Genomic DNA, 121,896 nt, shown 5'->3' on the forward strand with positions numbered 1-121,896 from the left:
TGTAAGCGATATAGTTAAAACTAAAACTCCAAAAGTAGTCTATTGGAAGCAATATAATTAAACTGTAACTCCAAAATTGATCTGTTGTAAGCGATATAGTTAAAACTAAAACTCTAAAAGTAGTCTATTGGAAGCAATATAATTAAACTGTAACTCTAAAATTGATCTGTTGTAAGCGATATAGTTAAAACTAAAACTCCAAAAGTAGTCTATTGGAAGCAATATAATTAAACTGTAACTCCAAAACTGATCTGTTGTAAGAGATATAGTTAAAACTAAAACTCCAAAAGTAGTCTATTGGAAGCAATATAATTAAACTGTAACTCCAAAACTGATCTGTTGTAAGCGATATAGTTAAAACTAAAACTCCAAAAGTAGTCTATTGGAAGCAATATAATTAAACTGTAACTCCAAAACTGATCTGTTGTAAGCGATGTAGTTAAAACTAAAACTCCAAAAGTAGTCTATTGGAAGCAATATAATTAAACTGTAACTCCAAAATTGATCTGTTGTAAGCGATATAGTTAAAACTAAAACTCCAAAAGTAGTCTATTGGAAGCAATATAATTAAACTGTAACTCCAAAATTGATCTGTTGTAAGCGATATAGTTAAAACTAAAACTCCAAAAGTAGTCTATTGGAAGCAATATAATTAAACTGTAACTCCAAAATTGATCTGCTGTAAGAGATATAGTTAAAACTAAAACTCCAAAAGTAGTCTATTGGAAGCAATATAATTAAACTGTAACTCCAAAACTGATCTGTTGTAAGCGATATAGTTAAAACTCAAACTCCAAAAGTAGTCTATTGGAAGCAATATAATTAAACTATAACTCCAAAACTGATTTGTTGTAAGCGATATAGTTAAAACTAAAACTCCAAAAGTAGTCTATTGGAAGCAATATAATTAAACTGTAACTCCAAAATTGATCTGTTGTAAGCGATATAGTTAAAACTAAAACTCCAAAAGTAGTCTATTGGAAGCAATATAATTAAACTGTAACTCCAAAATTGATCTGCTGTAAGAGATATAGTTAAAACTAAAACTCCGAAAGTAGTCTATTGGAAGCAATATAATTAAACTATAACTCCAAAACTGATCTGTTGTAAGCGATATAGTTAAAACTAAAACTCCAAAAGTAGTCTATTGGAAGCAATATAATTAAACTGTAACTCCAAAAGTGATCTGTTGTAAGCGATATAGTTAAAACTAAAACTCCAAAAGTAGTCTATTGGAAGCAATATAATTAAACTGTAACTCCAAAACTGATCTGTTGTAAGCGATGTAGTTAAAACTAAAACTCCAAAAGTAGTATATTGGAAGCAATATAATTAAACTGTAACTCCAAAATTGATCTGTTGTAAGCGATATAGTTAAAACTAAAACTCCAAAAGTAGTCTATTGGAAGCAATATAATTAAACTGTAACTCCAAAATTGATCTGTTGTAAGCGATATAGTTAAAACTAAAACTCCAAAAGTAGTCTATTGGAAGCAATATAATTAAACTGTAACTCCAAAATTGATCTGCTGTAAGAGATATAGTTAAAACTAAAACTCCAAAAGTAGTCTATTGGAAGCAATATAATTAAACTGTAACTCCAAAACTGATCTGTTGTAAGCGATATAGTTAAAACTCAAACTCCAAAAGTAGTCTATTGGAAGCAATATAATTAAACTATAACTCCAAAACTGATTTGTTGTAAGCGATATAGTTAAAACTAAATCTCCAAAAGTAGTCTATTGGAAGCAATATAATTAAACTGTAACTCCAAAATTGATCTGTTGTAAGCGATATAGTTAAAACTAAAACTCCAAAAGTAGTCTGTTGGAAGCAATATAATTAAACTGTAACTCCAAAATTGATCTGCTGTAAGAGATATAGTTAAAACTAAAACTCCGAAAGTAGTCTATTGGAAGCAATATAATTAAACTATAACTCCAAAACTGATCTGTTGTAAGCGATATAGTTAAAACTAAAACTCCAAAAATAGTCTATTAGAAGTGATATAGTTAAACTAAGGCCGACAAACTGTGCAGAACAAAAAGTTTTTATTTATATTTTGCAACATGGTAATTTAAGTTATAAAAGTGTTATAAAATCAGTTGTATAATAACATGTCTGTTTTCTTTATAGTTAACTGCAGGTAGAGTATAAGTTATATTTATCTTGAAGTCATAAATAAAGTTTCGTTTTATTTCGTATGATTGCTATCATTATTATTCATGGACAATACTAAAAGCATTTCTATACATTCTTCTAATTAAGTTAAATTCGTTTAAGAATACCTTCTGTCTACAGACAAACATAGCGAAATGATACACGGTCCGACGAGTGGTTTGTGATTATTTAATTTGTTTTGGAATTTCTGACAAACTAAGAATGAAACTGTAATACTGCGCATGTGCGTATACGTTTCTAAGGGACCATGAAAGCCTAATGGTGCGTGAACCACTTTGTAAACATTTCTTCGCGAGTGCGTAGCGGATGGTGACGAGAGCCTGGCAATGAATAACAGATCTCAGTTCTTCTAATGGAGCTGCAGTGTGCTTTATATGTAGAGGAGACGGGACATAAATGTTTTAACGGAATGATTTGTTTATATTGGAACTGTTAACCTAAAGCTTTAAGGTTTAAGCTAACACAAAGAAGAAAATCAGTTGAGTTCTCTAAACTGAGTGTAGGTTTTTTGCCACCTTAAGTTGGGATATTGAAACAAAACTATTTTGTTTTCCTGGTTATAGGAGCTCAAGTTAAGAGCTCACAAAATTCTCTCTTAGCTACAGTAAAGTTGTGGGATTCGACCATGATATTATACTCAAGGAACATGTGGTGACCGACTGCTCTTGAAGTCGTTTTAGCTGGTGTTCTTTTATTCGAAGCCCGGCATGACCAAATGGTGAAGGCGCTCGAGTCGTTATCTGAGAGTCGCGGGTTCGAATCCCTGTCACATCAAATATGCTCACTTTTTTTATAATGTGGCATTCAATCCCATTATTCTTTGGTAAAAGTGTAGCCCAAGAGTTGGCGGTGGGTAGTGATGACTAACTACTCTTTCACCGACGAACAGTGAGATTGACCATCAGTTATAATGCCCCCACAGTGGAAATGGAAAACGTATTCGGTGTGACGGGTATTCGAACATGCAACCCTCAGATTACGAGTCTAGCGCTTTAACCACCGAATAACAACGATTAACGAACAGCTGAAACTATTCCATATTACAACTAACAAATAAATATCCGTATCAGCCAGTAGGAAAGAGGGGCCTTCCACTCAGTGATTCAAATATAATTGGTTTTAAGCATAAAATAATGTTGATTCTTCAAAAAAAAAGTTGCATTTTGTCTTAATAAAATTAAAAGATTGTATGCAGTTATTTTCAACTGTTTGCTATAAAAACAGATTTTGAATATATTCAAAACGAGAATTACCATTTAAGAAATGTTATTCCACAGTTATATGAACCCTCAAAGTTCTGGTGTAGTTTCATTGTTCAATAAGATACCAGTCTTATTAATAAACTAACAAAACTTGATTGAGAAACATAAAATTTAATCCCACAGCCAATCTAGTTAATTTAAAGTGGTTTTATTGTTCAGTGAGGTCTAAGTCTTTTGAATAAATAACAGGACTTTGTTTAAACTTATTATGACCCCACAAATTATATAGTTAGTTTTGATGTGGTTTCATTATTAAATATCAACCAGTCTCAGAATCTTATAGTATTGCTTCAGAACCCTTGCAAAATGATGAAACCCTGAAGTTATAGCCCCTGTGGCCAAATTATGAATATTCTCAGCTACGTGTACCAACTTTCACTACTGAGGGTGATATAGTGAACCAAATTTTAGTATTGGTAAATATGTTTATGACTAAGATGAAATTCCCATCACACCAAACATGCTCGTCCTTTCTGCCGTGGGGACATTATAACGTTACGGTCAATCCTACTATTCGTTGAAAAAGAGTATCCCAAGAGTTGGCGGTAGGTGATGATGATAGCTGTCTTCCCTCTAGTCTTACACTGCTAAATTAGGGATGACTAGCGCAGATAGCCCTTGTGTAGCTTTGTGCGAAATTCAAAAACAAACCAAACTAAGATGAAACAAAGGACATTGTTAAGTGCTCTACACACTTGTTATCTTTATGACTTTTTTCTACGTGTTTCTGACCCTGAATCGACACATCCTTTTCATTACCATATAAAAAGGTTTCTTTTGGTTCTTTCATCTACAATACACTTTACTAAAATAGTTGAATAAACAAGTTACATTTCTCTTCTGTGTGGTAGTTATGAGAGATGATTTTTTTCTATCAGTGTGTAACCACATCACACATACGAATTTGTATATTCCTTGATGGAAATATTAAGCATTGTACAAAGAATTTGCTATAACAGTGCAAATTTTTCTATAACACAAGCAGAAGACTAGCATTAGAAAACTGCATGTATTTTAAACTTTTAAACTGCATAAACAGTTACCTAGCAGGAACTGTTTCATATATTTTTAATGATTCCTCAGTCAATAAAATTGAAAACGGATTTGTGCTGTCCGCCATTTTATCTTGGACTTTCGACAAGTTTAAGTAGACTGTGTAGCTGAATTATAAAATAATATAACTCTGAAATAGGAAAATAATTTTCTTTTACGCCATGTCGCAATCCAGTCAGCCTTTATATCAGAAAAAACAAAACAAAAACCTACCAATGACGTAACTTGTCAGTTTAATGTAGACATTGGAATATTTAGTACAATACTGAAACAGCAGGGAACGTAACAACCAAATTTTAGAGGAATACAATACACGTTTGTTTTTTTTACAACATCATGTAAACATCCAGATTTCGAAATGCCAAAACATACCAGCATTTTGACCTCAGAAGCAATTTTATTTGAACAGTTTCATGTGTCTACCAACAATCCGAGTAACCCATTCAAAGTTTTAATTACTGGACTAGTCTGACACCACAGACTAGCCCTATGTAACCCGTTTACTGACCCTTGATAGTTCAATTGTTCTTATTTTGATCTCTCATCAAAACCTATTTATAGAGTGAAGAGAGAGAAAATAATTATGAATTAAACGTGTTACTTCATATTGAAAGAAGCTCAGTGTTTATCTCTGCCACCCAAGGTGGACTGAAGGTTACGTTTCTTCACTCCTGTGTGTGTCCTAAGGTGGACTGAAGGTTATGTTTCTTCACTCCTGTGTGTGTGTGTAGGTTATGTTTCTTCACTCCTGTGTGTGTCCTAAGGAGGACTGTAGGTTATGTTTCTTCACTCCTGTGTGTGTCCTAAGGAGGACTGAAGGTTATGTTTCTTCACTCCTGTGTGTGTGTGTGTGTGTATATCAGCAAAGCTCTGGAAAACGGCTAAATGAATGTGGACGAAAATTGGTATATAATTTGTGTTGTTTCGTGAATTTTTATGGTTTCAAGTCAAAGTTTCTTTCGCTAAACTGTCTTATTCAGTAATCTAGTTGGTAATTTCAACCTAAACATGTGCTACATTTATTAAAATGATAGGTCAGAGGCATCAAAGTTTAACCCTGATGATCTGGTCATTTAGAGTTAATGACCAAATGGACAGAAATCAATAACATTTACATTTGCTATTAACTGAATAATGTAGTTAACTATCACAGTTATAAAATACTGAAAATTGAAAGTGTAGCTACCTCTTCATCCTGTGGAACTGTATCATTAACAAGCATTGGTTGTATGTTCCTTTTATAATCTGTATAGTTCCAGCCTCACCAGGCATTGGTTGTATGTTCCTTTTATAATCTGTTTCGTTCCAGCCTCACCAGGCATAGGTTGTATGTTCGTTTTATAATCTGTATAGTTCCAGCCTCACCAGACATTGGTTGTATGTTCCTTTTATACTCTGTATAGTTCCAGCATCACCAGGCATTGGTTATATGTTCCTTTTATACTCTGTATAGTTCCAGCATCACCAGGGGTTGGTTGTATGTTCATTTTATAATCTGTATAGTTCCAGCATCACCAGACATTGGTTGTATGTTCCTTTTATAATCTGTATAGTTCCAGCCTCACCAGGCATTGGTTGTATGTTCCTTTTATAATCTGTATAGTTCCAGCCTCACCAGGCATTGGTTGTATGTTCATTTTATACTCTGTATAGTTCCAGCATCACCAGAGGTTGGTTGTATGTTCATTTTATAATCTGTATAGTTCCAGCATCACCAGACATTGGTTGTATGTTCCTTTTATAATCTGTATAGTTCCAGCATCTCCAGGCATTGGTTGTATGTTCCTTTTATAATCTGTATAGTTCCAGCATCACCAGGCATTGGTTGTATGTTCCTTTTATAATCTGTATAGTTCCAGCCTTACCAGGCATTGGTTGTATGTTCCTTTTATAATCTGTATAGTTCCAGCCTCACCAGGCATAGGTTGTATGTTCGTTTTATAATCTGTATAGTTCCAGCCTCACCAGACATTGGTTGTATGTTCCTTTTATACTCTGTATAGTTCCAGCATCATCAGGGGTTGGTTGTATGTTCATTTTATAATCTGTATAGTTCCAGCATCACCAGACATTGGTTGTATGTTCCTTTTATAATCTGTATAGTTCCAGCCTCACCAGGCATTGGTTGTATGTTCCTTTTATAATCTGTATAGTTCCAGCCTCACCAGGCATAGGTTGTATGTTCCTTTACCTACTCTTTACTAATAATCAGTAGACTTGAACCAAATAGTCCTAAAGTTAACAGTCATCTATATCGACAACCAAGAGCCATGATTTACATGTTCCTACAGTTCTAAACCATGTTTCTATACTTACGAATTATATACTATCAATTTCTGGCATGTCGCTTCAGTTTAATTTTGGTATTGTATAACTAGAAGGTTTTGGTATTCCGATGGACTGTAACTGTCCATTGAAGGAAGAAGGGATGACGTTTTGGCTTCTTTACTAAGGCATTCTCTAGGCATGACTGAGATATTCCTGTATTTTTCAGTCATTCTTAATAATAGCTATCCGTCATGTATTAGCAGTTATGAAGAATAACTCGAGTATTTCCACGAATACCCCAATAACTATCATATAAAACTTGTTTGTTTGTTTTTTTTGAAATTCGCACAAAGCTACTCGAGGGCTATCTGTGTTAGCCGTCCCTAATTGAGCAGTGTAAGACTAGAGGGAAGGCAGCTAGTCATCACCACCTACCGCCAACTCTTGGGCTACTCTTTCACCAACGAATAGTGGGATTGACCGATGGGGATTACGAACTCGCGACGCTCAGATTACGGCACGCTTTAACACGCTTGGCCATGCCGGGACTACAACAGGAAGTAATAACCGACGATATTTTCGGGCCATAAACCAGCAGACTTGCTCCTGAGCCACAGGGATGCATTTTAATCAGAACATACTAGAAAATATATTAATGAGCTGAAATATAGGAAAAGAAAAATAAATGTTGTAAGATGCAGTCCAGAAAACGAATAAATATAACATGGTGCAGATAAACGGAAAATTAGAATAAAATAGAGTTAAAAAATTAATAAATAAATTTATAAAACTTGCTGTAATATCGGAATTATGTTGTTTTGTCATGAAAATCAGTACAATTAGAACCATATATCAATCTTCAGCCTTGCAAAAATTAATTAACGAACAATCTGATGACAAAAACCACTTACTGTTTGTTTTAAAATAATATCAATAACTCTCTCATTTAAGTTTTATGTTAATTAAGTACGTGATGGTCCGTCTGTGATATGAAACGTAAATGATTGGACATTCAGCCTACGCTGATAAAAGAGTATTTATGGGGATGACAGTTTATGATATTTCACTTCACTATTCTGTGTGGTCAGTACAAATAGCAATTCATCTGTGTCGCTTTCTCAAAATCAAAGTGTTGATAAAGTCGTGATATACATTCCATCTCTGAGAGGTTGTTCATTATCCATGTTATTATTTAATTCATTCTGCGATTTTATATTTGATGACTATTTAGTTTTAAGACATAATTTTTGAAGGCGGATTGATTTAAAAGTGTTATTTGTGACAAATTATGTTACGTAACTCCGTACAAATCGTACGTTGTGTTTGCAATCACTTTGTTGTTTAGACTTTATCAATATTGTTTACGTCACGTTACTCAAGCCTTCGGTTTTTTTCTCGTTATCTTAAGCGAGCATTGTTACCTTACGATGCCGCTCGTTTAGTTTGTGAACGAAAATTTTAGTTCTATACAGCAAACTCGATGGTTTTATGTTGGACTAAAAAATTCTAGCGTAGCAGTCGGTGTCCAGGACGCGAGTTTCATATGTAAGGACACACATCACCACTGAGAATGTCTGATACGACTTTTGGGTGCTCTGACAAGAATGATAAGTTGTATATTTGACCTATGAATGTTTCTCTAACTAAATGTGAGCTATTGACATCTATGGCTGTACTTGAAACAGTGCAATTTTTAAAATATGCTTTACATGGAAACAAAACGAGAGAGGAAGAGAAATAAGTATGCGGATGGCCTTAAATTTTGTATCCCAGCAAAGACAGCATTACTACAAGAGTAGAAATAAGGTTAGACGTAATAATGCTGAATAGACAAAACAAGTCTTTACCATTAATCCAGCCAAAAAAGGCTGCTACCCTGGCTAGATGGAATAAAAACTATAGCAAGATATCAGCACCAGCCAGAAAATGACGAGGGATAGCTCTAAGAAAAGATACGAGAAGGATTGGCCTAGCTAGCCCTTGGTCACTTTTTAGATGTAGTACCAAAAACTCTGAGACAAGTGTAAAAAAAATTGAGTAAGAAATTAGGAAGTAAGAATGAGAGCACTAAAAATTAAGGAATCAAGGTAGGGATGGGCGAGAAAACGTTTTAATACTTGGCGTTTTTTTGGCATGGTGGATGTGGCCATTGTTTCTTCTATTCTTTGCTTATATAAATATATATACAGTATAATAAAATGTACAAATCCTATATGGTGATTGTTGGTGGGTGCATGGTGTCATGTAAAGTGTAATCTCTATTTGGGAATTATCGGTATATACATGGTGCAATAGAATCTGTAAGCCCGATTTGGGATTTTGGTACATACATAGTGTACTAGAATGTATAAGCCCTATTTGGATGGCAAGGTATGGCCAGATGGTTAAGGCACTCGACTCGTAATGCAAGGCTCACAGGTTCGATTCTCCGTCACACTAAACATGCTCGCCCTTTAAGCTGTGGGGGCGTTATAATGAGACGGTCAATCCCACTATTCGTTGGTAAAAGAGTAGCCCAAGAGTTGGCAGTGGGTGATGATGACTAGCTGCCTTCCCACTAGTCTTACACTGCTAAATTAGGGACGGCTAGCGCAGATAGTCCTCGTGTAGCTTTGCGCGAAATTCAAAACAAACAAACCTTATCTGGAAATTGGTAGTATATACATGATATACTTGAGCTTACTAATTCTATCTGGCAATTGTTGGTATGTACATGCCATAACAGAGTATAAAAGTTCTATCTGGTAATTGTTGCCATTACTGTAAATTAATCAGTACTGTTATCAGTATTTACCTTGTTATTTGCCTACGGTGGCTTATGTGTAACACTGAAGGCTTATGACACTAAAAAATTGAGTTTTAGCTAAAGCTCTTAAGCTCTATGTATATCAGTGAAATCCTTTCAACAAAACTGGTAGAAACGTGGTACCACCTGTTAACTTTCAAGGAAAATTAGTATACATTCGACGACTTTAAGAGTACGAGTCATCATTGTATAGAATTAGGTGTTATTATTTCTGAAATCTGTTTTGAATGATGTGTTAATTGACAAAGATGTGATACTACAGGACCAGAAAACTACCGGATTATATATGTTAATTGTTAGAATCTCGAAGATAATGAGTCATTGTTTAATACGTAGTGGGCAATTGCTAATATGTGATGGGTAATTGCTTATGAATCGTGGATTGTTGGTATACATTGATTATTTGCTATATATCATTCTTACTTAGTATATAAAGAATAATCATTGGTATTTGATGAACATGTGTTGATATCGATACTTGGTATATGATGAACACGTGTTAATATGGATACTTGGTATATAATGGATAGTTCTTGGTACATGATGAACACGTGTTTATATGGATACTTGGTATATAATGGATAGTTCTTGATACATGATGAACACGTGTTTATATGGATACTTGGTATATAATGGATAGTTTTTGGTATATAATGGATAGTTCTTGGTACATGGTGAACACGTGTTGGTATGGATACTTGGTATATAATGGATAGTTCTTGGTACATGATGAACACGTGTTTATATGGATACTTGGTATATAATGGATAGTTCTTGGTACATGATGAACACGTGTTTATATGGATACTTGGTATATAATGGATAGTTCTTGGTATATAATGGATAGTTCTTGGTACATGGTGAACACGTGTTGGTATGGATACTTGGTATATTGTGGATAGTTCTTGGTACGTGGTGAACACGTGTTGGTATGGATACTTGGTGCTAAATATGTGGTGCTATCCACTAAATATAGTGGATAGTTCTTGGCATATGATGATAACTGCTCATATATGAGGATTAAACGCTGGTATATTGTGGATAACGTGTAGATAATTATCAGCTTGTGTTTGAAATTTCGAGTAAGATTTGAAATGTGTCATTAAGGTAGTATGTAATATTTCTGCCAAGAAACGTATGATTTTATACAAAGTAAACAAGATGTAAAATGTAGATTGACCTTCCCTCCCTTCTTCCGGATCCTGCTTTCGTCACAGTGCATATTTACAGTTCTTTTGTTCCTAAGGTATCTATCTAAAGGTATGTGACTGAACGAACCGAGCGACCGTGTCTAGGTAATGCTTTACTTACTGAAGCTAGTCGACCTTGTGCTCTGTGTGTATTCTAGATTGATTTAGGTATTAAGAGCAATGTAAATATAAATAAATTACTAGTCTTATCGTTTTATTGACTTCCAATTTTCGATCTTACAATTCTGTTCTCTTGACGACTTGTCAATTTAAATAACACCCACAAAAGGCGTGGGAAAAATTAATATTCTTACAAGTGGCGTTAATTCTGTGTACACTACTTGTAAAGATAAAGCTGTGATTTCTCTAACACCTGTGATTTTAAACAACAGCTGTTAGGTCATCTAGACTACAAGGCTTAGCACAAGAACATATCTTTGCTATTTTTTGACGTGACGCAATTGTAAGCCTCCCACGGCTATTTATATTTCAATGTTGCGTACGTCACTGAATATTATGTTACTTAGCAACACTGAAGGCATGGTTCCTCTCCTGTATATATTTTATAAAGAACTTAATGTATGACACGGTTTCAAAATATGTGTTAGTTTGTATCTGTTATTTATCGCGGTCTTGCTGTTCGACAGGTTTGCAATTACCCTATAACGATCATTCCTTTCTGTATTTAAACTGTACAGATATAAATGTATATGTACTATGTTACACAGAACTCACACACAGATATTCGAATATGAGACTCATTGTACGGTACTGTGTACAAGACACAGAACTGTTAAATACAGACAGATAGCTGTAGTCGGCATACTACCAGAATAAAAAATAGAAACGTTCCAAGAAAACAATGGCTATCAGAGTTTAGAGATGTTTCAAGTGGAATAATTATAAGAGCTTAGGTATGTTCCAAGAGGAAGGGTCATCAGATTTTAGAGATGTTTCAAGAGGAAGGGTCATCAGATTTTAGAGATGTTTCAAGAGGAAGGGTTATCAGATTTTAGAGATGTTCCAAGAGGAAGGGTTATCAGATTTTAGAGACGTACCAAGAGGAAGGGTTATCAGATTTTAGAGACGTTCCAAGAGGAAGAGTTATTAGATTTTAGAGATGTTCCAAGAGAAACTTTTATTAGAGCTAAGAGATATTCCAAGAGTAAAAATATCAGAGCTTAGAGGTGTTCCAGAAAGAATGGTTATTAAAACTTAGAGATGTTCCAAGAAGACTGGTTATTAGAGATTAGAGATGTTCCAAGAGGAAAGCTAGAACAGCTTACGGATGCTAAAAGAGGAATAGCTATTGGAGTTAAGGAATATTCCAAGTGGAATAACTACTAGATAGAGCATTGGCAGTATGAATGATCAAAATATCAAAAGCTACATCCAAATTCAATTTGGGTAAGGTATTGAAGAACATGCTAATGTGAAACATTGGAAAACCATTAAAAATTAATTACTCTTTGATCCTTAGATGCTGACGAACAAAACCTATCATCTGGCTACATATCTAACCCAGGGCGTAACATTGAGGATCAAAACAGTAACGTTGCTTATCCAATACTCAGGGTTCTCCACGTTAAGAATTTTACAATCAGCTGCATACCAAATTATTTTTGGCATCAAATCTAAGGTGAAGAACAATGAATAACGCTACTCATTTCCAAGGTTCGGCATGACCAAATGGTGACGGTGCTCAACTCTAGGAATGTGAAGCAGCAGGTTGATTGATATAAGCAATATCCAAGACTGTATTAACTATCCTGCTACCTGACCTGTCTAGCAGTGAGTTGAAACAAATACTATCCAGCTTTGACCTCACTGTCACTCGTTGTAATTCCCATGAAATATAATCCTACTTCAGAATATGAAAAACAAATAAATTACTGTTAACACGTTTTAGTAAAAAAGCCCAAGCAAATGTTACAGCAAAATACTAAATCGAATACCTTTTATAATGAGTCTCCTAGTGGCAGAATATTACATCTGTAACTGAAAACATAATCAGGGGCGAAACAAAGTCTATATTTCGGGTAAGAGCGTATAGCTGAATTCTATCGACAAAATGAATTTATTGACATACTTTGATAATAGTCATTTAACTGAATTTTGAATGCACACATAAAAGGTTGTTTCATGCGCACTTTGACCTTTCTGTACGTAAAGGATTAAATATAGCGCGCTCTGAATAAAACAATAATTGACATTTCCGGATATTCTTAAAGAGAAAATATCTAGATAATGATACTGCACTGAAACAATCAAACCATCGATAGACTAGTGTACGTTACAAAAACCTGTTAGGAAGTTTGTCACATTTTGAGAGATATTTGCCAAATTTTTTCTCAGCATTTTATATGATTGTTTAATAATTCATCGCAAAAAGAAATTATTTATTCTTCTCTCTAAATTTGCAATAAGTTGAGTTTGTACTTACAAACTGTATAACTGGAGTGCTGCAATAAGTTGAGTTTGTACTTACAAACTGGATAACTGGAGTGCCGCAATAAGTTGAGTTTGTACTTACAAACTGGATAACTGGAGTGCCGTTGCCTTCGTTTCGTTACGTCCCTGGGTGTAATGCTATTGCCCGGCATGGCCAAGCGCGTTAAGGCATGCGACTCGTAATCTGAGGGTCGCGGGTTCGCATCCGCGTCGCGCCAAACATGCTCGCCCTCCCAGCCGTGGGGCGTTATAATGTGACGGTCAATCCCACTATTCGTTGGTAAAAGAGTATCCCAAGAGTTGGCGGTGGGTGGTGATGACTAGCTGCCTTCCTCTAGTCTTACACTGATAAATTAGGGACGGCTAGCACAGATAGCCCTCGAGTAGCTTTGTGCGAAATTCCAAAACAAAACAAACAGTAATGCTATTAGTCATGTGTATTAATTTTACTAAATTGATTAGCATAAAAGAAACTACTGTAAAACACTAACAAATTTACGTAGTTGAACCACAAACACACAGATAATAAGACAACCCTGAATGGAAAGAGATACTGGATTTTACCACCACTTCTGCCACGAAAAGTGTCCAAATGAATCATTTGCACAGTACATGTATGCTTATTGTTCTGGTTTTCAATTGCACATTTTGATCGTTAATCATAAATTCTACTTCCTGAAATAGAAATTATTTTTACTTTATGTTTTGTATAAATTATGAGATAAATTGTGATCCTGGTGGGAAGACTGGGTGAAAATTAAAACGATGTTATTACATCTAGGATACTTATGGCTCAAAGGACCGTTCAAACAGATAAGACTGAAATCGGCCCTTATAAAGAAGATAAGAAATCCAAAGCACTTTCAAATTTATCAGTGAAAAACTTTAACCAACCCTACTTCGCTGAATGGTATCACATAGATTTAAACGGGAGACTCAAGCATGGGAATGATACATATACTGATGTGCAATTTTTTTCTGTTGGTCAGTATCAGTACTATTATTAACATAAATACATCATTTGAGGTCTCCGAAGTTTTTATCGTACTTTATTCATGTAAGTTTATTCATTGTACTGTTTCGGTTAGTTGATTTAACTTAGTTTGTGTATTACTTACATGTTGATACTTTTAGTGACATCTCTGACTTATGTACTAAAGAAATGTACCGTAATCGAAATATATGTTTAGTTTTAGGTCACAGTTTATTAACTAGTGTTTGATTGCCCTAGCTAATAATTTTATATAGTTTCATATATATATAATAATAAGGCAAAGAAGTAAAACTAAAAACAGTTTTCCACCAAAAGTACTTTATTAATTTTCATAAAAACATCTGAATTGATTCACTGAAAATAGAGAGACCTGAATAACGTCAAATTACCGTCTGTGTATTGAACGTTGTAAACCCTGAAGTAATGTCAAATTACCGTCTGTGTATTGAACGTTGTAAACTCTGAAATAACGTTAAATTACCATCTGTGTATTGAACGTTGTAAACCCTGAAGTAATGTCAAATTACCGTCTGTGTATTGAACGTTGTAAACCCCGAAGTAACGTCAAATTACCGTCTGTGTATTGAACGTTGCAAACCCTGAATAACATCAAATTACCGTCTGTGTAGTAAACCCTGAATAACGTCAAATTACCGTCTGTGTATTGAACGTTGTAAACCCTGAAGTAACGACAAATTACCGTCTGTGTATTGAACGTTGTAAACCGTGAAATAACGTCGAATTACCGTCTGTGTATTGAACGTTGTAAACCGTGAAGTAACGTCAAATTACTGTCTGTGTATTAAACGTTGTAAACCCTGAAGTAACGTCAAATTACGGTCTGCGTATTGAACGTTGTAAACCCTGAAATAACGTCAAACTTTTAAATGTCCCTTGTTAGTTATAATTGAGTGCAAATCTACCTGGTTTTTAGCGTCATAAGCTTACTGACTTACCAGAAATGCCTCATATTGTGTGGTCGATGTTGATTATGGTTGCATGTGTAAACTTCCAATTCTAGTGTTACAAGTCGACAGTAGTCATGAAAACTTAAAAGATCTAATTTTAAAAGTTAATACCGAAAATATTTACAGATAAAGAAGGCAGAATCCTTTCATCATCGTGGCCAAGTGGTTAGAGCTCGACTCGCAATCTGAGGGACGCGAGTTCGAATACCCGTTCTTCCAAACATACTTGCCCTGTCAGCCGTGGGGGCGTTATATTGTAACAGTCAATCCCACTATTTATTGGTAAAGAGTAGCCCAAGAATTGGCGGTGAGTGGTGATAACTAGCTGCCTTCTTTCCAGTCTTTCACTCCTAAATTAGGGACGGATAGTCCTCGTGTAGCTTTATGTGAAATTCACAACAAATCATTCATCAATTTCTTAAACAAAAATCGGTTGTGAGCACTTGTTGGTACCATAGAATAAAACGTTCTGAACGTCTTAAATTCAGAAAACCACACCAACTTAAAACTGGTTTTAAAAATTGTAATTTGACGAAACGTTGCACGTAAATGGCAACATTTGCGAAATGACAGATTTTTACAGCTTTCGAGTAAAATTGTCAAAATCCTAAATTCATGTGAAATGATTACTTTAAATTATTTAGCTATGTTACAACTATATATACAGTGTCTTGCAAAACTATAAACTATTCACCCACCCGGTCCTGTGGTGGTAATACATTTTACATATTTTCTTAAGAAAGACACAGCTCGAATGGCTAAAAATATTTATTATATTAATTTAAAACCAATTCTTAATGATTAAAAAGAATGAAATGTGCATTAGTATTCACTTTAAGTTTATTTTTTAATCTAAATTGGCCATTCAAACTTTAGCGTTAATACTGTACTTAAACGTGGTTACCGTTCATTAAGCCTAAACTCAGAAACAATATTCTTAGTGGCATAACTGTAAAGGATAGGACCTTGCAAGAAAACTAACTGGGCTTCTTACATTCTTTCCCTATAATTGTATGTCTTTGCACTTGTTGACAACTTTTAAGCTTGTCAGGCCTTTCGGAACCCTCTTATTGGCTCTATCCCCCAAGCAACTGTGGGTACATATTTATGCAAGTGAATATAGCCTTATTATTATCACTTATATAACTTATTTTTTAGAATTATAAAGAAACAGAATTGTTTTTTATTTTTAAAATTGGATAGCACTTGATTTTGTTTGTTTGTTTAGAATTAAGCACAAAGCTACTCTAGGGGCTATATGTGCTCTGCCCACCAGGGGTATCGAAACCCGGTTTTTAGTGTGTAAGTCCGCAGATATACCACTGTGCCAATGGGGGACAATAGAACTTGCTATTTGTTGGGCATTACTGTTAGAAGAATCTTGAGTAGATTATTAAAAAGATACGTGTAAGAATTGTGGGTTTATATATAAAGTCAAGGAATTTGACATAGTTGTTGACCGTAGCACAAGGAATATTTTATAAATAATCCGTCGCGAAAACAAGATGTATGTTACCTTTGGTGGCCATTTTAAAAAATAGCTGCCCAAACTTTTGGTGACATTAAAAACTCCGTATTAAATTACAGTTAAGTTCATTTAAATGTTGCCATAGAAAAAATACCAATAGAAAACATGGTCATTTATTTATGATAAAAACAACAATAATTTGTATCTAAACGTAACTGGAGATGGAATGATCCATCGAACTGGAGACCCAAGTCACCACTTTGCCTGAAGCCAGCACTGCATCAAGAGAATTCATATAGTGCAATTGCAAAAAAAGTTGCAGAGGTCGCTGGAATAGCTAAAAACCAACATTAAAATAGATTGAATTGTGCCAATCTTGTGACGAGCAAGATCGTGACCTGTAAATCGTGCAGCAACTCAGCCAGTGACTGTTAGTTTCCGTGAATTTACAATCTAATGTTTTGCTGACTCTGCACTTTTATACCAAATGTTTAAATACATACTGTTTGTTGTTTATGTCGTGAATAAACGAAGATCATGTGTTTTGAATGATAAACTTGTGTATGGCAACACTTAAGTGCATTTAACTGTAATGTAATGGTGAGTTTTTAATGTCACCAAAATGTTTGGCAAACATTTGTTTTTTTAAATATCCACCAACGATAACACAGACTGTTTTCGCAATGCCTTTATTTCTAAAAATATTCTCTGGGCCATGGTCTACAACTATTCCAAATTTCATGCTTGTACATGTAAACCCACAAACTTTATTGCACATATCTGTCAGACTAGAGTGAAACTCTGAAACTGTAAAACGTGTAAGTGAATTATATATTTCCTACTTAAATAGAAATTTGTAAAACTTCTATTTGTTTAACTTGCGTCCGGTTTAACATAAACAAAGGACTCAGAAAGTAGTTTGAAATTTCATTTCTCTAGTTGATTTTTTATTTATTCTGGATAGTGTCTAATCTGCCTCAGAGGATAGATAGTTCAGTAATATATAGCGTCCAGTTTGAACGTATTAGATACTGTAATACTCTTAGCTGGCTTGACCATGTCTGAACTCACCAATCTTATGACGGGACGATGGTAACAAAATGATTCTGCCAACTAGACAAAGAACTCGAGCCTAGCTACTGAATTAAGGCAATACTTTCTTATTTCAGTTTTACTTGGATTTTATCACGAATAGTTTGACAGATATTCATCTATAGAGATGAAAAGCTGACAAGCTCTTCACCAGTTCAATATAGGTGATCGTCCATGGGTCTATGCACTTATTCCGACTGTCAAGCGGAAGATTACTCTTTATTTTTTTATCAAATCTTCTAACTGTCTGGTACTTCTAGGGAAACCTGTTTACCAGAAAATAGCATAGGTAGATAGGGAAAAGACTTTTGGCGCTGTTACGACAGTGTCTATTGCAGAGTGTTTGCTAATATACATACTGGCCCTTACTTGGTCTGCTGGGTAGAAAAACATTGAAGTCATCTTTCATCTAGAAAACAAAAACAAAAATGCTGTGTAATTCTAGACATAGAAGTATTCATTACACCCAAGAGAGAGGTTTTTAGAAAGTGAGAAAACTGAGGATTATCGTTATGAACTAGCACCCGCTTAGTCTGAGACTACTTGTGGTAGTCTCCAAAGAACTCCCAAGCTATCATCAGCTGGAGAAATTTAGTCCTATCTCTAGTCTACACCACAGGCAACCTGCTGATAGTGACTGTATGTATCACTGAGGGACAGTCTTTGGCAATTAGAGCTTCTACCTATTGAGATAAGATAGTGGGCATTGACAGATAAAGGATGAGACAGAATCATTAGATTGTGCAACCAATAATTGAAAGGAATTAGTATTTATTGCTCTCTGAGCTATTGACTAGTAATGTCCAGTAAAATATATATTACTTTCATAACTATTACTTAATCATTAAAGACATGATGTTCAGGTTGTCAAAACATTGCTCTCTGAAAAGGTGAAGAGACCTCTGCTTCCTACTGAGTTTTAGTGCAAACATAGTTTATGCACTACAATGTATAGGTACTGCTCGATCATCTAAACTAGAATGTCTATGTAACTGAAAGACTATTGACTGAGATGGTGTAGAAATCCTTACTTTTCAAAACCCGAGTAGTAACGTGAAATATCCAATATGCACTATACAGTAGGACTACTGCTTGTATACTGACACTTAGTAAATCAGTACCCTGTACAATCATGGACTGAAAGGAAGTGACGTTCCTTGCTTTCTATACCATTGATAGGTATTTAAGTGTAATGTATGTTCTATATTGCAGGATAAGCACTAGATTATCAACAGATAGGACTGAAAGGGCATTATGACGTTTGCCTTCGTAACAAACTCTGAGAATTTCTGATGAAATATCTCTTCTGATTGTTTTTCTGAAAATCACTCCAACAACCAAGTTGAGTGGTGAGAACCTTGTAGATTTTGCATCGATATGGGGAACATACACGACATCTATGATCAACGAGTGAATCTACTTTTTTCTTGATAGACTTTTTCCTTGAATATCTTGATTTATCTGAACTATGTCAATGATTATTTTGTAAAGCTTGCAAAATAAATAAGTTGAATTTAACAGTCCCTAGATAACACTGCCTTGGTTACCAAGTGGATGGTGCAGAGTACAGGCGAAACCTGGAGGGAAACCTGTTTGAGTCAGACAAAAATCTAAAACTAGGTCGAAAAGCAGATCAATGACCCGAAGTACAAGGCCAAAGCCACATTGGGGTAGTTTCAAAAGAAGAAAGTGAATGAACTGGAGTGGACCAGTTAAAGTTTACTTGAATTCAAAGGAAAATTTATGACGAAACTTGAAGATTTTAGACCATCATTGATCCCCAACGAAGTTGTCAGAATTGAAACAGTTTTGTCAGAAAGAATGAGCAAACATTACAGTATCCCATTGTACAAAGCTGTTAAAGACCTATCCAAAAAGAGAAAGAATTGATTATTTATGCAATCAGCAAATTTCAATTCATATATTTTCTTTGCAGGTTTTGCTGATATTCAACCTTCTTCATACATAACAGTGTTCAGTTTCATCATTAGAGTTTTGAATAAAAACAGGCTCATTAAAAACAATAAAGTAAATTATTTGTATTTCATTAAAATGTGACAATATTGGTAGAGGTGAATGCTTTTGAAAGGCAATATGATAGTAGCAAAGGTGACATATGTCCAGTGGTATGTGTGGATGGACTTGATGCTGTAGGAACATTACATAGAATCATGTACTTGTGATTTTCATTAATGCGTCAAAAATGTTTTGACTTCAACCGTGAGATTTTCAACAGGAGTTTGTTGGTTTCTTCATGGAAGAAACAACACTCTTAAACAGATCCATGCTGTGGTAACTTTATGTTTCAAAGTACACACTTTTAATTTGTGTTTCTAACACAGTTTTACCTGGCTCTTCATAGAAATGGAAAGTGACCCCATGATTATTGACATCTCAAACTTTGAAGAGGTCACCAATTCAGAGTGCTACTGAAATCTCTTATAGAGCTAAGCTACATGAAATTATTGGCAAATGTCCTGATGCCACTGGGATGTCTGGGCAATTTAAATCATCATACTCTGCATTGCCTTAGCCTAGTGGCAGAAGTCCATATCATTGTTCAAGTTTCTGTAAAGAGTGACAAGGCCAAGTAACTTATACTATTGTAAGGTGTATCACTGTCACAAAAAGAAGATATATGTGTTTGCTTCTTTGATGGGATTACTATACCCTTAAGCCTAAAAAGGCTTTATAAAACTAAGTATGTCTCAAGAAGTCTCTACGTGCCATGGAGATGGAGTTAGTTGCAGCAAGACTCCAACGTAATTAGTGTCCAAGACCAGGGTAACTGCAATAGAGATGAGTCAGACAGCTCATTAAGTGGTTCCTACTTCTAACAAAGAGTCTCCCATCTCAAGGTCTAGATATTCTGGGAGACCATGTAGGACGTACACTGCCATAGCATTCAAGGCATCAATGGCAAAACAACCACATGAGATATCCTAGAAGTGGCTAAACGTAGAATTTCATTCTCAGTTACCTAAGGTGATCACAAAAGAATCCATGTCAGAAGAAGATTCTAGTGTTCAAGCATCATTGTAAGGACATGACAATCAAGTGGACAAAATGTTTTGACTCTCTATATGAAGTAATATGATCAGCTAAGACGAAGGAAGGACTGTTGCTCCATCAAAGTAGATGAAAGTGGTCTGGTACCCGGGGAACAGATTCACTGAACTTGGCAGAGTGAAAGTTTGTGGAGTGAAACCTTGACTGGTTTTCGGGACGAATGTACGTTTTACGAGTGAACATAATTTATTTTGTATGTTCTGTAAAGTGAATTTTTAACTTAGAGTGCTCTCTACTTTATTTCACTCATGAGTGTATGTGCAAGACTAAAGTCCAACAGTCTTTTGGTAATTTTAGGTTTATATATGGAGTTAATCATTCTACATGTAGTGATGAAGACATTGCTCCTTTACACATGTAAGCATATCTAAAAGAGTGATGAGTTAAGGCATTTTTGGTGTGTACAATTCCCCTTTTGTTATTGGTTTGTGTATAGTGGATTTAAATTGTAAATTTAATGTGCTACGAGCTAGGTGCTTGCATACACTCTTACAAGAGAGTATTTTTAGCATTATTATTTTATTAGTTAAAGATTCCCCATGTATTACATGTAATTAAAGTTGTTTCGACATTGTTGTAATGTGTTATAAGGAACAGTGTTTGATTTTGAGGATAATAGTTGTACTTTTTATAAAACATTATACAACTGAAAAAAATTAGATTTTATTTTAAGGGTATTATTATTATTATTGTATTGTTTGTATTTCACATTTTGTTCCCTTTACGAGGAAGGCAGCTTTGTTTCACGATTACTTCTTGTATGTCCACATTTAAACAGGAAACGATTGTTTGTTTGTTTTTTTGAATTTCGCACAAAGCTACTCGAGGGCTATATGTTCTAGCCGTCCCTAATTTAGTAGTGTAAGACTAGAGGGAAGGCAACTAGTACATCACCACCCACCGCCAACTCTTGGGCTACTCTTTTACCAATGAATTGACCGTAACATTATAACGTCCCCACGGCTGGGAGGGCGAGCATGTTTGGCGCGACTCGGGCGCGAACCCGCGACCCTCAGATTACGAAGCGCACGCCTTAACGCGCTAGGCCATGCCGGGCCAACAGGAAACGAACCTCTGCATGTTTATTTTATTTTGCTTCTCTGGTTTTATTTTGTGATGTATGTTTGTTTGTTTTTGTTTTTTGAATTTCGCGCAAAGCTACTCGAGGGCTATCTGCGCTAGCCATCCCTAATTTAGCAGTGTAAGACTAGAGAGAAGGCAGCTAGTCATCACCACCCACCGCCAATTCTTGGGCTACTCTTTTACCAACGAAGAGTGGAATTGACCATCACTTTATAACGCCTCCACGGCTAAAAAGACGAACATGTTTGTTGCGACGGGGATTCGACCCGCGACCCTCAGATTACGAGACGAACGCCTTAACACGCTTGGCCATGTCGGGCCTTTTGTGATGTATATACCTACATACTGAAATTTTTGTTTCAAATAGAATATCATGTATTTATCTCTATTAAAGCGTGTTTCCAATCATATTCGGCGTTAAAGGGTTTTGTCGTGAAATTATTTTATTTTTTATATGTATTTTCATTTTGAATTTTAGTTTAAGAGGGTTATATTACTATATACTCATCACAGTTCCAGTGGTTTGCTTTAATTACAGTTAGGATTACTATGAGCTGAGTTGTAGATACAAGTACAGAATTGTCACTAATATTAGAGTTAGCTTAGCTTAGTTTTAATATATATTAAGGCATCAGATTGAGAGGGGAGTAATCTATTGGTGAGATCACTTCCAGTGTTAACCTCCTGAACATTGGATTGGACATATTTGTGAAATATGAGGGGAATGGTTTACACAAATATATCAAACAGATGTGTTAGATGGTGTCATACATGCTTGCTAGTTTAACAGATCATCAGTCAGAGGAGACATTTCGCCATACAGGGTGGAGAACAACACGGAGATGGCTAGAGACTGGTTATAAACAGAGCTGGTCACCATAGGTTTGCACCAGGCAGGCTTCTTGATGGTGGAAAATAGTATTTTCACTATAGTAGCCAGTATGTATATCAAGAATGGTTGGCTCATTGTAATAGGCACTGCTCAGTCATCTCTCTCGTGCCTTGTTAGCGTGAACAGCGATAGAAACTGTAGTTATGAACACTGAGTGGTTAATATGTTGCCTACAAACAATGATGCATTAACCTGTTCAGTGCAGTAGACGAGATAACTCGTCCAAGCCGATCGGTAACACAGTGCCATGGACGAGTTAATTCGTTCTCAAAAATACCTAACTTCAACGCTAGATGTCAGCACCATACATTTGACCTACTTACAAATTGTTTTACTTTCGATCCAAAATGGCGTCACGAGAAAAAGTTACAAAATGAAGAAGCAATAGAGTTGTATTGTAGTAGCTGAAATACTTGACAGTCAACAGGTTAAAAACTATTACCAGAAGCAACAAATCTAGGATGCAGGTGAAAACAGTAATGGCAAAGTTTTACGTTCTGCTCTTCATAGTATAGTTATCAACCCTGAACTGTTAAAGTTGAATGAATAAACAAAAATAAATGGGTGTCATGGTGACAAAAACTGCAGTAAAAACCTCATTTTTGCTAATCCTTCTTTCAGACAGAGGATACTCAGAATAGAGTCTACACTTAACAAGCAATCACCTTTCATAACACTTGACATGAAATCAAAAGAACTTTGCAACAAGGTCAGACTCATAAGCACTTCATTTTGATCCTAATACAAGCTAATAGCTGACACAGGAACCGAATACACAGAAGTGTGAGTGATTTGTGATTATGAAAGTACCCCTTCACATAAAAATGAAGAACAAGGCAAAGCCTTCATGCACAGATGCATTAAACAATGTGACTATGGTGGTAGCAGAGACTCGGGCTATAATAATTTATGAACTATAAAAGTATGTGAATATAGAAGTGAATTTTAGTTTAGACAAGATGGATACAACCATAAGTACCTCTAGAAACAGAGCACTGGAACAAAATGATATAAGTTTATTCACTTTTAAGATGTTTACAGAAGTTAGCTTGAAAAAGTTACTGTTAGAGTGTCGACATAGATATGGCTAATGGCTTTATCAAATCCATGAAGGGTCACTCTCGTATTTAAAGCCATCAAATCAATGTCCTACAAAAGACCACTGACGTGATCTCAGTAACGTCTGTAGCTAGATGACTTATTGATCGTATTGAACCACAACTACCATCATTAAGCCGTGATTATCACAGTGGAAGGAAAACATGGATTGATGCAACTGAGTTTATAGCTGATATATGAAAATACTTTAAAGATGATCAGAACACCCTATCAGTCAGTAGCTTTAAGTCTGGAGAATATCTTCAGTAAAGTTCATCTTTCCACTCATCCTAAGCGAATGCTCAAAATAGGCACCAATATAACATATGTAAGACACATCATAACTAGGTTAACTATAACAAGATACATATTCAGTCATGGAAACTTGCAATCAGACTCGGTTGCTAACAACACTAGTCTTCCTTAAGAATCACCACTCTCTTCAAAATTCTTACCATGGTGCTATGACAGTCCAACCAAATGCCGTGTGTGCTACTATTTACTCATGACATTTTGGTATACAAAGGCTCTTGAAAAGTTGAAGTCATAGATAACATGCATCTATCTGTTTGATAAAATGGTAAAGTAGCACAGAAATTGTCATCAATCTTGTCAAATCAGCAACCATATTCTGTACATTCAACAAAATATGTGCTGATGAGGAAAAGCCATCACTATCTTTTGTGGACAAGCAATAATTCTAATAGAAATATTCAATTACCTGAAGGTAACGTTTGACAGACAACTTGGCTTCACCAGCCACATTAACACCACGTTAACCAGCGTTACCAATGATATCAGTGCACTGAATGTTGCATCATAAAATTTAAAAACAGCTAAAGAACATCTGTTGTTTATGAGTTACCATCCTGGATTGTGTACTACCAATGGTTAGTATGAATGTTGCACAGCTATAGAAGGTTGAACAGATACAAAGCATCTGTACAAGAGTGCCTACAAAGTGTGCTTCACCCACCTCTATAAAGCCCTATTACAACTCTCAAGCCTCAGTAGTATTGCAGAGCAACAAAAACACTTGCAATCAAAATTATTCATGAGGGTCTTCAGGTGTAATCCATCATCAAGTTACTGTCCTTTTCGACTAGGACATCTCAACTCCACACACACACTAACCGAGCAGAGCGTTACCACTGCCAAATCTTAGATATCTCCACGTGGAATGATCATCTGGTGCCAAGACGATCTGTAGAAATCAGTCTAGGCAAAGAAAAAAATGTAACAACTGGACAGAGAGTAACGCAGAAAAAGCCACTCAGGACCTGCTTGAAAACCATGATCGACTACTATCTGTTCTTGTAGCCACAGGTTGTTTCTACACCACATATTTAAAATGAAAGGTTATACATTCATCGTCTTGAGGAGCAACAACATTTGGCATAAGACTTGTGAAGCATCAAAATTCCTTATAAGCAGCAAAGTGACGAAGCTGTAAACCATAAAGCAAGGACTCCTCTGGAATCATGACAGCAGCGAACTGCAGATAAACACTACCAAGAACGTTATATTTACATCTGACTCACAGGAAGATGGTACAGTATAAAGAAACTGCATGTAGTACTATCAATTCGATACGTATGCCAGGTCATGAAGGGTAGAGCTAAGCGAGGAAACTGGGAAGGTAACAAGAGGAGCCCCTTTTACAAATTCAGCACAACTTCACTACAGAATCATGACCTTCTCTAAACAGTAAGATAAAAGTTCAACTACGGAACTTCTTTATAAACATCAATAGGGAGAGATATCGCTGGAAAACAAAGCACCGTGTTGTTTAGCTCAAAAAAGCGAAAGATGTGGAATCCACGGATCAGGACACGGATAGAAGACCACTAAAATGAAACTTTTACCTTCTACAAAACATATGGTGAGCATAGATAAGATCAACACCTTCTCCACTTATCTTTTAGGATTTTCATCTAGTCCTAAATTTAACTAAACTTAAAAAGAGTAGATTATTTATACAACTTCCGGTCACCTTTTACTCGTGAGATCCAAAAGTCCCATTTCTACCTATCAAAAAAATAGCTTATTTTATTACTAAAAATGCTGCTGCATTTAACTGTTGGTGAACTCTTTAAAATACTTACACACAATCACTTCAAAACCATGCACTTTCGAGAGATACAACTTACGGGAAATTTTCGAATCTGTTTTTGTTTTTTACCAGTTGGCTTTTCTTACTAAGTCGCTGCTCAATAATTACCATGATGTATCTGAACCGACTACAATAAGATTTTCTAATCGCTACTGTGATATACCGTCCTTTAGGATGAGGTTTGATACTGCATTGAATGAGACATCAAGGCGCATGACAAATAGTAATGGAATTATCCTATCTTTATATAGTATGGTATTACAAGATATTAACAAACACGACACTAACGAAGAATGATTACGGAATGGAAGAGATATTTTGTGGACTTGCCAGATGGATTATTTGATATGTTGCAGGTGGTTTTCTTCAACATCTCACAAGAATAATCAAACAAAGGAGAAACTGGATGAGTGGTAACTTTGTCATGATTAATCATGATAGGCTATTTAGATATGCGTGTTGTGCTTTCTGTTAATGTTGCAATGATACATTTGTACTTCAGCAACGTAAGTATATAAAAAACTGCTGCTTAAAATATTAATAAAACTGTATTTGAATATGTCTACATCAACGGATATGTTTCGGTGAAAACAGAGAGCCATTATATCCAATACAATTGCGTGTAATCTAGGTTGCTTTCTAAGAGACGGTTTTGGTTGTGTGATTGAGTATCTCAAAGTCGGTTTTTACCTGTAAATGTATTTATCCAGATGGCGCCACAAGAAAATGTGTTAATTTATGTAATCGATGAATATTTTTTCGCATATAACTGTTCGTTTATCACGGTCTTCCAAAAGAGTCTCGTATGATGATTTTATTGCAAAATATATCCATACTAGAAACACAAGCGCCCCCTGCAGCACAGTGGTATATCTGTGAACTTGTACTATTAAAAAACTGATTTCGATACCCTTAGGGGTGGGTAGAGCACAGATAGCCCTTTGTATAGCTTTGTACATAAAAAAGAAAAACGAAACAGAAACACAAATACTTTAGGAATTTGTACTTACACATGTCTGCATAAATATGTTTCGTTTTTCATTCAAAGTTAATTTCTGTAAGAAATCTAATTCTTAACAAGTTATTTATTAATTAATTTAATTTAATGTTGTACAGGCTGGGCGTGGCGAAAAGATTAGCGTGTCGAAATGTAAAGTCGAAGGTCCGTGGCTCTTGTCCCGTTGCCGCTAACTCTATCTTCACGCTTTATGGCAAAGGGTGCTTATAGAGAGTAAAAAATCCTACTCAAGAGTTAGTTACGAGTGCTGTTGATTAGTTGCCTTTATTTTAATCTCGGACCTGTATGGCCAGGTGGGCGAAGGCGTTCGACTCGTAATCTTAGGGTCACGGGTTCGAATACCAGTCGTACTAAACATGCCGCCCTTTCAGCCGTGGGGCGTTATAATGCGACGGTCAGTCCCACTATACGCTGGTAAAAAGAGTAGCCCAAGAGTTGGCGGTGGGTGTTGATGAATTAGGGACGGTTAGCGCAAATAGCCCTTGTGTAGATTTGTACAAAATTTAAAAAACAAACAAACAATAATTTTAATCTATCCGTTCAAAATTAGTTACGGCTTACGAAGTCAGCCCCTGTGTAGCATTAGGCAGATATCCGAAACAAATAACTTGATTAAATGCTACGTAAGTATGAAAATCAACTAGCGTACAGAAACTGAGGGCTTGCGTCGCACGTTTAGAAATAGTCATGTAGGACGTCACACTTGGACGATATAGCACATCAGTTATGGAGTACGGAAAGCTCGCGAAAACAGTTTTGGTTCACTGAAAACTATAGCAGTTTTATAACCTGCAAAATGCCTTTCCCGCGACGAATATTCCCACGGGAATATGTTCAGGAACAGATGCTAAGCTTATCTGTGTGTTGAAGAGAGTGTTTCGAAAGTGTAATATCCGATCGCTTCTAAAATAAACATTTTGAATCTAATATTAGCTGTGTTTGTATTTCCCGTATCGCAAGAACTGAGACAGTCAATCAAAGGTACATAATATGAACACATCTTCTTCGTCAGGCTTGATGGTCAGACCTAATGTTATCACAGCATACAATCTGTGTACGCAAAACATTCTGTTGTGTACATTTGTTCATGTATAATTTTCCCAGATTGCGAGTAATCTGGCTGATAGTTAATATTTCTTATCAGCCGACTCTCCCTCTGCCTCCACTAAATACACTTCACTTTCCCACCTAAGACAAATATCCGATAAAGATATTATGCAACATGGAAGAATCAGAGTTAAATGCAGAGAAATGAAAATTATTTTAAGTAGATATTGATACAGAATACGTAAGTTACGACGTACTTTATCGAAAGTGTTCAAGGAGAGAATGTTGTTGTTATTCATTTGTTCTAACGCTTAGTGTTATGTAACATTTTAAAATATTCACATCTATTCAAACTGTGTGTGTTTTTCTTATAGCAAAGCCACATCGGGCTATCTGCTCAGCCTACCGAGGGGAATCGAACCCCTGATTTTAGCGTTGTAAATCCGGAGACATACCGCTGTACGAGCAGTGGGCCTATTCAAACTAGAACAACGTGAGTATAATTTACTTACCAACCAACACTGACATATTTTTTCCATATTATGAAAATTGTTTACATATCTTTGAGTTATGCCACAACTGCATAACAAGTTTTATGTGACAGACCCCCAGTAGCACAGCGGTATCTCTACGAAAACATACATTGCCACCAACTGGATTTCGATACCCGTGGAGGACAGAGCACAAATGGACCAATAGTAGCTTTGTGTTTAATTACAAAGGAAATAAACATTTCGTAACTTCCATAGTAAAACAGTTTTTACACTTTTAGTCCGTAACTTCTAAAGTAACATTATTTTTACACTTTCAGTCCGTGACATCCAGAGTAATACCGTTTTTACACTTTCAGTCGGTGATCTATACAGTAATACCATTTTTACTCTTTCAGTCAGTGATCTATACAGTAATACCGTTTTTACACTTTCAGTCAGTGATGTATACAGTAATACCGTTTTTACACTTTCAGTCGGTGATCTATACAGTAATACCGTTTTTACACTTTCAGTCGGTGATCTATACAGTAATACCGTTTTTACACTTTCAGTCGGTGATCTATACAGTAATACCGTTTTTACTCTTTCAGTCAGTGATCTATACAGTAATACCGTTTTTATACTTTCAGTCAGTGATCTATACAGTAATACCGTTTTTACTCTTTCAGTCAGTGATCTATACAGTAATACCGTTTTTACACTTTCAGTCCGTGACATCCAAAGTAATACCGTTTTTACACTTTCAGTCCGTGACATCTAAAGTAATACCGTTTTTACAATTTCAGTCCGCGAAATCTAAAGTAATACCGTTTTTACACTTTCAGTCCGTGACATCTAAAGTAATAACGTTTTTACACTTTCAGTCCGTGACATCTAAAGTAATACCGTTTTTACAATTTCAGTCCGTGAAATCTACAGTAATACCGTTTTTACACTTTCAGTCAGTGATCTATACAGTAATACCGTTCTTACACTTTCAGTCCGTGACATCTAAAGTAATACCGTTTTTACAATTTCAGTCCGCGAAATCTAAAGTAATACCGTTTTTACACTTTCAGTCCGTGACATCTAAAGTAATACCGTTTTTACACTTTCAGTCCGTGACATCTAAAGTAATACCGTTTTTACAATTTCAGTCCGTGAAATCTACAGTAATACCGTTTTTACACTTTCAGTCAGTGATCTATACAGTAATACCGTTCTTACACTTTCAGTCCGTTACATCTAAAGTAATACCGTTTTTACAATTTCAGTCCGTGAAATCTAAAGTAATACCGTTTTTACTCTTTCAGTCAGTGATGTATACAGTAATACCGTTTTTACATTTTCAGTCAGTGATCTATACAGTAATACCGTTTTTACACTTTCAGTCGGTGATCTATACAGTAATACCGTTTTTACACTTTCAGTCGGTGATCTATACAGTAATACCGATTTTACACTTTCAGTCGGTGATCTATACAATAATACCGTTTTTACACTTTCAGTCGGTGATCTATACAGTAATACCGATTTTACACTTTCAGTCGGTGATCTATACAGTAATACCGTTTTTACACTTTCAGTCCGTGACATCTAAAGTAATACCGTTTTTACACTTTCAGTCAGTGGCCTATAGAGTAATGCCGTTTTTACATTTTCAGTCAGTGATCTATACAGTAATACCGTTTTACACTTTCAGTCAGTGATCAATATAGTAATATCGTTTTTACACTTTCAGTCAGTGATCTATACAGTAATACCGTTTTTACACTTTCAGTCAGTGATCTATACAGTAATACCGTTTTTACACTTTCAGTCGGTGATCTATACAGTAATACCGTTTTTACACTTTCAGTCGGTGATTTATACAGTGATACCGTTTTTGCACTTTCAGTCGGTGATCTATACAGTAATACCGATTTTACACTTTCAGTCGGTGATCTATACAGTAATACCGATTTTACACTTTCAGTCGGTGATCTATACAGTAATACCGTTTTTACACTTTCAGTCGGTGATCTATACAGTAATACCGTTTTTACACTTTCAGTCAGTGATCTATACAGTAATACCGTTTTTACTCTTTCAGTCAGTGATCTATACAGTAATACCGTTTTTACTCTTTCAGTCAGTGATCTATACAGTAATACCGTTTTCACTCTTTTATCAGTGACGTTTTTAACGTCCTCGCAAAGCGTGAAAGCAATGTATTTATATGTGAACTGAAAGTAATGCCATTTAGAAAAGGTGGAAGCTGTCTCTCATCTTTCTTTCGTGGTGTTTATAGATCGTGAATTAACTTTTACCACATTTTCATTTGCAATACAAAAAAATTGATTCCCAAGAAAAATAACAAGAGAAAACAACAAAACACTCTCTTAGTTCAGCTTGTATCATGGTTTTTTGGTATGGAGGGGAAACCACTTACTGCTATTATGCTAATAACTTTTTAATTAAAGCAGTCTGTTTTTGTAGAGACATACACATATGTATTTTTTTCATACGATTAATTACACATTCGTTACACGTTTGCGTGAGTTATGATGCTCGTGAATGTCTTGTGCTAGCGATATGTACACATATCCACATGTACACACAACACATGTTTTCGAACCACCCGCCCCCTAGGTCGGTAATTAAGCTGGTCATTTTATCCAAGCTATCAGAAGTAAAGATCCACAAAGAGGGCTTCATTACGCGCAGCAGATTCATTAACGTAAACAGAAGTTTTAACGCATTCTATTGACCTCTTTTACCTGAGTATTGTAAGATATATTACTGCTAACAGGAGTTTAACCCATCTCACCAACCCCTGTTGTGTGCTAAATGTATTACCGCTAAGAAGAATTTTAAACACTAAATACTATTAGGCCTAAGTAGATCTTATCCGACACTTAGCTAACCCAGGTAACCTCTGCACGAAATTCAGCAAAAGTCTTTCTAGCGACGTGACTGAAGTTTGGGTGTGAATGTGTTGTTGTTGTTTTTTGTTGTTTTTTTTGCGTACGTGTAGCTGTTTTAGAACTACTGATTAAGATATAACCAAATCTAAACTCAGAAATAGTCACACGATTTCAAGCAGCAGGTTCAGAAGGGCTAATTACAGAACAATTGGAATTCGTATTATTTGGCAAACATAACTAAACATTCTGAGTATGCAACGTAGTCCATTAGAAATAGTTGTATCGATGTGAAACGCTATTACAAATATATATTTTTAGCACTAAATATTTTTCACTGATATAGATTTATTTGAGTGAAACGATACTTTAATCCAACATATATTGTCAACATTCAACAATCTATTCCCTTTAAAAATAGGTTTGTTTGAGTGAAACGATATTGTAAATATATATTGTTAACATCCAATAATTAGTGTCATTTAGCAGGAATATGTTAATATAAAACGTCAGCTATTACATGAACACATTGCTTTTTAAAAACATATTTTCGAGTGTGCAACAACGTGTATTGCATATATTGTTAGTATGCGATACTATCTATTAGCTATCTTCTAGCATACAACGTTCTGTAGGTTTTTTAATATTTTTTAGTTTATTGGACGACGCATTTTCTTTCTAACCAATAGCACATCAAGGGGAAGAAAACACGCCTTGTAGCTTAGGGAACACCGACACTTATAAACAGAGTCAGCAGAGTGAACTGTGCATAGTGGATGAAAACACTGTTCTGTAAACATACGAACTTTAAGAGCTGGTATTAAGTGTGTTTTACGTTGGAAAGAAGCTAGATACTGTAGACGATAACTCTAGAACGTGACATAAACCAGGTAAGAACATACGATAGTTAGTGATCGTATTGCGATTAAGACCCTATACCACCCACGAAGTTGATAATCCAGTGATTCGAGGGATGGGTAACCTCGAGGGTTTATAATATTACATTTTGGGGTTCGATCCCTGCGATGAATTCCGGTGTACGTAGACCATTATGCAGATTTTCGCTTAAACAAACAAACGAATAAACCCAAATAATTTGTAATATTTAAGCCTCATTCGCCCAATTAGGACACTAATAAAATACAATTTATTTCTTGATTTATCATGGACTTAAGAGCTCTAAAGATTTTAAGAGTGCCTTCAAAATCTAGGATGACTTACAAACAGTTCTGTAAGCCACGTTTTTGGGTATAGTGTTTGTTTTCGGTTATGTATTGTTTGTAGAACAACGTAGTTTTTTGTTGTTAACAATCGCAGACAGAGACGTACAAAGAGGTGTTTGCTTATTTGTTGCACAATGGTCTGTCTGCTATGCCCGCTACCGGGATCGAACGCCGCCAACTCTGTCAGTGGGGGAGGACCTTAGTAGGATGAAAAATCGTGTAGTAGTTTATTTCCATATTCGGATATAGATGTTTGTGTTGGTATTAGGCCTAATTCATAATCCGTGTGTGAATCTACCTCAGGAATTTAAAGCCGAAACAATTCAGCAACTATTTTAGCATCGTTAGTATAAAACATCTTAAAATGTAAAGCTGTTTTATTCAAGTCGACTTCTTTTTTAAAACTTGTAGTGTATATATAGTAATATATGGATATATTATCTAATGTGTTACAAGTTGTCATTATTTTAGTTATTATAAAGTAGTTATTAATTGTTAATATAAACGTTATTGCCCAGGTATAATAAGACACCATTGGTCACCAATTTTCAATACTTTGCCATTGTTAGTTTGTTTGTTTTTGAATTTCGTGCAAAGGTACACCAGAGCTATCTACGCTAGCCGTCCCTAACTTAGCAGAGTAGGGCTAGAGGGAAGGCAGCTAGTCATCACCACCCACCGCCAACTCTTGGGCTACTCTTTTACCAATTAATAGTGGAATTGACCGTCACATTATAACGCCCCAATGGCTGAAAGGGCGAGTATATTAGGTGCGACGAGGATTCGAACCCGCAACCCTCAGATTACGAGTCGAGCGCCTTAAACATCTGGCCATGCCGAGCCTTGTTTATTAGTACTACTACGATTCTGCTATTTTTATTAAATTATTATTACGTAAAATTTCACATTGAATTCTTGTAGTGAAGGTAATTAGTTCGTCAACTTTAAGCCTAATAGTTAGGACACAAAGTATCGAAAAATAACAATATATTTAATTATTTCAAGAACTTAACGTCCTGAATTATTGTTGTTTAAAACTTTTAACGTAAGTAAACCAATTGTAGAGTTATTGATAACATGGAACTTTTTTAAAACGCAAGAATAAAATAATTATTATTGATTTGCCAAGAATCGTCTATATTTTATTAAAATACTGGTGTCCTTAGCTATTGTGCGTATTGTTACATGTTACAATTATGTTCATTAAACACGATACCGCCCAGTCTTCCCTCCTGTAGCAACACGTCACACGCTTTATATTTCCTGATACAATTAAATAAGACAAGGTGACGTCTGTTTATGGGTAATATTTGTATCATTGCATATTTGTAACAATGTGTAGAAAGTACAGAATATTTAGCTAAAGTATTTTATGTTTAAAGCACTGAATTAAAACGTATCATGAAACTGACAAACCTTAGTTGTTAAGGGTTTACAAACGGTTTGTACGTTTTATTGATTGATTTATTTACTGACATCAACCCCATGGCAACATCTTTTAACATACACAAATCCATATGTTGTAGCATTAGGCTATATCAATAAGGTATAATATACACAGTATTCTTTTGGAACGCATCTTCTGTAACAAATTAAAGTATAAATACATTTATTTAAATAAACTGTCAGAACTTTCGCTAATATAATGATAATTCGGATAAAAATACATTCGGATGTTTCAGTAACATTAAAATGCCAGATCCACCTGTTTGTTTGTTTTGGTTAATGGACTATCTGTGCTCTGCACACTACGGTATCAAAACTTGTTGCTTGTTTGTTTTTTAGTTCCAGGTTTACTGGTGAGCCGCTAGCGGGGTAAGGTGTTTTCAAATTATGTTTATTGAATTCGACTTAACATAATCAGACGATTCTATTAAATTTTCAATTTCGAAATGTGTACTTTGTTTTAAACCAAGTACCTCAGGTAATTTGTTCCGTGCGTTTGATTATGATATTATTTATCAGTGATGGGATCATAAAATTAGTAAGCGACTTTTTTTTTTTTTTTCGCTCGTTAAAAAGTTTTATACTTTTTAATTTTTTTCTAGCCGTCCAGACTGGTATCATTCTGTTTACCTGCCCTTCTGCTCATCTAAACCGAAGTTGTAGGATCAAAACACAGGATTAAATAATAGGATTTTAGTAGCATATTCCTTTATAACACACTAGCACAAAAGTGCGTCAAAAGTGATGGGAAATCGTTCTTGAATGATTAACAAGAATTATACAATTATTAATTAAAACGAACTTATCTGTACCTCCAAAATGCATCAGTTTAGAAGTAGTTCTTTAATCCCCAATTTTTACTAAAAACTACGCAAAGTGAATAAAAATACGTCACTTGAAAAAACTTTAATAACACTCTTGGGCCTTTACACTGTATTGTTGGCCAGGATGTAGAAAACAGTGCGGGCATTCCGACACAAATTTGACTCTTTGGTATGAACAAATCTTTATTTTTATCTACATTTTATGGCCAAGTAGATAATATAAGTGCTAAAATACCAAAAGGATATTTAATAATTAACATTTCTTCAGTACTTTTTAAACACTGACTTTATAACGTTAGTAATAATAGGCCTATTTGTGGATTAATTTAGTAATTAAGCCTAATACATAAACATAACGCAAGGCTTAGCTGACTCACTGCTTGGTAAACTTTATTTTTCTTTTGGCTACAACTTATTGTCATAAAAGATCCTGAAGTAAACTCTATTTTGCTCTTATGTCACTGAAATTATATAAAAATAATAATAAACTCTTCTAACCAATCAACATGAATACTGAGCATTCAACATAAATAAACACCACAGCTGACCTAACAACAATCAAGTGATAGTTTTGTTGCAAAAACTTTCTGATAAAGAATCGTGGAAGCGTTCTCGACAGTGACAAAGGGAATAAGACTTTAATATCTGGTGATTAGAATTTCCCTTTTATTCTGTAAACTACTGGTACATACCGTTAGGTGGTGGTTGCTTTATCTGAATTTTCGCTCTGCGTTAAGTTCCCTAAAATAAGTTATTTATTCTGATTGTAAATATGAAGAACAAGTTGTACTGACCTTAGGACTGTTGTTCAGTGTCTCGACGGTAAATCTAAAGGCTTGTATTGTAGGAAGGAAATCGAGTTTTAACATCGTGATGGATAGAGTACAGATAGCTAGCCCATTGTGTAGCTTTGTGCTCAACATTGAACAAATATATAGAACTGGTGATAAATTATACTTAGAATTTTCTTCGTTTAGCATTTTTGAGACAATGTAAACATTTTCATTTTATTCCATCTTTGTTTTTCACTTAAGTGTCAAAATGTAAAATTCATAATTCACTAGTGATTACTTACTAAAAATAAGATATCTAATTATTTTTAATTTATAACTACTTGGGTTGTTTACTAAAAAGATTTGAGAAGAAATATGACAACAAACAATATGTTATATTGTTTTATTTTACCATGGCATCAAAAGTTCCTTCTATTTGACATATTTTAAAGTATTTTAAGATGTTCGAAGGGCTGATGTGTTTCTTATTTTGATACAGTAAGAACTTGCATTCTCATCTTGTTGTCTGTACATTAAAACTATTGTTTAATAGTTTAATAAGAAAAACGCATTGATTCAGTTTTAGGAAAACTAAATCATAAAAGCGGCATAGCAATTCCGAATGAAGATTGTTCAGTTAACAAGGCCAAACACATATTTAAGTTACAGTGGTACATTTAAAATAAATAAATAATAAAATTTCAACACGTACGATTGTAACGAAAGATCTTTGTTGGTCAAAGAAAGATTACAACTGAGAATCTATATAAATAAATTGGAACGGTTGGTTCTATAATGCTGTATAGTTTGGTTGAAATATATAACCTGGTTCTTCTAGTAACACCGGTAGTTTTAAATATTAACACTTGCACTGGCCCGGCATGGCTAGGTGGTTAGGGCGCTTGACTCGCAATCTGAGAATCACGGGTTCGAATTCCCGTTTTACAAAACACGTTCGCCTTTCAGGCGTGAGGACGGTATAATTGTACGATCAGCCCCACTCTTCGTTGGTAAAAGAGTAGCCAAGGATTGGTAATAGGTGATGGTGACTAGCTGCCTTCCCTCTGTCTTTCACTGCTAAATTAGAGTCGGCAAGCGGAGATAGCCCTCGTATAACTATGCGAAATTCAAAAAAAAAACAAACCGACACTTGCACTCTTAAATTATCAACTTTCTTGCTGAAGGTTTACTTCGAGTATATAACAAATAGAGTGATTACTTCGAAACATTTACCAAAAAAACTTGTTAAGTACAAGTTTTCGAATTCTGTAAAGAATTAAAATTTAACCACAATGTGGCCATAGACAATTTTTTATGTAGTGTCTTATATCAATATTGCATAGCCTGTTTTTTATGCAGTTTAACAGAATGTTATAAGAGACCATTGGTTTGTGTTCTGAACTAATTTTCTGTTCTTCAGATATAATGAATGGTTCTCTAAACGTATATCTTCTAAGTTGGTGTCTTTGAAACCCATAGTTTTCCATGTTGTGTTTAATGGAACAGTTTAGGGTCAAATCGATGGTGATAAGACGGGACTTAAGCGTATCTGTAATGTTTTATTTACTTTTAAGTTTTAATAAACAGCAGTGGCTCCAAGTGTGTCCAGATGGTTATAAACAACTGTACTATAGAGATACATTTATTGTCTTTCATTCATAGAACCACGCTGATGAATTTCTGAATAACAAACATCCAAATGTAAAGTAGACGAGAGTATGATTAGCCATTCTTAGATAGTTTAGTGCATAATCGATAGTAATTGTGAAGTTTTATGATGTGAAACAATCAGTTTGTTTTCTCTTCGGAACTTCGTAATTTTAGAAGTTTTATTCCTGAAACTGTGAATAGGGCAAAATGTTATATTAATCACTTTTACGGGATAATAAGCAATTATCCCATATTCCAAAAAAATTTCATTAGGTTTTTAATGTGATAAATTTTAGACTAATTCTCTGGTTGAGATATCACTGATGTTAAATTTCTTGGCTTCCCTTAAAGTTGTGAAGTTTTACTTCACCAAAGAAACCAAAAATTACCCTTTTAATTTCACACAAAGGTACACGAGGGCAGCATATGTTAGCCGTCCCTAAGACTGGAGAGAAGGCAGCTAGTGAACATCTACTCATCGCCAACATTTGGGCGACTCTTTTACCGACGAAATGTGGGATTGACCGTAACATTATAACGCCTACATGGCTAAAAGGGCGAACGTGTTTGATGTGACGGAGATTCGAATCCGCGCGCCTCAACCACCTGGCCATACCAGACCAAAACCAACAGTAATAATATCCGAAACAACAACCATGATTTATCGTAAATTTCGTTTTAACGTTAGGCATAGTTCATCCGCAGCTTGAAATCCGATGTTTATTTAAGGTTAATGTAAGTTTAAAAAAATTCTTTCATTTTTATTAAAGCTTGGGCTCTCCCCCCTCCGGTGTCAATGGGAGAAGGTCCTTAGGATCAATTCAAATTAAGATTGTTGAAGAACAATAAGTATCACAACTTTCTTTACACTTCGATTCTGTAACGTTCAAAATCACGTGCCCTTCGCAGTTCCGAGGGTCGATAACCATGGTTCTCCAGTCTATCATTTAATGAAGCCAAACGAATCTACGCCTACCTTTCATTCTATCTTCCTTCAATTTTACTCATCGGAATCTGTCTGCTCTCGCTTTTTTTTCCAGCAGAAATTCATTACTTGTGTTTTTGTCTCTGGATTTTTTTCACAGTCCATTACCTTTTTTTCAGGCCCAACATGGCCAAGGGGGTTAAGACGTGCAACTCGTAATCTGGGGGACACGGGTTTGAATCCCCGTCGCTCCAAACATTCTCGCCCTTTCAACCGTGGGGGCGTTATAATGTGATGGTCAATCTCACTATTCGTTGGTAAAAGAGTAGCCCAAGAGTTGTCGGTGGGTGGTGATGACTAGCTGCCTTCCCTCTAGTCTTACACTGCTAAATTAGGGACGGCTAGCACAGATAGCCCTCGAGTAGCTTTGTGCGAAATTTCCAAACAAACAAACAAACAAAGCTACTGACTGACACGTTACCGATCCACTGTTGTTACAATCTGCGACCCGCAAGATATTCGCGGTAGTTTTCATGCCATTCTTTTGAACTTTCCTCATTATATAATTTTTCGCGCTCGCCATTTAAGCTGCGTTTTCTTGTCAATATTATGTGTTGGTTCGATAAATCCTGGTCTATCTGAAAAAAAAGTGTTTGTATGACCATGTAAAAACTCGCGTAGACGCAACTTTATTCAACAAAGCTAACGTTAAGTAAACCATAAAGTGATGGTATTGATAATAGCGTACAGTGTATTATACTGTTTCACGAACTGAAACACACACACACACACACACACACACAAATGAAAAATAAAACCCTTAGTAAAGAAAAAAGTAGCTAAGATGTCTTTATAACAGTCTATGAAACGAACCGTAGCTAAAATATTACAAAAGAATGTAATGTTTTAATTGAGGCAAACTTAGCTAATCATACAGAAACGTCCGAGTGTTCAGAAAGTAATAAACATATGGTTTTGAATGAACTGCGCATACGTATTTAGACATAAAGCAATCGAAAAAGCCCACATAAATTGTTTTTAGTTTAATTTTCATTTTTAAGGACTTTACAATTGAGTAAAGTGTTGTTTTTGAAATACTTTGCAATAAAAACAACCTAAAGTTGAAAGTGAGGGCAGTTGTCACTTGATGACAACGACATTGTGCAGTCGTATACCATACTTGTTGCACTGAAAAGTTTAACAAATCATAAAACAGGTAAAGTGATTCCAAATGAAAAGCCAATATGCAATCCAAACTCCTGAGAGAAAGGTTTTTCTAACGACATGACATTTGAGTCATGTCAATGATTTTATTGAGTCAAATGTAAAACCGCCGATAAATGTATATTTGAGCTAATGTGTAGTCATGTTTATAGCAATAAAGATGCAAATTGGCACAAATATAAATCTTTGTAGGCTAAAATACCTATTTAAAGTTGGATCTGCTCATTTGAGCCTTTTTAGGAGGGTCAGAATTCATACAGAAAGCATCATTTTGAGGATTTTTTGTCACTTAATCAGTTGTATTTTGAACAATTTAAATGGGATTTGGTACAAAGTTATTCTTTCTACAGGTTCCACATATTGACAAACAAAAATGTTGAACTTACTCATTTTTGGTAATTATGGAGAGATCGAATTTAAAAAGTTATGTAATGATAAGGTTGATACACGCGCAGAAGCTACGAACATTATGTAATTGCAACTAAATGGTTAGTAAATCATTATAACAATGTACTACAAAAAATGCAACAAAGTCGATTCTTTTCTACAATGCACTCGTGGTTTTTTTTTGAGGGGGATTTTTCGCAAAGGTACACGAGGGCTATTTGTGCTAGCCGTCCCTAATTAGTGTAAGACTAGAGGAAAGGCGGCTAGTAATCACCATCCACCGACAACTCTTGGGCTACTCTTTTACCAACGAGTAGTGGGATTGACCGTCACATTATAACGCCCCACGGCTGAAAGGGCGAGCATGTTTGGTGTGACGGGGATTCGAACCAGTGACACTCGGATTGCGAGTCGAGGGCTTTAACCACCTCGCAATGTCGGGCCCTCGTGGTTTGTGTTTGCTTGAAACGGAACAGTACACCTTGTATTTAACCTAATATAATTTTATCAACGTATGATTAGGAAATATTGTTAGAACTGCCCTCTATTGTTCTTACAAGTCAACCAACTTGTTTGGTTGCAATTTCTCCTTCCTAGTTTTTACTTGTTTTTTTGTGTGATCCTAAATACCTTAATAACATTCAGAAAAAGACTTTGTGCAGGTTGTTTGTGGGTGTCCATTGGCCATTTCTCTAGCCAAGTTTAGTTTTGCCACATTATCTGCTTTCTTGTGATTGCTGTACTATCTAAGATGAATCCCTGTATAATAGGTCTTGTTACCGAGGGCATTGCGTGATTTATTAAGAAAAACAACTCCATTTGGAACTATCAGTTGTGAGGTTGTCATTAATTTATTATATATTTCCAGCTCTATTAGCTAAGATGGACCTCACATCCGTATTAGTCTCGATATGTTTAACTTTTACCGTGGAATCGTTTTCATCTTCACCACAGAACAAACTTTCTTTATTTTTGTGCAATTTTTTCAGTTTCAATTTATCTGTAAAGATAATCCTTGCATATTTTCTCATCCCATTGTTTGGAGTAATTATGGCAAGTTCCGCTTTAGTTATGTTTTGTTTTGTTGTTTGTTTGTTGTTGTTTTTTTAAGGGGTTCTTGAGTAATTATGGCAAGTTCCGCTTTAGTTATGTTTTGTTTTGTTGTTTGTTTGTTGTTGTTTTTTTAAGGGGTTTTGAGTAATTATGGCAAGTTCCACTTTAGTTATGTTTTGTTTTGTTGTTGTTTGTTTTGTTGTTTCCATTTTGGTTTGTTTTGTTGGGTTTTGAGTAATTATGGCAAGTTCCACTTTTAGTTATGTTTTGTTTTGTTGTTTGTTTGTTGTTGTTTTTTAGGGGGGTTCTTGAGTAATTATGGCAAGTTCCGCCTTAGTTATGGTTTGTTTTGTTGTTTGTTTGTTGTTGTTTTTTAGGGGGGTTCTTTAGTAATTATGGCAAGTTCCGCTTTAGTTATGTTTTGTTTTGTTGTTTGTTTGTTGTTGTTTTTTTAAGGGGTTCTTGAGTAATTATGGCAAGTTATGCTTTCGTTATGCTTTGTTTTGTTTATTGTTGTTGTTTTTTGGGGGGATTCTTAAATAATTATGCTAAGACCCGCTTTGGTTTGGTTATCTTTATTAAGCAATAGTTTCTAAGCAGCCAGCTACATATCGCAAAGTGGCCTCAATGGGTGTGTGTGTATCTGAATGTAATTACACTTAAAACTTTGGAGGTGTCTGCACTGGATTGTCACATGGCTATTTAGTCCTAGCATCCATGAGTGTACTTAACACACTACCGCTGGAAATAGTATTCACCCCGGCCCGGTGACTGTATTCTGCTACAGCCCATTGTCATAGGGAATTACTCTCTACAGTATTTCTATTTCATAATAGTTTTATTAGCTGTTTCAATTATTGTTCCCAATATTGTATATATTGATTTTATTACTTCAGATAAATTTTCAAATAAAATCAATTATTTAATTGTTTTGAACTTCGTGCTAAGCTACTGTAGGACCATTTTGAAATGATAGATTAGAAGGAAGGCATTTATTCTTCACTTGAATTTCTAAACGAGTAGTAAGGCTTACCATCACATTATTACACTCCAACGTTCGGTGACTCGATTTGATCTCATAGCCCACAGTTTGAGGATTTATTGTCTTAACTACCAGGCAGTGCCAGGCCCAAAATCATAGTTAAATGTTGTTAGATTTTCAAAGGTAATTCGAACACTCCAAAGTAGAAATATTGCCTCTAGTCTCTGCGTGTTGTTTTCTTAGTTTCACTCAGTGACCTCTGGTGGCTTAGGAGCAAGTTGAGGCCTTATAGAATGAAAACCTGGCTTTGATCTCTGCAGGAGTATATTGGGGATAGTTCATTGTGATTAAACAAATGACATATTTTTTCAAATAAGATAAATATTCTCTACTATGTATCAAAATAGCTGTATGGTAAAAGCTAATTTTTCGCCTGAAGTAGAATAATAATAGTAACTGATATTATAAACAAACACGTGTAATAGGTTCAAGTTAATAATTTCTCTACCGATGTATTCTTAGGCTCGAATATTGGCTGATTGCCAGATGTTTGTCTGATGGATAATTGTCATTAAACAGAAGGTGTTGGCAAGTAGTATTTCTTGTTGGTAAAATAAAGTTTCCTTGTGAATAGAGGCCCGGCATGGCCAGGCGGTTAAGGCACTCGACTCGTAATTCGAGGGTCACGGGTTTGAATCCCTATCGCTCCAAACATGTTCGCCCTTTCAACCGTGGGGGCGTTATAATGTGATAGTCAATCTCAGTATTCGTTGGTGAAAGGGTAGCCCAAGAGTTGGGGGTGAGTGGTGATGACTAGCTGCCTTCCCCCTAGCCTTACACTGCTAAATTAGGGACGGCTAGCGCAGATAGCCGTTGTGTAGCTTTGTGCAAAATTCGAAACAAAACAAACCTTCTTAAAATTAGTAAGAATAAACTTTCATGTTTCGGAAGTACAGTTTATTATTAATAATAAAATAAAGGTTCATTGTGCATTTTATTAATAGTAAGAAAGACAAGCGGTTACTGTTAGGAAAATTAAGTTTGTTTTTTCCTTAGAATATTGGCAAGAATAAACTTTTATTGTCGATAACTAATTTTATATTATCGATAATATAATGTTTCTTATGCATATGGGAAAGAAACAAATTTTATATTTTGTAATTAAAACCTTTGGTTATTAGTAGGTATACATTTGTATCGCTGCTAGTAGGATCTATAGTTTGTAAATTAAAATTTATATTTTAAACAAAGGCATATTACAGTGAAAATGTTATATTTACTCAAAGTTTATCTTTTCTGCTGCCTTTATATGTATTTTCAAACTTAACGTTGCTTTTATATATATATCTACGGCTGTTTTACAGTGTTTATTACGTCACCATTATTTCAGATGTGCCACCCCACTTTGAAAATTTTAAGTAAAAAACATTCTCCCTTCGTTCACCCACCAGTTTATCCCCACCCCACTAACACACGTGATTGTTAGCTCCTACTCTTGATAAGAAGAAATGTTCGACAAGGTCTTATATCATTCACATCGAAGAAATTTGAACAGAAATTTACTTTTCAAAACACAGAGGGCGGTTAAGTAAATTAAAGATGATATTTTTCCTAAATATCTTTTTTTTTTTTTACTTCTTTTCTGCACTATATGTTGAAACTGAGCTGTGACACATTAGCTTTATCTAAGCCTACATATTATGACTGATTTTTGTATTCTCAACTGATGGGAGAAATTTGTAATTGATAATCATTATTAATTTCAACAGTTTACACAACTTTGATAAAACACTTTAACTTGCCAATCTTAAAGCTTAGTAATCTTAACATGCAACGTTTCAAATCTTTAAACTTGGACGTCCAGTACATCTGTGAAACTCGTCCAGTCGGTAATTTCAGCTGTACTTCGAACTTTGTAGTAACCGAAACTGACCAAAGTCCGCTTATTTTTGTAAAGTAGACGAAAGACTGTTCTGTCCCTCCCTGTTCCACTGTTGGATGTCGTGTAATGTAAGACCAGTCAGCTTCGTGTAACAAGACCCATTCACAACAATGAGCACTATAGTCTTGAGAATTAATTGGGAAGGATATTCTTGTTAGAATGATACATTTCATATCTAAGTCATTACAGCGCTTGTCGTTCAGGATAACAACAGATTTCACAATCACTAGAATGTGTAAACAATGATTATAGAGAGGCTACTAATATACAGTAATAAATTTTACAGGAAAATAAATAGGTTATCTAATATTTCTTAAACTTGGAAGTTCGAACGAAAGGCTTTCGGGAGGTTAACTGTACTGAAACCAAGTCGTGTTTCTAGTTTTCACTAAGAAAAATAGTTAAACAGGACAACTTAGTTTGACGTAACAACAAAGTGTATTTCGGTGAAATACGTTTATAAAAAATATTTAGTTTTATAATTGATACTGTTTACGATAAAACTCCTTATGCTAATACGATAGATAATGTTACGTTATTGTATTTTGAGACGGTTGTTATCAAGATAAAATAACTACCTATAAATCAAAATTAACGCAGCTATAAGCTAAGATCAAGGTACGTGTTTTAAAGACGAAACTTGTAAATCATCAGTTCTTGAACAGTTTAGGTAAATGTGTACGAGAGATCCATTAACATAGTGACATCCGGGTGTGTTTCTTTCCAACTGAGACTAACATGGTTACGCCATATTGGAGAAGATAGAGCATCATGAAACAATCTCTGCGTCTATACAAAAGGAGGAATCTGTATCCATTTATCGCATTTTAGAAGTTTTCCAAATAAAAGAAGGGAGTTGATGTTTCTTGATAATGTTAATTTGATGTACAATTGAAAAAATATATATATACTGGAAAATGTAGATAGCAAACACCATAATCAATTTCTTCTTCTGATTGAAAAATTAAAAAATCATGGCTACTTAAGCCTGATTTCTAAATAATTTTTTATCACAGATTAAAAGGCAGAAAACATATCTAACGGACTATAAACATAAATTCGTTCGCGTAAAAAATTAAAACTTTTTTTTTCACTTTAGGGTACTACAACCTACAAATTCGTCTATATAATTATTGATCGTCTGTTAATGCTGATTAAAGTAATTTCGTCTGGATATTAAATAAATATGAAGAAAAAATTATACAGGAAGAAAGAATGTATAAATAAATATTTACACTTTTAACAAACTTGTAGATAAATTACCCTAAAACTTCTTGTGCCTAACCAAAGCCTAATTAAAATTATCTTTCTTAAAGGAATGGAGGGATAAATAGTATATATATATATATATCAGCAATACACTTTTATATATAAATCACACCACGATATCTATAAAACAGATAGCATTGTTCTGGTGATGAAAGTTAACATATCAAAAAACAAAATGTTTGTTGTTAAGCGAGAAACTACAAAATGGGCTTTCTTTGTTTCCCAGGACGGGTATCAAAACTCTGTTTTTAGTATTAACTTCAGACTTAAAGCTAAGCTTTTTGGGGAGGGGAAGAGTTGCTTCTTGTTAATATTGTTCGTTTAGGCCTACTTCACATACAATGTTACATAACGAGTCTAGATTTGATAGTATTTTATGTAACTTACAAGTTCTTTTTGGTTTAAGCTCTTTATGAGGAGAAACTTGTCTGTTTATGAATTAAGAATAGAGAAATAACTTGTAAGAATTAGTTTCCGGTAACTCGTTTGATTATAGAGAAACACTCTCAACTACTAAGTCACAAGTTGTTTCACTTTTCGGTGACACTACTCTCTAACGTGAGAATGGTTGTGGAAAACATGAACCCTTCCCTGACATGCACGTGTTGTAAAAAATCTTTACGGTGTATATATTTAGAAGTGGAATGAGAACACCGCTACAACAGCCTAGCTATCTCTACATTCCAAACCGAAGTGTCTTCTACGAAACGCTTCGAAGTAGAATTAACGGAAAGTAAGTGGCGTTTTAATGCAGGCACGGGTGTCTAATGATAAGTGAAACATCGTAATATTATCAAGATCTCGACTGTAATTGTCCTAACATGAGTGTTTCTAGTGAGAAGAGGGCGCTACTACAATTTCCACGGTGTCTTGTGCTATTAATATTAACTTTAAAAACTAAAAAAACATCAACCGCGAAATGAGAGACGCTAATTAAATATATATATATATATATTTTTTTTTGCGTTCTTAACCATCAACTTTAGAACGCACTGTTTCATCAGTTCGGTGTTCTCACTGTTAACGATATTTTCGGCCATAAACCCAATAATGGCTTGCGACGTTTGGCCAGTTTATGAGATTTAGACTATTCTTTAATCCATATACTGAGTTAACAGTTCAAACAAATGTGTGTGTTTTTTTATAATAAAGCTATAATAATGTAAAAATAAGTCAATATGTTGATCACCATGACCAATAATGTTAATGGAAGTAACATTAAAGAAACAATGGATAATACCTCTTACGGAATATAAACACTAGGCTGGAGCTATCGTCGATTGTTGTTAAGCAAAGTGTCATTATTATATTCATGTATAAACAAAACTTGTGTCAGTTCCTCCCCCAATAACGTCTTGTGACCAGTTAGAACCTGTTAAGCATTACTATGATTCTGCAATATAGACGCGTTATAAGAGTAATGATCAAATTCCAATATTCGATTGGAGTTGCCCTAAAAAGAACAGTTTACTAATTTCAAAATTTGGGAATGCTAGCGTAATGTGATTGGTTAATTTGTTTTAATTGACTGTAATGCAGTGGTTCCCAACCTTTTTTATGCCCCGCACCCCTAAAATTTTTTAATATATTCTCGCACCCCTCACAGTAATTATTTATTTAAGAATAAAGGTGAAGGTGGCCAAAACAAATGTTATCTCGCACCCCCTGGAACGTACCCCTGTACCCCTGGTTGGGAACCACTGTTGTAATGTTAATTATCAAACATCTGAAAGTATTTTCCAATATCACTAATACCTTTAAAGTAGATTCTAAAGTCGTATTAACACAAAACAAAAACTTCTGGAAGTATTTTTGAAGTTTTTTCAAAAGTTCCAGTTTATAAAAAAAATAACACCTGTTAGGAGCGTACATGAATCAAATTGTATGCACCAGAAAACTAACATCTGACATCGACGGAAAATACGACAAGCAACTGTAATTAATTAATATTACGTGATCTTACGATACCAGCAGGGGGTGTTTTTTAACCTCCGGCATTAGTTTTGTTTGCTAATAGTATGATCGTGTTTCACTTTACCAGCTACCGTATAATTAAGAAAAAGATATCGCACGGTTCTTGTATTCCTCGCTGTCAAGTTTCTTACGGTATTACGTCATTAATGTCCCACTCATGCGCAGTCACTCGACTGCTATTTCTTATATTGCCCCGTAATGATCTGGTGATTATAACTATAATATATTCTGCATTGTTAGGGAAATGAAAACTGTGGGTAATTGTACCTTCGAGGGAGTACTGGTGAAGTGTGTACGGTAGGTTATTTAAGATTTATCAATAATTATTTTTAAACGGACGATAATTATTTACAGAGAAATCCTGTTCAATTAATAAAGAGTAAGTGTATCACTTAAAATCTGTAACAACAGGTAATGAAGATGTAACAGGTGTAGCGATAACCAGTTACTTTGTAACATGTAGTAAGTGTAGCATGTACAAGGTATAACAACAGGTAATGAAGATGGGATAGGTATAGTGATAACTAGTTACTGTATAACGCACAATAAGTATAACAATAATCTAAATATATTTTTTCAGTAAAGATATCCACTGGTAATTCACTGGGGGGGGGGAATTGCTGTTCACCATTGCTTCCATATTTGATACAAAAATCGTATTGGTCTTATTAATTTGTGTACTAAATTTCTAAGATACAAAACACTTATTGTTTATCTTCTTCAAACATGTGGCTAAAGATGATGTTAATGGTCATTTCATGTCGTACCCATTCTCTTTCTAATATGTTACTAAATGCGTTGTTTTTATTCATTGGTTACTAGTCATTGTTAGTTAGGAAAGAAGGATTACGTTAGGTTTAGCGTAAACTACTGTCCAGTTTTTTTAAGAGCAAAAAAATGTGATTGGTGCAGGAACCAAAGTATTAAATGTTTGTCTTTTAGTCAGGGTAGATGCAATTCCGCCTTTAATATTAATTTGATTAACAGTATTGGTTAGAGTCCTCAGTATGCTGGCAGAGACAAAAGAAACATTTGCTCTCAGATTAGTATCCTTATTTGCAACAGTACTTGTTTATATACAGGACTTTTAGAATAATACAAAATAATTCTAATTGCAGACACCGAAACCTATTTGTTTAGAATTAAGCACAAAGCTACACAATGGGTTATCTGTGCACTGCCCACCACATGTATCAAAACACGGTTTTTAACGATGCGAGTCTGCAGACCGAAATCTGTAAGACTTTAGGCCTAATATTAGTTAAGCCTTTATTAGTTAATATGTGTTCAGTAGAGGTAATATTAACATTGTAACTTGTGAACGTTTTTTGCTTAAGTTTAGTTAGAGCTAAACTTAACCGTACTTGTTTGTTTGTTTTTTTGAATTTCGTGCAAAGTTACTCTAGGGTTATCTGCGCTATGCGTCCCTAATTTAGCAGTGTAAGACTAGACTCACTAGAGGGAAGGCAGCTAGTCATTACCACCCACCGCCAATTCTTGGGCTACTCTTTTACCATCGAATAGTGGGATCGATCGGCACATTGTAACGCTCCCTTGGCTGAAAGGACCAGCATGTTTGGTGTAACGGGGATTCGAACCCGCGATCCTTTAACAACCTGACCTTTCTAAGAACTTTAGGGTTTTACTGTGTTGTACAAAATGTTTACAAAAGCATATTTACGTCCACCTTTTGTTTAATTTCGTTGAAATAAAAGTGCGCGCGCATCTTCATCGCAAACAAAGACTGAATATTATTATAATCGATTATTATTTTCAATTTATTTTTATTTTGAAGATTAATTTGCAATGTTAGATTATCATATGGATGGATATTAGAAGAGATTATAGGGTAAGTGGTTTGGGTATCTCTGGTAGGGTAAAAATCCATAGAAACGGATTCTCTTTTTTTTTTTATTGACTTAGTGTTATAAACATTTGATATAAAACTAAGTAGTGAGTTATTGCAGTATCGAATAAATTATTATTAATGTTAATATTTTTATTTTAAAGACATGAAAATCTCTGTATGTCATTAATTTTAATACTAATATAGTTGTTGTTTTTCTTAATAGCTCGCAGCAAACATGATATAAAATCGGGTCTGTGTTTTTGTAGTTTTTGACAATTTTTAAGGCAAAATGGTAGAGGCTTGAGGCCCTCCATTCCACGTGGAGGTCACTGCTCGAGGGCTATCCACACTAATCATCCCCAGTTTAGAAGTAATAGACAGAGAATGCGGCTAGTCAACACCACGAACCGTTAACTTTTAGATAATCCTTACAAACAAATAGTGGGATTTCCCGTCATATTATAGCGACTTCACACCTAAAAGGGGAACGAACGTTTTGGTGGTGAGATTCAAACCCACGAACTGTAGATTCCCTGTTGTTGTTGTTTTGTTTTTCATGCGAGTCTATTAAATACTGATCGAACGTATACAAATTAGCCATTTCTCATTAGTTTCTTGTTACTATTGTCATTACGTTACCTAAATCATGGTTTCACGAAACTTATGTTTTTAGTGGTCTGCAATTACGCCTAATGAGAAAAAGAAATGAAATAAAATACGTATAATTCTTCTATATAAACTGTCCTCTTATTGAATGTGTAAATCCTATAACATTCGCGTTTCCAGCTACGTAATCTGTATTTCATATTTAAAGGTTATATACTATAATGTAGCCTTTTGTACACTACTAAAAGCCCGTAACATTTTTACAAAGATTTGGTTGGACCCTGATTTATCTAACTTGTATACGAAAAGTGTCCTGGAAATGTGAAACGTACTCTTGGACCCTAGGAAGTTGGGGACCACATCCAAGGACCTCTGGAAATTTTCACGGCGACCAATACTCAGGAAGTACATACTTAGGCAAGGAGGATATTAACATGGCTGGTAATCTTCTCTAATTGGGAGTAAACTAATAAAGTAAGGGGTGTTACACCCCAAAACACACGAAAGGGGACAAGATATTTAACGAATATTTTGTCGTGGACAGAAGACAATGTACGATATCGACAAGAACTGTGGGTGAGTGTCTAAGTATGTGATATTGAAACCAGTAGTAATTAGAACTGTATCATCTGATACGCTGAACAGACAAGAACAGTATATTAAATTAGATATTCATATTACTGGATTGATTTCTAATTTTGCTCTAAGTGCGTAGACCGAAAATTTAATATTAATAATTACAGTAATATTTTTTTAAAAAAAACAACAAAGTTCGTTATATTTAGCCAGAAATTATGTAGAGGGTAATAGGAGTATGTTAATAAACCAACATATGTCAAATAATCTTAGGAATTGTTAAGGGAATTATGACCACTTCATATTTTACAAGGGGACCGTGTATGAATTGCAAGCTTGGGCCCAAAGCAAGGTCTTAACACTTTTGTCTCTTTTCTGGAATTTCTCTCAGTTTATTGACTTTGCTGCTTAGTACAATCCAAAGAGATCTTTATTAATTAAAGAACAGTCTCCAACTCTCACTGTAGAATCTTAGAATTTTATGTCACAAAAAAGAAGTCTTCAAGCCTCGTTGTAATATCTTGTCAGTTTATGATCTATGTCACAAGACATAGATGTGTTCATGGACGTCTCATCACATTCTACAGTGAAGGTTGGAGGTTGTTCTTTAGTTACTAAAACATATCTGTGTTTAAACCTACTACCATTGATGCATAACACACATTCAGCAACTAATAATCATACAAAATACAGTTTGCTCCACTTGTCTCCCCATTATACATACAATAAAATGTTTGTATTCATGTAGGTATACTTTAATATTAATTATGTATGCCAATCTATAGTTGGATAAATATATTCTACATGGTAAAGGCATTTCCAACCTAAACAATTCCCGTGAACTTCAACAAATTCAGCTTTCTATAGCTGTACTGTTAACCGACGCCAGGATTCTAGCGTTGGTTATATATCTCTAATGTTCTAGTATTTCTTATTTGATCGCTTGCATTCTGTATCATGGACCTGATTACTAGTGTTCTGGTGTTGATAGAAACCATGTCAACGTTCTAGTATGTGTTGGTAAATGATCGCCAGCACTAGTGTTGATAGAGATAGAAACTAGTGTCTAATGTTACGATATCTGTTGGTACATGGTTGTCAGTATTAGTGTTGATAGAAACTCGTGTCTAACGTTCTAGTATCTGTTGGTAAATGGCTGTCAGTATTAATGTTGATAGAAACTCGTGTCTAACATTCTAGTATCTGTTGGTAAATGGCTGTCAGTATTAGTGTTGATAGAAACTCGTGTCTAACGTTCTAGTATCTGTTGGTAAATGGCTGTCAGTGTTAATGTTGATAGAAACTCGTGTCTAACGCTCTAGTATCTGTTGGTAAATGGCTGTCAGTATTAATGTTGATAGAAACTCGTGTCTAACGTTCTAGTATCTGTTGGTAAATGGCTGTCAGTATTAGTGTTGATAGAAACTCGTGTCTAACGCTCTAGTATCTGTTGGTAAATGGCTGTCAGTATTAATTTGATAGAAACTCGTGTCTAACGCTCTAGTATCTGTTGGTAAATGGCTGTCAGTATTAATGTTGATAGAAACTCGTGTCTAACGTTCTAGTATCTGTTGGTAAATGGCTGTCAGTATTAATGTTGATAGAAACTCGTGTCTAACGTTCTAGTATCTGTTGGTAAATGGCTGTCAGTATTAATGTTGATAGAAACTGGTGTCTAACGTTCTAGTATCTGTTGGTAAATGGCTGTCAGTATTAATGTTGATAGAAACTCGTGTCTAACGTTCTAGTATCTGTTGGTAAATGGCTGTCAGTACTAATGTTGATAGAAACTAGTGTCTAACGTTCTAGTATCTGTTGGTAAATGGCTGTCAGTACTAATGTTGATAGAAACTAGTGTCTAACGTTCTAGTATCTGTTGGTAAATGGCTGTCAGTACTAATGTTGATAGAAACTAGTGTCTAACGATCTAGTATCTGTTGGTAAATGGCTGTCAGTATTAATGTTGATAGAAACTAGTGTCTAACGTTCTAGTATCTGTTGGTAAATGGCTGTCAGTATTAATGTTGATAGAAACTCGTGTCTAACGTTCTAGTATCTGTTGGTAAATGGCTGTCAGTATTAATGTTGATAGAAACTCGTGTCTAACGTTCTAGTATCTGTTGGTAAATGGCTGTCAGTATTAATGTTGATAGAAACTCGTGTCTAACGTTCTAGTATCTGTTGGTAAATGGCTGTCAGTATTAATGTTGATAGAAACTCGTGTCTAACGTTCTAGTATCTGTTGGTAAATGGCTGTCAGTATTAATGTTGATAGAAACTCGTGTCTAACGTTCTAGTATCTGTTGGTAAATGGCTGTCAGTATTAATGTTGATAGAAACTCGTGTCTAACGTTCTAGTATCTGTTGGTAAATGGCTGTCAGTATTAATGTTGATAGAAACTCGTGTCTAACGTTCTAGTATCTGTTGGTAAATGGCTGTCAGTATTAATGTTGATAGAAACTCGTGTCTAACGTTCTAGTATCTGTTGGTAAATGGCTGTCAGTATTAATGTTGATAGAAACTCGTGTCTAACGTTCTAGTATCTGTTGGTAAATGGCTGTCAGTGTTAATGTTGATAGAAACTCGTGTCTAACGCTCTAGTATCTGTTGATAAATGGCTGTCAGTATTAATGTTGATAGAAACTCGTGTCTAACGCTCTAGTATCTGTTGGTAAATGGCTGTCAGTATTAATGTTGATAGAAACTCGTGTCTAACGTTCTAGTATCTGTTGGTAAATGGCTGTCAGTATTAGTGTTGATAGAAACTCGTGTCTAACGCTCTAGTATCTGTTGGTAAATGGCTGTCAGTATTAGTGTTGATAGAAACTCGTGTCTAACGCTCTAGTATCTGTTGGTAAATGGCTGTCAGTATTAATGTTGATAGAAACTCGTGTCTAACGCTCTAGTATCTGTTGGTAAATGGCTGTCAGTATTAATGTTGATAGAAACTCGTGTCTAACGTTCTAGTATCTGTTGGTAAATGGCTGTCAGTATTAATGTTGATAGAAACTCGTGTCTAACGTTCTAGTATCTGTTGGTAAATGGCTGTCAGTATTAATGTTGATAGAAACTCGTGTCTAACGTTCTAGTATCTGTTGGTAAATGGCTGTCAGTATTAATGTTGATAGAAACTCGTGTCTAACGTTCTAGTATCTGTTGGTAAATGGCTGTCAGTATTAATGTTGATAGAAACTCGTGTCTAACGTTCTAGTATCTGTTGGTAAATGGCTGTCAGTATTAATGTTGATAGAAACTCGTGTCTAACGTTCTAGTATCTGTTGGTAAATGGCTGTCAGTATTAATGTTGATAGAAACTCGTGTCTAACGTTCTAGTATCTGTTGGTAAATGGCTGTCAGTATTAATGTTGATAGAAACGCGTGTCTAACGTTCTAGTATCTGTTGGTAAATGGCTGTCAGTGTTAATGTTGATAGAAACTCGTGTCTAACGCTCTAGTATCTGTTGGTAAATGGCTGTCAGTATTAATGTTGATAGAAACTCGTGTCTAACGTTCCGATATCAGTTGGTAAATGATCGCCACAACTAACGTTGGTAGAAACTAGTGTCTAATGTGTTATAATAATATTTCACATTAAGCTTTGCTCATCCAGTGGCACAGCAGTATATCTGCAGACAACAACGTTCGATACCCGTGGTGGGAGAACACTGATAGCCCATTGTGCTTAACTTTAAACAAGAACACCAAGCTTTACTTCATAGACGTACCGTTTTAGTAGAGAAATAACTTCTGCTATCGAAAGTTTTTGAAGTCGCAATACTTACGTACATTTCTAGTGGTGGATAGTTATATCTCTGTACTAATCAAACAAGTACAAAAGTAATAGAGATGCTCCTGAAAGTTGTATGGTGACAGAACTCGAGCTCTTGGGCGGTACATCTTGTCAGAACACTTAAAATATAAATAAACCTACAGGATTAAAATAGTACAATAAGAAAGAAAACCGATTATCTAAACAAACCTAACCCGAGAGCTTTGAGGAACCATTGTTTCTTTTTCTTTAACTTCTGAAGGAGAAAGCTTCTCTTCCTTAGGTAATGTGGTTAGAGAGTTGTGGATAACTTTTGAACTTTACTAAAGATAAATTTGAAATATTTCAAAGGTCATACTTACGATACTTCAGTTTCACAAGAGAGGGGCAGGAGGAATGCGTCGGTAACATTTTGTTTGGAGAGTTTTATTTGTTTCAGTTGTACATTTATTTACACAGCGTGTAGTTTTACTTGAGTTGTACGTTTGTCTAAAGAGCATGTACTTTTATTTCTTTGAGTTATATGTTTGTCTTAACGGCGTGTAGTTTTACTTGCTTGAGTTGTACATTTGTGTAAAAAGGGTGTAGTTTTATTTGTTTGAGTTGAACGTTTGTCTAAAGGTTGTGTAGTTTTATTTGTTTGAGTTGAACGTTTGTCTAAAGGTTGTGTAGTTTTATTTGTTTGAGTTGAACGTTTGTCTAAAGGTTGTGTAGTTTTATTTGTTTGAGTTGAACGTTTGTCTAAAGGTTGTGTAGTTTTATTTGTTTGAGTTGAACGTTTGTCTAAAGGGCATGTAGTTTTATTTGTTTGAGTTGAACGTTTTTCTAAAGAGCATGTAGTTTTAGTTGCTTGAGTTGTACGTTTGTCTAAAAAGCGTGTAACATTAATCACGGAGATGATAAATTTGATCACATGCTACTTTAACCTCCCCCAGTTGTTTGTAGCAAGTTTGTAAGTTTATAACATACAAACGGGGTTTCGATACTCGTAGTGGATAGAGCACAGACAGCTTATTGTGTAGCATTGAGCTGGAGAACAATTAACAATTAATAATGAGTAACCAACTTTTAGAAAACCCAAATAATTAATCTCTTTGTGTTATTGATGATTTATTGTTAAACAACTGATCATTTTGTATTATTGATGATTTATTGTTAAACAGCTAATCGCTTTGTGTTATTGGTGATTTCTTGTTAAACAGCTGATCGCTTTGTGTTATTGGTGATTTCTTGTTAAACAGCTGATCGCTTTGTGTTATTGGTGATTTCTTGTTAAACAGCTGATCACTTTGATTTATTGTTAAACAGCTGACCGCTTTGTGTTATTGGTGATTTAATGTTAAACAGCTGATAACTGTGTTATTCATGATTTATTGTTACACAACTGAATAATTTGTGTTATTGGTGTTTTCTTGCTAAACAACTGATCACTTTGACTTATTGATGGTTTATCAAGTGTACGGTGCTCTTTATTTAAATGAAGGTAAATAATTATATATATAGTTTTGCAGTATGTGCAGCATTATCTAAACCGTAAATATTTATGGTCATTGTTTGGAGCTTAAAATAGCCTAATTTAAAGTATAATAGTATTTTTGCTTTTTTCTGGCCTTACGCCAAACATTTGCTCTTCGCTGTGGCTCAAACTGTTCGTGAAATATTTTGTATTCGCTGGAGATGTGAGACTTGGCGCCGTTTAAATAAGAAATTTGTTGTTTTTACGCTAGGGAGCAAAACAGATACAAGATGATTCGATACTGTGGCATAAGTTGGATTGGCAAGTGTCCCAGTTACTAGTCCTACATAGGAAAATAAAAAGTAACCATTCACGTAAATATTCTCTATTTAGGAAAATAAATAAACAAAATTTCTTGTACAACTAAAGATTTTGTTTTCTAATTCACCGTGTGAGAACAGAATAAAGCAAAATGCTTTAAACGTTTTAATGCTCTTCGACGTGTATATCATCTGAGCACGCCACCTGCAAACGGTATTATAACATTTCAACACAGCAACTGTTGGCAGCTATACAGCAGATGGTTGAGTAACTTGATAAAAGTGTATCACAGTTGAGCTCGCTTCCAGGAGGCAATATTTTTAGCGTAGTACTTTTGCTAAAGAACAACAATGCATGCCATAATTACAGTTTGGTTTGGCTCTGAATTTATGTGTCTAGCTCTTGGTATTATACATTCCTCCAGTAATAGTTACTGTAAAGTGTTCTAAGTAATATCCGTTATTGGTGCAACGAGAGATTCAGGGCTATCGAAATAGCCCGGACAAATAAACTGTCTTTCCAAACTTCAACAGACCTTTAACTAGGAGTTCAACAAGAGTTAGTTAAAAGTCAAAGTATAATTTAACACACACTGCATTACAAACAAATATTAGGACAGAACACTCCATACTGGATTGACCCTCGCTTATCCCATGATACACTTCAGAATAGGGTTTATAAGGATTAGCACCATCCACAAACAGTTAATTGTAATCAATTCCACGAGTAAAGGATTTATTTATTTTAGCGTAATGCTACACAGTGGGCTTTTTTGTGCTGTTTTGGTAGCAGGAAAGGAGCCCTGAGGCTTAGACTGAGTCGTCGAGAGAGGGATGGTGGTGGTATGAGGAAAATACTCCATGAATCTTCAAAGTGTATTGAATACAGCGTTTCATTTCTTCTACTCAGATTTAAATCCATCGTTCAAGCGTATTATCTATTCCATATGAAAACATTTTAAATGTAGCTTTCAATTTATGGCCCAAGACTTTTTTTTTTTTTTAAGAGTTTTAACGCTACAGACCAACATATTTGTTCTGCTCAGGGATTTCTGTGGCGCAAAATTTCGCAGATGGACTACAATCTTTAGGTTAAGTATTAGTAAAGATGACTTGAACATCGAAATTAGAAAACAGAATAGAAAACAACGAACGTTCAATTTGACATAATCATTGTTTTCTCTTGATAAATGGGTTATGGGTAAGACGGCAACTTTAAGGGTACATTACTGCATTGTAACGACCTCTAACAACGGTTTTGAAAGCATTATGATGTGAGAATGTTTTATTGGGTTTTATAGCTAATAATTAAGACAGCCCATAATGTCCTTTCTCGTATCGTGACGTCATGAACAATTTTCACTGAATCCATGACAACAGATCAAACTTCTTTACACATTATATTTCACCATTTATTTGAGACAAAAGGCTTCAGAATCCGCTTTTCCCAGTCATACATTCAACTTAACTACAATTTTATCAAATATACTCTGGCTAGATCGCCACTCTGACCTGAATTCATGTAAACCATGAGACTGAAGATATACTCTAGCCATATGATCAACCTGACTTGAATTCATGTAAATCATGAGACTGAAGATATACTCTAGCCATATGATCAACCTGACTTGAATTCATGTAAATCATGAGACTGAAGATATACTCTAGCCATGTGATCAACCTGACTTGAATTCATATAAACCATGAGACTGAAGATATACTCAAGCCATGTGATCAACCTGACTTGAATTCATGTAAACCATGAGACTGAAGATATACTCTAGCCATGTGATCAACCTGACTTGAATTCATCTAAATTATGAGACTGAAGATATACTCTAGCCATATGATAAACCTGACTTGAATTCATATAAACCATGAGACTGAAGATATACTCTAGCCATATGATCAACCTGACCTGAATTCATTTGAACCATGAGACTGAAGATATACTCTAGCCATATGATCAACCTGACTTGAATTCATCTAAATCATGAGACTGAAGATATACTCTAGCCATATGATCAACCTGACTTGAATTCATCTAAATCATGAGACTGAAGATATGCTCTAGCCATATGATCAACCTGACGTGAATTCATCTAAATCATGAGACTGAAAGTCTCTAAGTCTTCGAATTTACAACGCTAAAATCAGGAGTTCGATTTCCCTTGGTGGATACAACAAATAGCTCAATGTGGCTTTACTATAAAAAAAAAAAAAAAAGTACACCCTTATGAATGCTCCGAACCGCCGCCTGAGGGGTATAAAGAAAATATTTCAAATTATTCCTATATGTATATTAAGTTACTTTCAAGGAGGGAAATGGGTAATATTTTACAAGTTGGGAACAAGTGAAACTTTGAATTCCAAATATGGTCCTATTCTCTACTGACATGGAGCAAGACATGCTTCAAGGATACTACTGTTTGTGGTATGCATATAACGTATAATTCAAGCTTTGAAGTTCTTTCTTCACCCACGTGAGAAAGGACAAACCTTAAACCTAAAAAAAAAAAAAAAAAAAACCGTTACAGAAGACATTGACAGTGGTATAATTAAGATATATAAATTACTCGAGAGTAGCCTTTAAAAATATGTAGTGTTGTTGTTTTTATTTTAATACAACTCATGTAAACACTATTTAGGTTTAAATACCTTAATAGTTTGTGTTACGGCATCTGTATATTCCAGTAATCTTTGCTGATATTGTGTTGGAATTATAACAAAGATGAAAACAACACGCCTTTCTATCTAACTTCTATAAAACATCTCTCATATGGTAACCCTAACTTAACTATAATTGCCGTTATTAATTTTTATCGTTGTTACAGGCTACACTTATGAGATAGATTCAAAGCCCGCCGGAGAAAAAGAACACGAACTGTGAACGTTACACCACACGTTGGTGATAAACCTCATCTTTATGGCAAAAAGGAATTTTTTCATTCTCCATTCTCTTGTCACCCTATCCATCTTTTGGTGTGTGAAAGGACAAAATGTTTATCACCTGAGAGATCGTTACGACAGTCTTCGATACGTTGTCTTCGATGACCGAAATCTTGTCACAACAGAGAAAAAAGCTGAGGTTTGTGGATAATATTGGATAATTATTATTTTATGGAATAGTGTTTTTGTAAGTAACGTTGTTTTAACATAGAAAAACGAATGAATTAGATAACGGTGCGAGAATTTGAAATTTGTTGAAAGTATGGAAAGTACAATAGTTCAACAAAAGGTGCTCTTTAAGCCTTAAAACCTTTAATTATTTAATCACAGCCATATTTAGAACTATACGAAAATATAAATAACTGTATAAAGTAGACTGACTCAAAACAAGTTCAGAATCCTAGTTTCTTTTAATTTGTTTAATAACCAATATCTTAGTCGTTAACTTGTTTTTAAACAAATAAACATCAACGTCATGAAACTGTGCCTGCAGCCCGTCTTTCGTTACGTGTATCCAAATAAACTTGTGAAAAGTGATAGATACTTACTTGTATTTATATAAATACAAGATATAACTGACGTACATTTTTATGGGTGTTAACATTTATCTACCAGTCATCTCTCAGAGACATGCGTTTCGGGATTTCTTTGGTCGCGTTTCTTTAGGTTATTTAGTAGTTTGGGAATTATCTGAACTTTTATAAACCACATTAATCTCAGACGTAATAATTTACGTCATTCATAGTGGGAGTAGATAAGTTATTAATTTAAGAAGAGATGTTGAATTAGAAACCCTAGAGCTAGCTTATACTTTCATAGCGCCACCTTCTGGGAAAATGGGAGGCAAGCGGTCATTAGGTTAAAGCGATTCTCGGAAATGTTCGAAAATCGTCCTAGGCTGTTTGATTGAGAGCTGTATTTGTTTATCTTCATACAAGCTCCAGTGACTGAAGGTTGTATACATAAGCATATAAACCTCCCAGTTTGTATCTTTTCTCATCTATACCGCAAAGCTGCACACGTCACGGAACCTGAGAACTCGCTTTCATTTGAATGTCGGTCAGCCGCATTGAACATAACAGCTTATGCTGTAAGATAAGATAGTTTTATGTGTTGAACTTGGATAGTTGAAAAAAAAAACAACAACAACGAGTTCTATGGCTATCATATGCTCAACTGTGTAGTTAGTACACAACGCAGTTCTAAGTCGAAACTCGAATTAAAATCTAATCTCGAAAGAATACGAAAATAAAAATGGCTAAAAGAAAAACTACGTGATATGTAATTTTACTAATTTTTGAGCAACAACTTCCATACCAAGCTCTGCCCTTGGTTAAAACGCAATAGATCCGTTAAAAGTACAGAAGTAATTGTGAACTCTCAGTATCATAATGGACTTTCTTTATGAAGTCTTGTAACGTGGTTTAAATATCTCACCTTAAGTTTTTTTAAGTTAATTTAAGTAAACTTCACTCCTTCAGTTTTCTACAAAGATTGTTGTGTGATAGGAATTAGTTGTTTGTTCGCACAAATTTCCACAATATGCTATTTGTACTGTGCCCACCACGGGTATCGAAGACCCGGTTTTTACGGTTTGAACGACAGGAGAGTGGATCGGAAATTAGGGTGTGTGGAAGTCGAGTCGATAAACTTGGCAGAAATGGCAAAGTAGTTGCGTCACTTCTTGTTCAAAGCAGCCCATTTCACAGTAGAAATGTGGTTCAGATTTCTACTGTCTAAATGTGGTACATTTAATGCATTAAACTTAATAATAATCTTGAATTTGCTTCCACAGAAAACTACGTCCTACAAAATATTTAATTGTGAGATACTTCTCTACTGAGAGTTAAGCGCTTAGTCTAACCTAGAATAAACACAGCGTGTAACGCTTGCTAAGCCTGATATATTCAACGTAATCTTAACTAATGTTTTACTGAAAACAAGAGAAGAATATATTTACAGTCTGAAAAAAATGCTAAATTCCATAAAATTCGCGACATTCCAACAGACGAGATCAATGTTATGTTTTCAGTTGAAGAAACAGATGTCAATGTTTACATCAGGGTTAGGAAACTGACAGTGAAGAACATTCTCTCAATCTCTTTAAGAGCATACAAAATAAATGCTTTTTAGCTAGTTTTTTTGCCCGCAATAGAGATATTTAATAACTGCCGCTGAGTATCAACTTTGTTGCTTTGTTATTTTTTTTCAATTTCGTATAAAATTACACGAGAGCTATCTACGTTAGTCATCCCTCATTTAGCACTGTAAGATTAGAGGGAAGGCAGCTAGTCATCACTACCCACCGCCATTTCTTGGACTATTCTTTTACCAACTAATAGTGGTAACGGTCCCCTGGCTGAAAGAGCAAGCATGTTTGGCGTGAGAGGGATTCGAACTCGCGACCCTCCGATTACGAGTTAAGCTCCCTAACCACTTGGCCATTCCGGTACCAGGTTTGTTGCCCGTCTAGAATAAAAACTGCAACGCTAATCTATAAGTTCTATTGTTAATGTCCTTTACTGCGTGGTCTGTTCTGTGTATAGAGTTGTACTGTGTGTGTAATTCTTCGAAATATGAAGTACAAGACGACCCAGGAGAATCCTTGCACCTAAAGTAATTATATCTTAAAACTAATAATTTCCAGAAGATTTAGTTTCGTCAAAGGATCACAGAGAACCAAACGTTTGATTCAGGAAAGTCCGGACCTGATATAGAATGCTTCAGGAAATGCCAGATATTCGAAATGCTTTCTGCCCACCAGCATGCGAAACTTAATCCTAAATCAAGCTACTGCGTGCGTTCTTCACGTATTTTTAAACGAAGGAAGACAGAATTAACCCGAGCTTAAGAAAAAGTGAATTAAAAACACACTTACAATGGTTTAACTCTTCTGAAGAAATATTACTTTTGACAATATGAAATTTACTACCCTTACGACAAGCACTCTCCAGCTATTATACTATTAAATATAGGATGTGGTTGTTTGTTTTATTATTAATAAATGCTGTGACTCTCGTATGTTTGTAGTGTTCTTTTAATTTTTTTTCGTGACGTTCGTACTTTCTATTTTTGTTGTCGCTTACCCCGCCCCACTGACTGAGCGGCATATCGTTAAACTTGTTATTGCGCTAAAAATTCGGGTTTCCATAGACGTGATTTAATTAACTATCTTACACTTGGCTGGATTTAAGAAGATCGCGATGTTGGATTAGTCTCACCACTGGTGACAACGCTAAAACCAAACGGTTCTTCCTTTCCAGGAAGTACTTACTCGTTACGGATACCTTCGATGTGGGTCCAGAAAAAAGCGGGATGTGGTATTCCACATCGGAAATATGAGCGAAGCCTTTCCGGAAGATGCACGCTCTACCCAGTCCTGCTCGGAAACCGATGTCGAGGAAGCGATCCGACGGTATCAAAGGACGTACAACATGCCGGAAACCGGCCGACTGGATACGGAGACAATGCGAGTAATGAGCGAAGCACGGTGTGGTAATGCCGATGATGAATCGGCAGCCGTTCCATTTCAACCGCTAAAAAACAGACAGGACCTCTGTAAGTACCTCTGTAAAATAAAAGGGCCTTGTTTGTTTTGTTAGAGAGGATATATTCTTCCTGATAATTTCTTTTATACTTTTTCACTTACAAGAAAGAAAACATAAGTTCGAATTAATAATTTCGTTACTTCGCAATTTCATTTTAAGTCACTTCACTTTAGCCAAGTTACAAGTGTAAAATACACCCGTCATTTTGATTTCCTTAAATGCTTTGAAACGTTTCGCATTTGGTATTAGTGTTATAAATTCTCGAATGTTTGAATCGCGTAAAATTTCATTTTATTATTACAGATTCTATTTTAGCGCCACCTATTAGTCGAATAAAAAGAGATATTCCGCAAGGTCCAACATTGCAAGAACTGATTCTTCGAAAAATAAGCTTAGCTTCTCCGGCTGAACCACAATATGTGATTCCAGTCGCTCCCGGAACCACAGCATCAAGAAGACGTAGATGGTTGAAAAATTACATGAAACAAGTTGAGACTGGTGAGCTGGATGAAAAAGTTAAACAAAGTTACGAACACATTCAAGACCGGAAGAAACGTTCTACTGTAACTGGTTTTGAAGATCAGGCGTTTACAACGGTAGGTTAAGAACCGAGAGCTATGCAGGTTCGGCTAAACTTAATGGACAAACAAAAATAACCGTAATCTATGAGCATAAAATCATCCCCGGTGTTTGTATAAATTAGTTAAGAAGATTCAACACCAGGTTGCGCGGTAGGAAAGTTTTTCTAATCATCCCAACTGTATTTTTGTAAGAAAATGATTGGACAAGTATGAGTGTTGAAATCGTTGAAACAAGATTTTGATGTAAGATGTGGCAAATAATTGAAGTTAACAATAAGATCTTAACGTATTGTTAATTTTGACACTCGCTTAGCGATATTAAGTGTATTGTTTGTTTCATTTTCATTTTGCGCAAACTTACACGAGGGCTATCTGCTCTAGCCGTCCATAATTTCGCAGTGCAAGATTAGAGGGAAGGCAGCTAGTTATCACCACCCACCGCCAACTCTTGGGCTACTCTTTTACCAACGAATAGTGGGATTGACCGTAACATTATGACGCTCCCACGGTTGAAAGAGCGGGCAAGTTTGGTGCGACGGGGATTCGAACCCGCAACCCTCGGATTACGATTCGAACACCTTAACCCACCTGGTCATGCCGGACCACCATTAACTGTTTTTGTAACCACATTCGAATTCCAACCTAACCCTAGTTTCAAATTATCAGTATTTATCTAGGGTTAGCAGACACTCGATATATCCTATCCAAGACTAATATATAGTGTTACACAAGTTCATTCACTGCCAAAATATATTTCGAAACACTGTCACATCGTTTCCAGCAGACAAGAGGAAAAGCCTGTGATGATTGGTTAGTTTAAACTAAGTGACCAGTTGTAATTTCGCACACAACACTGTTAGATCTTTCGTCTTAAATTCATAACGTGGACAAATTAATGATAAATAAAAATAAAATTAACTCAGTGGGGTCTTTAAATCTACAACTTAATGAGCTAGTTTAGAACCTCGTTTCTCTCTCGCTCTGACAACTTAGAAATATAACAAACGTGAATAAAAGCCCTGATGAGTGAACACACGCACTCTTATTTACCAAGTAAAAATATTCAAACAACAATATGTACTCAGGTAATTGCACTGGTAATATAGCTTTCATAATTGAAGTTTAACAAGTCTGACAAGAATTCGTATTTTCTTGTGTGTTACTAGGTGTGTGCAGAAATGCTTTCGTGTTAAGGGTCATCTAAGCTACATCTTTCGCATGCTACAAACTTCTGATCAAACTCCCCCTCCAAAAAAATAAAAAAAGACGCACAAAAGCTATAATTTTACTGTATTTAAAACTTGTTTGTTATTAAGCGTTGAACTTTATGTTAGATAAGTTATTCCTGTGCCCACTGCAGGTACCACTAAGGATAAACTCTGACAGTCATGAAGAGTTGCATCAGATAATTCTTTACTTGGATTCTTGCAGACTTTGGTAACCTGGAGACTCGTAAGTTCAGCCTACAGCAGTCAACTGTCAATCATCACACAAAGGACAGCCTTAGCTCTGGCCTTTCGGATGTGGAGTGAAGTGATTCCTCTGGTTTTTCAGGAAAACAACATTTCCCCTGTGGACAACGTAGATATTTTAGTTGCCTTCGGGAAACGTAAGTCAGTTGTTGTATTCAGATAATCCCGTCAGTATTAACCTCCGATAACAGCAGAATAAAAAGTAGTGCCTAAACTGCTTTGTATTACGCTGTTTAGGTTCTCTTATCAATTGGTTCTTTTAATTGACATTAGCTACCGATCAGGGCACTTATGGGCTGACACGCGAAACTAAAGTCAACCAAGCTATTAGTATAACTGGTTAAGTACGAGCGTAAGTACCCGTCCCCAGTGACGGGAAAAGTTTAAGTTGATTTATCGATTCATATCATGTCTTGGACTTTTAAAAAGGTTAATTATGTTGCACTCTCGGCTTCACTCAGAATCAAAGCTGTAAGTAACTTTTACCGCCCATCACAAAGTATTTGTTGAACATTTTAGTTATGCTAAAAGCTACTCAACAATAGCATACGGTAAATCTACATTTTTATTATTTAAGTTACTTCACATTTTGAAACTTAATTCATAACAGTTTAGATCAGAATGTCTTTCTTCAGAAACATAATGTGATACCAACATTATTCATGTCTGTTCAATTCAGAAATTAATGTTGAGCTTTGTCTGCGTGCCCAGTTTTTCAAACGGGAGACATAGGGTTTGCATTACATATAACATAGTTCCTTGACTTTCCTGCTTAAGAGGATTAGAATATATTGTTTCATATATTGGGTACCCGAGCTGTAAACGACATTTTCGTCCATAATCCTAATAATATCTCACGAGATTCTGCCGACTTGAGATATTTGCTAGTCTCATCATCGTACACTAAGCTGACAGTATCTGTGATAGAAATATAACAGTACAATAATAAAATTAGGAAGTTATAAGATTTAATATATAAATAGTATAACCAATATTTTTAATGAAGTAACAATAAATAAATAATATAGTATACCTTTCTTAGAGAGCACAGTTTATGAATTACAAGACAATAAGAAATTAAAATATAACAATATACAGAAAAGAATATGCTATACAGATTAACCTTTGACATTTAACAGAGAGAGAGAACTGGCTACTGTAATTAAAAAGTAACACGACTTAGAAAGAAAATTTACATAATGATAATTATGCCGAATAAAGTAAGTAACATAAACTAATGTAACTAAATAATCTATATAATATCCTGCTAACGTGAGGTAAAACCGATGGTGTTCAATACACTAAAGCAAATTACTATTACCCTGAAAATATTTTAAACAGTTAAAGTGTAGACGTGACATTTTAAAAGTTGTGATGGTCTGTTAAACTTCTAAACCCATAATTACTAGCAGTAATATTGTTGGATTTCTCACTAAACGCAATGAATTTTGGGTTTAAAATGCGACAGGAGAAACGTTGTTTGTGGAAAATGAGTTTACGAACTCTGTACACAACACGCTGTGAAGTTAAATAAATTATATTGTATGTAATAAGCTGTGAATGGTGATCATTGTAATAGAATTTATTTTGAAATGTAAGGTTTATTGAAAACTTTAAAGATTAATGTTTAATTAGTAATGCTGATATATTGATCCAGAAATTTTGATTTAGTATAAATTCTCTCAATAAAATCAGTATTGAGACACACACACACAAGCGCGAATGATACGCATTATTAGTTTCTCTTAGTAACTTACTATGGAAACTATAATCTGAATAAATAGCCCTCGAGTAGCTTTGCGCGAAATTAAAAAAAAACAAGAACAAATACAAACGCAGAGGAGATTGTCTTCCATCACAGACAAGGAACTCAAACTGGATACATGCAGGCTAAATTTTGCACACCTGTTTTCTAAAGCATAGTATGAAACACTATTTTTTGTTATTGTACGGGTGGTAGAACAAACAATAGCTCATCAGTTATATATATTGTTGTCTTTAGGTTCTCTCGTCAAAACCTGACATTATTATAATTATGGTAGCATAAAAGAAAAAAAACGTAACATTTAACTTCTTCATATTTAAGAGAATTATAATAAAAGACGAAATAGCTGAATAACTAAAATGTCACGTTTTAAACACTCCATTCCTCAAACAGCCACTTAGGAAGTTTCAATAATTAAAACAGTGTACATATAATATACGGTTGAGGCTTGCCATGGCCAGGTGGTTAAGGTGCTCCATTTACACTCCGAAGGTCGCAGGTTCGAATTCGCTTCCCACCAAACATGATCGCCCCTTTCAGCCATGGGGGCGTTATAATGTTACGTTCAATCCCACTATTCGTTGGTAAAAGAGTAGCCCAAGAATTGGCGGTGGGTGATAATGACTAGCTGCCTTCCCTCTAGTCTTACACTGCTAAATTAGGGACGGCTAGCACAGATAGCCCTCGAGTATCTTTGTGCGAAATTCAAAACAAACAAGACTTTTACCCTCGATAATCAACGTGCATCAGTATGGAATACGAGCTTTTTATGACAAGCTCCCATATCATCACATAAAGCAGCGAATGGTCTCGAATTTAAATCATTTGCCTTTTATGATTCACAATTTTTATGACTTCACCGAGCAAACTGTTTAGTTCTGTTGACATTGAGTTGTTGTAAGACTTTGTCGGTGAAAGAAGCAGTGCATCAACTTGCATTCTGGGGCAAACGCCTCAGTGTGGGTAACCGCTCCTGAATGGTGTCCTATCATTAAGGCAGCACCATCAGAGCATAAGACTACACAAAACTTGAAATTCAGCCCATGTTGTAGTCGCTCACAGCCTCAAACACTTCAGGACTAGTTGTCTTTGTTGGTAATGAAGCAGATAATAAACACTCTTCTTTCAAATCACCCTTATGTTCAAAGTGCACACGCACCATCAGAACTGCCATATTAATAACTTCTGTACATTATCAAGTTGTGTGTCATTTGAAAGTAGCATCTGAGACACTTGCTTTGCTGCTGTCTCGCCCAACATTTCCATTCAGACATCTTTAACACAGCTTATTACTAGCGTCTTACCAACCGTGTATGACTTTGCAACCTTAGCAATTCGAAGCACTTGTGCTTAAGAAGACTTCTTATAAACAAGTATTTTTATGTAATGCTTGAAAAATGTGTATCTGACGGCGTTTTAAATCAGTATCCTTTCTTTCAAGAAAACTCTTTCGGTTTTGAAGTAATTTCTTTATGTTTTGCATTTAAATGCTTCTTGAGCGCTGGTGGCTTCATTGCATCGTTAGCCAATACATCTCCACAAATAACACACTGCGGTTTTGGCAGTACACCATCATTCGTGGCTACAGAACCGAATTGAATATATAGGGAGTCATATTTCCGAGTAAAGCTAGTACGAATTATTTTTATTGACAATACTTGAGTTTCATTTACATTGCCTTCATCTGATTCAGAATCACTTGCATGTTAAGCAACTAACTGTCTGTTTGATAAATATGTCCATTGGACTTCGCATTTCCATCTGTAAATGAGGGATAAAAATACTAAATATAAATTTCATAACCCCGCGTATGTACTTAAATTATGATATTGGGATGAAAACCGAACAAATTCTGTGGGATGCTTTTGTTTAGAAATATGTGAAGGAGAACATTGATTAATAGGGTAAGTAATGTTAGGATACGAAGGTAATACAAAATTTAAAATTAAGTTACAGGATAATAATAGGAAATTTACGATTATTAAAACGTACGTAGGTACGTAATACTGTAGCTCCATGGCATTATTATCAACATTATAATATATACTTCTGACAACATAATATTATTTAATATTGTCGTCTTTATCGAATGATAACTATTCTTTGTGGAATTCCGATGCAATTATTAAATCATACTATTGTTTATTTCTTTCTTGGAAACTCGTCGTGGACCGGCATTGGTCGGCGAACCACCACTGTGAGTAGCACTAGTTTACACTACAATTATTATGTTTTTTAGCTTCTGTAAATAACCCCTTTTAAATACCCCTACGACCTTCGCAGTACCCTATTTACTAATTTCACAAACGGTTTGGATACGGTATGCCAAACCATTTTTCTTAGACTGCTAAGAGAATAATAATAATTACAAGAAGGCCGTTTTGAGCGGATTTTCCTTCATTGTAAGTCTGTTAGAACATTCCTTCTATGTGGCTTCATCAGGATTAGTATATACACAAAAATCAGTTCAAATAAAAAGTTTTCTGTCTGGACTTTAATGTGTTTTTATATGTGTACAACCTTAGCAGTTAAAAGTATCGTTTGAACTGACTGCTTACCGTTTAAGGTGCTTTTTTTCTGGAACGTTCTATTAGGGTTTTGTGCAATTCTTCGCGATCCCTATTATGAATTACTAACGTCATTCTCAACCATTCCTGTTGAAATATCTCTTCCTCCTGCATATATATATATAAGAATGAAAAGACATGTTTAATAGAACAGATAAATCTGGGATTGGTTAATTTTCTATTTATTTATCTGTTATTTGATAGTATTGCTGCCGTAAAATGAAGATTAAGATATAAGAACGCAACTTTGTATGATTTATAACACAGAAGAAAAACATTACTGTTCACAAGTGAATTGAAAAGTGCGCGCGATTTTTTTAGAAGTTCAGCATTTATGTACATGGTTTAGCGAACGTTACCGCATTCGTTTCCCTTGTTAAGTATGAGATTAAAAAAAACCCAGAGAAAAACCTTTTCAAAAATTACCAACTCGTATGAAAATGGGTAAGTAACATCAACGCTTCTGAGTAGAACAGACTATAAATTGCTAAAGACAGTAAGTAATAATGTTTCGAACATCTCTCTCTCTCTGTCTTCACTGTTAATGTCTACAGATGCCGAAATGTTTAGCCTGTCATTAAATGTCGTTCAACACTGTGGGAAAGTGGAAATAGATGTAGTACAGCTCCACGGTGGGGAATAATGACATTGTAAATAAGCACCGTCAAATTACACATCCGTTACGGCGTTTTTTGTCTCTATCATGTTTGTATCATGTATCACTTTGAGGTCCACATGTTACTACGTCTTGTCTGTTCTTGTTCTAGAAAAGCTCTGTTTTACGAGAAGTAGAGAAATTTTATTACAGAGTTGATAGGCCTGTCGTCTCCAATTAAGTCGCAGTAAGCTACATAAAGTAATTTCGTCGCTTGTGCTGATGCAGGGTATATATAAAGCACGTGTTTTTCTGGTTAGGCCTACCGTGTAATGTGGAAGAAAGTAGAATGTACCATTTTGTGTTGTTTGTTTGTTAGTGTAAATCACAGACGACGTTTACTACATAAATATTTATTCCGTATTGCGGAAGAAGTCATTTTTCCCAAGCACAATTGGGGCTGTTACCTGATTTTAAACTATTAAGGACATCGTGAAAGAAAGTTGTAAAAGAAAAAAAAAAAGATGTCTCCAGTGAGAAAGGTCCAACTTAGGAGTGGTAAAACGAAAACCTTTATGATATTTTGTAATAAATTTATTTCCTATGTCTTCAATAGGCAATTTCCGTGACTCATTTTGCAGAATTTCACTGTAGTTTCCTAAACAAATTTCTTTAAAAGCTTTTTCTTTTTAATGTTCTCATCTGTGCCATGTTTTCACTAATAGATGTTTCTGAAACTTTCTTGTGTCACGGACACCACTGAGAATATAGTTCGAAAGCTATAGACCCCTTCCCCAGAAAAATGCACATAAACACACACACACACACACACACACACACACATACATACAAAATAATGGAGAGAAAATCAGTTTAGTGGACCTCTTCGGGGTCCAGGGATCACTGATTAAGAATCCCACACTAAACCATAGGAACCGAGACCTTTTTTTGTGTGTGTAATGAATTTTTTTTCTCTAAACAAGGATTGTAAATTGTATGAAACATGCAAATATGTTTGAATTACGAAAGGGAAAAAAATTAAAATTGCACATACCAGCTAGATATCGCATGTTAAACAAATCTAATGTATGATTTCAAAAAACCATAAAAGATAACTATTTTCTTTCCCATTACAGACATTAAAATATGATCAAAACGTGTTAAAATATTTTTTGGTTAATATGTCAGCAGACTGATAATTTGATGCAATGTTTTAATTGTTAAAAAACAACAACTTGTGATCCAGTTTTGGTGAAGATTGTTGACTAATATGAAGTAAAACATTAGTAGGTAGTGTCCTTTTTAAAGGATGCCATACTGAACTGTGGGATTTTACAGATAAGAATTTTGTACAGTCTACATATTAAATAGGCTGAAGTCTTTTTTATCTTTCTCCCAGGAATCTCCAACAAGTTTCTTTCAAAATAAGTGGCAATAAATTATAGATAAGACGTGGGACTGTGTTAATTAGATTAGATATACTAGGTAATAAGAATCTCTTCCTCTCGCGCCATCTGGCGACATATGTTAAAAGTAAGCGTTTGGATGTCGAAAGGTGGACCTTCAATAAAGAGTTTTTTTTTAACAGCGGCGATTATTTGGACGAAGAATCGGTGACAGTGATAAATGGCCACGGGCTTTTAAAGTCAGCATGATGTGATTGTAAATTAATAATAGCGAACTATTCAAATTAAATCGATTATAAAGTTATAGCTTTGATTTAGATAGTGGCTTTTCTGGTATTTTTTATATCTGGAGGATGAGGGGGGGAGAAGAAATACCATTTTAAAGTCGGTAAGAGTCACAATATAAGTAATTTAAAAATATTAAAAAATAGTAATTCAGTAGCTGTGATCCCGTGGCTGGCCTTGAATATCATATAACAAGTAACATATCTGGAAGTGAAGGATGTTCATGTGGAATATACCAGATTGTAACTCATGAGAAAATATTTTGCAATGTTTATTATAAAAAAAAAAAAAAGAAACATTTACCAACAAAACCAAAATGGCGGATTAAACCGTAGCTTTCATTGATATAGTCAGTAATTGTAGTCAGTATTGTTGTTGTTGGCAGTTTTCATGTACTCACCTGACTCTCTCATTCTAAACATGCTGCATCAAGTCTCATCGGATCACTTTGGTTTAGAGTAAATAATGTTATCTAATACTGCTGGATATGCTACAGTGGATTGTGTGAGAAAAACTTATCTAAAAATTATATTCAAACGTTGCTTAGGGTAGCATGCAATAATAATAAACTACGATAATTTACGAGAAAAATATTTTACTGTAATGGCAATACAATAACATTTTAGTGTAATTTACTGTAACTGAAGAGAACGTTAGATTGTACTATAATTAATTATAACAACTTTTACAGAACACTTTAATAACAGCAACCTTTTACTACAACTAAGTAATCAAAACTCTCTACAGCAAGTGAAACATAAGTAATTTGAAAAGACTGATTTCATTAATTAAAGTAAATGTAAACTGGTGTAATATCGGTGTAATTAATGGAAAAAAATAGATATCTTTCTTTCCAATGTCCACAAAGCCAAATGAATTATGAATGCGTATAATTAATCTGAATTATGTTCCTCCCTAGCACAGCGATAAGACTCCGGATTTACAACGCTAAAATCAGGTGTTCGATTCCCCTCGGTGGGCTCAGCAGATAGCCCTATGTGACTTTGCTGTAAGAAAACACATACACATAATCTGAATTTCGTACATACCTTTTTAAAGTTTTAATAGCTGTTATGATTCGTGAATATTTACTCCATTGTGTCTTAGACCTATCCAGAATACTGTGATGTGTATCTCTGATAAATAAGTTTAGAAACACGAGGAATATTTCACGAGTTGCATTATTTCTTATTCTATCAAATGGGCGAATCAAAAGCTTCCTAACTACACAGGTTTGACCTTGCTTGTTTAACAGAACTGCATCTTACCGATGGAGAGTTATCACTGAAAGATGCCGTAAACCATAGAAATGGTTATTTTATGTCATAACAACTGTTAAATGAAGAATGTTAAAGGTTCTTTTACACTGTAAAGAAGTTCCAGAGGATTGGTCTCTAAATCAAAGTGCTTTTATCGTAACATTTAAGGTATTTTGCCTTCAACATACGTTCTTTCTAATGACAGCATGTAACCTAGTGGTCAGCATAGGTGCATTGCTTCCCCGAAAGAAAGCCGCCTGGAGAGGTCTCTTGTTATAACATCTCGCACCACTGTACAGTGTTGTGTCGTCTGCCAATCAGTCAGTTAGTATATATTAAAACTACGTCATATAAGAGACTTATCGTTGCAATTTGTGCTGTCATAACGTCAGTCAGACGTGCGCATGCCATGAATCACGAGAAGAATTATGCACTCTTGAGGCTAGAACACAGCATAACATACAAACTTCAAGAGTAAGAAATACAAATATTTGTTAATATTAAAGCTGTAAACCTGCGGAAGTACACTCAGTATGTCATCACAGAAGACATGATGTGAATAGCACTGTTTATGAAGCTGAGGGTTGAACCACAACTGTCATTACAGAAGACATGATGTGAATAGCACTGTTTATGAAGCTGATGTGCAAGAAAATAGTAATATGTAGGTTAAACTAAACTGGTAAATTTTCACTCTCACTCAATGAATGAGTGAACTATCTTTTACACAAATGCGTCGTCATCATTGGCTTTCTTAAGATCTTAAAATAATTTGAATGGACGACTATCAGGTATCTTATAATTGAACCGCTGGACTTTGTCTGTTAAAGGACAAATAAACTTGTAATGTGAGTTGTGTGTTTTCAAAAGAAGTGTAATTTTTGTATTTGAAAATACAACGTCCTAGTTTAAAAGTACATCTCGAAGTTCATGTGACTGTACCTATACGAGTGGTGTTTTGAACGCACAATTATCAAATTATAGTTTTGATAATTGAAGAACAACTGTTGTAGTACTAGAGGCTTTAGGGTTTGTTAGTAAATGTAGGTACTAATAAGCCATCAATAAATCTCCTTGTATACAAAGCTTATTAGAGTCCGAGTGTATTTAAGATAGGTTTCTATAAAACTCTGGAATTTCTTATATAGACAAATGAGAATTGCCAAAAAATATATACATATTTGTTTAAAATCTTTGAAGTTTTTATTTGTTTGAGACAAGAAAGTTTGGAAGTCTCTAAGTATTGGAGAGAGAGAGACACGTTGTGGTTTTATTTATAGATCGTCTGATTTCTGTGAAAAGCTGAGTAGTCACAGAAAAACAACAACATATCTTTTTGTTTGTTTGTTTCTTTCTTAAAAACATTTTATAATTTTAATATCACACATATGTTTATTCTGACATTCATTCAGCTTTGAATTATAATTCGTCAAGAATCTAGAAAAGTTAATTGTCTAAGATGTGAGCCATTTTCCACTTTAGGTGACCATCTTAACTGCCCCAATAGTTTCGATGGCATTGGTGGTCAGCTGTCCCATGCGATCAAGATTAAATTGAGTGCCGAGATCCACGTGGACGATGAGGAATACCTGACGGTGGGATCAGAACACGGCACCAATCTCGTGAAAATTGCTGTGCACGAGATTGGGCATGCATTGGGATTACCACACACGAACCGCAGCTACTCCATCATGTACGCCATCTACTCACAGTTAATTCCAAATAACAACTTTGAACTCGGATGGGAAGATCGTAAGATGGTACAGAAAATATATGGTAAGTTAATTCTTTATTGTATCAAACAATTAGTTTGAAACTACAGATTTATTTTAATAACATTTAAAGTAATGCGTTACGTCCATAGACCTTTAAAACATGTTTTAATTTGTCATTAAATTGTTAATAATTGCCGACGGTTATAAACAATTTGTGTAAATTAAGTCAAATGTCAATTCCATTAGAGTCGAGTTCGCTTGGAATTGAAAACTTTTGAAAACTTTGTGCACGTGAGCTTGATGGATAGGCCAGAGGGCCCGTGTTTTTAATATTAATTATTCCTCAGAATGAATGCAACCAGTAGCATCCGTCCCTTCATGGGCTTTATCCGGCTCTTTTAAGTGATTATCGAGGGCTGACTGTCACTTTAATAACACACTCACAGTCGAAAGTGCGGAGTATAATGTTTCAAACCTTGGACCTATCGACACAGCAGTTACTAAGCTACACGATCCATATAATTTCGTTACTTTGTAAGTAAAGCTATCACTGAATTAAACAGATTTCAGAATCCAATATAAAAAGAGAATATATGTGTAATATATGTTTTCACCTTTGTGAGTGAGTGTATTTCTCAGCAAGGTTGTTTGAAAACAGCTGAATGGATTTGGACAAAGTTTGAATACGTTTGGACTATAGCCCAACTTAGTGATTTAGTTTTTGGAGGGTCAAGGTGTAAGGTCACGAAAATGTATCACCTAGGCGAGCAAAAAAAAGGTCTCGAAAACGGGTTTGAAACACAACTGTTATTACAGAAGATATGATGTGAATAACACTGTTTATGAAGCTGAGGGTTGAACCACAACTGTTATTACAGAAGACATGATGTGAATAGCACTGTTTATGAAGCTGAGGGTTGAACCACAACTGCCATTACAGAAGACATGATGTGAATAGCACTGTTTATGAAGCTGATGTGCAAGAAAATAGTAATATGTAGGTTAAACTAAACTGGTAAATTTTCACTCTCACTCAATGAATGAGTGAACTATCTTTTACACAAATGCGTCATCATCATTGGCTTTCTTAAGATCTTAAAATAATTTGAATGGACGACTATCAGGTATCTTATAATTGAACCGCTGGACTTTGTCTGTTAAAGGACAAATAAACTTGTAATGTGAGTTGGGTGTTTTCAAAAGAAGTGTAATTTTTGTATTTGAAAATACAACGTCCTAGTTTAAAAGTACATCTCGCGAGTTCATGTGACTGTACCTATACGAGTGGTGTTTTGAACGCACAGTGAATATTTACAGATGTACACGACAATACTACTTAGCCAGGATGTATAGCAACTTGATAGCTCACTAAAGGTTCGTGTATTTTGAGAATCACATGTTATTCATTCTCTACCAAGACTTGACAATCAATCCAGCTGAGGAAGGAAAGTAACTTGTGGAACTTCCTCAGGTTAAATACTCTTGGTAATGAATACACAACGGATGTCGCTGTAATCTCGCATTATTCAGTGCAGTGTTGATTTTATTTGATAGTAAAGGTGAAAAATGAACTAGTCTCAGTTTATGTTTTTATGTGAAAAAATTAACTTAGAATTAATAGTTTCTTACCTTTCTTAATTTACTTAAGAAAGGTAAGAACATTTATTAATTACGTAACTACTTCAGACATTTTACATTCTGTATAGATATGACAACATGATAGAATAGAGGAAGGCGGTTACGTAATCATACACAGCACTTTATTCCTAAGTACGGAGATAGTTATTTACGTGAACCTTACTACGATTAATTCCACCACTAGTTATGGAAATAAGGAAACAATACTTTAAGTTTGTCTGAAACCGTAACATGTTTTATATTGGCTGTAGGCTTAAGTCGTCATTCGTGACATTGTGGAATGTTCTGAACGTATAATATTAATTCTAACTTAATGTTCGCATTGATGATACTATGGTGTCCTCTGGACCTATGTATTGTTCAGTTCTTATTTTGGTAACTGACCATACTGCAGTGTCCTCTGAATCTATATATTGTTCAGTTCTTGTTTTGGTTACTGATGATACCGTGGTGTCCTTTGGACCTACGTATTGTTCAGTTCTTGTTTTGATTACCTACCATACTGCAGTGTCCTCTGAATCTATGTATTGTTCAGTTCTTGTTTTGGTTACTGATGATACCGTGGTGTCCTTTGGACCTACGTATTGTTCAGTTCTTGTTTTGATTACCGAGGATACTGTGGTGTCCTCTAAACACACATATTCAATTTTGTTTTAAAACTCTGTTAGAATGCACCTAGTAACTAATTCTGTGTTAGCATGCTTTCTGTCAAAAATACACGATTGGTTAGGCCTTCGTTTGGTTATGCTTCAATTTGTTTTAGATCATTAATACACGATTGGTTAGGCCTTCGTTTGGTTATGCTTCAATTTGTTTTAGATCATTAATACACGATTGGTTAGGCCTTCGTTTGGTTATGCTTCAATTTGTTTTAGATCATTAATACACGATTGGTTAGGCCTTCGTTTGGTTATGCTTCAATTTGTTTTAGATCATTAATACACGATTGGTTAGGCCTTCGTTTGGTTATGCTTCAATTTGTTTTAGATCATTTTGAGCTCATCATTGGTTTACTTTGTAACGTCTACCCTGTTTAATGCATTACAGTCGTTCCAAACAATATTTGATCGCTCTCTGTGGAAGTTTAAATTTTCTTAAACATATAACAGCAGTGTTATCTGTATCTTTAATATTCGGTGTATTTGTTATTAAGCGGCAGACAATACAATGTGTTATCTGTGCTCTCCTTACCCTAGGTTTTATATTTCAATATTTCTTTGAAAACTCCAGGAAGAAGCACCTTGATCCTAAATCATTTGTTTAAATATCACCGACTTAACGTTGTCTTAACCTACACGATACACATAGAATTGGATGTGTGTAGGTTCATATTGAAATTAATTTAAATTGATTGGGAAACTAGTATTTCCTAAACTTGTCTAAGTTGTCTACTGGATTGAGTTGAACAAGACATTTTTTCTTGAGCTGGAGGACCTGGCATATTTTGGTGATTAATTCACTTAACTCTCAAACTTTAAGTCTCAAGTTTAAACACCGTCACCGAACGTGCCCTATCAACCGTGATGGCATTATAATATTACGGTCAATCTCACATTTCACTGATAAAAAAAAGTGTCCAAAGAGTTGGTGGTCTTTAATAATTGCCTCCTCTCTATTCGGTTGTCTCAAAATTAAACACAACTTACGCAGATAGCCCTTGAGTAGCTCTGCGCAAAATTTAAAAAGTAAACTAAGTTAATCTGTACAAGTAGTAAATATTTGGGCTGTGTGACTTGCATCTTCCTATAAATGGCTGAATATATAATTTCGACCCTTATTTTTAGCGTTATTTTAATTTCTTAAAAAAACAACACAACATGGACTAAAATTAAAATAAACTTATTATTCTGGGCACATAGGGGTCTGTGAAGGGCGCTTCGATACTGTATTTGATTGGGTACGTAAGAGGCCAGATGGAGAAACCATCTACAATACCTTTTTCTTCCGAAATGACCACTACTGGATGTACGAGAACAGATTCAATCGAACGCGGTACGGTGATCCCCGATATATCAAACCAGAGTGGAAAGGCCTTCCTAAAGACATAGATGGCTACGTTCATATTTGGACTTACACCCAAGACGACGCTTACTTTTTTAAAGGTAAGTTTGAATCCAAACATTACTTTATCGAACCGTGTTAACTTCTGACGTAATGAAAGTAAGCTTAGTGTTAACTTACTTAAAAAAAAATGCTTTTACGTCATCGTTTCATGTAAATTCATAAGTAGTCATAGAAACGTTTTTTTTCGTTACAAATATTTGTTTAAGAATTTTTTTCTTTCAACTTATTTAAGCTAAACGTTTGATTACGTGTTAAAACACCAATATTTCTATCGTTATCCTTATTCATGCACTGTCATTTTTCTCTGTACTTTTAACGTTTTTAAATGAATTATATTTAAGTTTGTTACATTGTCCAAGACTCGAAGTTCCATTTGTTAATAATTCTTGGTCCCACTTTTCTAATAACAAGGAAAACAAATACGACTAAAAGTCTGTGTTCATTTTTGTTGTCCGAAATGCGCTTGCGTGAAACTAGGAAGAGTTAATTGCAGTTTAATTGGACGATTTACGTGTATTAATATAGTGGTGCCACGTGCGGCGTGTGTAGTACCTATACATTTCGTTCTCAGTGAAATTTCTACCTTAAGACAGTATAATACAATCAATAGCCGTGATTTGAGGTGTGTTAAAAGATCCTTTTCAAAAAGAATCAGTCGTGACACGAGATCTTCAAACGGAGCAAGGCATTTGCTGTTCTCCAGAGCATTTAGAAGACGCTGAGGAGCTTCGAAACCAAAACATCCAGGAAAATGATGGCTTTAAGATAGAAATTATTGAGTCATTGTGATGAAACTGGGCTGTTAAGACTAAAAGGCCGATATTTGAAATTGACGAAAGCACACAAGCCTAAAGCTCACATTCTCTGTCATGCTTCGAAATCAACGACATTTTTATGCGTAAAATTCCTTAAAGAAATAGAAATCGCAACATTCTCACTTGAAAACATGACCAGAGTTCGTGAGAGTTTGGGGTCTACCAAATTTTTGTTGTTGTTTTCTTACAGTACAAATGTTTGAAGCGCTGTGTAAATTTCACCATCAGAATCGGTCGGATTGGAAGACGTTTTTTTTTGTATCAAAAGATTGTTTGTAACAACAACATCATCATCATGAAATACAATTGACCAAGTTATGATACTAGGAAATATAGAATATTGTGCTGGAGAGCTATACGTGGTATTTCTTCTGTAACAGAATACAAACATATAAAAACTGTTTTAAAAAGTTCCCCAAAATATTACAATAACACTGGGGAACACTCATTTTGTTGCATTTAAAAAAAGACCTTTCTGTAGTCAATTTTAGTGTGTTGATTTCAAATCTGAAGTCGGTTTTTGTCTGCAAGCTACAGATTTTATGCAATTTGAACTTCAAAATATGCCTTGTAGGCACGCTTGACGAACGAGGATATGTTACGTCTCTGACGATTGAGTGTGCAGCATCCACATATGTAGCAGAAGGCATCAGGCTTGTTTCTGCAATGATATCTATTTTTGGCAGCCATGTTTGATCTGAAACAAAAGAAGAATGATCAAAATATTAGAAGCTATCTATATATATGGACGTGAAAATGCTTATACATGGTTCACGCAAGTTCACATTTGTACAATTTCATTAACCTCAAATTGCATACCAACTAGAGCTTGTAGAGAAAAACTAATTTCAGATTTGAAATCAGCGCCTAAAACTCCTTCAGAATCAGTTACAATATCCAATGCAACTCAAAGTTACTGAAAAAGTGTTTCCCAGTGTAATTATTCAAAACTAGAACCATCAAACGTAATAACTTTGAATGTTGGTAAACTTTTACTTCATCCCCCGACCCAACCATCACACACACTGTATTTTCTTCGGTGGTAATAGTATGTGTGTTCTATTTTTATTTTCTTCTCTTTTTCTTTGGTTAGGGTTATATTATTACAAATACGACAACCAAAAGCTTTCAGCGGCTGAAGGCTATCCAAAGAAAATTGAAGACAATTTCCGTGGTATTCAAGGTTCCAGGTTTTCCAGTATACCAGGAAACATTGATACTGTGTTCTTCGACCAAAGAGATGGAAATTTATATTTTTTCAAAGGAAAATACGTAAGCATTGAAATTTTATTTATTATTGTGTCAAAACAAGGTATGCGTATTATTTACGTTTGAAGATGGCGCCACGAGAGTGAAGATGGCGCTTTTGCAGAGTTTATGTAAGAAGCTCAAAGTTGCATGTCATAATATTTCTTATGTATAAAATGGATTACTTGTATAAGGTATGGCCGATTAGTATTTTAATTACAAGCAAGATTTTGATTAAATTACGTTTCTATCATTCATCTATAGTAGGAATATATATCCACAGACTTTAAGATATAATATTGTTTACCATCCGTTGTATACCTATATTCTACAGTAGGCAGGCCCGACATGACCAGATGATCAGGGCACTTTATTAGCAATCATAAGATAACGAGTTCGAATTCCCGTCGAACTAAATATTCTTGTATTTTCAGCTGTGGGGGTATTATAATGTAACGGTCAATCTAACTATTCGTTGGTAAAGAGCGACCCACCTCGAGTAATTCTGTGAGAAACCGGGCATTCCCGTTTACACATGGCTTGAGTTGTGTAAATTTATAAAAGTGAAGCTGAATTTGATGACATCACAATATATGTTGTCTCAAAAGTAACTCATATGTCGAAGAATTACACATCAGTAAAGCAGGCCTACAACGGCACGAAGTCGTAAGATGGTGATAACTTCTTTTTTTAATTTACAAATATCCTTGTACAACAAGAACATTTTCATTAATCTTTCCAGCAGGAGCGTTTTCAGAATGATTTCTTACAACAGAGATTGCACTCTAGTTCGCCCCCTACCCCTTCAATTTTAATTCTGGATTCACCAACGACTTCTACAACCTCATCTGTAACATTGTACAAAGCCTAATCGAAACAATTACTAGGCTTCTTATGAACACAAACGATGTTTTACTTGTATTTAACTCGCCTCAGAGAATGTGTATTTGTACAGAACTTGACGATTATGTAGAAACCGGTGTGACACATTCATTCTTGTATCAGGTTATCCCATAAGTGATGTCCGAAAAATTAATACACAAAGTGCATCATCATTTCTGTCTTTGTAGAAGGTTTTAATGACTAAAATAAAAAATGTTCAGACAAATAAAAGAAACTAACCCAACTCCACTTTTTCAGATCATTAAGCAAATAAATCTTTGTGAAGATGGATGTGTCTGAGCAGCACATTAGGCATATAATGCTTTATGAATTTAAGAAAGGCAACAGTGCAGCAGAAACTGCATGAAAAATTCAAGGTGTTTATGGTGTGGAGTCTCTTAATAAAATAAAACGTCGAGAGTGGTTTCAGAAGTTCGGTGATGAGTCACGTCCTGTTGAGTTTAATGATGACTTGCTGCTGGCTACACTTGATGAAGATTGTGCTGTAACAGTTGAAGAACTAGCACAGAAGCTTAATTCAACCCATTTAACAGCTCACCGTCATCTGCAACAGCTTGGAAAGGTGTCAAAACTTGGAAAATGGGTCCCCCATGATTTAACAGAAGCTAATCTTAGAACAAGAGTTGGCCCGGCATGGCCAAGCGCGTAAAGGCGTTCGGCTTGTAATCCGAGGGTTGCGGGTTTGAATCCCAGTCGTGGGTGCTTTATAATATGACGGTCAATCCCACTATTCGTTGGTAAAAGAGTAGCCCAAGAGTTGGCGGTGGGTGGTGATGACTAGCTGGCTTACAGTGCTAAATTAGGCACGGCTAGCGCAGATAGCCCTCGAGTAGCTTTGCGCGAAATTTAAAAAAAACCAAAACAAACAGAACAAGAGTTGACATTTGCACTGGCCCGGCATGGCCAAGCGTGTTAAGGCGTGCGACTCGTAATCTGATGGTCGCGGGTTCGCATCCCGATCGCGCCAAACATGCTCGCCCTTTCAGCCGTGGGGGCGTTATAATGTTACGGTCAATCTCACTATTCGTTGGTAAAAGAGTAGCCCAAGAGTTGGCGGTGGGTGGTGATGACTAGCTGCCTTTCCTCTAGTTTTACACTGCTAAATTAGGGACGGCTAGCACAGATAGCTCTAGAGTAGATTTGTGCGAAATTCAAAAACAAACAAAAAACAAAACAGACATTTGCACTTTCGTGAACGTATCTCACTTTTTTTGGACAGGTTAGTGACTAATGATGAAAAATGGATATCTTATAAAAATGTTAAGCCCCTGCAGACAATGGCTCAGTGCTGGTAAACTGGCTAAAGTACAGCCCACAATGGACCTCCACCCAAGTCTTGTTAAACGTTTGGTGGGATATTGTTGGTGTGATCCACTTTGAGATGATTTCACTCAATGTAACGATTACACCATATTTCTATTGTCAACAGTTACAGCGCTTGAACGTTGCAGTGAAAAAACCAGAGGCCTGTTTCGATCAATTGTAAAGGGGTGTTGTGTTACACCAGGCCTCATACAGCAAGGATCACATCTGTAAAGATTGAAGAGCTAGAAACTTTCACATCCTCCTTATTCTCCAGACCTTGTCCCATCTGTTCCAAAGTTTGCTGAACTATCTTGATGGAAAAGAGCTTGGAACACATGAAGATGTTAAAACTACCCTCTCTACATTCTTTTCCTCCAAATCCCAAGAATTTTATAGAAGTGGCATTCAGAAGCTTGTGAATCGTTGGCAGGAAGTAATTAATAATAATGTAACATACATTATTGATTAAATAACATTAAAAGTGTTTGAAATCCTTTCTCTTTTTCTGAACCTAAAATCGGACATTACTTAAGGGATGACCTGATATATTATCCAGCATTCCAGAATCGTCATTCCACTACATATTCTTGCCATTTTTGCCGTGGGAATGTTATAATGTTACAGTTAATCCCTCTGTTCGTTAGTGAAAGAGTTGGCGGTGGGTGATGATGACTAGCTGCCTTAGGGACAGCAGATACCCTTCGTGTAGCAATGTACTAAATTCAGACTAAACCGAACTTTAATTATTTCCTAAATAAACACCTATGTATCTCCTGTACATGACCTTCAGTTTAACTCTGAAACTACGGACTTCCTTTTTATACCGTTTACTACCGGCGGAGTCACGTATTTCACCTTATTGAGCAAATTTTTCAGTTAGTTATTTTAGGTTAAATATTTCGTTGTTTACATATTAATTAAACAGGCCTTTGAAATAGTGTTAAAAACATTGATTTTCCGTGTCGTATGTGCATTATATCTACGTGCAACGTATTCATGACGTCATATCTGCACCCTGAGAATGAGGAAAAATAAAGTTCTCCGTGTCGGGATACGGAGGCGAAACGGTAACATCGTGACCACTATCCAAATCTACATGAACAGAGGATAAAACTTTCGCGAAGTTGGGGGTTGTACATCGCGTAATAAAAAGGTTTTATCAGTATCATATAAGCAAGAATTTCATTATAGCATGATATGAAATATCAAACTTTTGTAAATTCTAACTTATAACACCGTACATTTTAAGAACGTATCATAACACAGGAGACATTGGACATTAAGAGGACCTAATCATCAGCTAGATAAGACGACAGGTCGTATACGTACCAAATTGAAGGTTTCTAATTTAAATTTCTATCTCCTATTGAATGGAAACGCATCGTTTTGATGAATAGGAAGGACAAGTTAATGATAAATATCATGTTCAAACTATCATTCTTATGTTGTTCTTAAAGGTTTACGCCTATGACGTGAACCGAGGACATGAAGGCTGCTGTTTACCAGGATATCCAAAAGATATCACCAAGGAATTTCCCGCCGAAACCCCCGAATCCAAACTTCCAGACAACTTGGATGCTGTGTATTATTCCTACGCTCACCGGTCTATGTTCTTCTTCAAAGGCAAACTGTTCTGGGAGAACAAGTCTTTCAGTCCGTTGGACAAGCATCGCAGAAACAAGATAGTTGGGCCTTGGTCCATCTCTTCGAAATGGTACGATATTTGTGAAGTAGACTAGTAACAATATCTGGAGTCAAAACTAGTTGTTTGGATGGTTACTAATGGTAGTCCAATGTAAAAATATAGGCATCTGTGGTTCACCCCTAAGTATCATACCGTATTAACACACATGGCTATTTCAGTATTATTAGAGATGTTTTTGCAGTCTTCCAAGAATAATCGTATTAGATTACGTAGAGATACCTGTATGAAACTGTCGTTTTAATTTTGATTTTGTATCAGACATAAGCACTGCCTAGTGCATCTTGGATATCGTGAAATAGTTAAAGATTTATTTTTATTGCTAATGATACCTGTATTTAAAATAAGAAAAAAATAGGACTATATATGGTGCCATCTAGTGTTAGAACTTTTAATGCTAATTGTTAAATGCAAAATTTTGAGGTTGTTTACGTGGTGCCCTCTAACGACGACCTTATGGTACGATATAAGTTTGTTGAATGTAAGTATATTTTTAGAAATTTAAAATGTTTTTCCTGGTTGTTTACATATGTATTTGAATCACAACGATAACAATGAAAAAACATAAACAACTATTTATCCAATTTGCGTTACATTTTGATGTATGTGAACTGTTACCTAAACTCCGTGATGACGATAAAACCCACTTGTAGAGAAAAAAATATACATAAAGACGGCTGGTATAGATAGAGAAAACTCTATTTAGAGGAGCGAACAACGTTTCGACCTTCTTCGGTCATCGTCAGGTTCACAGAGAAAGAAAGAAGTAACTGACTGTCAGCTGACCACATGTTTAAAGGCGGTTGTGTAACTGTGTAGGAATGCAGAGGGCGTGCTTATATGTTTGATTATATATTAATATATGTATAAAAGTGTTTCTTCAAACATGTTGTCAGCTATCGGTCAGTTACCTCCTTCTTTCTTTGTGAACCTGACGATGACCAAAGGAGGTCGAAACGTTGTTCGCTCCTATACATAGTTTTCTCTACCTACACCAGCCCTTTATATATATATATATATATATATATATGTTACCTAGACTATTATGATTTGTAGAGGATTTTTAGATGCACTTTTCAGAAATTCGGAACTTTCGTCCAGAATCATTAAAGTAGTGACGAATGAGAGTAATACTACATTTTAAGAAATGTATACCTAACTTGTTTACTGTGTACACGCTTTCAATCTACTAGTTTATAAGTTCATCAGTGATGAAGTAATGCGACTCAGATTTTCGGATGCAAGCCCTTTCTGACTGTTATAATTCGTTTCAGACTCTGTACTATTCATCTACACCTTCAAAATTCAAATGTTTTTTAAATTATTATTCTGTTAAATATAAAGAAAGATATTTATAAACTTTCTCTTGACATGAATCTGTAAGTTTTCTCTTGAACTTGAAAATTGTGGTTTATTACCATTATTTTATTATGTTGCTAAAAGTTAAAAATCAAAAAGTAAGTTTCAGAGAAATCTTAAAATAGATTCGCAGAAAATATTTTAATTTTAAAAACGTAATCTAGATAATTTTAGTTTTCGGTTTCAAAAACCCTTGTAATTTCTTCATAATGCTGTAAAAGGACGTTGAAATGTTTAGGTAGTTTTTAAAATTTAATTAAAACCTTGAATTTATTATCTCAAAACGCTTAATTGTAGATAATCTTTAAGCCTAACGCTACTTGAATATCGTGTCGCCCGTGTATCGAACTGCAGTCTATTTGCAAAGTACAGTTGCCATATTGATCAGTTTGTTTTGTGTCAAAGTACCTACTGTGCTAAATTATATAAAAATTAAGTAAAAAATATTGAGAAAAAATATTTAATGTTTAACTGAATTAAATGAAACATCAATCAGGAGTCTTGAGAATGGGTCTGATTTAGTTCTTCGTTTTACTAAAATATAAAATTACGTATATATTTTAATTTCCAATAGATTTGCTTACTGATTGCTATAATATTTCTAGAAAGTAAAAGTTATTTTGAGTGTTATGTGGGTAATGACTTAAGTTTTGATAGATTAGTTATAATTGTGAAATAATAACCTACAGTTTGTTGCATTACACACCTATAATTGTATGGTTTATTACATTACGTATTTATTAACTTCATTATTTTGGAAATAACTAATGATAGTTAAGTTGTTCAAGTAAAAAATAATCTGGTTACCTTTAATCACTGTTAATGTAGGAAATATGTTTCAAACTACTAAATAATAATAAACGTGCATATATAGTTACGGTATATTATAAAATCGCACCATCTATCGTTGTTAACACAAATCTATATTTTTTCTGTTTTTCCTTGTAGTGCGTGTTTTAGTTTCGTAGTTTAAGAGAGAGAGAAAAAAACCCGTTAACTACAGTTACCCAGTTTTTAGTTGTTGTTTTTTTTTCTAGTAAGTATGAATAACAATCTTAATTCGAAAGTGAAGGCCTATCGCAGTAAACCCCCGACGATATAGCAACACAGTGACAATATAAACACCATTATATGGCTGTGTGTTTACTAGTTTATTTAAAATCTTGTAATTTCTCATGGTACTTTCTCTTAATTCGAACAAACCGATTATGGTGTTTTATTGCCTTCGAATTATCATTCTTTCATTAATTTATTTGGTGAAAAAGAAAACCAGAATCTTCCATTAAAGAAAACAAACAAACAATAAAGCAATTGTTATAGGTACCAGGCGTAAAAGAAATGACGTATACAATACGGGCGCAATTTTTAAATTTAAGACATACCTTCATTCGTGTAGTGCCAAAAACATTTAACAATCCAATCTGTTTCAACAGTGTAAAACTAAATTGTTGGTTTACACAGATCATTGTAGTGTTGGTACGAAGGAGGTTAGAGGTTAATCTGCTTTAGAGCTAAATATACGAGTTTCGCGTTTTTAATTAAATCTCGATGGGAAGAAAAATAACTGAATTGGCCTGAGGTTAGGTAACAAAATCCGTTCTGTACTTATAACCCTAAGTCATGGTGACCAGTGCCTTACATAGATTTAGTTGTGCTTGGGAGATTCGACTTTATTCAAAATTTAATATTAGCTTTTGTGTTTTCATACGATTAGTTTCGTTTGTTACGCGTGCAGGTAACTTGTCTCTAAAAGCTGTCGCCCTCTGGTGATTCACTGGTGAGCTGAAAGAGGTATACTGTTAGATTTCTGGGTTCGATTCTCGTTAGGATTATAACGTATTATAAAACGTATATAATTCAATATTTTAACAAGTAGTAATTTAACACTCCTACGAAAAGTGGGGCCTAATAGGCCCCAGAGCAACTTGAAAAGTTATTAATATTAGGCTAATAATTTTGTATTTAAATGAAATGAAATCAATTTTGTATTTAAATGAAATGGCAATTTCATTTAAATACAAATTTATTAGCCTAATATTAATAACCTTTCAAGTTGCTCTGGGCCTATTAGGCCCCACTTTTCGTAGGAGTGTTAATAATGCAGTCTGTTTTAACAAATAATTATTTTTTGCAATCTGTTATGAACGTTGTAAAATCTTTGTTGTAATCTAAAAACAAACAAACGGCTTTTCCCTGTTGAAGGCAGTAATAGACGTGGAACATTTTGGTGATGAATATACGCACATAAAAGTTAGTACAATGTCAAATATTTACTATAATCGTTTACATGCCTATGTATTAGAATAAGTAATGTGGATATGTCTACCTGTACAGTTTCTTTTTATAATAATTTTTAAAGTAATCCCGCTGGTATAAATGACCAAATTAGCAGATTTCTCTGTGGACTTTTAGTCAAATGTAAGCGACGTTAAAAAACAATGTTTAATGAACAAATTCGGTCCATTAACAACAAGTGAAAATACGAACGTGTTTCGCGCACAGTTAAAGCTAACACGATGTTTAATTATTGGAAATGAACTTGTAAACACATCTGTTACTGTGCGTTCTCGAACAGTCCTCAATTCCATCCATCCAAGTCATGCGCTCTAAACGTGTTTAACTATCAGTTTAGTATAATGTGAAATTACACTACAAGAAATTGTACAACCACGTCTGTACATTCAAAGTGTTTAATGGTGTCATGTTTTGGTTGCGTTTTAGTTTTTAATACGTACATTTATTTTTCTTGACGCTGCTGTTTGCCAGAAAACAGTAAGGTTTAAATGTTAAATGTGTACGTCATTTGTCTACGTTTTATAGTGACGTAACATAAAATGTTGAATATCTGGCACGTGATTCACGTTCCTTATAAAAGAACATATTTACCGTGTAGACGCTTGTTAAGATTGTTCTGTCTTTATTTGTATATGTTCAGCAAACTGAAACAACTTGTTACATCCACCCGTGCTTTGCGTTGTTGTTCAACGAACCTGCGTACTTTTAGTCCGTTAGAATGTAATGATTTACCATTTCACTGTTAATATGTCCAATAAACACAACTAAGGTTAGGCTGTTTTATGAAAGAAAACAGAAAAAACAACTCGAGCCATGCGCGCCTGCAGGATATATTACAGTGTGTGGGGGTACATGACATCAAAGATATAAGTAGGAAAACTCAAATGTTTTCTTTTTTATCCTTTAAACTTTGCTCAGATAATCGAGGGGGATAGCTGACCCCCTTGCTGACCCCCATGACTCCAGCTATGTTTTTATATTTCTCTCCAGAAAATAGGATTTAAATAACAATGCAAAACAAAATCAGTGATGTTGAGAAAACCCACTTGTAGAGAAAAATATATATATGTAACAACGGCTCCTCTACGTAAAATATTTTCTCAACCCAAACGAGCCGTTTTACATATATATATTTTTTAATGCAAAACAAAGTTACAAGTGGTTAGTATTTATGTGAATAAATAAGTTATGTTGATTCATTTATTCTTTACCTATCATTGAAGTGAAATGCTTCTATATTAAGGTAGGCCTAGCTCCCAGTTCCACCTGTTATTGTAAATAATAATAAATGTATATCTCTTACCAAACTTCGTTCAAGATACATAGGATCATTTTCACCATTTTAATTTTGCGTGTGTGTGTATACTGCCAAGCAATGACGTCTTTATTCTTCTGTTAATAATACAAAGTAATGAGCGACACTATTATTAATAATACAAAGTAATGAGAGACACTCTTATTAATAATACAAAGTAATGAGAGACACTCTTATTAATAATACAAAGTAATGAGAGACTCTCTTATTAATAATACAAAGTAATGAGAGACTCTCTTATTAATAATACAAAGTAATGAGAGACACTATTATTAATAATACAAAGTAATGAGAGACACTATTATTAATAATACAAAGTAATGAGAGACACTCTTATTAATAATACAAAGTAATGAGAGACACTCTTATTAATAATACAAAGTAATGAGAGACACTCTTATTAATAATACAAAGTAATGAGAGACACTCTTATTAATAATACAAAGTAATGAGAGACACTCTTATTAATAATACAAAGTAATGAGAGACACTCTTATTAATAATACAAAGTAATGAGAGACACTCTTATTAATAATACAAAGTAATGAGAGACACTCTTATTAATAATACAAAGTAATGAGAGACACTCTTATTAATAATACAAAGTAATGAGAGACACTCTTATTAATAATACAAAGTAATGAGAGACACTCTTATTAATAATACAAAGTAATGAGAGACACTCTTATTAATAATACAAAGTAATGAGAGACACTCTTATTAATAATACAAAGTAATGAGAGACACTCTTATTAATAATACAAAGTAATGAGAGACACTCTTATTAATAATACAAAGTAATGAGAGACACTATTATTAATAATACAAAGTAATGAGAGACACTCTTATTAATAATACAAAGTAATGAGAGACACTATTATTAATGACTACGTTAGTTTTAAGACGTTTCTGTAATTTATTTTTTCATTCGTTTCTCATATAACTTGTTAACAATTATTAAAAGTCCGTAGACAACACAGTTTCAAACTGTGGCTAGTGTACATTAATGATACGAGTTTATATATTACACGTGTGTTCGTGTCCTATACATGTCCAGATAAGAACTCGGTAATGTGTATTATACAGATCTTTAGACGTAAGTTTTGTACAAGTATACAACTAGTATAATGTTTCTCTTAGTGTTTTTATACTACGTGCGTCAATGAAACTGCCCAATGACAAGGGAAACTGAAATGAAGTTGGTTATATTATGCTATCAGTATATCAATAGTTGAAACAATAACATTAAAAGCCCATACAACGTTAATAGTTCGTGAGACTGTATATTGTTATTATTTCATTATGACATATAAACAAGGCAATCATTGTTTAATTTCTGTGAAGAGTACGAGTGTATAAGACATCGTAACAAACAAACTTATTCCATCAAATTTATTTTTATCTAAATGGATACTCAACGTTTCGCTTTACAGCTTTCTCAGGAACGTTTCATTAAAACACAAACCGTAACCGACAGCACGTAGTTGTTTCTTTTAATATATTTGTATTGTTAGATACAATTTGTGTTTTAGTGGAACGTTCCTGAAAAACTGTAAACTGAAATGTGGATTGTTCAAGTGAAGCAAAACGTGTTTGAGTTTATAAGGTCTGTTTCTTGTATTAAAAGGCATCAAATCAATTTCATTAGTCCAAAACTTGATATTGCATTATTTCTCGTATTTTATTAGTATGGAAAGCTAAATATAATGAAATTCGTTTTCTCTGTTTTCAAATTCGGTTACCATGGAGTAAAACAGTTCGACCACGACTGAAAAACTTGTGTGTTATATAAAAATTGTGATAGACAAATACTTAAGTAATTATTTAGTAACATCTGTCACAAGAGCCAGCCCGTTATAAAAAAAACAACAACAAAAAAACACAACGAGTACTTGGTACAATCATATTGTTAACTTCAAAAGGGCTATCAGAATCATATATAATAAATCATTAGTTTTACGTACCGTGAAACTAACACAGTAAAGCCTAAAGGTGTACTATTATTAAAGTACACGCATGATGCATTCTTTACAAGATGATGGTTCTAGCGATTCTCGAATTAAAAATAACGTTTCTACAATGAATAGTAAATCTAAGAAGGATGGTATAATATGGTACCACCATAGTATAATCCATAGAGCTTTTATCATGTCATACTTCTATTAATATTTATTTGTTGTTTTAACGCCGAGCTTCATGCATCGAGGACTATCGAAATAACCCTATGTCACCTTGGTTCGGTACTTAAATATATTGAGCTGGATTGTGTGGCAGGTGTTAAATAAATATCGGTTTTTTCTGTGGCTCGTGCTTGTTGTACACTATATTAAAATAATGTGTATTAAATGAACGTTACGATACACTAGTTCACTAATAAGAGATTTGGATAACTATAACACGACTGTTGTATAAACACAAGTTCTGTGGGTTCATTTAATTAAACACTTTGTGTCGTGAAGTCACTTTTTATGATGGACATTTGTTTGAACTATTCACAAGTAGCACATGGTGTAAACTAATCATTCTTACTGTGAGCTAATTCTAAGATATTGTTTTTATTCAGTGCTTGACTTTTGTCTTTTATGTGTTTATAAAATGAGTTATATCATTATTATGTGTATATTTTACACAATTTAACATAAAGTTGCCCGCATCAACTAACACGTTTATGTTATGTTTTGTTAGTCGAAAATTACTCTATTAAACCAGTAAAAACCAGTTGACTTGTGTTCTAGTGAAGCATAAATTATTCAATTATTAACAAGGTTTTTTTACAGCAAAGTTGAAGAGGTAAATTGAAGCGAACAGCCATCATTAGAGCGAATAGAAACAAAACGAAAGTTTTGTTTTTTGTTTTATAACTTCATGTTTGAAAAGTGCTTTACTCAACAAATATAAATGTTATTCTGTTAAAAAAATATTTTCATATAGACTTCTAAATGTAACTATATTTAATGACAGTTACGTGAAAGGTTTTCTAATTAACATTTTCAAAACTTCACCTCACATTACTTGCACACGTGGTCGTGTTTGTAATTTTTTGGGCAGTAGAACAAAATATTGTTTCAAAGAATGTAGTTGGGCATAATCCTTGTGAGGATTAGATAAGCTAACGAGTTAATACGACATTTACATAACACGAAATTATACCTAGCTAAACAACCTTGTGAGGTTGATCCAGCTATCAATTAATACTCGTCAGAGACTTCACATACAAACCATGATTTAATAGAGGAATATTTATAATATTTGAAAGTTAACTCTGTATCTAAACGTGTAACATGTGACAAAAGACCCGATAAATTGTGTTGGACAGTGAGTATAGTCAAACAAGTGATGTGGTCTTGCTTGCGTATTGTTTTTTTTAAGAATTTTGCTAGCAATTGTTATTATCATTATTTTTGTACTTATTCTTCTATAGAAATAAACGTTTTTTTCCAGAAAGATTCTTTGAAGTGATTCAAACTTACGAGATAATAAACATTAGAATTATCGAAGCTGACATTCCCATAAACGACAATCCCGACAAAACTTGGATTATTAAGGTGTGTTATCTTTAGAATTTCTTCACGACCCAACTATAAACCTTACAATGTACTTCACAGACTCGCACTTTATAAACTGTTAAAATATTTTCCACTGTCTTATTAAAGTACGTTAAATGCAAATTAACTGTACACCATGGAGTTCACATTAGACGTTGTGGATGAATAAAATATGTAACTCGCCATGTTGAGATGTTTATAGACAAAGGACAAGAACTGACTATGGTCAGATATTAGTGAATAAATGACAAGAAATGACTGTTGTAAGATATGAGTAGATAAGAACTGACTGATCATCTTGCAAAAGAAAAAGGACAATCACTGTAGTAGGTTGGTAGTAAACTAATGACAGTAATTAAATGTGGCAAGACAGTAGCAGTAGACTAAACGCAATAACTGAGTGTGGTAAGACAGTAGCAGTAGACTAAACACAATAACTGAGTGTGGTAAGACAGTAGCAGTAGACTAAACACAATAACTGAGTGTGGTAAGACAGTAGCAGTAGACTAAACACTATAACTGAGTGTGGTAAGACAGTAGCAGCAGACTAAACACAATAAGTGAGTGTGGAAAGACAGTAGCAGCAGACTAAACACAATAAGTGAGTGTGGAAAGACAGTAGCAGCAGACTAAACACAATAAGTGAGTGTGGAAAGACAGTAGCAGCAGACTAAACAAAATAAGTGAGTGTGGAAAGACAGTAGCAGCAGACTAAACAAAATAAGTGAGTGTGGAAAGACAGTAGCAGCAGACTAAACAAAATAAGTGAGTGTGGAAAGACAGTAGCAGCAGACTAAACAAAATAAGTGAGTGTGGAAAGACAGTAGCAGCAGACTAAACAAAATAAGTGAGTGTGGAAAGACAGTAGCAGCAGACTAAACACAATAAGTGAGTGTAGAAAGACAGTAGCAGCAGACTAAACACAATAACTGAGTGTGGTAAGACAGTAGCAGCAGACTAAACACAATAACTGAGTGTGGTAAGACAGTAGCAGCAGACTAAACACAATAACTGAGTGTGGTAAGACAGTAGCAGCAGACTAAACACAATAAAAATAAGTGAGTGTGGAAAGACAGTAACAGCAGACTAAACAAAATAAGTGAGTGTGGAAAGACAGTAACAGCAGACTAAACAAAATAAGTGAGTGTGGAAAGACAGTAGCAGCAGACTAAACAAAATAAGTGAGTGTGGAAAGACAGTAGCAGCAGACTAAACAAAATAAGTGAGTGTGGAAAGACAGTAGCAGCAGACTAAACACAATAACTGAGTGTGGTAAGACAGTAGCAGCAGACTAAACACAATAACTGAGTGTGGTAAGACAGTAGCAGCAGACTAAACACAATAACTGAGTGTGGAAAGACAGTAGCAGCAGACTAAACACAATAACTGAGTGTGGAAAGACAGTAGCAGCAGACTAAACACAATAACTGAGTGTGGAAAGACAGTAGCAGCAGACTAAACACAATAACTGAGTGTGGAAAGACAGTAGCAGCAGACTAAACACAATAACTGAGTGTGGAAAGACAGTAGCAGCAGACTAAACACAATAAGTGAGTGTGGAAAGACAGTAGCAGTAGGCTAAACACAATAACTGAGTGTGGTAAGACAGTAGCAGTAGGCTAAACACAATAACTGAGTGTGGTAAGACAGTAGCAGTAGGCTAAACACAATAACTGAGTGTGGTAAGACAGTAGCAGTAGGCTAAACACAATAACTGAGTGTGGTAAGACAGTAGCAGTAGGCTAAACACAATAACTGAGTGTGGTAAGACAGTAGCAGTAGACTAAACACAATAACTGAGTGTGGTAAGACAGTAACAGTAGACTAAACACAATAACTGAGTAAAACATAACACAATAGGCTAGTAATAACAAAAAATAAATCAACAATGAATGAACTTTACTACATTAACAATAAATAAAATTCCTTATAAACTGGCAATAATCAGAAACACCTTCTCAACTTGAAATTCCTTTGTATTTTAAATTTGATTTACATCAAGAACAAATTGCACAGCAACTGGTGGAGAAACAGGTAAATTTTCTACGATTTATTCATTTAATACAAATGTTATATATGTATCGTACATCTGAAAACAGCCCTGCACATCTAACACAGATAAGCCAAACCCTTGATTCTGTAAACCTAATAAAGATAAATCAAACCTGTGATTCCCTACACCTGACAAGTAAAATAAACCTTTGATTCTATAGTCCTAATACAAACAAAGCAATCCAGTTATCCTGTAGGTCTAACACAGATAAATTAGACCATCAATGTGCAAGCTGATCAAACAATTACCATTCCTCTGATTTGGAAAACTACCTTAAAAATTAAAATAATTTTAACTTCTCCTTAAGAATTGAGAAACAGGATTTAACTTACTTGCAGGTGAAAATGTCATTGGTTTTCCACTGAGCTATCAAAGAGCACAAGTCGTTCCTGTCAGTTTTCTATCATAAAGCTAGGTGTATAATAAGTTACATTGTTACAAGCAGGATGAGTACCAATAGTTATGTACGAATTTTAAAACAAAGAAGCTATTTGATCAGTTCACCAGTGTGATGAATAGTGATAAACGTACCTAGTTTTCAGAAGATTTTGAAGTGATAATTTGTGGTATTAAATGCAACCATTCACTGACAAAGATCAAAACTTATCTCTAGGGGAAACTTTCAAAACTAACCAAACTTACTGCTGAAAACTGGTCGGAACGTATCTCTAGAAGAAACGTTTTTTTTTTTCAAAATTGATCAAGACTTACCTCTAGAAACTGATGAAATCCTATCTGTAAAGGAAACATTCCACTAGAAACTTGTTATAATTCTCCTTATTTGTACTTATCCATATGTATCGTAGTCTGAAAACAGCCCTGTGAGTCTGTACATCTAACACAGATAAGCCAAACCCTTGATTCTGTAAACCTAATAAAGATAAATCAATTGATACATATATACGTGCCTATATGTATAGGTTATATGAATGTGATTTAGAGTTGTAAACTTGTTTTTTTTCCTTTAGTTAGCAAATTTTATTTTTTATTGTTGTATATATAACACATACCAGTTCTAGCTGTAAATGAAATGTGTAATATGGTTGTATTTTTTTAAATTTTGTTTCTTGGAAATGTTGAATACACAGCCCAATCACTTTACATCTGGTTTATAATTCCCACCAACATGTGATAAATCAAACATATTTGGAGGCTAATGTTCTGCAGACTTTCATTACACAATGAAAGTTCTTTTAAGTCTTGTGCTTTAGGTCGTGGTTTATAAAAAAGAAATATGTCATACACCCATTCAACTTACTCAATGTGAATAGGGCAGAACATAAGGTGTTTTCATTGGTCCACTTGATACCCTCTTAACGGCAAACAACAGTTTATTTTGTCTTTACAAAAGACCTATTATTGGTTTATATATCTCTACAATTACTTGTATTGAAATTGTATATCAACCTTCAATAACTACAAATTCTAGTTCCAGTGTGTTTAACTTTTGATGATCAGTCAGTTGTTTCATAAATATCTAATAAATTGTGAATAACAGACTATTAGAAATGTACCATTTTAAAAACATCGATACGATTAAAGATCGTTCATAAATTTGCTTTGAAAATCCTGAAATTTACAGAACCAAACTTTAAGAAAAACAGGTTTCTTTAAGGTGACCTTTTGGCCAGATGTCCTAAGGAGCCTAGAAACCTAAGGTGTAACATTCAAGCTTTTATTTGTACTTCATCAGAAAACAAACACATAACAACCACAAGAATTTATCTACATGATAATCTAAACACATAACAGCCACTAGAATTTATCTACTTGATAATCTAAACATATAACAACCACTAGAATATATCTACTTGATAATCTAAACACATAACAGCCACTAGAATTTATCAACTTGATAATCTAAACACATAACAACCACTAGAATTTATCTACTTGATAATCTAAACACATAACAACCACTAGAATATATCTACTTGATAATCTAAACACATAACAACCACTAGAATTTATCTACTTGATAATCTAAACACATAACAACCACTGGAATATATCTACTTGATAATCTAAACACATAACAACAATTAGAATTTATCTACTTAATAATCTAAACACATAACAACCACTAGAATTTATCTACTTGATAATCTAAACACATAACAGCCGCTAGAATTTATCTACTAAATAATCTAAACACATAACAGCCACTAGAATTTATCTACTTTATCTTCTGAAGAAGAAAGAAACAGCAGAATTTATGCAATAGATACTTTGAGTAATAAATCATTTAATGAAATAAATATATATACAATGTCTCTTGCTTTTACTCTGAATGTCTTACTTTACACAAAATATCTCTTGCTATACTCACAGTGTCTCTTACTTTACTCACAATGTCGCTTGCTTTACTCACAATGTCTCTTGCTATACTCACAATGTCTCTTGCTTTACTCACAATGTCTCTTGCTATACTCACAATGTCTCTTGCTATACTCACAATGTCTCTTACATCACTCACAATGTCTCTTACATCACTCACAATGTCTTACTTTTACTCACAATGTCTCTTGTTTTACTCACAATGTCTCTTGCTATACTCACAATGTCTCTTGCTATACTCACAATGTCTCTTGCTATACTCACAATGTCTCTTGCTATACTCACAATGTCTCTTACTTTACTCACAATGTCTCTTACTATACTCACAATGTCTTACTTTACTCACAATGTCTCTTTGCTATACTCACAATGTCTCTTGCTTTATACTCATGTCTCTTGTGTCTCTTGTTCTTTTTCTCACAATGTCTCTTGCTTTATACTCACAATGTCTCTTGCTTATACTCACAATGTCTCTTGTTTTACTCACAATGTCTCTTACTTTACTCACAATGTCTCTTACTTTACTCATAATGTCTCTTGCTATACTCACAATGTCTCTTACTTTACTCACAATGTCTCTTGCTATACTCACAATGTCTTACTTTACTCACAATGTCTCTTGCTTTTTTCACAATGTCTCTTACTTTACTCACAATGTCTCTTACTATACTTACAATGTCTCTTACTTTACTCACAATGTCTCTTACTTTACTAATTTAATACTTCTAATATTTCATCGTAAGGACATAGCATGTATAAACAAGTTCAGAACATTAAAACTTTGTCTTGTTTCTAATATGATGTGTTTCACTCAAACTAGTCGGCTGTAACCTATGATAGAAAATTACCTTATCTCACGTTAAAAATGTCGATTTTGTGTTTTTTTCTCAGTGAGCCTGGAAAAGAAATCGTCGAGTATTTCCTCTTACTGTTCTAACTTTCACTGATAAATCATGTATAAACATCCTGCCAATATATAACGGATACCGTAAATTTTTAATTGAGAAGTGAAACAAAATATTCGTAAAAAAAGTAACATTCAACAAATCACCCACAGCCGTCAAACACGTCATATGTCTTATTTAGACCAGGACATTAGGTCCTTATATAAACAATTTAATCACTAGTAAGAAAGTGTTGTCCGTGAAATAAGATAGCTCTGATATTCAAACCATCTTTGAGGCTCTGTCAATATTTTTAAATCACCCACAAATGCAAAAATAGGGAAAGACAGTCTTTCTTACAAAAACGCTTGTGAGGCCACAAATATCCTCAAAAGTAAGTGCCCTCTTTCGGTTCGTGGAAATGTCTTTTCATAACATAACGTAATCCAGCTCCTCCAACTCCAGCAATCCGGAGCTACAGACAGAAAACTGAACATCAGGATTGTGGTGTCACAGTTCTAAACAGTAAGTAGTGTCAGACCAGACCTGGAACTTCTGATAAAAGAAAGTTTATTCACATAAATGACTTTAAAATGTATCACGATCATCTCTCTACTGGAAAGGTTTGATTTTTTTTTTTAAATCGAGTTTATAAGACATCATTTATTTTATATTGGCTGTACTTTAACCATAAAACTGCGACTTTAATTTTATTTTACGTACATTTGTCCTATCCTAGTTTTTGCTTTTGATACAGCAGTAACATACACTGTGCAATCGTTGACTTCGCTTCGTTCGTTTAGAACAAACTTCTAACAAGCTTTGAGTTAAATAATTCACGCTACAGAAGTCGAATGTTCCTAAGAAAGGTGTTGAGCACATAAAACAACTAGTATGATTCTGTGGAGCTTTAACTCGTTTTATTTATTTGTAAAATCTTCAAATAAGATTAAATTAGTCAATTAAAACGTTAGCCTAAGCCTGATGATGATACATACGTCACGTTATGTATTGAAGGCCTTAAAAGAACGCTGTTGATACTATGTAACACTAGTTAAAAGTGATTGGCTTCACTCGGGTTATTAGTTGGTATTTCACTCGTCAACTTTGTGTATGTATATGTGTGTTTTAAACCTATTTTAGATATGAAATACAGCCAACAATCCGTCCAAAAATATTTTGTTTTCCCAGAAACCTACAGAAGTTATCAGTTTTGTTGTAAAATAAAAATATCTGTGCTATAACTTAATAATTATTTATATTCATCTGAGAATCTCACATGGCATGTTATATCACAGATTTCTAACACAGCTTTTCCCAAGCATTTTATCCTTCCAGTGTCTCACGATATACAATGAGGAAAGCATAGACATTGTAGGTTGAGACAACAACCTTGAATGATTGTTCCTTGTTGATGCTGTTGGTAAAACGGAGTCGAAGCTGGAGCAACTTTGATAAATTAATTTTTGGTAAAAGAACCAAACCAGTTTTTGCTAGTTTGACACCAAACGACCAGTTTATTCATCTATTACATTATTTGCACGACTGATTTATCACTCTTATCTCTAAGATCTATAAATAATCATTACTACACGTTTAAAATGGATAATATGTTAATACAGAAATTTCCTTTAACTATAATCAACAATCTATGAAGTAATAGTTGTTAAGTGTTAAATTAATGTTGAATACTTTTATTAAACTATTGAAGTTGTTGTGTTAAAAGTATTAATCACATGATCAACATGACTAAATTTCGTTACGTGTTTACCGATTAACGCTTCGTTTCAGTATGGTCTTAAACTCTTGACCAGTTAGTATTTAGGCTAATTTCATAGTGTTCACATTTTCCTATTAAATGCTAAAAAAGTTTTTATTTTTATTTTCCCTTTTCTTATTTTCATCTTTCGAAGCTCTACTCAAATAAGTGGTCAAGTCTAACAACGTAAAATGTATATTTTTTCTTTATGTTCATTGGCCTTAAGATTTTGGCCACCAGTGTATGTATATCTGCCCATTACAAACACACACACAAATATATATTCAAAAAGAGGAAATTTCACAATATTTTGATCTATAATACTATTATCACTCAATATTCTTGAATCTAATATGTTTAAATAGCCGTAATTCACCATTTTGTTTGTTTGTTTATTGAATTTCACACAAAGCTACACGAGAGCTATCTGCGCTAGCCGTCCCTAATTTAGCAGTGTACGACAAGAGAGAAGGCAGCTAACTAGTCATTAACACCCAGCCCCAACTCTTGGACTACTCTTTTACCGAATAGTGGGATTGACCGTCACATTGTAACGACCCCACAGCTGAAAGAGCAAACATGTTTGGTGCGACGGGGACTCGAACCCGCAGCCCTCATATTACGAGTCGAGTAGCTTAACCACCTGACCATGACCAGCTTCACCATTTTGTTCGGCCCACGTTTTGTCTAACGTAATCGGTGACTTCATTTTGTTTGATGGAACTATATAACAATATATAGTTAGTTATTTGAAGACACGGAGCGTGTTACTTTTCATGTATTTTGCACCAATAACTTTATATAAAACTCTTTTCTAGAGTACTGATGCTCTGCCCACCACGTGTATTGAAACAATGTTTCTAGCAGTATAACGTACCACTATATCACCAAGACGCTCAATCAATTTAAAATGATTACAGAGAATCTTGATGGTTTAAAACATACAGAATGACGATGAGATTTTTCAAGAACCATCATCAAAATGGATTTTTTTTTAAATTTTGATAAGAAAATTAAGGAATTGTTTAGAAAATAGAAGTGGTTTTGAAATATACAGACAGTATGATATGGAGAAACCGAGATAATTTATTTTAAATATACAGACAGTATGAAAGAGAAATCGAGAGAACTTATTGTAAATATAAAAGATCGGAATGGTGTAAATAGAAGGAAAATATTACATCATTTATCTAAAGGTTTTTTTCTGAAAGGTACGTATTACGAGTGTTAAATTTTCCTTTTTCCCCCTATTCTTATAATTATGGAAGTTATTGCTATATAAAATGTTAATGGTTGTTCTACAGATATAAATAATTGAATTATATTATGCGTAATAATAGAGAATTACTGTATTCAAAGAAACCAATGTTCATGTAGAAAAGCATTCTTTATTAAGGAATAATTGGGATTATAACATATTTCATTCCTATACTACACAACAGTACAGATATGGCGTACTGGTTTAGCAGCCTATAGACCAGAAGGAGGGCCATCACCACCCACTGCCAACTCTTCGGCTACTCTTTTACCGACGAATAATGGAATAGATTGTAACATTATAAAGCCTCCACAGCCGAAAGTGCAATCATGTGACACGTATTCGAACCCGTGACCTTCAGATAACTAGTCGAGTGCCTTAACCACCAGTCATGCCGGACCAGAACTTGAGGGACAAACGTTGCTCCTTAAGATCAAACACCAAGTTATAGTTATCATCAAACACTTATTCTATCATCTTATGTTGACGATATAAATATTTATATTAGACAGGAGTCAAAATTTCGTGTTATTCAAAATACGATAAAGGAATTTGAAGCTTATTCGGAATCAAAATTTAACAAAGAAAAATCCTTTGGTTCATGGTTTGGTGCTTGGAAAACATGAACAGAAAATTAACTAGGACAAACATGGTCGAATCAAGGAATAAAAGTATTTGGAATGTTTTCAGGAAATTCTTTGGTGTGGAAAAAGAAATGTGGTAAACTTATCACAGTGTGGAAACTTTTTAAAACTTTTTATATTTAAAAGAAAAAATATTAATTATTAATCAAATTATTATTAGTATTATATGGCAGATACTTCAGATATTAGAACCACCTAAGAATTTGATAACTAATTTTCGAAACATTGAATTGAAATAGTAAATCACATGAGATGATTGGAATAAAGACATCCTTTCCTTCAGCATGACCAGTCATGATTTTAGCCTAAATGACATTTGACATCAAATTCTGGGTAGTCCATTTGTTCCAATATTGATAGATTGTTAGATGGGTTTTTTCAGCAGTATTTGGCAGGTAATCTTCACATATCGTTCATTAAGTAAGTGGGAATTAAACAAAAAGTGTTACTTGTCTATAGACATTCAGAAAACAGAATTCTGGGGCTTAATGGCTACAAGACAAAACTATAGGGCAAAAAAATTGTTCAGAATTATTTCGAGCCAAATCTAAAAAATAGTACTCAGGTCCACACCCTTATGATTCCCTTACTATGCGTACAAAGATTCAGATCTCTGGATGCTTTCCTTTTGAAGCAATGGCAGTAAAACTCACAGACAGACAGCTCTTTTTATTATAGATAATGTTTCACTTTATTGATTTGTTTTTCGAAAAATTATTAGAAAACAACTCATAAAACGCGTTAAACGTGCATTATTTATAATATTTTATATCGACTTGAAATAAAACGTCTTATGTTTCATGTTGTCCCGCCTGTTGATTACTGGTTTAAAATATTTTTATAAAGTACCTGATGAAACACAATATATAGACGTACCACCAATCAAAGATATAATCAACTACTTTAACAAACCTTCAAACAAGATATAAAATCGAGCCAACCAAATACATCATCAACTGCTTTAACAAACCTTCAAATTAAATATAAAAGTCAGCCAACCAAAGACATCATCAACTACTTTAATAAATCTCAAACAAGAGGTAAAAGTCAACCAACCAAAGATATCATCAACTACATTAACAAACATCAAAGAAGAGATAAAAGTCGACAAAGCAATACATCATCAACTACTTTAATAGATCTCAAACAAGAGGTAAAAGTCAACCAAGCAAAGATATCATCAACCACTTTTACAAACCTTCAAACAAAAAATAAAAGTCAACCAAACAAAGATATCATCAAATATTTCAACAAACCTTTAAACAAGATATAATAGTCAACCAGTCACATTTAATATCAATTATTTTATCAAGCCTTATAGCTGTTGGTGGAGAATATGTATTATTTCAAGGATTGGTACGTTGGTAAATAGGTTAGGTACATCTAAGCCTATCTCACTCCTCTGAGATTTTTGTGGCTCATTTTGTAATCTCTACAAATTTGACAGCGTTCGTAAAATGTGAGGATGTTTTCTTCTTACATTTAAACGACATCTAAGAGGTAGAAAGGTGAAACTTTGCATTTAACTATGAGATGGAAAGGTGTTAGTTATATACTTCATGAACCTTAATAAAGGTATTGTTTATATACTTCATGAATCTTAATAAAGGTGTTGTTTATATACTTCATGAACCTTAATAAAGGTGTTGTTTACGTATCTGATGAGCCTTAATAAAGAAGTTGTTTACATACTTGAACCTTAAGAAAGACATTGTTTATATATCTGATTAGCCTTAACAAAAGTGTAATTTATATACTTTATGAACCTCTATAAAAGTGATGTTTAAACATCTCACGAACTTTATTTAATAATGTTGTTCAGCTAAACAATGAACCTTAATAATGGTCATGCTATGAAAGTTGCCATTGGTAATACTTGTCTATACTATAGCCAGACAAAACAATGATAGAGAAAACAGTAGGTGGTTACCCGTACTGTACTCGTCATTGGTAATACTTGTCTATACTATAGCCAGACAAAACAATGATAGAGAAAACAGTAGGTGGTTACCCGTACTGTACTCGTCATTGGTAATACTTGTCTATACTATAGCCAGACAAAACAATGATACAGAAAACAGTAGGTGGTTACCCGTACTGTACTCGTCATTGGTAATACTTGTCTATACTATAGCCAGACAAAACAATGATAGAGAAAACAGTAGGTGGTTACCCGTACTGTACTCGTCATTGGTAATACTTGTCTATACTATAGCCAGACAAAACAATGATAGAAAAACAGTAGGTGGTTACCCGTACTGTACTCGTCATTGGTAATACTTGTCTATACTATAGCCAGACAAAACAATGATAGAGAAAACAGTAGGTGGTTACCCGTACTGTACTCGTCATTGGTAATACTTGTCTATACTATAGCCAGACAAAACAATGATAGAGAAAACAGTAGGTGGTTACCCGTACTGTACTCGTCATTGGTAATACTTGTCTATACTATAGCCAGACAAAACAATGATAGAGAAAACAGTAGGTGGTTACCCGTACTGCACTCGTCATTGGTAATACTTGTCTATACTATAGCCAGACAAAACAATGATAGAGAAAACAGTAGGTGGTTACCCGTACTGTACTCGTCATTGGTAATACTTGTCTATACTATAGCCAGACAAAACAATGATAGAGAAAACAGTAGGTGGTTACCCGTACTGTACTCGTCATTGGTAATACTTGTCTATACTATAGCCAGACAAAACAATGATAGAGAAAACAGTAGGTGGTTACCCGTACTGTACTCGTCATTGGTAATACTTGTCTATACTATAGCCAGACAAAACAATGATAGAGAAACAGTAGGTGGTTACCCGTACTGTACTCGTCATTGGTAATACTTGTCTATACTATAGCCAGACAAAACAATGATAGAGAAACAGTAGGTGGTTACCCGTACTGTACTCGTCATTGGTAATACTTGTCTATACTATAGCCAGACAAAACAATGATAGAGAAAACAGTAGGTGGTTACCCGTACTGTACTCGTCATTGGTAATACTTGTCTATACTATAGCCAGACAAAACAATGATAGAGAAAACAGTAGGTGGTTACCCGTACTGTACTCGTCATTGGTAATACTTGTCTATACTATAGCCAGACAAAACAATGATAGAGAAAACAGTAGGTGGTTACCCGTACTGTACTCGTCATTGGTAATACTTGTCTATACTATAGCCAGACAAAACAATGATAGAGAAAACAGTAGGTGGTTACCCGTACTGTACTCGTCATTGGTAATACTTGTCTATACTATAGCCAGACAAAACAATGATAGAGAAAACAGTAGGTGGTTACCCGTACTGTACTCGTCATTGGTAATACTTGTCTATACTATAGCCAGACAAAACAATGATAGAGAAAACAGTAGGTGGTTACCCGTACTGTACTCGTCATTGGTAATACTTGTCTATACTATAGCCAGACAAAACAATGATAGAGAAAACAGTAGGTGGTTACCCGTACTGTACTCGTCATTGGTAATACTTGTCTATACTATAGCCAGACAAAACAATGATAGAGAAAACAGTAGGTGGTTACCCGTACTGTACTCGTCATTGGTAATACTTGTCTATACTATAGCCAGACAAAACAATGATAGAGAAAACAGTAGGTGGTTACCCGTACTGTACTCGTCATTGGTAATACTTGTCTATACTATAGCCAGACAAAACAATGATAGAGAAAACAGTAGGTGGTTACCCGTACTGTACTCGTCATTGGTAATACTTGTCTATACTATAGCCAGACAAAACAATGATAGAGAAAACAGTAGGTGGTTACCCGTACTGTACTCGTCATTGGTAATACTTGTCTATACTATAGCCAGACAAAACAATGATAGAGAAAACAGTAGGTGGTTACCCGTACTGTACTCGTCATTGGTAATACTTGTCTATACTATAGCCAGACAAAACAATGATAGAGAAAACAGTAGGTGGTTACCCGTACTGTACTCGTCATTGGTAATACTTGTCTATACTATAGCCAGACAAAACAATGATAGAGAAAACAGTAGGTGGTTACCCGTACTGTACTCGTCATTGGTAATACTTGTCTATACTATAGCCAGACAAAACAATGATAGAGAAAACAGTAGGTGGTTACCCGTACTGTACTCGTCATTGGTAATACTTGTCTATACTATAGCCAGACAAAACAATGATAGAGAAAACAGTAGGTGGTTACCCGTACTGTACTCGTCATTGGTAATACTTGTCTATACTATAGCCAGACAAAACAATGATAGAGAAAACAGTAGGTGGTTACCCGTACTGTACTCGTCATTGGTAATACTTGTCTATACTATAGCCAGACAAAACAATGATAGAGAAAACAGTAGGTGGTTACCCGTACTGTACTCGTCATTGGTAATACTTGTCTATACTATAGCCAGACAAAACAATGATAGAGAAAACAGTAGGTGGTTACCCGTACTGTACTCGTCATTGGTAATACTTGTCTATACTATAGCCAGACAAAACAATGATAGAGAAAACAGTAGGTGGTTACCCGTACTGTACTCGTCATTGAGGTGGCAGATGAACTTGGGTCATTACTTTAAAAAAGAACAACTAATATTTGAAATATAAGAAAATGTTACCTAATTGTACAGTAAGGATCAAACAAGACTAGTATACCCTATATTAATGTTCTTTACTCCAAATACTGCTCTGTTAATTTGAGCCCCTGATGATGAACCAGTCAAGAGACCAGGTCTTAGGAATTCATATAGGTGATGTAGGAATTCATATAGGTGAAGTACATGCAAGCGCTCATATAATACTTAGTTCTACTTTTAGACTTCATCCATTACCTTCTTATACCGGATTACAAATTAATGAGGGGGGTATATACTTAATTACAGGGCGTTGTAAAGTTCATCAGAGAGGCTATAGATTTAATTAGAGGGCGTTAAAAATTAATTACAGTGGTAAGTACATGCATAATTTACATATTAAATGAAAAGATATTGTTCTGTAAGAAACTAGAACCTACTTTAACCCGACCTTATGTGAAACCTAGTCTAAATGACCGGGTCAGAAACCCCAGTTCTCAAATGTAGATATCCCGAACTTGAAATTACTGTTTATAAATAACACAACATCCTTCACTTCTGTAAACGTTTAACCGAACTACGGGGATTTACTACGATAGCTCTAACGATCTCACAATTAAACTTATTCAGGCTTCAACTTTGGACCATCTGATACAAAGTCCGGAGGCTAATCACTATATCAAACCACTCTCAACTTTGGACCATCTGATACAAAGTCCGGAGGCTAATCACTATGTCAAACCACTCTCAACTTTGGACCATCTGATACAAAGTCCGGAGGCTAATCACTATGTCAAACCACTCTTCAATATTTATGAATTCCATAAGTAAGACATAATGTGTTTTATTAACTTAACATTATTTTAACAAACGTTAGTGTTTAGAATCATTATATCTGTTTATTATCATGATTAATTATTTAATTAATATATTCTTATTATCACGATTATTTTACACTGTTAGCTCAATATAGTGATTTGAGACTAATCTAAGTTTCATAAGCTCATTGAACCTCGTGGTTCCCCGGAAGTACAGCGCTAAAATCCGAGTTCGATTCCTACGTGAACACAATAGATAGCCCAACGTAGCATTCCTAAAAACAACATACAAATCGAATCTTGTGAGATATGATGATAATTAAAACAAACGATACCATTAAGAGTGAAAGTATCTAACTGACAGTACAATGTACTGTAGAACAATAGACTATAGACCAATATACTGTAGAACAATAGACTCTAGACCAATATACTGTAGAACAATGGGCTGTAGAACAATAGACTACAGACAAATATACTGTAGAACAATAGACTATAGACCAATATACTGTAGAACAATGGGCTGTAGAACAATAGACTATAGACCAATATACTGAAGAACAATGTACTGTAGAGCAATAGACTATAAACCAATATACTGCAGAACAATGTACTGTAGAACAATAGACTATAGACCAATATACTGTAGAACAATGGGCTGTAGAACAATAAGCTATAGACCAATATACTGTAGAACAATGGGCTATAGAACAATAGACTACAGACCAATATACTGTAGAACAATAGACAGACTATAGACCAATATACTGTAGAACAATGTACTGTAGAACAATAGACTATAGACCAATATACTGTAGAACAATAGACTATAGACCAATATACTGAAGAACAATGTACTGTAGAGCAATAGACTACAGACCAATATACTGTAGAACAATAGACAGACTATAGACCAATATACTGTAGAACAATGTACTGTAGAACAATAGACTATAGACCAATATACTGTAGAACAATAGACTATAGACCAATATACTGAAGAACAATGTACTGTAGAGCAATAGACTATAGACCAATATACTGAAGAACAATGTACTGTAGAACAATAGACTATAGACCAATATACTGTAGAACAATGGGCTTTAGAACAACTAACCGTAGAACAATAGACTGTAGGAAAATGAGCCGTAGAGCAATGGACTGTATAACAAGAGAGTATATAATAATTATCTGTCGAACAATGGACTGTAGAACAATGGACTGTATAACAAGGGACTATGTAATAATTATCTGTCGAACAATGGACTGTATAACAAGGGACTATATAATAATTATCTGTCGAACAATGGACTGTATAACAAAGGACTATATAATAATTATCTGTCGAACAATGGACTGTATAACAAGGGACTATATAATAATTATTTGTCGAACAATAGACTGTAGAATAATGGGCTGTAGAACAATGGACTGTATAACAAGGGACTATATAATAATTATCTGTCGAACAATGGACTGTATAACAAGGGACTATATAATAATTATCTGTCGAACAATGGACTGTATAACAAGGGACTATATAATAATTATCTGTCGAACAATGGACTGTAGAAGAATGGGCTGTAGAACAATGGACTGTAGAACAAGAAACTTTAAAAGAATGTGTTGTAATATTTATAAATAAGAACACAAGAATAGTACCTTTGAATAAGTGTATTTATGACTTAATCACACTTTAGTTATAACCTTTGTAGCCTTGCACTGATTGAAAATTGATACTAATTTAACTGAGCATAAAGCTACTCATCTCAACACGAGATGGCGTTGGTTACTGGTGAAAATATTCAAGTTTTCTGTTTCTTGCTACCGCAGCGTAACGCCTTTGTTTTGTTGATAACATACTATAAACCGAAAAGGAAACTTAAAGTTCTTCTGAAAAAAGATGATTAAATTTCAAGCCAGCATTAAGATAAATTGTATCTAATTCTAGGGTTTCATGGATACGAAGTAACTAAATTTATTTTACTAGTTTTATCATTTTTAATTATAGTGTTTTGGTATCCTTAAATTCTGGGTGTATGTTCATATGGAGCTTTGATGTCTTCTTTCTTTGTGAGCCTGCCATGGCCAAGTTGTTAGGGTGCTCGACTCATAATCTGAGGGTCGCGGGTTCGGAATCTGCAACACCAAACATGTTCACTCTTTCAGCTATTCATTACAATGTGACGGTATATCACACTATTTGTGGGGAAAAAGAGTAGCTCAAGAGTTGGCGGTGGATGGCAACAACTAGCTGCCTTCCGTCTCGTCTTGCACTGCTGATGGTTAGCACAAATAGCTCTTGTGTAGTTTTGTGCAAAATTTAAAAAAAACGAAACAAATGTTCTCTCTTTGTGATATTCTAAACTACTTTGTGCGCATATATTCACCTGCATACATATTTTTTATGAGATATTTCATAATAATGAAACTAGATTTTTACTCCTTTTAACTATTATAATTAACTTCACGATCGTCTGGTATTACTATATAACTATGGCGTCATTACTTGTCAATAACAAGTTCTAATCGATCGTGTTAAGTTCATGTATTTCTTTCGTTCTATGTTATTCGGTTTATTTTTTTTTTTAGATTGCTTTACGTTATCCACTGGTGGATACAAGAGCAAATTCGCTTGAATATCACAAAGAAGTCAGCTATATCATATTCTCTATAATTGTGTTTGTTCTTTAGTTGCCAAGGGAACAAGCCTATTAGAGGTTTATTTCGTATTTTACTTGAGGAATAAACTGTTTAACGTTTTCATTCTATTGTTATTACGAAATATAATAAAATAGAGTTTTTATTTGTATCAGAATTGAAGTAAACGTGTTTTAAATGTCTTTGGTTCTGGTTCATAGAGTAGTAAATAATGGTGCATAATAGTTCTCAACTATATTCTCTTCAAACAACAACTTGAAAATTTATATTTTAAGTATTTAAATCAATGAACGCTTTGAAACTCACATTAACAGCGCAAGTTTACTTTCTTCAACTTCGGGAAGTAGGTTATACATTTCAAAATACAAAATTCTTTGTACTCTAGTTCTGCGCTCTTTTTAAAATGAAAATTTGGATGAAAGGAGTTCGTTTTCGTCGGCTAGACAACTGTTTGGCAATATCTGAACCTGAAACAAAGGTTTCTCTCTTAGAGAACGGTTTGGCAATATCTGAACCTGAAACAAAGGTTTGTCTCTTAGACAACGGTGCGGCAATATCTAAACCTGAAACAAAGGTTTGTCTCTTAGACAACGGTTTGGCAATATCTGAACATGAAACAAAGGTTTGCCTCTTAGACAACGGTTTGGCAATATCTGAACCTGAAACAAAGGTTTGTCTCTTAGACAACGGTTTGGCAATATCTGAACCTGAAACAAAGGTTTGTCTCTCAGACAACGGTGTGCCAATATCTAAACCGAAACAAAAATTTGTCTCTGAGACAACGGTGTGCCAATATCTGAACCGAAACAAAGGTTTGTCTCTTAGATAACGGTTTGGCAATATCTGAACCTGAAACAAAGGTTTGTCTCTTGGACAACGGTTTGGCAATATCTGAACCTGAAACCAAGGTTTGTCTCTTAGACAACGGTGTGCCAATATCTGAACCGAAACAAAGGTTTGTCTCTTAGACAACGGTTTGGCAATATCTGAACCTGAAACAAAGGTTATCTCTTAGACAACGGTTTGGCAATATCTGAACCTGAAACAAAGGTTTGTCTCTCAGACAACGGTTTGGCAATATCTGAACCTGAAACAAAAGTTTGTCTCTCAGACAACGGTTTGGCAATATCTGAACCTGAAACAAAGGTTTGTCTCTTTACAACGGTTTGGCAATATCTGAACCTGAAACAAAAGTTTGTCTCTTAAACAACGGTTTGGCAATATCTGAACCTGAAACAAAGGTTTGTCTCTCAGATGTGCCAATATCTGAACCGAAACAAAGGTTTGTCTCTTAGATAACGGTTTGGCAATATCTGAACCTGAAACAAAGGTTTGTCTCTTGGACAACGGTTTGGCAATATCTGAACCTGAAACCAAGGTTTGTCTCTTAGACAACGGTGTGCCAATATCTGAACCGAAACAAAGGTTTGTCTCTTAGACAACGGTTTGGCAATATCTGAACCTGAAACAAAGGTTATCTCTTAGACAACGGTTTGGCAATATCTGAACCTGAAACAAAGGTTTGTCTCTCAGACAACGGTTTGGCAATATCTGAACCTGAAACAAAAGTTTGTCTCTCAGACAACGGTTTGGCAATATCTGAACCTGAAACAAAGGTTTGTCTCTTTACAACGGTTTGGCAATATCTGAACCTGAAACAAAAGTTTGTCTCTTAAACAACGGTTTGGCAATATCTGAACCTGAAACAAAGGTTTGTCTCTCAGATGTGCCAATATCTGAACCGAAACAAAGGTTTGTCTCTTAGATAACGGTTTGGCAATATCTGAACCAAAACAAAGGTTTGTCTCTTAGACAACGGTGTGCCAATATCTGAACCGAAACAAAGGTTTGTCTCTTAGATAACGGTTTGGCAATATCTGAACCTGAAACAAAGGTTTGTCTCTTGGACAACGGTTTGGCAATATCTGAACCTGAAACCAAGGTTTGTCTCTTAGACAACGGTGTGCCAATATCTGAACCGAAACAAAGGTTTGTCTCTTAGATAACGGTTTGGCAATATCTGAACCAAAACAAAGGTTTGTCTCTTAGACAACGGTGTGCCAATATCTGAACCGAAACAAAGGTTTGTCTCTTAGATAACGGTTTGGCAATATCTGAACCTGAAACAAAGGTTTGTCTCTTGGACAACGGTTTGGCAATATCTGAACCTGAAACCAAGGTTTGTCTCTTAGACAACGGTGTGCCAATATCTGAACCGAAACAAAGGTTTGTCTCTTAGATAACGGTTTGGCAATATCTGAACCTGAAACAAAGGTTATCTCTTAGACAACGGTTTGGCAATATCTGAACCTGAAACAAAGGTTTGTCTCTCAGACAACGGTTTGGCAATATCTGAACCTGAAACAAAGGTTTGTCTCTCAGATGTGCCAATATCTGAACCGAAACAAAGGTTTGTCTCTTAGATAACGGTTTGGCAATATCTGAACCGAAACAAAGGTTTGTCTCTTAGACAACGGTTTGGCAATATCTGAACCTGAAACAAAAGTTTGTCTCTTAGATAACGGTTTGGCAATATCTGAACCGAAACAAAGGTTTAATCAGTGATGACGAGAAACCCACTTGTTGAGAAATTTATATGCAAAAACGGCTCCTTTGGGCTGAGAAAACACTTTACATAGAAGAGCGAACAACGTTTCGACCTTCTTCGGTCATCGTCAGGTTCACAAAGAAAGAGGTAACTGACCGGAAGCTGACCACATGTTTGAAAGGGGTTGTGTAACTGTGTGTCGAAATGTAGAGGGCGGTATTAGATGTTTGAATATATAATTTTATTTATTATATTAATATAGGTATAAAGGCGTTCCTTTATATTGGTTTATTTTGGGTTTAAGTTGTTGTATAAGTAAGGCTTCTTTAATTTTACGTTTGTTTATGTTTGTTTCTTTATTTAGTATTTGAGTGTTTTCTATGGTTATGTTGTGTTTATTTGACTTGCAGTGTTCGAAAACGTGTGAAGGTGACTTTTATGTTCTTTGAATCTGGTTTCCATTTTTCTACTTGTTTCTCAATATAGAAGTCGTGGCAGTTATCACATTGTATTTTATAAATAATGTTGGTGTGGTGTTTGTCAGTGTAGTTTTTACATAGTATAGACCTCAGTTTTGTGCCGGGTTTTTGAATAAATTTGGTATTAATTGGAATGTCATATTTTGTTACTAATTTTGCCAAATGTTGGTTATTTGTTTGCTGATGTCGGAAATATATGGTATACAGCAGTATATGGTTTCGTGGTTTTTTGATTCGTGAGCTGTATTTACTTTAGTTGGTTGATTTTGCTTTCTGTCTAGGTGTGTGCGTATAATGTTTTCTACGGTTTGTGGAGGAAACTTATTGATGTTGGTGAAGTATTGTTTTATTTTGTCTAATTCATCGTTAATTTTATCTGGTGAGCATAGTTTTATGGCTGTGTTTATTTGGTTTCTTAGTATGTTGAGTTTTTGTTTTGTTTCATGTGCTGAGTCCCAAGGAATGTATAGTCCAGTATGGGTGATTTTTCGGTGGATTTCCGTTTGAAATTGTGTATCAGTTCTTGTAATTTTGAGGTTAAGAAATGATATTTGATTGTTTTCTTCCTGTTTACATGTGAAGTTGATGTTGGGATGTATAGAGTTAATGTGATTGAAAAAATTAAGTATGTGTTCTGTAGATTTGAATCCCGCAACCGTGTCATCTACATATCTATACCAGTATAGTGGTGGATGTAATGCTGTGTTAATTGCTTGTGTTTCAACTTGTGTCATAAAATATTGGCTAGAACTGGTGATACTGGGTTGCCCATGCTTAGGCCGTTTGTTTGTATATAGTTTTGGTTGTTGAACATGAAGTTTGTCTTTATCGTGATGAATTCTATGAGGGTTGCTAACTGGTTACTGGGAATTTCTATAGTTGGGTTAGGGTCTCGGATATAGAGTTCTAAGGCTATCTTGCAGGCTCCAGTGGTTGGAACTTCTGTAAAGAGGGATATAACATCGAAACTGGCCATTAAGGCTTTATGATTAAGTTGATTTAGATTAGACTTGAAATTAAAAGAGTTTTTGATAAATGAGCTGGCTGATGTTACATATTTGGAGAATGCCCATGCTATGTATTTACCAAGGTTGTAATTAAACGATTCATATGTTGACATTATTGGTCGTAATGGACAATCTGGTTTATGAGGTTTGGGGATGCCGTATATTTGCGGTGTGCGTGAGTCGGTTTTACGTAGGTAGGAATAAAGTGTTTGTGAAATTGTGTTGGCTTTTTTCATTTGTAGTAGTAATTTGTTCAGTTGCGTCTCGTGTGTCTTTGTTGGATTTGTGGGTATTGGTTTAAATTTGTTCGTGTCTGATAGGATGTTATTCATTTTTTGGATGTATTCATTCGTGTTCATTATGACTATAGCGTTACCTTTATCTGCTTTTAGAATTTTTATGTTTTTTGTCTTGTTTTAGGTTTTTTATGCAATTAATGTCTCTTTTTGTAAGGTTGTTTTTCAGTTTTCTGTTTTGTCAAATTATGTTGATGGTTTTGTGAGAAAATTCTTTGAAAAAATCGTTTAAGATGTTGTTTTTAGGTGTTTCTGGAAAATATAAATTTGTAATTTTACCTGGGAAGGTTGGCTGTTGGATGTCAATAAAATTATCTAAGTTGTCTTCTTTCTGTTGGTTGTTTTTTGGTTGTTTCCTTGTTTTTGTTCTCTGTAGAAAGTATCACAAGTCTCCTGGCTAGGTCTTCTAAACATGTTTTGATTTCTATGGTTGGAATGTACCTAGGTGCTATAGCGAAGTTGACAAACAAGTAGACAAACAAAGGTTTGTCTCTTATATAACGGTTTGGCAATATCTGAACCTGAAACAAAGATCTGTCTCTTAGACAACGGTTTGGCAATATCTGCACCTGAAACAAAGGTTTGTTTCTTAGACAACGGTGTGCCAATATCTGAACCGAAACAAAGGTCTAATTCACAGCCATTTTGTTTTTATTAACGTTAACCCACGTGAATTCTAATGCAGTATATCCTTTCTCACACATGAATACCTTCTGGATCCATCTTCCATGATTTACTATATCCCCTTGATCCATTAAGTTTCTCTTGACTTACTAAGGCTCCCTCGATCCACTAATTTTCTATTGACTTAATAGGTTCCCTTGATTCACTAGGTTTCTACTAACTTACTAACACACCTGTGATCCCCTGAGTTTATTCTTATTCATTAAAACCCCCATAATCCACTATGTCTCTCCTCCTGCACCAGGATGTTCTTGGTCCACTAAGTCTTACTTAGTGTATTACTTTAAGTATTGTTCCCTGGATAACTTGGCCGACAACAGGTCTTTTATGGGTATCTCGTATTTAAGATGGGTATTTCTGGGTGTATACAATGATTTATATTTTCTGGTTAATTAGGATGAGCGGTCTTTTCTGGGTGGCGATGATTTACTTGGTCTTTTTAGGATAATGTGAACTTCGACGAGCTTTACTTTGTAACTAGGGAAAGACTGATCCTTTCTGGACAACTTGTACTTAAGTTTCTCTTTTCAAGATCTAAAATGATTGGTCTTTTCCAGATACTTATGATTTATTTGGTCTTCTCTGAGTAACTAAAAGTTATGATTGACTTTTCTAAAATAATTTTAATTTAAGTTGGTCTTTTATGGGTAACTTCAACTAAGATTATTTTTATGGATAACTATGATTTTGTTGTTATTTTATGGATAACTGGAATTTATGTTGTTGTTTTTTTCTGGATAAATTGATTTTAACTTGATTGTCTCTTCTGCATAACTATGCTTTTCTGGGTCTTTTCAGGATGCCTTAAGATTATGTTGGTCTTTTCTCAATAATTTGCATTCAGATTTGGTTTTCCTTAGGCAGGGATACTCATAGTGTTTAAGCCCGGCTCTCTTTAGTGAGGTTAAATATTCAAGGCCCTCTTACATAATAAAAATCAAGTGAGAATAACTAACGTTCTAAGAATACGTTCCCACAATAATATAGTTCCATAAATACATTTTACTTTCAAATAATTCCCTCAGTTTAAACCTTTCACTCTAAAACTAAAACCCAGGTGTGACCAAGTGTCTAGAGTGTCAAACTGTGAATAAGGGCATTCACGATTTGCATCTTGTTTTTGCAAAAACACTCCCTTACGTTGGACCAGTAGGTGCGCTGTATAATAGTGGTGTTCAAATCCAGCATTTGATTAGAGAAGATAATAAAAAAAATCGGAATAGATCACTGTTCAGGAGGTGCCTTTTCTCCAACCAACTAGTTAAAAATTAATGACAAATGTGCCCAGTTATTCCACGTTTAGATTTATATAAAAATCTGAGACGAAACAACAAGAAGTTAAAATAAAAGAAAAACTTTTCAGACAGCGGCGAGAATCAGAAGACACATTTGTTACTTTAATCTTACATTTTTTTCCAACTGTTTCGTGAACCACTGTAAAGCCTCTACAGAGTCCCAAGGGTTTGGAATTTACTATTTGTAAAAGTCTGTTCGAAGCCTAAAGTTTGTCAGACGAACGTAGTTATGAAACACATTGAAGACGTTTCTGAACGTTAACACATGACTCATTCTAATAAATATTGGACAGTTTGGGGTTAAACGGAGGACATGCTGTGGGGAGAGGAAGGAGCAGTCTTTAAAATAAACAGGATTGACATAAAGGGGGTTTGGTTGTTTCGGACATTCCCATGAAACCACACAACGGCTGTCTATCAACACTAGCTGTCCGTGATTTTGGACACATCGACTAGGGTAAAGACAAATGGTCAAAAACATTAATCGCCAGGTCTCTGACTACTCTTGTGCGATCTAATAATGGGATTTCACCGTCACTCTCATAACTCACCTACAGCCTTCAAGTGTGTCATTGAGGCGCAAACCTTTGGTCCCATAGTTCGGGCCACTAGCCTTTGGTCACTCCCAGTTAAACATAAACTCAGAAAATAAGCTACAAGCATTATGGTACATAGAGTAAAAAAAATAAAACTATGTTACTCAATGAGACATCATTTTTGTTTAGTGAAAAGCTACAAAATGAGGTACTTACACTCTGTGGACTCGAACCTAGGATTTTAGCGTTGTACCTCCATAAAATTATCGCAGACTCACTGAAGGAGACGCATTCTAGAACTGAAAACGTTCGAGTTGCGTATCAGCTGCTTTCTTGCCAACAATAAGGAGATTATGTTTTATGTTATCTAACTTTAATAATAAGCAACACCAAAACATTAAGTGTTTGTGTGTGCTTTTCTTACAGCAAAGCCACATCGGGCTATCTGCTGAGCCCACTGAGGGGAATCGAGCTCCTGATTTTAGCGTTGTAAATCCGGAGACTTACCGCTGTACTAGCGGGGGGCGAAACATTAAGTAACTGACCCAATTTAAAAGCATCCAAGTTATTGAAAGATAAAATTATTTTAAAAGGAGAAATACACTTTATTTTATAATGTACATTATATCATTGACAGAAATGCAAAACTTTAATAATTACTGCTAATGTCAGTTTTAATATTTACGGTTCACAGCGGTTTTAACAACTCTTACAATTAGCACTAATAAACTACAACTGTTAGCGGGTTTAATAATCCTTAACTAACACTGGTTTTATTGATACAACTGATATCGATTTTATTACTACCAACTAATACTAGTTTTATTACTACAACTGATTTCGGTTTTAACAACACTTACAACTGACACTAGTTTTATTACCACAACTGATTTTGGTTTTAATAACACTTACAACTAAGTTAGTTTTATTGCTACAACTGATTTTGGTTTTAATAATACTTACAACTGACACTAGTTTTATAACTACAACTGATTTCGGTTTTAATAATACTTACAACTAACACTAGTTTTATTACTACAACTGATATCGATTTTAATAGTACCAACTAGCATTCATTTTATTAGTACAACTGATTTCGGTTTTAATATCACTTACAACTGAGCTAGTTTTATTACTACAGCTAATACCAATTTTAATAATACTTACAACTAACAGTAATTCTATTACTACAACTGATATCAGTTTTAACATCATTCACAAACAAGATATCTTCGGAGAGCTACTTCTGAAGATTTGTTTTAATCAAAGTCAGCTGGTATCCTGAAGCACATGAAATAATATACAACTAGAAAAAACTGTAAATTATAAACAACTGAGACAAGTTGAAAAGAAGTAAGTTAAACTCCAAATATTAGATAATTGAGACAAACTTTAAATAATAATCAACAAATATAAATTATAAATAACTGATATAACGTTTGAAATTTAATTAATTCGTATAATTTCGTATAGTTTCATTGTTGTTAGGCACAAAACTATGTGGTTGGATATCTGTACCCTACTCGCCACAGGATTCGAAACTCGAATCCTATCGCCTTTCGTCATATGAGCAAAAAATCCACTAAAATTCTCTAAGAAATCAGATTAATGTATAATAATATATAAGAAATTTAACAATTATTGGGTGGTTTGAGTTTCATAATAATTTGTTTTCATAAGTGTAAATAAAAAAACCAGAGGATAATTTAACGTAGGAAATTCTAAATGTATGATTACAACACCAATTGAAAATAATGAAATCCAACATACATACAGAATTCCCTTGCTAGGTATGTATATATGTTATTTCATTTTGTCATTTTCAAACTCGTTTTGTCACTTAAGTGTAATGCTTCTTTCTAGCATAACACATAATACAACAGTTATTTGACTAGGCTTTCTTTAGGGTCCATTTTTCACTGGACAATGTTGAAAAACAAGTTCTTATAGAAGTAAGATTTATACAGTTATTGAAAATATAACTATTGAAGAACCTTGTGTCAAACATCTAACACTTAGACTATATTCTATCATATTTTTAAACCTTGATAAAGATGATTACTTGTTAACACGTGTTCTACTTTACCAGATTATATTGTAGATAGAATAAAAAGGTAAAACATAAACAAACTGTAAGAAGGTTTTCTCTTCTGCTGCCTTTTTACTGTGATAACATTTCAGCTGTTGACTTTGTTTACCATCCTTTATAAAAACACAAATATTAAACCCATCACCGAAATGTACACCACCTCTGTAGATTAGTGAAGATAGGTAGAGATATTAATGTGATAACATTTACATCACTACAGTAAACCTAGCTATAGCAGACTAATAATAATAGTTATTTTATATTAGTCTCGTTCCATAGATCATAAATGTAAATTTTTGTTATAATGTGGTGTTATATGAAGTGTGAAACATATATAAGGAGTTGAATTAAAATGAATTCCTTTACCTACATCTCACCATGTCCATAATTATCTGTTTTTATAAATAGATCCCTAGCATCTCACCATGTCCATAATTATCTGTTTTTATAAATAGATCCCTAGCATCTCACCATGTCCATAATTATCTGTTTTTATAAATAGATCCCTAGCATCTCACCATGTCCATAATTATATGTTTTTATAAATAGATCCCTAGCATCTCACCATGTCCATAATTATATGTTTTTATAAATAGATCCCTAGCATCTCACCATGTCCATAATTATGTTTTTATAAATAGATCCCTAGCATCTCACCATGTCCATAATTATCTGTTTTTTATAAATAGATCCCTAGCATCTCACCATGTCCATAATTATATGTTTTTATAAATAGATCCCTAGCATCTCACCATGTCCATAATTATATGTTTTTATAAATAGATCCCTAGCATCTCACCATGTCCATAATTATGTTTTTATAAATAGATCCCTAGCATCTCACCATGTCCATAATTATCTGTTTTTATAAATAGATCCCTAGCATCTCACCATGTTAATAATTATCTGTTTTTATAAATAGATCCCTAGCATCTCACCATGTCCATAATTATCTGTTTTTATAAATAGATCCCTAGCATCTCACCATGTCCATAATTATATGTTTTTATAAATAGATCCCTAGCATCTCACCATGTCCATAATTATCTGTTTTTATAAATAGATCCCTAGCATCTCACCATGTCCATAATTATCTGTTTTTATAAATAGATCCCTAGCATCTCACCATGTCAATAATTATCTGTTTTTATAAATAGATCCCTAGCATCTCACCATGTCCATAATTATCTGTTTTTATAAATAGATCCCTAGCATCTCACCATGTCAATAATTATCTGTTTTTATAAATAGATCCCTAGCATCTCACCATGTCCATAATTATCTGTTTTTATAAATAGATCCCTAGCATCTCACCATGTCCATAATTATCTGTTTTTATAAATAGATCCCTAGCATCTCACCATGTCCATAATTATCTGTTTTTATAAATAGATCCCTAGCACCTCACCATGTACATAATTATATGTTTTTATAAATAGATCCCTAGCATCTCATCATGTCCATAATTATCTGTTTTTATAAACTGACCTTTAATTGTTGCTCACAGATTTAGCTCTGTAATTTATAAGCCATTTAAACGTACAACTACCACCACTCCAACCATCTGAATGTTACTTAAAGAAACACACTCACCTGTTATGTAATCCCACTTGACTTCTCTTTCAGGAAATGAGTTGATTTGAGCATAATACATTTCAAATCCACCCTATTCTAATCACCTGCATGTGGTGGAAACTAAATATAGTGATAAAAACAATATTCACCCTATGTATTTCCCTCTGAAGCAAAACTGAAATAAAGGGGAATATGTAATTTCATGTTTAGTTATTTTAATTGAATAAAGCAATTAACTCTTACCCTTTCAGTTGTACCAAATATCTTGGTTGTTATACATAATAAAATAACACAACTTGAATATCTACAATAGATACATGTGTAATGAAGATTACATGCTTGAAAAAAACAATTTTATTACAAGCTCCAAATGGACATACCCAAAATGTGTCTTCATACCTGTGTTTAGGGTATGATCAAATCAAATTATTTACTTCTCAGATTCATATTACACCCTAATCTTTTTAGTTACTCAAAAATCTATACTTATTGTCTTGAAAATAAACAACTGTAAAAGAGAACACATGATTATCAACATGCTATTATGGATATTTTTGTATACGAAAAGGTAATGAGACAATCAGCTAACAACAAATTTTCAAAACACGTTTTCTAATTAATCACAATAAAGGCTTAAGTCATACTTACGGTTTTTGTGTTATCGCTTTAAAATTAAATTTTTATGCTAACACCATGCTAGTTTTAACACCTTATCAGTGTTTACTTCCTTAGTTTGTTGAGAAACATTTAACACAAATTCAACATATTATTCATGTTTGGAAAGCTGTCCATCGTTTATTAGTTAGAATTTTTCATATATTTGTGTAAGATACGTACTAAGAGAAATTTTCCGCAGAACCCTGGCAATATCTAGTTGGTCACTTAAAAAGCCTGGCCTTATTTTGAACTGGACTTCTATTAACAATCCTACGAAAAGTGGGGCCTAATAGGCCCCAGAGCAACTTGAAAGGTTATTAATATTAGGCTAATAATTTTGTATTTAAATGAAATTGCCATTAACTGATCCTATCCCTTTATATTTTAAGGAGCAATAATATTTTGACTTTTCAGTTATTTGCGAAATAATATTTAAAAAAAAAATTTTAAAACATCAAAAAACATAAAAATGACTTTATTTATTTCCTGAATAATTCTAGAACAGGCCTGGGCAACCGAAAAAAGCAAATTATAGTAAAAATATATTAATTTTACAACTTTTTTCAAAAGATGGATAGTTAGGATAATAACTCTACTCCAACAATAATTTTAGACGGTCCTGATTATTGCCTAGTTTGCCCACGCCTGTTCTAGAACATTCTAGAAACTTTACAGAAGTATTTAGAATAATCTAGAATATTCTTGAAGCTCCTAGAATATTCTAGAAGAATCCACAAATCCTATATATATAGGAGCTGAAATCTTCAAACCGTGTCAAAAATGACATCTCTTGATGAAGCTGTACATTTACTGACAAAACCATCCGACGATGAAAGTGAACATGATAATGTCGCAGACTACTCTGAAAGTTGTGATGATGATCCTTCTGAAGCCGAAAATGATGAACAAATCGCGCCGTACCCTTCTGAAAGTGAAGAAAGTAATCAAGAAAATCTTACTACAATGCCAGTGAACGAACTTTTGTCCAAAGATAAAAATTTTAGTTATTCAACAACACCTTCAAGGATCAACAGGAGAACCGCAGCTCTCAATATATTCAATGGGAACCCAGGCATTACAAGGCAAGCTGCTCCAAGAGTCTCTACACCATTCGAAACATTCAAAATTTTCATTTCTGATAATATGATGGAACAGATCATTCACTCAACAAACACCGTCATGAAAGAACCAATTTTTGAAGAAGACCTCTGGAAATGGATCGCAGCTAATCTTTTCACTGGAATAAGCAAATCCAAAAATGTATCGATAGACGAAATGTTTTCAACCGAATTCGGTTTGCCATTTTTTGCGAAAACGGATTACACAAGACAAATTCAAAAAAATGTGCTCAAAATTCAGATTTGACATCCACTCTCAAAGAAATAGAGAAATCAAAGATGCCGCCATCTCTGGAGTCTGGAATTTTTTCATTGAAAATTGCAAAAACAGTTACAACCCAAGCGAATACCTGACAGTGGATGAACAACTATGTAACTTCAAAGGAAGAGTTGGCTTCAGAACATACATTCCAACAAAGCCAGGCAAATACGGAATAAAGATTTGGTGCCTAACAGATGCAAAGACAAATTACCTCCTCAACGCTCAAATTTATACTGGAAAGGTTGGAAATACGACAGAAACAAATCAAGGAGAAAGAATAGTCAGAGAACTGAGTCAGCCATTTCTTGGAAAAGGAAGGCCAATAACGACAGATAATTTCTTCACAACAATGACACTTGCCA

At 34.6% G+C, this 121,896-nt stretch overlaps 1 protein-coding gene and 1 long non-coding RNA gene across 6 annotated transcripts; one reads left to right on the forward strand and one right to left on the reverse strand.

Annotated features, from left to right (window-relative positions):
• Window positions 1–32,163: 32,163 nt before the first annotated feature.
• Window positions 32,164–91,908, forward strand: LOC143223724 (matrix metalloproteinase-21-like). Of its 3 annotated transcripts, XM_076452064.1 has the most exons (10): window positions 32,191–32,319; window positions 47,342–47,398; window positions 58,513–58,766; window positions 61,891–62,185; window positions 62,479–62,771; window positions 64,188–64,365; window positions 73,588–73,881; window positions 77,318–77,560; window positions 79,431–79,609; window positions 83,251–91,908. In XM_076452064.1, the coding sequence occupies exons 3-10, from the start codon at window positions 58,605–58,607 to the stop codon at window positions 83,530–83,532; spliced, it is 1,926 nt and encodes a 641-aa protein (XP_076308179.1). In that variant the 5' UTR covers window positions 32,191–32,319; window positions 47,342–47,398; window positions 58,513–58,604; the 3' UTR covers window positions 83,533–91,908. The 3 variants fall into 3 exon arrangements, with proteins under 3 accessions (XP_076308178.1, XP_076308179.1, XP_076308180.1); XM_076452063.1 differs by lacking the exon at window positions 47,342–47,398 and having other exon boundaries at window positions 32,164–32,319; XM_076452065.1 differs by lacking the exons at window positions 32,191–32,319; window positions 47,342–47,398 and adding an exon at window positions 49,881–50,132.
• A 2,678-nt stretch (window positions 91,909–94,586) lies between these two features.
• LOC143224312 (uncharacterized) lies at window positions 94,587–120,416 on the reverse strand. 3 transcript variants are annotated; one of them, XR_013013325.1, is made up of 3 exons: window positions 120,335–120,416; window positions 119,516–119,617; window positions 94,587–94,933 (listed from the first exon to the last, which is right to left on the reverse strand). It is a non-coding gene; the product is annotated as an uncharacterized LOC143224312 (long non-coding RNA). The 3 variants fall into 3 exon arrangements; XR_013013324.1 differs by having other exon boundaries at window positions 120,146–120,414; XR_013013326.1 differs by lacking the exon at window positions 94,587–94,933 and adding an exon at window positions 100,435–100,726 and having other exon boundaries at window positions 120,146–120,414.
• Window positions 120,417–121,896: the final 1,480 nt, after the last annotated feature.

This window comes from Tachypleus tridentatus, chromosome 8, assembly GCF_004210375.1.
Source record: "Tachypleus tridentatus isolate NWPU-2018 chromosome 8, ASM421037v1, whole genome shotgun sequence".
Lineage (NCBI taxonomy): Eukaryota > Metazoa > Arthropoda > Merostomata > Xiphosura > Limulidae > Tachypleus > Tachypleus tridentatus.

What these genes read in the sequence shown, in the direction of transcription:
- LOC143223724 (XM_076452063.1), top strand. Translation starts at nt 58,605, where the DNA reads ATGGCAAAAAGGAATTTTTTCATTCTCCATTCTCTTGTCACCCTATCC. An exon ending in CAACAGAGAAAAAAGCTGAG is followed by an intron (nt 58,767 to 61,890) that starts GTTTGTGGATAA and finishes CTTCCTTTCCAG; the next exon opens with GAAGTACTTACTCGTTACGG. An exon ending in TTTAGTTGCCTTCGGGAAAC is followed by an intron (nt 64,366 to 73,587) that starts GTAAGTCAGTTG and finishes TTTCCACTTTAG; the next exon opens with GTGACCATCTTAACTGCCCC.